This window comes from Argiope bruennichi, chromosome 9, assembly GCF_947563725.1.
Source record: "Argiope bruennichi chromosome 9, qqArgBrue1.1, whole genome shotgun sequence".
Classification (NCBI taxonomy): Eukaryota; Metazoa; Arthropoda; class Arachnida; order Araneae; family Araneidae; genus Argiope; species Argiope bruennichi.
In genome coordinates, this window is record NC_079159.1 from 122,050,176 (window position 1) to 122,194,354 (window position 144,179).

The following is a 144,179-nucleotide window of genomic DNA, read 5'->3' on the forward strand; positions in this document are numbered from 1 at the left end:
GATGTCTTGATAAAAGGATGATTAAAATTGTTATTCATAGAATATTCATATATAACACATTAACCCCTTGACATACGAATTTACTAACTTCCTAATTAGATGGTAGCTCTTATTTCGGATAATTATTGTTATTTTAATCCCTAGAATAATATAAGGGCAATTGAGGTAATGATGCGTTTTCATGTGATTTTTGCATTTTAAATTGCTTAATACTTTCCCTTAATAGCAGATTTAAAAAAAAAAAAATTGTAATTCCATAGCGAATCAGACTCGTCATTGTATATGAAGGGGTTAAGAAAAACCAATGCATGCAACTGAGGGGATAAAACTCACTTTTTGGGAGGAATATTAGCTTGCAATAACTTTGAATTAAGAAAGGACTTAGTCATAAGAACGCATTTCTAAAAATAAAGATAGGGGAATTCATATTCAAGATCTAATTGTTTCTTAGTAAAATTCATTGGTTTTTTAAGCCTTATATTGAAATATAAATATATGGGTGATCTAATCTTTAAGCAGTCCATTTTTTCATCATAAGAATATTTTTCACATCTTACATAAAATAGTAAGTGTGTACATATATTTACAAAATATTGTCTCCAGTATTCTTAAGAAACGACATCATTGTATCTTTTCCGCATTCTATATTGATCGTGTCAAAACTATAATAAATTTTTTGTTGTATTAAATGTAATTTGTATTTTTGTTGCGCACTTATTCTCCTCGGATTCGAAACACATTTGAATTCCTGCTCGTTGCTGCAATCCTGAAAATCAATTTTTGATGAAAACATCGAATATTTTTTTTTATTTTAGATTTCCGAAAAAGTTTCTTTTATAAAACTTTTTCTTTGAACATTTATTTTATATAGCTTCTGATATAAAATAAGAGCATGCATTTGTTCATTTAGCATGACACGTCATTTTGGCCCAATCTGTGTTTCTATCTATATTCTGCAATCTAGAAAGGAATATAACATATTTTTTCTAATTTTAGGTATCAGAGAAATCAAATATTAACAATCTTATAATGAAATAGACTCAAATATTGAGAATTTTTTTTATGGTCATTAAAAGAAACTGAGAACATATTTTTTTACAAATTCCTTTGTAAAATTTTAACAACGAAAGAAAGGACCAGTATCTGAATAAAAAAGAAGCTAAATAATACTTGATTTTCTTTAATTAAATGTAAAATTAATTATTATGAGTTATTTTGAAGCCAAATGAGAGATATTGTGCTTGCCCTCCTGTCGGTTTTGTCTTGCCTCCCCGTCGGCAAATGTATGCCACCGCCTCTGTCAACATTACAGGTTTGTAACATTATATATGCTGTCATTCACTTGTATTTTTTACTCTAAACTATTTTTTAATAATGTAAAAGAATGAAGAGACAGAATCGGGGTTATGAATATCGGTTCTTTGCATCTATCTATATAGAATGGACATAACAATATTCATTCGAAGGTTATACCTAGGGAGTTTCAATGAAAAGTATACATTGAGGAAGTAAAAACACTATTTATTGAAGATTTAAAAAAAGTGCGATTATTTACAGATGACTTTTTAATAGTTTTAACAGATAAGATTTGCAAGAAAAGCTGTTGAAGAAATATTAAAAACCATTTGTATCAAAGCTTAAAGAATTCTTTTAGGCGAGTCACCACATCTTGGTCCTTTGTTTCTCATTTGAAAGCACGGTTTCGATGCGCCCTTAGGGAACAGCCATCAGATATCAAGTCCCTCGCTTCGGTACTCTCCTGCGCATTGAGAGGCACAGACTTCGCAGTCGACAATTTTTAGAGTACTGATTCGTTTTGCCTCCTGTATGAGATGGAACACTCATATATTTCATTTGAGCGAAGGTTATAGGCATAGTAAAATTACTAATTTTTTTTCACCTTCTCCTTTATATATCATTCAATTCCAATGAATGTATTCATTGTCGATAAGAAAATAAATATTTTTTGTATCACTCCTAATTAAGCAAGATAGCTATTTCAAACTTCAAACGATATTTCAAAATTATTTTTTCTGCGGCAGCACTGCGTCGGGTACCAGCTAGTTATAAAATATTTTTAAAAAAGTAATGCACACCAATCTGACGTTTTTATTAAAGAAACACAAAAATTAAAACAAATATTATTAATAAATATTAAATGTAGGACTGGGTGGGACGAAATGTCCATTCGCTCCCATTTGGATCAGTGTCTAGGGTACTGATTTAAAAAAGAAGTAACGTTTAAAGAAAAACAGATAATTTAGTTACAATAAACAAAATTAAAAGGACGTTAACAATTAGGACGGGAAAGATTATTTACATTCAAGTTAGAACTAAAATATTTAGATGCCACCAAGAGCGAAGCCTAACAAGATGTCTGCCCATAGCAAAACTATGCGCCGCCGTAGAGCAAGATTATTAACCCCACATCGATATCAGACACGAAGAACCCTCTCTCTTTCCTTCTTTCGAGCAAATGTCAACAGTTAATGATACGTTTAACGGAGCGCCTAGCCCCCTAGGAGTGGGGCTTAATCTCCAGTAGATGAAAGGACTTCTCAGAAACCTTGCGTTCAGTATTTGCCATGATCTTCGAAAAAGTCCAAGGAAGTCGCCAATGATATGCCAATGATATGGGGATTTTTTAGAAGCTCCTAGGCTCGATGGCCTTTTATCTTCTGTTCGGCTGAAATGATAGTTAAGTAACAAACAAAATATATTGAGCGTAACGTTGAGGGTTTTACATAATTTTATTTTTAAAGATACTTGAAAAGATATGAAAAAAAAAAAAATGAAAACAGATTTATGAGTTTTACAGTGTTATATATTCCATAACGTTTCTAGTTTTCAGTAGATGAGGTGGGAGGTGCTTGATGAAGCTCACGTTTCTATTGGCTGTCAGGATGCGATAGGAGGGGCAACAAGGATTGGGAAAACGCAGCCAGGGCACTTAGAGTAAATTTTAGAGACAAATAGTGAAAATTTTTGTGTAAAACTGGAAAAAAAATCTGAAAATTTTAGGAAGAAATAGGGGATATTTTAGAGAAAAATAGGAGAAATGCTGGGGAAAATGGGAAGAAATGTTGTGAAACATAGAGGACATTTTAGAGAGAAATAGTGAAAATTATAATGTAAAACTGAAAAAATTCTGAAAATCGTAGGAAAAAATAGGGGAAATTTTAGAGAAAAATAGGAGAAATGCTGGAGAAAATAGGGAGAAATGTTCAGAAACAAAGAGGAAAATTCAGAGAGATATAATGGAAATTAAAGTGTAAAACTGCAAAAAATTCTGAAAATAATAGGAAAAAATAGGGGAAATTTTAGAGACATATTGGAGAAATGCTGGGGAAAATGGGGAGAAATGTTCAGAAACATAGAAGAAATTGTAGAAAGAAATATTAAAAATTTTAGTGTAAAACTGGAAAAAGTTCTGAAAATTTTAGGAAAAAATAGGAGAAATTTTAGAGGAGAAATGCTGGGGAAAATATGGAGGAATATTCAGAAACATAGAGGAAAAGTTAGAATTTCCTCTATGTTTCTGAACATTTCTCCCTATTTTCCCCAGCATTTCTCTAATTTTTCTATAAAATTTCCTCTATTTTTCCTAAAGTTTTCAGTATTTTATCCAGTTTTACACTAAAATTTTCACTATTTCTGTCTAACTTTTTCTCTATGTTTCTGAACATTTCTCCCCATTTTCCACAGTATTTCTCCTTTTCTCCTTTTTATTTTTCCTAAAATTTTCAGAATTTTAGAGGAAAACATAATTTAGAAACATAGAGGAACAGTTAAGCAGAGATATTGAAAATTTTAGCGTAAAACAAAAAAATTCTAAAAATATTAGGAAAAAAAAGGGAAAATTTTAGAGAAAGAAAAACATAAATGCCTGGGGAAATGGGGAATACGATCGTTGCTAGTTCGCTGAGCCGGCAACATTTCTCCTCATTTTCTCAAGCATTTCTCCTATTTTTCCTTAAAATTTCCTCTACATTTCCCTTAAATTTCAGAATTTTTTCCAGTTTTACACTAAAATTTTCACTCTTTCTCTCTAAAATTTCCTCTATTTTTCAGAACATTCATCTCCATTTTCCTCAGCATTTCTACTATTTTGCTCTAAAATTTCTCCTAAAATTTTCAGAATTATTTCCAGTTTTACACTAAAATTTTCACTATTTCTCTCGAAAATTTCCTCTATGTTTCTAAACATTTCTCCCTATTTTCCCCAGTATTTCTCCTATTTTTCTCTAAAATTTCTCATATTTTTTCCTACAATTTTCAGAATTTTTTCCAGTTTTACACTAAAATTTTCACTATTTCTCTGCAAAATTTCCTCTATATTTCTGATCATTTCTCCCTATTTTCCCCAGCATTTCTCCAATTTTTCTCTAAAATTTCCCCTATTTTTTCCTAAAATTTTCAGAATTTCTTGTAAACCTGATTTTTGGTGAACCTAATTGCTTCAGTCTTACTCGGATTAATTTCAGTTTTCCATTTAGTGAACCAGTCTTCAAGGGTTTTAAGATATCTGATAAGAGCTATTGAGATGAAATTTGGATTTTTATTTCTGGCTACTCTTGCAGTGTCGTCGGCATACATGCAAAGCATAATATTAAATTGTTTTGGAATATCGTTAATGTAGATTGAAAACCAGATAGGACCAATTTTGGAGCCTGGGGCAACGCCTGCTTTAATATGTTTGATGTCTGAAAGATTATTGTTAAAGCGCACACAAAAGAATCTGTTGTTTAAATAGGAGGTAATAATTTTGATAATGTAATGAGGGATATTATAAATAATAAGCTTGTAAACAAGGCTTTCTGAATATCTAGGAAAACAGTGGCAGACTTTTGATTATTAGCAAAACCCTCTTCGACATATTCAACTACCTTGACAAGTTGATGTGTCGTCGAGAGGTTATTCCTAAACCCAAATTGTTCCGGACAAAGGATGTTGTTGTCATCGAGAAATTTATTGAGCCTGTTTAAAATGATGTACTCAGCAGTTTTACGAATGGAAGGAAGTATAACTGGCCGGTTCTATATGGGATCTTTGCCCTGTTTGGGAATGGGAGCGACAACAGCGGTTTTCCATTTTGTAGCGAAGTGACCAATGGCCATGATTTTAAAAATGATAGTTGAAGCATAGAAATTAAATTTGTGAGGAGATTACGAATAACTTTGTTATTAATTCCATCTAAGCCAGGGGCTTTGTTGATATTAAGATTTTTAATGCAGTAATTAATTTCAGTCATAGATGGGGGAATAACATCATGAAAGTATTCTGAAAGTCTTTGACTGTGTTATTTACAAGCGTCTCTGTATCATCATGTTTAATTGAAACTGAGTCTGAAAGCTGTTTCCCAAGCAGTTTGCTTTATCAATGTCTGTATTAACAATACTAGCCGGGCCTTTAAGGGCGAAATTTTTTGCGTTTTCTTTTTAAAAGATGAAACAAAATTCCAGAAAATGCCGTCATAGGTATTAGCGTTAACAAGTTTATTATTAAATTCGTTTTGCTCAGTTTTTTCGTTAAGTATTTAGAGTTTATTCATGATTCTCTTGAAGACTGGGTTTCTAGTGTTTTGAAAGACCTTTCTGGCATAATTTCTTTCTTTACGGAGAAACCGAATTTTTGGGTCTATATAATTTTGATTAAATTTCAGTGGTTTTGAGGCAGCGACTTTAGCATCAATAATTACTTTTTCAAAATAGTCAACAAGTTCGCCAAGTTGCTGAGGTGTTTGTGGGTCCAAATTATGATCGAAATTAGCAGTAGACAGTATTTGTTTAAAATTGGTCCAATTAGTGGCAACTTTTCTATTGCTGTGTGGCAGTGAGTATTTAAGAAAAAAGCTGAGAAGAACTGGGTTATGATCTGAGCTGAGTTCGGGGATAGAAACCATTTCGTATGGGAAAAAAAAGTCTTTAACATTTGCAAGATCTATTGGTGGCAGAATAGACACCACATCTAGTGGGGGAGCAAGGAGCTAAAATATCTAAACCTGCATGCAGTGCAAAAGAATATAATGAGTAGTTGCCACGTGCATTATTATTTTGACAACCCCAACTGATATGATGGGCGTTAAAATAGCCGCAAATAACTTGGTTAGAACTGATGTGTAACAAGTTTTCAATATCAAAAGTAAAGAGAGCATTATCAAAACTAGGGGGATGTAAGTAGAAGTAAGAGTAATTGGATCGTTTTTAATATCCAGGGCAACCACCGTGGCTTCAACATAGTACAACGTAGGAGGAGTAATCTCATGATGCGGGATACCATTTTTAATCAGAATTGCAGTACCACCACCAGTATTGTCAGTCCTGTAACTATAGTACGAGAGGTAATTTGCCAGAAAAATCTTTCTTTGCGGTCTAAGGTGAGTTTCTTGAATAATTTGGATGAATAGAGTGATTGCTTAGTTGTTTGTTTTACCTGCTGTTTGCACATCTTCGTCGATTCTGTCTGGTCTAGTAAGGGCGCTGCAGGATCAATGATCATGATTTTCCTTGTTAGCCCTGATAAGGGCATGTACGGTCATTGATCCTTTGCTTTTTGTTGTTATTCATCAAGCAGGAGTGTCCTGGGTCTTCTTTTCTTTCTAAGGTTTGTTGGGTCATATTTTGGGATGTTTACAATTGCTTGGTTATTGTGATTATCTATTGTGTAGAAAAAGTTTGCTGCTAATTTTTTGAAGTAATCGGTTATTGTTTGTATTTTGAGTTCTTTGAGTATTTGTTTGTTTCTTATATACCTGGTGCTCTGGCTATTTCTCTGGTTATCCTATTTTGCGTTGTTTCAAGTTTGTTTATATGGGATTTGGCTGCCGCCCCCCATACTGGTGACGCGTAACTCATTAATGGCCTGATAATGGTCTTATATAGCAGTAATTCGTGAGAAGCACTGAATTTCAGACATCGTGGCTTGATCTTACAGCAATCTGCGCTGTGGTGGAAATAATTGCATTTGAAACATTGCCTTGTAATATTGCTAGCACGATATGGCTCAATGGTAATGCGAAGATAATTTATGCTTTTGATTTTATATATACTATTGATTTCATCGTTACGTTCCAGTTCGCCTAAAAAGAAAGGCAGCACCCTCTTTGTTCTCGTTTGTGTTAGCTGAACAACTTTGGTGACTGGAAAACCGAGTTCGTTTCTAATATATGCAAAAATTTCTTGATTCATGATCAATCGGGAGACGTTTAACAACTACCTTAACTGGGCGTTTGCTTTTTAGTTTAATAATATAGTATTCATAGCCCTGAGTGGTTGAATTTTTTGATGTTGTTCGATAGTGGTAGGGAAAATTTTGATAAAACCATTGTTAAATTTATTTTCTGTAGGGCCACAAACTTTTTCAATATCAGCTAACATAACTTGATATTTGTCAGCATATCTAAGCATGATGGGTGGGATTTTAGAGGGTGGGGTGGGGCTATCTAAGCATGATTAGTGGGCGGGGCTTCGGTTTCGGGCTCTTTAGTGTTTTCGCTCGGTGAAAAGCGATTTTTAGTGACAATTTCTTGGTTAGAAGTTTGAATAGGATTGTTCCGAGCCATTTTACGTTTGGGAGGAGATTGGAATTGTTCATTAACTTGCGCTTTTTGGAAAGTTGGGGAATTCAGAGCTTTGTTACATTTTGCATCCTGACAGTTATAGAGAGAAAGATTACCTTGAACTTCCTCCAGTCTTGAAATGGCATCAGCTCTCTTTTCTTTAGATCTTAGAAAATAAGATCTTTGCTGGAACAATAGCATCGTTTATGTACGCTTAATTTGTATATTTATTTATTTATTGATATCTAAAGAATCAAGTTATTACAATCGAACAATCAACCATACTTTCGTTTTGTCATTAAAGCCCTATTATATTTTAAATTTTCGCTAAAGAGGTTTGCAAAGAAGCTTTTCTTCGTTTCACCTACCAATTCAGTGCTTGCTTACATACTTGGAGCTAAATTTTATGTTTTTAAAAAAAAATCACAACGGAAATTCACGTACTAACAGGCAGAAACGAAGTTTAAAACAGAATCAGTTAATCACGCACTGGCAGCCGAAGCAAGTTATGGGAAATAAAAGCAACCGAAGACGACCAGAAGCTAGCGAAACCAAACAAAGTGGAGGGAAAGGAGAAAGGACTAAAGAAAAGAAATGAGAGAAACAAAACTTTTGAACTTTAACGACATGGAAGCCTCTAATGTGCACATTTCCTAGTAAAAATACGAAAAACTCTTGATTCCGCACTTTAAAGGAGCAAATCAATCTACCAATTAGCTAGGTAATTAAAGGAGGAATGAATAAGTTATACCATGTCACTAAATAATAATTAACTTAGAGATATAAAAAACAAAGGTACCAACAATATACAGGAGCCTTTTTTTAATTAGGTGTAAATAGAATTAACTATCAGGTCTCGGAGATATAGGACCATAGAGTCCAGGTGCTCCATCAAAACTTTCCTCGTCTTCTAGGTAATTTGCACATTAACGGCTTTTGAGCCTTCAAGGTAACAGATATAACCTCTTAGGCACCAGTCGCTAACCATTGATTGGGTATCATCAGATTTGATCTATCCAGAGTTTTTGAGTTATAGTGTTCACAGATAGAGACAGAGCAGTAGACAATCAGATGTAAATCTGAGAACTCTCCAAATGTGATTTTTAGACTCGGAGAGAGTTCCAAAATGTGAAGGTACTTCGAAATCTCGATTTCGATTTCTTGACAGTTACAATATTTTATAATAAATTTTACTAAAAACAATCAAGGAAAAATTTTATACTCGAATTAACACTAGAATGAATATTTTCAGCTTTCTATAATTCCAGGACTAAATGGCATAGTCTATATTCTAGCAGATTTTCTGATAAAGAAAGTAAAATTAAATAAATTATAATGCTAAGCTATAAATTAAATTTTATAGGGAAGTAAAGATTACATACTGAATAGCATTAAAATTATATTTTAATATGTTAATAAAAAAAGAGAAAAAAAAGGGGAAGAAAAATTTACATAAAAAGACCAATATTGAAAAATAACAAAATACTAAAATATCACTTATTTTCTTTTTATTTGGAATAACTTGCTTATAATTATTTCATAACGTCATTTTTAATAATTATGAGAAAGTGTAATCATATTATTTTTGAAATAGTTCTTAAGGCTTTTGGATTTCTCTCCATTTGCATGACAAGTTGGCATAGATTACGAAATTTCAGTTGGGAGGAAATTTCGCAGCATTTTCCGCAGCAGAAAAGCAATTAATAAATTTTCATTTAAATACTGAATTGCCATTTGTAACTTACTGCATTTAGGATCTTTCACATCTCCTCAGAAGTCACAGAAAGTCTTCGTAAATTCTTTGGAAGTAGGATGTTCATTAATAAGAAGTGAATGTAATGGTGCATGAGTGTGGAGGGATTTCTTCTAATTTAATTTTCCCTTGTAAACAACACATGCCTTTTGATTCATTTTTCCATTTTAATGCTGAACAACATGGGCAGACATTGTTCCTATTGAAAATGAAGTATCATTTCTGTAATCCACATATTGATCGTAATTCAGGGCGGAGTACTCCTTTTCGGATCAAATATCAAGAACGTTTGTTCTTTCACTTCTCCTCTGTCTTAAATTTAAATGTCTTTCTCTGTCAGCAGATCACGATCACTTCGCTCCTCATGAGATTTATTCTGTCTCTGTAATTTATTTGAAGTGCGATTTAAAGAGAGACGGTTACTTCGCTCAACTGAAGACCTCCTTCCCTAAATGTGGACATCCGTTCTTTGATATTCGCTACCCAAACGTTTCTTTTCTCTACAATTTTACTATCGCGCAAGAAATGAAGCGTTTTGGCATTTAATGTTCTTCTGCCAAGTCTGGATTTCCGTGTTTTTTTTTTTTTTGTTGTTGACATAATGAGTTTTAAATTGTTGAAAATCAGACATAACAAAAAAAAAAAAAAAAAAAAAAAAAAAAAAGTATTGCATATGCATACCACTGCTCTTGCTATTTGCGCATGCGCAATTTGAGGTTTCCACACATGCACGGATAAGTGCAAAGTACAGACACTGCTGTTTTAAGCATGCGCAAATCGTAGTAGGAAAATAATTAAAATCACAATTATGAAACTTTTTTTTATTTTTATATCACTTCAATATACTAAAACTTCCCAATAAGTGCTCTACAAAATGGTACAAACATCGAGTTTTTCTCCTTTTAATATACAGACGCTTTCAGGGGATTTCATTTTACTTTATGTATAGATTTAAGATGGTGTAAATATAATAATCAACATCAATCGAATGTTTTTGCCATATATAGACGCCTGGATCCTATAGTCATTTGGCTACACGTTTTTATTTTCAGTAGTAAGCTTCACATGTTTGTTCCGAAGGTAACAATGACTATTTGGAAATCCTTTTTTTAAAAGTTTTTTGATAAACTTCAGTTAAAAAAAACGATATAGGATAACAATGGTACTAGAATTAAGATTTAAACTGGAAACTTGGAAAAATACCAAGATGCCTATTATTTATTAGTTCTACATTAAAAATACTGTTTGTTTTTTTTCCTTGTAAAGAATATATTGGCAAAAAGATATTATAATTTTTATTGCAGAATTGTTATAATGTGATTTATATCACTAGAATATTGTGTAACTCATAAAGTAGCCATTTGGCGCATTTTAATTTTTAAAACTTTTACAAATAATAATAATAATTTTTTAATAATTTTTCTAAATTATATGCAACTATTTAAAACTCATGCACACACTATATATTTTTATGAAAAATAAAAAAATCATGCATTATAGAGCTAAATTTTGTGAGGCAGTTCTACTGCAACTTTTGATGACAGCACCAAGAACAAGCTACGAAATATCTTTTAGCTAATTGAATATATTTTTATATTGCAGAGCTTCAATATGACAAAAATAGATTGTAATTTAGTTCTTTTTAGCACAGATTGATTTCAACGAAATAATAAATATTTTTAGGTCGATAAAAACGAGGAAGATGAATTTATAACATTTCTGAAACTTAAAGAATTCAATATTTTTCAAAAGTAACGAATCATTTTTTATACGTACATAAATAATTTTTACAAAAATTGTAATAAAATGTCGTTATAGACAAATTAATGTATTAATTTTGATTCATTTTTGAATCAGAATTTTTGTGTAACTGTTTACTTTTACATTACATGAAATGTATTTTAATTTTGTAAAAGGGTGCTAGATATATCATTAAACGTTATTATTTAAAAATTTTAATAGAAAAATGCAACGTTATGCATGAAATAATTCTGTATATTATTATAAATTTAATCACCAAGACTTCTGAATGATTTTATGCGTTAATAAAAGATTTATTTCAATATTCAAAAAATTCCATATAATGCCTAAGGCCAAATCAGTAATAATTATTTAAATTTTTCATTATTGTTTGTTCATATTTTCCGATTGGTTAAGATATTTATATAATTTCCATACATTTTCTATTTTTTTCAAATGTGATATAGATAGAAATAATTTTTAATTTGTATTTCTTTAATGTACTAAAAGTTCTACACTAATAACTATTTGATCATTTGGGCTTGATTGAAGTTATTAAAATTAGAATGGAGAAAATTCTCTGTGTAAGTTTAGCATAAGACTTTCGAATTGATTTTATAAAATTTGTTTTACAAACATCCTTTGAAATATTCTTATGATTCATGCTAGATTCAAGGGTTATCCTTATATAAGAATTCACTGTGAAGTTATTTGTAATGTTTAAATTATATTAATTACAAAATATTTTATTTATTATTATTTAGATCTAATTGCACTTTCAATCTTTGCACTCTGGTATAAAGGACCAGACAAAAAAAATATATAAGGATTACGTTTTATAAAACGTAAATAGAGAGGGGGGGGGGAGGCGCATTTTTTGTATTTTCTCTGGGTGCCTTTGGATGAACCGAAAGGCGCGAAGGAAAAGAATACATCTATCAGGCATTCTTCTTAATGCTGAAATTTGATCCCAAAAAGCGACCAAATTCACATTTTTTCGCCGTTCTTCAGGCATTACTTTATCTCTGAACGGTTTTCCGTAGATCGTGCTTAAAATTTGCACATTGCCCAGTTTACGGGCTACTCCTCCACTCCCAGAATAAGTTTTAGAAAATTTTATCATAAAATATTATTATTCCTAATTTGAGCAAGAATAAAAAAATTCGATTCCAAAAAATCCGCAGAAAAATGTCATGTACGATGAAATATTTTGTTTAGCAAATGAGATGGGTGACTTTGTCATGGATTTTCCCTAAAAGAATGCGGAGCGAAGTAGTGTTTTTGAAATTTTTCTTGAAAATGGACGATGGATGAGAGCAAAGATTTGATGACGTCACTATCTTTCATAGGAAATAAAAGCTCACAAAATTGATACCATGGTTCTAGTTGATGGTCTGGATTTTGATTGAGCAAGAGGGAACTGAAGACAGCTAGTATAATGTATTAGCGAAATGCATGAAATTAAAGTCTATTTTTAAGAAAGTCTACACAACAACAATTTAAAAAATACCTTTCCATTCTTATAATTTTATGCAGTGATTTTCGTAAATCAGTGCTTAAAACTAATTGTAAAAATTAAACATACGCTTATTTGGATACATTTCAGGTACCGTTACGAAATTTTGGAAAAAATCACATTCTTCAGTATATCCCCTTGCTAGCTCATAAAATGTCAATGCAGTATTCTGGTTCTTACTAATATGTCGTGTATAATCATTAAAGTTTACAAGCAGCATTTTTTATTCGTCTTTCTTCAATATCAGCAACAGCTATGGCAAAGACTCTGTCTTTAATATTGTTCCCCCCCCCAAAAAAAAAAATTCAAGCGGTATAATATTAAGAAAACATGCCCATCCCTTCCAATTCACCACCTAGGAAATTTTTGGTTTATGAAAGCACAAATTAAAGAACCACAATGAAGGGATGCTCCAACTTACAGTTAAATAATCCAAAGCTGAAATTTTTCTCAATGAAATGTAACGAACAATTCCAATATGTGTAAGTTAACGTTGGTAATGACATTTATTTTTTCCGCAAAGAAAAAAAAAGATTGAATAATCAAATATTGGTTTAAAAATGTCTTTTATTTCCCATGTAGAAGCCTGTGGATTCGCTAAGCTCCAGATTCAAGAATTATGTGTATTTATCTTTTCATTGTCATGGAAAGTTGATTCACTACAAAAAATAAATTCATCAATTCTGTTCAGAATCTCAACTGAGAATTCTGCAGGTTTCAGGGAATTACAGTCAAGCCTCGCTTAACGAGTGACGTTTCGCAGAAAGAGTAGAGAAAAGGCACCATGATGTCACATGCTGGATTTATCTGTATGTTCAGAGTACTTGTTTGAAAAGAACACTTAGATTTGCATGGAAGAAGTTTTGGTCAGATAGCATTGGCGAACGCGATTCCGAGGAGTTTAAGCAAATGGCTGTGGGGATTTAATCGATGAGATTTTGTTTCTGGGCAAGATTATTGAATTAAGATTTGAATTAGTAATAATTATATGTCTATTTTGTGTGTTCTTAGTTACATTTTTAGGTTTAGTAAGAACGTCCGAAATCCACTTGGACGTACTACAGGTCCTCTCAGCAACAGTGAGTTGAAAAAAGCTGAGAATTTCTTGGTTAAAGCGATACAGCATCAAGAATTTGCTGCAGATAATCAAAACCTGCAACTCAAAGGATTAGTTTGTCCAAACAGTAAGTTAAAAAGCCTCAACTCGATTTTGGTTGATGATGGTATTTTGAGGGACGGAGGCCGACTAGAAAATTTAAATTTTGTATCAAAACACTCGGCAATCTTGCCAAAAGGTTATAAATTTAGTATGATTATTTTAGAGTATTATCACAAGAAGCATTTGCATGTTGGTGCTTCGAACTTATTATGTATTGTCCTAAGTGGTCGTACAATTTGTTGTAAGGTAATTCATCAGTGTATTCCATGTTTCAAATCAAAACCCATAGTGTCTAGTCAATTAATGGGCAGTCTACCAAAAGACAGAGTTTTAGCTGATTTCCCTTTTAATTGTACCGGTGTAGACCTTTGTGGTCCATTCTTGATTAAATATAATAATCAACGAAAGAGTACATTACATAAAGTGTATGTATGTGTATTTGTGTGTTTCGTAACAAAAGCCACTCATTTTGAGATTTTGTCAGACTCGACATCTGAGTGTTTTATAGCTTTGTTAAAAAGATTCATTGCGTGGAGAGGCAAGTGTGCAAATTATACTCTGACATTGCAACAAATTTTAAGGGTGCCAGTAAGATAATTAAAAAGTTTCTTGAGTTAGTGAAAAATCCTGATGAAATTCTGGTTAATTATTTGTCTGCAGAAGGAATAGATTGGAAATTCAGCCCTCCCAGGGCACCTCATTTTAGTGGCCTTTGGGAGGCTGCTGTCAAATTTTATTCATTAGTGTTTCAAGGGCAGCGAATTTAACTTTTGAGGAATTTCTGACATTAACAATCCAAATAGAGTCAATCTTGAATTTGCACCCATTATCAGCCAATGCAGATGATTTTGGAGTTTTGACGCCTGCTCATTTCTTGATGAATAGCCCAATGAATTCGATTATCGAACCTGATTTAACTAGTTTTAAGGACCAACTTAAAAAATTGCAAAGAGTTACTAAATTAGTGCAACAAATTTGGAAAATATGGCACTGAAATTACCTGAATGAATTACAACAAAGAAATAAATGGATATTTGAGAAAGAAAATGTTCATGTGGAAGATCTTGTGTTGCTAGTAGAAGACAATTTGCCTATTCATAAATGGGCTCTGGGTAGAATTAAAGAAATCTATTATGGAGAAGACAAAAAAGTCTGAGTGGTCCAAGTAAAAATCCAATTTGGCAGGTTTAAAACTGCTGTGACCAAAATATGTGTATTGCCCATGCAAAAATGACTTTAATGTAAACATATTTGAGCATAATATGTGAATTTATAGAATTATAATTGATTGTTGTTGTAATAAACATATTGAATATCTTAACAGGGGGAGAATGTTCGGGCGCTTTTTTCCAGCTCGCCTTGTCACGTGACTCAATGTGTTGATGTGTTTTCTGTTCTGTGTTGTAATAAACATGTGTGTCTAACATGGCATGGTTATTTTAAGGAGTAATATTGTAGAGATAATTAACAAAATGGATGTGGGGTGAGGAGTAAACAACATGGTCCGTCGATATGTTGTGTGAGGAGTTAACAACATACAAAACAATATATTAAGTTTTTTTGTTTTTTTAAAGCCAAACTTAGATATAATATGGCTTTGTATATTTAAACTTTTTTTTTTTTCAAAAATTTTTGTGTATTTTAAAACAGTTTGTAAGATTTGGAAAGCAGAGGAAAATATGGATTTGAATAAACAATAATTTAAATTACAATAAAATAATATTTTGTATTCAAGTTCTATTTATTCTAGATTAAGACAATAATATTTTGTATTCAAGATCTATTTATTCTAGATCAAGAAAATAATATTTTATATTCATGATTTAATTTACCTAAGATAAATCATGTTTCTGTTTCTTAAGCTGATTTGACTGTTTTGTTGTCAAGCATTTTGATAATCTTCTTTTTGAAATAAAATACTACAGTTACAACAGAAAGTTTATTAAAGTGTGAACAAAATTAGATATATAATATGCACGCACTTTAATTTTGGTTGTGAGCACTCAAAAACAGAAAGATCATATGAAGATACTGGTAGAGTGCATATGTAAATCATATTTTCATTTCTAGCATAGAATTACAAATTAAGAAACCAACTCATGTAACTCAGGTGTAATGAATGAAATTTTGTGGTAAAAATCAATGTAAACCATCTTTATGGATGAATTATCGATAAGGATGAGTCTTATAACATCAATATTAACATTATTTACACTTTTAAATCATAATTTTTTAAGCTTCAAAAATTGTTAATTTCTTTTTGGTTTCAATACTTATGGAGGACAGAAATTTACTTTGAAGCTTTTTTTTCCCCTTTCATGATTGTTATCATGTTTTCATATTGTCTAAATGTTAAAAGTTGGTAAAAAAGATGTTGAAAAGTCAGATATTTTTTTAAAAATTATAATATGCATACATTTTCAAATGAAATTCAAATATTAAATTCTGTAATTTGAAAGAAATAAAAAATTTTCAGTAATGCAATTTTTATTTTTATGAAACTTGTAACACGAGGAAAACTTCCAAGATGATGCGATTCCATAGTAAGATTATGATTTAAACACCTAAATAATAGAAGACAAAATTATTTTACTTTTTTATTCAAGAAATATAATGTAAAATTAGTTAAAAACACATCATAACAAAAGTAATTTAGAATTAAAAAACTCCATTCTGATAAATTATTTTATAAAATATATAAAATATGAATATCACATATGGAAACAAGTTTAAGGAATATTTATATTTAAAATAAAGAAGTTCCAAAATATAAATACCTTCTAACAGCAAAATGACTAAAAAGGAATAAATAAATGTGATGACTTTGCTATGGCATTTATTGCTACCTAAACCATTGATTTAAGCCAAAGATATTGCGTGCCTATAAATAAAAAAAATATTAATTAATAGTAAAAGGAATATTAAAGAAGGAAAAGCTTTTTAATTAATACATTATTAGTTAAAAAAGCAAACATAAATTTATATGTTTATGCATATCATAGGACTACTATTCAGGTTGTATGGACATCACATAAATTTTATGTATTGAACCATCAAAATCTTTTTTTCATAGAAATCCTGAGTGCAATAACAGCATGAGAGGTACACTAAGAAAGTAAATAAATAGCAGTGTTAAAGCTGGCGATATTAATCCAAAAAATGAAATAATAAAAAAATTATTCATACATTACACAAGAAAAATTCAAAATTCTTTTCACGTACAATAATGGAAGTTTTGCAATGTCATTGAAATACTCCAGCCTATTTAAAATAGTCGAGAATGTCACAAGAAAGATCTCTACGGTTTTGATACTGACGTTGATATTTTAAGCAAAGCATCATAATAAGAAAAATTCCAGAAGTCTATTTGGAATACATTCTATATTGATCATTATCCACGTGAAGCATAATCTTATCCATTATTATTTCTCTATTAATGAAATCTCCCTTTATAATTTTCTCATGCTAGATCATACCATTCTTCAATAAATCTGCGAATAATGTTTTCTAACAGCCATTTGTTTTAATATACTATTTCTTATATAGAAATTGTTCAATGTGCGCTGATAGAAAAAAACAAAACATTGAATTTAAACACAACTTTCTTTAGATGCATATACATAAAAAAAAGCTCGACTTTCTTCCCATCTCTCCCAAATGGAAGGGGGGGAGGGAGACCCGATAATGGAATTTTTTAAATTTAAAGAATTTCAAAATTATATTTGATAGTTAATGTACTTCATTTAAAGAATAATATGAAGCTTCTGTAATCATCCATGCTTGTTTGATAAGACCAAATCAAGCTTCATAAGAAACGACATACATTAGTTTTTATAGACTGAATTCAGATCCAGGCTTATTCTTAATATACTTTTCTAGGATATTCCAGCTTCTGATGTTTTAGTTTAAATTTAAAAATCCCTAAATATGAGAACACATCTCTAATATATAATTTTTACATGCCCCCCCCCCAATAGAAACATTGGCTATTTCCAACAACGCCCATGCTGCTAAATGTTCAATTGGAATAGAGTGATGATCACTTTCCAGAATAATAATTAAAGTAATTAAAATTTATTTTTATAACTAAACATAGCTATGAATTCAATTGAAAATTTATGAAGAAAAAAATTTTTGCACAAAAAGAAATGAAGAATTAATATAACTGTATCCTATGGTATTCTGAGAAAATCATTTAAATACAACTATTATGCATTCATCATATTGCTGTCTCGTTTTTCTCACACATAAGTTTGTGCACATTTAGTTTGAATTCTTGTTATAAGTCACCACCCTTCAGCTGCAAACACAACCATTTCTTTGAGTATCTAGTTGATTTAATTTTTTTAATGCTGATAAAGAATTTTTAATGATTTATGAATTTTAATTATTAAAAAATTTTAATTCATAAAAGAACAATTATAACTTTTCAATGAAATTCCAGCGAATTAGTTATCCTTCTTATATGTTACTGTAAGCAATAATTATTAAAAGACAAAAGCATTTAATGCATTTTCATACTTCATACCATTCTTTATTGTGTTGGTAATGCTATATCAATATGCACATTCAGAGTATTCATCCACATAAGAATTACATTGATAAATAAAATTTAGCTGTTCTACTTGTATTTTTTGTGCATATATTTTGACTATTTTAATAAGAAAAAATGAAATAATGAGAAAGAAAAAAAAAACATCCACCACAGAATTATCATTCCAATGGTATGCAATGCTAAACTGTCATATTCATAATCAAATTTATCAGATTATTGATTAAAGATAATAATTTTTTTGCCAAAATTTTGGAGATTAACCATTTTATCATATAAACGTGAATGGAATTTTATTTTTTAAATGCATATTCAATTTTACATGCCAAATTGGGAGCAATGGCTTGTAAATGGTTAAATATATAAATAATATGATTAAAAATGCAAATAATTTTAATAAAAAAAGAGCTGTGAAATATTCATACTGTAATTAATGCACCAGAAGCCAACCCAGGTAAACATTTTGTAGAATTTGCTACCTACAAATAAGAAATTGAAAAGTTTTGAAAATGACTTGTAAACAACACAAACAGTCTATGTAGAATATAAACAAAAAACAAAATAGCACCAAATCAGATAAATTTAAGAGCTTAGTACTACTTTACATAAATTCAGAAAAATTTGGAAAAAAACAAAACAAAAAACCAAAACATTTTCTTTACTTTAATAAATCTGAAATAGTCACTTAAGACTCCTGAAGTACTTATCAAGACATTCAAGAGGCTATAATATTAAAAATCAATGTTTTGTTTAAGAAATAAAAATCTCTATTACAAAGAACTGAAAAAGTAAACTTACATTATCAATGAATCCAGAAGCATCAACAATATTTTCAACTCTTCGTTGGAGAAATTCAAAAGTATCAGAGTATTCTGGTGATTTATCCTGTAGTAAACTCAGTTCACACAATCGGTATGCTAAGGCCAAGGAGCCTCTTTTAGTATACCATGTCAGCTGGGGGAGAAGAAAAAAAAAATAATTTTTTAAAAGAATTTAAACAGACTTTATCAACAAATATGATATATTTTAATAATACTAAAATAATATAATTATAGTTTGATTTAATTAAATTGATGTCCACTTTTATAGCTATACAAAGACTATTTTGGAATGGATCTCATAATTTGACATCTCATAAGATGATCTTTGAAGCATTTCATTTTACAAGTCAAACTGAGGACATTTCACTGGTGGTCATTCAAGGATAAAACTGAATTTAATATCATGCTCTTAAATTTTGTTATAGATTTGAGAAATGAGCAATTCCTAATTGCAAAAATTCCTTTCTCTGTGAAAAAAAAAACTAGATATAATTACACAATTAATATAATAAAATTTAAGGATAGATATAATTGATCAATATCAGTTATATCTATGATATACAAAGTTTACTGCACAAGATTGAACTGCATCCAAGCTGTTGCAAAATATTCAATATATACTAAATTATTTCAGAAAAATGTTGCATTAATTTGTTTTTTGCAATGTTAAAAAAAAAAGTTCTACATATAAATATGGAGATTTTTTTTAAAAAAATCTTAAAACAGCAAGCAATTGATTATAAATAAATATGTCTTTTTTTTCTCAGTTTTTAAAAATAAATTAAAACTCAAGTCATAAAATCAATCCACAACAAAATATTTTTTCACATTTGACTATTTAATTCAAACAATGTTTTAAAATATCTGAAAGATTATTATGGTATTAACATGGAATTATGGTAGGAATATGGTATAATTTTGAACATTATTTAGATTACACAGATAATGGAGGCAACCAGCTGAAGTTCACAGATCATAAATGGTGGTGTCGAAGCCAGAATTTCCAACCCACTTATTCACAAAGCATAAACACAGATTTCCTAAATTGTGCCAGATTGAAGCAATAATTATAAATAAAGCTATATAAAATGATGCAAATATAAATCAATTTCAAATTGTTCCCTTCTTTGTCAATGAAAATTATAATAAATATGACCACTTTTAAATATTTTAAGTAATTTTTTTTATATTGTAATAAAAAAAGAGATGTGATAACTAAAAAAAAAAAAAAAAATGCTAAATAACAAATTTCAATATAGTGATTCTACATATAAATGACTGCTAAAGCTTTTTGTTTCCCCATTTATTTTAAAAATTGAAACAATTCAATAAGTAATCGTTCAAAATAATGCTGAATTTACAATTATTCAATTGCATTTACATGCAACCACCCATATCCCTCAATCCAATTTTAAAAATCCTTTTTCTTGGAAAAAATAATCATCAAAAACCGCAGTGATATTTAAGAATGTTCCAAGTTTCAGATGTAATTTCAAATATTAATAGACAACTCATGGTTGCATTCATAGAGTGAAAGGAAAAGGCAAATCGATGGATATGCAACACGCAACCACTAAAAGGCTTTGAGAAATGACCATTTTCACCTACAAAAAGTTTTTAATACTATAGAAAAGTGTTAGGTTAAGCAACAGATTGTAACTGGTTTAATTTCGGGTAGCATATTATAGAGAGTTAAGAAAGTTTTTAATAGTGAATCTAAGTTTCATAAAATAATATTTGGATCCTGATTACGTAACTTTGGTCAATTACCAATGAAAATTTTCTACACAAACCTTTTTTTCCAAATTAACTGCTGTGCAAATGCACTCTTTATGCTATTTGATCATATAGGAAACAAGAATAATTGTAGAATAAAAAGTTCACAAATGTACAAAAGAATTATTAAAAATTTATATAAAATACAACTTATCACAGAATTTTTTTTAGAAATGGTATTAATGTCTTAGATATTTGAATTTTATAAAGAAAAATAAATCTTATTAATGCTAAATTAAATCAACTTTTCTTTCCAACTAATTTTTTTAAGTGAAGAAGAGTGGGTTTAAGTTATAAGACATGCAAGAACTTATAGAATTATGACAAAATTGGTGCTTTGTACTTTCAGCAATCCTAAGAATTATCCTGTGTAAAGATTATGTAAACTATTTTTTTTAATAAAATATTTTAAAGATTGCTAACTTAACGATATTAGGACAAAATGGGGAAACAAAAACAGCACATGGTTTGAAATGAAAGGACCTAATTAGTAATGGTATTCTTCATTTCAGTAAATATTTCACACAGCATAAATAAGTAATAGCATTTACTCTTCTTTTTCTTTTTGCTGTACACAATTCACATAATAGAAGCACATTTTTTCAATGTAAAAATGTGACACAATAATAATAAATAAGACATAAATGTCACAAGTTTTCATTTTTATTTTATATTTTAGAAATGAAATATCACAATCTAGCAATTAAAAAATATTTAAGTGTTGAGATTTGGCTGATTTTGAAAAATGTAAAAGCTGATTTCAGAATCAAAGTGAAAAAATCATTATGTTATGAGTGGCTGGCTAAAGGAATAAAATGAATTAGAAAGAAAAATTAATATGGCTCTCCAGTTAATATTAAAGTAATATGCTGATACAGTTAATATAAATATAATAACTTTCATGGTAATATACTGTAAACTTTAATTGCCTGCAACATCTTACATCCAATGATCGATCTCCTGATAGGTACCAAATTCTATCAACAAGGTCTAATAAGTTTTTAGAATCAGTGGGAAATTGGAAGGGAGAAACCATCAGTGCCATAGCCTAGAAAATGGAAATAATTATGAGCATTGATTAATTAAAAGTAAAGTATATTAAAGATAAGGATAGGTATATTAAAAGTAAAGTATACACATAAAAAAAAATCATAGAATAGATACCTCAGGCCATTTAGAAACATATGGAATGATCATCTTTAATCTATATGCTAAAGCATCTTCTATGTAATGATGGATGTCTAACCTAAATAATATTTAAATACAAATTAATATCATTATCCAAAAAAGCTGCAAATTCATCATAAAAGTTTAATTTCCTTTCGAGATAGATATCATAGGCATTTAACAATAAAAAAAAATGTTTCTGAAATATGGTGAAATCCCAAATAATGCAGAATCCTCAATACTGGAAAAAATAATAATTGATTAGTAATTTACAAAATAAATGAGACATCACCGAAAAAAATTGAGCCATAAAACATACTATTCATGCATATAAAGGATATTTTGTTTAAATTGAAGTAGTTTATATCCAAATGAAGATACCAATATTTTATACTATATTACTTTAAATCAATACAAAAAAAGGGGAGGGGTACTTAGCATACTTCTCTTTATTTGAAGAATATTTTTCCTTCAGATAGTCTTCCAGTTTTTCATTGCATAAAAAGTTAAAATAATGTACTAAATCTGCACCACCATCTTCTATTAAGGTGTGAGAAGAACTTGACAATCCAAGAGATTGTGCACCTAAGTAACAAATAGAAAAAGTAAGCATAAAGCATATTAGAGATATGTTTTTCATATCTTATAAAGGTAGTTTTTCCATTAGCTTAACAAAAATTGTCACCCAGCACAATTTTGAAGCATACTTTCATTATTCTATATATGGCCGCCAAATGTGTGCAAAAGTGACAACTAGAGTAAGAAGTAGCAAGTTCAGAGGCATAAGACTGTGTTACTGGGAACATGTTCTAACTGTTAGTGAGTTAATAGAAAAATGTCTTAGATTTTTCTATACCAATATATTATAACAATCAATTAAAATAAAAATGCAGTATATTTCTGAATATAAACCATAAGTAAGTATAAGTAGAGAAATGCGTTTTTTCTTCAACAATTTATCCAAAAAACCCACATAAAAGTTGAAATAAAAATTAAAAAAATGTCTTATGACTTTCAGATTTGTTAAATAAATATATAAAATTGTCAAATAGATAAAATAGGTGGACATTTTTCTAATTAGGTTATTATAAAGTAAAATCCAGATATCAACGATGATAGTTTTAATTCTAATAATTTTATTCTAAGCTAGCATGTTCTTTTTTATTCATTTGTTATCTTGTATCTGTGCAAGTCTCATTTTCTTTGCCAAAAAAAAAAAAAAAAAAAAAAAAAAAAAAGGGAGAAGATAAATTCTCTTACAGAAAAGTTCATATTACTAGGTAATAGGAAAAATTCTAAAAACAGTAAGGTTGTTCAGCATTTCTCCATAAATCTTCCATCTGATGCACCAAACTAGCAATAATACACAATTTCAAATATAAAGCAATTATTTTCACTCAAAATAAATAATTTCATTTAAAATTAATTTTTCTTACACTTAAGGAACTTAAAATGAAAGCAAACATCTACAGCTGCCATTTTAAATAAGGATGGAAAAAAAAAAGCTTTTGTGTCATTTATAAATCTTCTCCTGTTATATTTTGTAAAAAACTTTAAAAGCAATGAAAAATAAAATTCACAAAATAAAATTTCACATATTTTGTACATTTACAGAACCCACACGGTGTTGTTATGACATGATGAATGTCAGCAAAAACAAAACCAAGAGAAAGGAACAAAGAAATTAGAAATTTTCTTATAAATAATGTGATCAGAATTTAAATTATATGAAAACAATTTTCTCTCGATTCTTGTTTTTCTAATTTGGCTACTTGCTAAATCAAAAACTTCTACTTGCAGATCAGTGAAGAGAAATCTTTGAACCCATTCTGAATAAAATTAAATAACACAGGAAAAGGGCCTCTTGAAAATTCTGGTTTTAAATTAAAGAAATATAAGAACAGTGATAAAAAAAATAATAGAAATAGAATATCAGATGCAAGAACTTTAATTTAAATTCGGAAATTTTTTCAAGTAACTATTTTTGAAACATTTTATAAAATTCAGCAAATTAAAGTCAGAAGGGGGGGGGAGAACCACCTTTAGAATGTTTCTATTTTATATACTAAAATTCAGACTTCGAGTCTACAAACTACATGTCTACCAAATTTTAAGGCTGTAAGTATGATAGATTTCTCTAGACATTTCAGACATTCACATATAAAAACACATCCTTTTATAAGTTTACATGAGACCTTTCGAAATGACAAACTATTCTTTAAATTTGCAATGTGAAAATTGAAGAACTGACAACAACTAATGTGAATCTCTTAATAGTAAATAGTGAAGTAGCACAAAATTTGTAAGAATAATTTCTTTACTAATATAAAATTAATAAAAAGTTTTTTTTATATTTAAAATTTCCTAAATTTTCAAGCTTTTTTTTAAAAATCATGACTAATGACATTAGGATATATATACAGGCAAATTATGGAAGGAACTATATATCACAATTATCATTAGAAATAATTTTTGTTAAGTTTTCAAAAAATATCTTCTTTCCGATATTAACAGTGTGTCAAGAAAGGTTTATGCAAGATATATTTGCCTTATTATTTTCTTTATTAGCTAGCTGAGAGGGAGATAAAAAATATAACTGAAAGTGTATTTTCTGAACTTTATTTCCTGAAGACAGAAATAATTTTTTTTCATTTTTAATTTATTTAATAGCATTTTATTATTTAGTACCTAAAAATACAAAAAAAGAATACAATAGTTGAAAAAGAAGTTAATAAAATTAAAGAAAGATCTACAATTTTTAGATTCGCTTCATGAAACAACAAAATGAAAAAAAAAAAGTCTCCTTTTTTATAAATACACAATAAAATTTAGTAATCCTATAACAATTCGATCAAGGAAGTAAAAGCTGAGTTCACTTTAAAATATGAATATATCTTAAACCAAATCAAACTCAATTTCCAAATGAAGAATTATTATATATATGTGACCTCAAAGACAGGGGAAAATGATAGTTAAGTCAGAATGAAGAAATAGTTAAAACAGAAAATTTTTATTTAAGAACTTTTAACATATAGGAAGTGTTCATTTTAATCACACTCTAATAGTTAATTTCTATACTATCAGAGATAGACATACTGCATACAATTGAAAATTTGGTTTAAATGACAAAGAATTGTATTTTATGTTGTTTGAGTCAATAAAATTAAAAAAGAGTCTAAATTTTTATAGTCTCTAGTTCTTTTACTCATTGTTAATAAAATATTTTCAACACACCAATATTTTAACAACAAGAACAAAAAGCTCTTTTTAATGATTGAATTATTAAGATTCCATTACTTCAAGCAAATGAATTATATTTTAGTAAATGCTCCTTCATATAATGATACACTTGCTGATTAATGCTTTATCAATGCAACTACTGATGATAAAATTTTTTAAAATCTAAATTAGTGAAATTGAAAGCTCCATAATTGGGTCAATTTTTGTCACAGAAGAGAGTGAAGAAACTTTTTCTTATTTAATATTCCAGAAAGTCAAGATTGTTTTTCTAAATATGAGAGAATAATACCGGGAATTGCCTATCATATTCATCAGGATTTCTAATTTCTTCAGCTGTAGATTTATTGACTCTATAAAATATAACTTTTCACATCATTTAAGGGATGTTTCAAAGCAAAAATGTTTGTTTTATTGCAATGGTTTAAAAATCAAATATTGAGTCAAAACTAGAATGGATGCCCAATAAAAAATAATTTTGAGGAGAAACTGTTTTAAACTTATAAAGATTGAAATGAATTCCTAAAATAAGTCTTTGATGAAAGTTAAAAACCGTGTTTTAAATGTTTAAACCTCAGTGTAAGCTTCTAGAACATACATTTGCATATTATGAAAGATATTAAATTATTAAAAATTTTTATTGTTGTTGTTGCTTGTAGCATTACATCACAACACAATATAATGCAGTAGGATAAGTGATTTGTTATGGGAACTGATTTCACTAGAATCCATTTTCTATTATATTTAGAAGTCTCTGTAAAAAAGATTTCCCTTTTTAAATATGTAATGTAAAACCTTTACTGTGAATCAAATTAAAAAATAATTCTTTTGATTCTGAATACTTCTGAAGGCATACTTTACAAAAAAATGGTAATTATGGCAGACATTAACATCCTAGCACTAGCTCTATCCAAACGACACCAAAATAATGAGAAAATATACAGGAAAACAGAAAACAGGATGAGGAAATAAACAACATGTTTTGGTATGAAGACACAAAAAAGAAATTGATGCAGGATCTTGGGCATTCATTAAAATGATTTATTTATTGGTGTCAACATATGAGAAATTACTAAAATCACAAATAACAGTAGATAACTTTTAATATACAAATTTAAATGTACATATTCAAACAGACTTAAGGTCTGATATCAAAATTGTAGAAGTGTCATTGCCACTGATTAAAATAAATTTTGCATTTATAATCCAAACCCTTGTGAAAGGCCACTTGTAAATAATCCTTGACCAATTCAAATATCAACATAACAAATTAAAATAATTAGTTTTATATACTATTTTTAATTAAAAAAACAATTGCATAAAAGAAATAACTGTTTAGAAATGAATTCTAATAAATATATATATAATAAAATCATTTAGTAAATACAGTTCAAGATTAAGTTATATCCGAATCAAGTTTTTTTATATTGTGTCACTTCTAGCTTGTTTCAATTTCCATGTAGCGTTCTTGTAAACATACATATTTAGTATGTAAATAAATGAATTATTTTTTAAAGATGGAACTACTGAATACATTCCACACTATTTAATTTATATATAATTAAGTGTGAATACTAAAATATAAGATGGCTTTATTAATAATATATAAATGAAATAATATATTTGCAGATTTATTTAGTCCCAACAAATACTTAAAGCTATCTAAATATAATTACATGATAATACATGCAACTTAAAATCCAAATGCAACAGTTAAATATCTACAGTTTAAAATACCAAGGGCTATTGACTGTTTGCTCCATCCATGTTCTGGTACAAAATCCAAACCGGCTTTTAAAATTTGCAATCTAAAATCAGTCAAATCTTTTAAACTCTCATCATCCGATTCACTTGAGTCACTCTCAGGAGTATCCTCAGTTTGATGTTCGGATGTTTGAAGGACTTTGGTAAGAGATGAAATTTGCCGTACAGATGAAAATGAATATCGATTTCCTAGAAAGTGAAAGAAATTACTCAAAAATATCTATTGATTAAAATGAATGATAATTTATAGACAAATTCACATAAGAAATTAAATTTAGCAGCATTTTGTATATACTTTTAAAAATAAAAATGAATTGATTTTTTTTCGGAAAAAAAATTTTGTAAAAAACAATATATATAAAAAAAACTTAATAGATGAATTATGATATAAAACAAATAACGGTTGAATGTAAACTGCAAAATAAGGAAATGTTTCTAAGTATTTTGATTTTAAACCTATAACTATAATTATGTAACAAGTGCTTCTGAAAGTCTAAAATAGCCAAAAATTACTACTTATAATTTACATGATTACTGATATCATTTATATACTTACCGCATTTAGAATACAAAATCTGATTTCTGAGCACTTTAGGTAAAAAAGAAACTGACAGTTTCCATGTAAACAAACCTAACCTCGACATAATTTTACTCTAGCAATACACATCACATGTGAAAACTTTGAGAATCGTTAACCGGAGGACGCTTGAACCCCCCATTTGAAGTTGAAAGGGGGAGAAGTAGGGGGAAGCAGCAGTGGAGGACGGATTTCATTCCGGTAATGATGGAAATTCGGGAATCGATGTATGGTTGCTTACGGAAAAGGTTTTTTCGCCAACATTTGAAAATTTATTTGCCCGCCAAGAATGAAGCGCATTTTTGGAATGTATAGGGTGGAGTGTGGACGAATGTCGGTTGGATCTATGATGAAGGCAGACCTTATTTATGCACGATCTTTTTTAATAAAAGAATAATACCGTGTTATAATATATTTATTTTTGCTCATAATTAAGTTTTATGAATCTAATTTTTGACTAGAAATTAATGTTGACTGTGGCTGGGAACTTGGGAAAGCTGAATTTTCTACAGGCGCCTTCTATTTATAATTAATTAAATGGCAAGAAACTAATATGTTAACTCAGAATTAAATTCTATCTTCTATTGGTTTGTTAAATGAAATTTAAAGTTTTCACAAAGTAATGGAATGAACTTACAAGTTTCATTTAAATTCTTAATGGAAGCTAAAAATGATTGTTTATTCGGAATACAAATTCGATGTAGTTTTAATTTTATTTCTTGCAATTTGGCTGTATTCATTGGAAAGTATTTTAGTTTTTTTTTTATACTATTAATTTTAATGCCCATATTTTGTTTGTTTGTTGTTGTACAAAACTAAATGTTTTTTTTTTAAAAAATTAGCTAAACATTTTTTTAAATGATGCTTTTAAAAAATTATATATATATATATATATTTTTACCTAATTAAGTAATAAATTAGTGTTATAGAACATTTAAAACATTTTTTATAACTGCAGGCATGCTTTGATTTTGTTATTTGCTAGTATTTATAGTAGCAATAAAGCATTTATATTTTGTGGTCTAAAAATTGCAATAATAAAAATCTGTAATCTCTTTCTTGCAGTTTTGTCCATTCTTTTTTTTTTTTTTAATGTTGATAATGTGCATGATGAACTCTTTAAAATTTGTTTTCAAATTGAATAATTCGTACTTGTAAAAATATGCATTGTAAAGATATATATAATTTTAGCTAAGTTTTTGATAAAATATGGCTTATTCTCTGTTAAGAAAGTATGATAACCAAAAATCCTTAAAGGAATCATCAAAATATTCAATATTTTCTATTTAATAAAAACTAATTTTTGTTTTGTTAAAATAAGATTTATATTGAATTAAAAATTATATGCATAAGCTGATTAATATTACATGATTTTAAAAAGTACTTTTTCAATACATATATTTCTTATTCTAATTTATTAATTTTTTTTCATAAATGCTTAATACATTTATTTATGCATACAGCAATTTAATTCTTCTTTTAATGCTAAAAATCAGAATTTTGATTGAAAGTAGCCAAACTAAATTTGAAAAGGTAATAGAATCAATTATTTCTAATTATACAATTGGTGTAATAATATTTTTAAAAGAAAATTTGTATTAAAAATTCTAATATCATAGATAAATTTGTTCTAAATGTTGAATTTTCTACTTTTATAATAATGCACAGAAGTTAAAACTTTTAAAGAAAATTTGGAATGTAATTTTTAATTCCAAAATATAAAAATTATTTTTTAATTTAATATAAAAATATTAGTGTATTCTAAATTAGTCAATAGAATTTTCAATTAAATTGTAAAATATCATTTGTTAATTTTTGTATAATATTTGTCATATTTTATTCAACACTTACATTTTCTCAAGAAATTTTTCTTTTTCGTAGTTTTTTGAAGCTTCATTTCTTCTCATTTTGATTTTCAATAATAATTCATGAAATAAAAATAATTTGCTTCACAAGCATTCATTATTGTAATATACAAATGTATATTAGTTAACCAAACCATTAACAAAATAAACATTTACTCCACCTTAAAAAATGCTATACTAATATTGTTTTAACTGATTCAAATGAGTGGATAAATACCAAGTCATGAATAGTTCTGAGATATTGTGTAAAAAAAATTATAAAGGATGATGAAAATCCTTAAAACCTATAAAACTTATATAGTTTATATACCTACTTTATCTTTTAGAATTAAGGTTTTGACTAAATTATTAAAAAAGACAATTTCTATGAGGATATAGAAAAAAAATGTTTTAGGAAAATAAAATGGGAAAATAATTTTTTTTGTTTTAAAGTAATGAATAATTACAATGGAATAATGAATTTTAACACTGTTTATGTTAAATTGAAAAAAAATTATTTACAATTTAGAATCAATAATAAAAATAATTATAATCTCTGCATCAAATTATCTGCAAATTCATTTGTTCAATAGGAATTTAATAACTTCGAGAATATGACTTTAGTCACTTGGAGACTTTAAATCAACTTCCATTGTCCCCATTGCAAAAACGTAAAGAAAGGCTAATTTCCAAAAATAATTTAGTATTGATTCAATTCACCTTCAGTAAAAATTTTAAACTACTGATACAAGTAGGTTAAAACTGTCTGAGTGGTTTAACTTACATATATCAATTGGATCAATAAAAGAAAATAGATGGCAATCAACTGAAGACAGATTTTATTCATTACAGAAAAAAGGATGGACAGAGAATGAATAATATCAGAAGGATCACAAAATATGTTCTGATCATTGTTTTGATGAAGGAGTTTGTATGAAACCAGTATTTTAAAAATCAAAGTAGTTTTGTACATTTTAAATGCAACTGAAAGAACTTCCTGGGCCATTGTTTCACAAAAGAAGAAAAAAGAAATCTTTTAGCATATGAAAGAGCAGTTGAACTTGGATATGTATCATATAATTGGGAACTTCTAAAGAGAACTTGACAGGAAAAAAAAAAAAAAAAAACTTAATGAACAAAGAGAAAGCACAATCATTTACATTTGGAATATATGATATAATATATTCTCAAGATATTGTATCAAAGCTGATAATCTATGCAACTCCTCTCAAAATTCAAATTCTACCTCTAAATCATGATTCTTATTAATGCTTAAACCACAGCCTGAAAATTGGAAGGAAAAAAACTGTAAACAGTATCTTTCACTTTTGTTTCCAATATCATTTTAAATAAAAAAAAAAAATCTTTCTTTTTTATTTAGTTAAAATTATTTTTTAAAAAATCGTCTACCTCATTATTATTCATTGTAACTAAAAAGAATTTAAATTAAGTATGTTAAATGTATGATGTATTACTCTTGGTTTTTTTATTAATTTTTAAAAAATTTTATGAAATAAAAAAAATTATATGCTTCCCTCCATTTCTCTCTTTTATCTTTATACTTTTTCTGCCTCTTTATAACATTAGCATATAAGATCATACAGTTTTTTTTTATATGAATACAATTAATTGAAAAATAGATATCCATTCTGGATATTTATCCTTAAAATTAGATACCTGAATGCCATCACTAATCAACTCACACTTAAATTTCTTTACAGCATTTTTTTAAAAGAAAATTTTACTTTTGAAGAAAAATAATTATTTTGCGAATAAAAGAAACCTTTGTTAATGTTTCAGAAGAAAATTTCATAATTTCCAAATGTATTTTTTGAAGTTTTAAATACTAAATCTGAATGATAAAATGGTATTTTAACAAAATTTTGAATATGGCTGTGTTAATTTACCTAAGCATTTTTATTGAACAAATAAAATATCTTGAAGGGTACGAGAAATTGTGTTGTTTCAAGATGTCATACTGAATTGTTTACCTCGTTTGTAGATTTTTCTGCTACTACTGCAAACATAATATTCCATTTTTTTTTCAAAGATTATTGTTATCAAATAATATTATTGCTGTCATACTTTTTTTTTTTTTTTGTAATCACTATATTGCATACAAACAAACGCGTAATGTTGAGTGATAGAAAAAACAAGTTTAAATTAATGACAAAAGAATAAATTCATCTTTACTTGATTAGTTAAATTTTGACAGTCTTGGGAATGAAATGAATTTTATTACAGTAATAAAAATTATTGTAGAAATACATTCTAAAATATTTTTTTAGTTTATTTATATTAAAAAGACAATTGTATGATAATGAAATTGATATCAATAAAAGGATTTTGATATTAAGTTTGGAAAATGGTGTTAGTATCATTTTTGTACAATAATATATTTGGGAACTATAAGAGGAAAACATCAACATTTTGTTTAGTTAAAATTATAACTGGAAATTTTGATGCATTGCATCAAAGCACACGCTTTCATCTTTTAAAGCATGTTTGATAGATTTTCAGTTTCTGGAGTCGGCAGTCTGTCTTATAACTCATGTTAAAGTATAGATAAATATATGAACAACTATATATTTCTTCAGTAAGATTCAAATTACAATTGCATATCTGTATATTGACCTAATGTTATTCTTTGATTTGATATCCACCGGAATGCAGCATCTTGTAAAATTTTTATTCATCTACTATTCTATTTAAAAGTGAAGGGTTTTTTTTTATCAATTAATTTTAATAAACATTATTTTGATATTTTTCCTTTAGCATTTTAATCATCAAAATAAAATTGCTTAAATGTAGTTTCTCAAAGAAAGCTTATTTGCAGAAAAGTATTTCTTAGATAGCGCAGTAACCGATGCTTTTATGAGCATAAAGAAAGAAAAATAGATACTTATGACAGTTCTGTAATTGATTTTTCCACTTCCATCTACTTATCTATCTCTGCTGCTTTTGAAAAGCTACCCCAATTTGCTTACGGCAACAAAACCACCGGGTGGTGGTAAGCAGATGCGCTCTTGTCTAGTATCATATGTGCTAAAGTTGTAGGATTAACGGAATTTAATTACCTTTTAGAGAAAACTTGGTAAACAGTTAGAAAAGCTGTAGGGAATGCATATTTCTCATTCTTATAATGCGAGTGATTGATGGATAATGATTCTTTTTTATGGGATAATCAACATTTTTCCCACGCGAAACTTGATAATTACACTTTAACCCATGCCTGGAGATGGGAAAATTCAGTGAACTCACGATCTAATTTCCTTCAAACAAATGTCTTCATTTTATAAAGGAAAATGAATAAATTTTTATTGAATTAAAAAAAAGACAAATTAAGGAATATTTAAACAGACAGTTATTTGTTTACACAAATGATATAACAAAGTATTTGACATTCGCATTGATCTGTGAATATCCATTTTGAACGGATGATTTTTAAGTAAAGTTGATTAAACTGAATCTATTTTTCCCTTGCAGCATATAAATATTACAAACACTTGATAAAGAATATTGGAATTATTATTACGATTTATTTCTTATTTAATACTTTTTTATCGATGTATTTTAGTCAGTTTTTGAGTTCGCTGTTTTGAGCTGCATTTTAATATAGTTAATGTTTTGATAGCAATAATGGACAAAACCATTTTTTATACAACCATGTCGAATGAGTTTTATTTAAATATATAGTATGTATAAATATATATATATATATATATATATATATATATATATATATATAGAGAGAGAGAGAGAGAGAGAGAGAGAGATTAATTAAAATTATAGTTGTAAATTTTGATAAATTGCCTAAAAGTACCCATTTTTATCCTCTAAATCACGTTTGCTAAATGTTAAGCTTTGGGGCGGCAGTCTGTCTTGTAACTCATGTTAACATATAAACACATTAATAATTATATTATTCTTCAGTAAGACTGAAATTACGAACGGGTATCAGTATCTTACTCTAACGTTATTCTGTTGATTTAATATTCATTAAAAAGGACCGAGAAGAGCTATTTGGAAGGCAGCATATAGCAAAATTTTTATTATTTTTATTAATCTGCTTAATGATGAAGATTTTTAACCAAAAAATTTCAATAACATGAGTTTTATATTTTCCCCTTTCTTGTTTGGTATTGTATTCATCAAAGAAAGAAATCGCTTAAAAGTAGCTTCTCAAATAAAGGCAATCGTTTGCAAAAATAAATGCAAGTTAAAATATCAATTTTTATTTATTCTTTTTTTTTTCTTTTTTTTTTTATTGGGCTCAATTTTTCATTCGGTTGATATGTCTAATTTTTCTGAAAAGGATGTTGCATTATTTACAAAAATTTTAACATGATTAAATTTATAGATTGGATGTTGTCTCTGCATTAAGTTAGAACATTTATAAGGCAAAAACATATTCGAGATTTCTGAAGGCTAGACCGTTCGACCGAAAGTTGGTTCGTAATTTGAATAATAAATGTTCACTTAAGTTTTTAAAATTGCAAATAGGTTTTTTTTCTTTAAAAATTTATTGACGTTTTAACCCTTTGTCTCAATAACTTTGGAGCGTATTGTTGCATAGAAGTCATTCTTATGCCATTTTAAAATTCAAAATATTAATTATTCAGTGATATCAATTTTATTTCTGTGTAATTTCTTTTCATATTTTAATTAAATATTTGAAAATATTTTAAAGAATATTTTATAATAATACTTTCTAGTACCTTTGTTACAGGGTTGGTCTTAGAAAACGCGAGGCCCAATCTGAAACTATTTTCTATAATACTTATTTCTAGACAATTTTTACCAGTTATATAAAATAACTTATGTAAAAAAAAAAAAAAAAAAAAAAAAAAAAAACATTTTTTAAAAGATATTCTAATTAGTGAATTAAAAGTAGATTTTAAAAAATTTTAATTGATTTCTTTAAAATTTTTAAATCATTGTTACTATTCCCCTTTGGCAACTAGCTGGTTTGCCTAGCATTAACATTTGCTTTTCAATTAAGTATTTTATGTAACTTTCTCTCTTAATAGATTCTCAAGCAAAATGTTTTTAAGCTTCAAATTTTTATAAACATATCACCGATACTATTATAGAAACCTTTCCTTATTCTGATCGTTCTTCGATGCCTTTCTCTAATTTTCTATGAGCTCCCGTAAAATGTAAACTTGAAATTGAAGCCGGAATTGATAAAACTTCAATAAATACATTTTTTTAAAACCAAACACGTCTTTAAAAAATATATGAGTTCAGAATTAATATCTAATATGTATTACAGAATATTTACATATTTTATGAATTAAATAGAAACATAATTCAATAATATTTTCTTTGGCCTCTTCATAAAATTTTATTTTTAATTTTGCTTTCTAAAAGATTTAAATGACGTAATATTTTATTTTATTTCAATTAAAAAAGTGCTTCTGTAAACGATTATGAAGTCTAAATTTTATACGATCCTTCAGACCTACGAATCCTATTCAGTAAAATAATCTTGACCATCTAACGTTTCCATCTTTGCGGCAAATCTGACCGAGTTATAAAGCCTTTAATATCCTTATTTTAAGACAATCAAAAATGTAATTATTTTAGATTGATCAATCTTGGGGAAACTCGGGGCACTGATTTTGTATCTTCGAGACAGTCAATGGAGTTCCGCGTTTTTATAAAATAGTGACATTCAAATTGTCATAATTCACTCAGTTTTGGTCACAAAAGGGCGAACTTTTTTTTATATAATATAACAAAATATATATAGAAAAATTATTAAAAGCATGCCTCATATTTAAGTCAACTCAACATGGGAAAATAAACCAAACCTTCATATCTTGGTCATATCAGTGGGAAAAGGCTAAGATGAGGTATTAGGAGCAACAATGTAAATAGTTTCAGTTTCTCTTCAGTAATAAAATACAATGTTGTAAAATAAACTTAAAAACTTTAAAAAAAAATTATTTGGCAAAAAAATTTTCATCATTAAAAAGATAATGTTTTGAATTTTAAGATGCTGTACAAATTGTTTTTCTGCTATAATATTTTCAGAAATTATTGCAAAAACACCAAAATGTCACAAATTTTAATTAACTGAAAATTCAAAAAATCCCACCGAAATTTCAAATTTCCGCACTGAATATATGTGCAAAATTTGGTTGTTATAGATTAAACTATTTTCCCTGTACAGTACCAATACAAACACACACAATTTTATCCTTATAATTAGTGCAGATTATATGCATTATGTAATTTAAAAATAAATTGTTTTTTTCCTCATATTCAGTACCGGATGACACTACTCATGTGAAATTAAAAATTAAGTAAATTGACAAGTTAATTTCTAGCAAAATTATGTATAGTCATAGAGAATACAAACGTGTAGTGCAATTTTGAACTCTGTCACTTGAGAGGGTGAATAAAAATTCCATAACAAAACTTCATCTTTACAAACATGAAATGCATTATCTACTACTAATAAAGCGTATTATTAGTAGAGCGATCTCTACTAATAATAAAGATGAATATGTGTTTGCGCGTCTGTATATCTGGGTGTTGACGCTCTATTAATCAAACCGTAAGACATATAGCTACCAAACTTAGTACGCACTTAACTATGTTGGACGGATAAAATGTGCACTTCGGAGCAATTTTTTTTAAATTTCCTTTAGAATTTTAATTAATTTAAAATTAAGCAAGTTCTTGATGTTTTTTCCCCTCAATAACTTTCGAAAATATTACAATATAAATGTTATTTTTATATATTCAGAAATTTTTTTTTCAATGATTGTAATTTTTTGCAGTATAAATATTTTTTTCATATTTAATCAATTTTCTAAAAATATTTTAGGCACATTTTCCAGCAAAAATCTTAAGAATTCTGAGCAAATATTAAGCGTATCAAGAATAATTATACAAAAGCATAAGAATTCTTGATGAACACCAAAATTATTATTAAATTTGCAAAAAAATGTTCAGTTTTCGTTTTACTGTGCGAATTATTATTCTGTCCTTTAAAAAAATTATGACTGGCAAAGCTGATCTCAGGAAAGTAAGCAATATAATTATCTAATTCTGCAGAAAAAAAAAAATCTGAAAAATTTATATTTAAAATATTTTTAATATGAAGAAAAATGCCAATTTTTGTTTTGCTGTAGGTTAGAAATTAGATTGTATTGTTAAAAGACTAAAAATATCAAAGTGCATCCACGATGGTTAGTGGCGTTGGCAAAAAATAAGGAAAATGCATAGTAAAATGAATAGAATCATAGAAGTCTTCTAATATAATACTTATTATAGACTATCTATCAAAATTTGAAGCTTATAAATAATTTGCTTAAGAAGCTATTAAGACCCAGTTATGTAAAGTATTTAATTGAAAATTTTAGCGGCCATTAACGTTGGCTATCCAGTTATTCGGTGACTAGTATTAAATAAAACGTTGCTATAGATATAACTCAGCAATAGAATGGAAATCACAAATAGAAATTAACGCTAAATAGAAAATGATTAAAACGTGTTTTTCACACGGATTAATAAACCAAACATACTCGTAAATTTATATATACTTTAAAACATATGCTTTAATTTTTAATTCATAAATGCACATAAGCTAGCCAACAAATGGACAGAAATTTGTATACTATTTGTAATAAGTAAATAGGTCACTATACTATTTATTTCAGTGACTTAACAAAGATTTATGAAAATTCTTTATTTGGTACAAAAAGAAAATTGAAATGCAAGAACATTGTCAGAAATAAATAATTTTTAGGACTTACATAAAAAATAATTGAAAATTCAAAGATCATTATTGTCGTTTATTATTAGGGAGCAATTTTTCTTGTTTTTATTTCCTTTTGCGAACTTTTTATATAAATCCGAAATCCAGCTGATTTCAGATCCAATCGATATAACTGCCCAACAATTTAAGCGTCCTTGCTGAATTAATGATCGTAAGTTTGTTTTATAATTAATGATTTAATGATCGTAAGTATGTTTTATAATTAATGATTTAATAATCGTAATTAATTTCAAGTTGGAAAACTTTATTTCTACAAATGCTAAAGAAACTGAAACTGTCAAGAGAATCCGTAGATGAATATATAAATTTGAAATGCGTCTTATCTGTTATCACAAGCCAGAAATTCAAAATTTTCATGGTTTTATTTTTATTTTTAATTTTATTTTATTTCCAAAGGCATTCTTCAATTTCCTCACAAAGCATTCAACTATCATATTTTCATTCAAAAAAGAAATCGGAATGGGATTTTTTCCCCCTTCTGCAAATTATTTCACGAAAAAAACTATATTATTCCAAATGTTCCCATTAATGACATATGGATAAATGCATCTTGTTAAAATGGTGATTAATAAATAAAAATGTTGATAGAATATCCATATCTACCATAATGGAAAAAAAAATTTAAATTAAAAAAAAAATATTTTTGTGAGCTCGCAAAAGTTAAAATAAAATTCTTAAAAATAACCCTTCAGGATTACAGGAGAATTCGAATTAAGAACAAATATCTTGTTTTTGAATAAATTCAGTGCAGAATAATAATTTCATAAATTCACATTTCCTCATTAAAAGGCTTTTATTTAAAAAATCCTTTATTCAAATTCTATAGAAAACACCACTTTTATAATGAACCAGAATCTAATGCATAAAATTCTAATTATTTTTTTAAAGAAGAAATGCCTTGAAATTTTTATTTTCTGCTCATGAAAAGTTTTGCCACAGATCCATTAGTAAATAGCATGTTAAGTGGACTAGAAGTTAATAATTTCCGTTGCTGAAGAGTTTTAACTTTCCGAATTCTTCTAAATTGTAAATTGTAAATTCTAAAAAAAGATAGAAACAATGATAGACAAAAAACTGGTAACAATGATGGAAACAGAAGAAAAAAAAGAAGAAAAAAAAAAAGCTGATACAAATATAGTAGTAACATTAAAAACGGCTTTGAGCTCTTTTTTTCAACAGTGAAATATATATTGTTGCAAAATACGTTTAAAATATATTTCAAAAAATTTATTAAATATTGTAAGAAAAATTGTATGATAAACAAATTTGGTATCATTAAAAGGATATATATATATATATATATATATATATATATATATATATATATATATATATATATATATATATATATATATATATATATATATATATATATATTAATTTTATAATGCTATAAAAACTATTTTTCTACTGTAAACTTTTAAAAAGTTATCCCGAATAAAGACCAATATTTCGCTTAATTTTTAATTAATTAAAAAATTTTTAATCACTCTGTAAAGCACATTTTTACCCACCAAACTAAATATTTGCCAAATTTGATTGATACATGTCAAAAAGGCTGGTTTGTAAAGTCAGCACATGTACAAACAGACAGAAGCTTTTTCCTTATGTTTAAATATCAAAATTTAGTTAAAATACCAATACATTTTCTCACTAAACATTCTTGCCAGCAGGCTTATGCGTTTTTAGCAAAGACTAATCACTCCCTAGCCCCTTTTTTCAATGAGCTAAGAATGATTTATTGGACGTTTAACTCGTACGGAAATGTCTGGTCCCAATACCCTTCTCGTGCCCCCCTCCCCTTTTTCCCCCCTACTAAATAGACAAAGTAGCTGTAAATTTTATGTTACGAACATACAATACCCTTCGTAAAAAGACTACTAGGATTCTTTTATGTTTGTTAAGGTCCATGGCAAGGCGGAAGAAAAATTAACCCTGTATGCAGGAAATATGAAAGAGACCTTATGAACGTCGCCCAATTGGAAGCAATCGACTAAAGACCGATCCTGCTTAATTCTTGGTCTTATACTCAAGAATGTGTTTGATATTGTCGATATTAAACACCATTTTTATTTACTTTATTGCTGTTGTAATTAAGGAAAAAGAACAATATAAAGATAGATTAAAATGAAACCTAAAATATTATTATACTACGATATTTCGAATTAAAAGTTCGAATCACCTTAATATTTATTTTTTGTATAATTTCTGTGATAAATTTGAAAAGAGAATATAAGTAGTCTATAGAAAATATAAGGATCTTTTTGATCTGCCGTCAAAGACATTTTTTTCCTTAATCTGTTCTCTCCTAGCAGATAACAAATGGTCAAGATCAATTACATGATGTTATTGATACCGGATAAGATTAATGTATTAATCATTGGAAGGAGTAATAGCATTTAATTGAACAAAATTAAAACACAGTGCCTGAAAATTTGCCATTGTAGGATGTCCCCTTTCCGAAAACTAAGAGAACTGCTCCACTTCGGGCTCCTTCATGGTTTTTTTCTATCATTTTTCCTGATAGGTTTTCCAATATCCTTCCATTGATAGCGTTTGAAAAAGTCATAACAATAGTTTTTGATGCAAATTTAATTGAATTTTTTATTTCTTAAGATTTGAAGAATTTACTTGATAAAATCAAATATCATAAATCCCATTATGGGTTTGAAGGGGTTTATACATTCCAGCTTATTTTCATCAAATAATCTACAAACAAGTTCATTACATTTTCAGAGAATAAATGTAGATTATTCAAAGAATAGTAGTTGATTAGAAAAGATATATAGAAATTTATAGAACAATTAAAGGTCCATGCTACACATTCAACATTAATATAACTATATAAGCGCATACCCGGCAGCTGAACATAAAGGCTAAATAGAGAATCAGTCAATAAATATTAATTCTGGATTTTAAGAGGAGTCGGTGCATAACTAAGCAGGTATTCCATGTATGACATGGCTAGAGCCGAAGAAGAAACGAGCTCTAATGTTAGCTAACTATTTAATAAATAAACACCGCGTTCCCCAATGATATAAGTAGACGGTTTTGTTTCACATTGAAAACACATTTACATTATAAGGATGATTATTGTTAGATGTATACTTTGGAAACGAAATCGAAATAATTAGGGATGTACCAGCTGCTTTCGGTGACCAGCTGGTCTGTCCATCATTCATTTAGTATTACTTTAATTATGTCAATTAAAGTATTTGCAATAAATTTAATTTTTGTTAAATTAATGCATGAATTGCAAAAAAAATAACAAGTTACATATAATTGTAAATTATTATAAAAATACTGTTTATGAGAATTTTTTTTGAGAATTATTTTTTTAATACTTAATTTCAGTTTAATTCTTCTTTAATTCTTAGTTTTTTATGTGAATTACTGTTTAAGCAAACTATAATATATAAATAATTAACATAACCTTCGAAAAGAATTATCTTGCAGTTGATAGAGGACTTATTTAATGATTGGGCTAAGAAGTAAATATATTAAAACTAATAGAAAGTTAATTTTTAAAATTGCTTTTTATTAAATGATAGGAAAACCCCATAAAAAGCTGGTCAAATAAAAAAACCAACTGTATTTTATTAGGAAAAAAAAAAAGAGAAAAAGATGATAATCCAGTTATACCTAATTTTTAATTTTATGTTAACCTAAAATAAATGAAATAAAATAAATAAAAAATAAATAATAGAAATAAAAATAATAAAGTAGATTTGAATCTTCATCCAAAATATTATAGAAAGCCAAGATTGTAGATTTTAATTGTTTAGTTTTATATTATCTTTAAAAAATTAAAATGACAATAATATGCGCATAAAATTGTATTGAATATCACTGCAATGTGCTCATATAGAAGTATAGTTTACTAAACCAATGAAAAATATTTTTGAAAAATATGTTTAAAAGTATTTTGAAAAATACTAAGATCAAAAAAGAAAAATATTGAATGGAATTAAAAAAAAAAAAAAAAAAAAAAAAAAAAAAAAAAAAAAAAGATAACTGAAAAATTAATTTTTTTAAAATTTAAAATGTTTTTGGTCAGTGATATATTTTGAAGTTATAAAGAAAATGCTGGAATTTTGTTAATTTTTTATTAAAATTTTAATTTAATTTTTGAAACAAGATTTCTTAATATTGCTATCTAAGAAATAGCTAATTGCCAGCCAAATTTTGAAGCTCTAAGTCCAACAACCTGCCTCGAAAGATGCAATTTATTGATAGCATGCCAGCCTATAAATTTTATTATATTAAAAGTATGAATAATTTTATCTCATATTTTTTAACAAAGAAAAATCGTTCAGCTTTGATTGAAAAATGAAAATGATTTGTCTTTCATTTACAATATTGCTGAAAATCAAAATTTAAAAATTTGTTAAAATAAAGAATATTATAAGATTTTATAATTAAATATATATATATGTCTAAATATACTTTTATTTTAAAGATGAATTAAAATCTTTTTTTAATTTGGAAACATTTTCGAAAGTTATTGCAGAAAAACTTCAAACTTTTTCGCTGTTTTTAAATAATAAAAATTAAAAAATTGCTCTACCAAACATCCTACATATTTATTCTTCTCTGCATACACACGCGCACGTTCTCCTTTATTAGAAAAAAAATTTGCATTTAGTAAAAAATTTATATATATATTATATGGAGAGTCCTTGCAGCCAAATGTTATTTCGAATCGCAATAACATAAAAGAAGTTATTTATTCAAATTTCGCATGAAAATATTTCTATTATTATCGACTGTTGGAGACGTTTTCTTTCAAATGAAAAATAATTATACAATAATAAAATAAATAAAAAATAATAAATAAATACATTTATATTTTCAATAAGTTATTTAATAAATAATAATTTTTAACAAATGACCTAAAAAATTCTTAATAAATAAATACATTTTAATAATAATAAAGAATTTATTTACATCAAAATCAATTTAAAATAAAAAATTATCAGATGAATTTCTGAAAGAGTGTAAAAGAAACGAGTAAAGTTTCAGAAAGAGTAAAAGAAACGAATCAGTTTGACGATTCCAAGTGTTGGCGGAATAAAATAAAAAACAAATCGCGTAATAGGAAATGAAAAAGATTGGCATAATTCGCCACAAATGTGCTTATTTGCCAAATCTTATAACCCCTATTATAGCTAATCCTGCAATTAGAATAGTTCTTGTTAGCGCCTATAGATGGCTGTAGACTGCTAGTGCCGTCTACAGGCACTAATTGGAACCTAGCTTGATCCTCCAATACGTCCTCCGGTTAACTCTACCCGAAAACTTTCGGCTTTTATTTAGCTAAAAATTTGTTGCCACTTCAATATGAAATTATGATAATAAAATGTTTTTACAGCTTTACAAGAGCGATATTTATTGATGGGAGCATTAAGAAATGATTATACTGTTTATATATCTATAGTTTTGAAAAAATAAATTCAAAGTTTCGGATCTTGATATTTTTTTAAATCGAAATTTGGCAGTGACATGTTTGTTATGTTGACTATGACCGCTATGGTGGTGGAGTAGAAATGGATTGCGAGGGGCACTCCCTCTTAAATATTGTGGTTTTGATATTAAATTTGTAAAATGTGCATGTTTTATTTATCATTTATACCGTTAAAACTTTTGTAAAAATGTCTGCCTTAATTTAACTAGTTTTATTCGTAAACACATTACATCAACAATGTCTGCGAAAGGAGTAATTTCACGAGAACTTCATGGTAGTCCATTTAATTTTCTAATATAAATTAATATTGTTAAACCATTTATTTAAATTTAAAATAAGTACACACTCCTGTTTGCTGCATTTTAATGAGTTTCATTCTGGGTAGAAATTAATTTTCTCGGTAATTTATTGATCGCCCCGAATTGAATCATATTTTTCCAGTTTGAAGTTTCTATAACAAACTGAAACCTAATAATGCATTTTATATTTCCGATTGAAATGCTTTGATCAAGAAAAATGTATGTAATGAATGAAACTAGAATTTTACATATTTCAGTGTTTTGTACAAAATTTCAAACCAATGAACCATACAAAATTGTACTTCAAATTCTTAGTTCAGTTGTAGCTAAAGAATCTGAATTAATTTTCAGTTTAATGGATCTTTTTTTCAATAAAAGATTCAATTAAATTGTGTAAAGAAACTTCAGTCTTAAGAAGACCCTAATCTTAAACATATTTTTTAATTTTTTCTTGAGGAAGTCTAAAAGGAATAAGCTCGTGATTATTTTCATGAAATTAAGATTTCATTTTTTTAAAATTAAAAGCAAGTAGCACTGTACGATTATTAAAACACATAAAATTAAAAGTTAATGTTGAAAACACTTACTAAAACTAATAGTTTATTGAAAGAAAATTTTATGTATAAGTTGTGATAAGAATCCAAATTTTTAGAATAATTCATAAAATTTGAATTTAACTAACATTTGCAAAATGTTTCTGATGTTTATGAAAAATTAGCTTTGTAATTTTAATAATTTGCTATAATTGAAATATGTTGGGATTGAGAAATCACTTTTATAAAATAAATTGTGAAAACAGGAGAATCAGGTACTAGATTTCTTGCCAAGGCAAAAGAAAAAAAAAAAAGTTGCTTAAATATGCCAAAACTTGCCAAACTAATATAATAAGAAATTTAAAAGAGAAAAGATTAACATATTTGGCAACTTATCTTAAAAATGTTATAACTTGGTGACATTGCCCAACCTTTGCCTGAATCTCCTGTATGACCAAGTAACTTTTGCTTCTATATATAAATTCAATAATATATAGATATGTATAATTTTAAATAAATGACAAGTAAAATTTAAGAAAAATATTTTTAAATAAATAAAAAAAATTTAAACTTTTTTTTCTTTTTCTTTTTTTTTCTGTAAAGCATACATCTGTTTTTATTATGAAATCTTATTATACTTATACTTTATAAGTAGTATAATTTTGTTTCAGATATGTTCTAAATTGAAACCAAGTATTGCCATCAAATCTAGTATAGATATTGTTATCTTTTTTCCAAAGTTGTCGCATTGGTATTTGATATTTAGATTTGACCCGTATTTAATGTTATCAATCTTTTTGAGAGGTAACAGCAAATGTTTTCTGTCTGTTATCTTGAGCCTGGAGATGTTTTTCGATAAAAAGCAGGCACTTTTAACTGTTTAATATATATTAGTAGAATGGAGAAAGAAATCCTAACTCAAGAAAATATTAAGTTGGGAGGTATTTATTTTCTTTTGTCAGAAATATCAGATGTTATGTATAAAGTAAAATTATAGAAGTATAAATACTTCAATAATTTCACTTTAAATGGCATGTATTTTATTATATGTTAAAAGAAAAATTGTATTCAAATAATTTTTTTTTAAACTTTACATTTAGGATATAAAATTGTTATTCTTTTTTATTGATTCTTATTTTATATCCGTATGATTGTCTGTATATGATATTATATATATATATATATATATATATATATATATATATATATATATATATATATATATATATATATATATATATTAATAAAGTTCATTTTCAAGAACAGCTATTTTATTAGAGATTTCATTACATAAAAATATCCAATTTATGAAGTTTCCATATATTTAAAAAAAAGTAATTTTTCTTGTAATGTAATTTATCTAAATTTTGTTTTTATTTGCAAAATAAACTGTTTTGTGATATTTTTTTCCATGACAAGTTATATAAAAAATTGTCCCCTAAGTATTGTATTCACTATAGAGCATTATAGTGAATACAGCATATATATAAATATTATATCAAAATGCTAAGTAAATGAAATTGAAAGTGAAAACTGATCTTCAAACTGATTAATATTTCTTATCAGTTTGATCTTGTTTTGACAGTGGAATAAACATAATAATTAATTTAATGATTTTTTTTATTATTATTCATTAGAATTTATGTAAAGAACAATATATATGTTTTTAAAGTTGTAAAATATTAGTATTATTTTGCATTTTTAAAGCTTGCAGATGAAAAGAAACTAGTCACTTAAAGCATGATCACTTTATTTATTGAAAGAAATTTTTTTTTTTTAAATAGATTCTTTTAGTCTTTTTTCTGAAACATATTTTGAAGTAAATCAAATTAATTTCTATATATTGTATATTTGTATAATAAATATTATTATCTCTAAATATATTATTAGTTATCAAATAACTCTTTGTCATTCAAATTTTGGTTATATTTGAGTGAAAATAATATATTAAGGTTTTATTCTTAGTCACTTACAACTGTGAAAACAATGTGAAAATTATTATTGTTTACTTTTTTAATAGGTTTTTATGTATTAGTTAAAATTTTTTTATTCATGTTTTAGAGAGTATTCGACACATTTTAGGACGGAATGTGAAGATTTCTTTAAAATGTGCTGTGCGCATGGAAACAAAGCCTGAAAAAACAGAGAATCGAGTTCTGGTAAGTTTTGCTCCACTTTTCAAGCATTTCTATGGTACAGAATGTATAATTAAACTTTTTCTATGAATAAAGCTACAATTCTAATATTATAAGCATAAAATTAAATGTATTATCAATATACATAAATTTTTTTATTTGGAATCTATTTGTCTATTATTGTTATATATTCATTTCATTTGTTTGCTGGGAAACTAATTATATCTTTTTTCAGTATAAGTTTTATTATTAGCTAATTTTGCACAAAATTCTAACTAACATGTAAATAATTCTTGACTTATAAAATAATGGATATATTTCATAGCTTAAAAATATGAATAATCCTTTGATAGTTCAAATTAAAAACTTTGAACAGAAGAAAATAAGTGGTATGAACTAACAAGAGAATTTTTGAAATTTTTTAAAAATTTAATTTAATTAATTTATTTATTAATGTTATTCTAACCTTGAATATGCTATTTATATCTATGATACACAATTCTATACTGTATAAAGTAGAAAATAAATATTTGTGTCTCTCAATCTCAAAAATTTCTCCTTATTATTGAATGATAACAATCTAAAATTTGCTAGACATGTTGATACTGCTTGGTCAACTGATTTTTTAATTTTCAAAATTAATACTTGAGATAGAAGAAATTAAAATTCTTTTAGCTATTTTTTGATTTGATTGAATAATGCTTTTCTCAAAATTGTATGTGGGAATGTCAAGGGTGAAGGGCCTTTCAATATTGATCAGTATTGTTATTAGGATATCTAAAACATTGTGTATATCCAGGTTGTGAAGAAAAAATATGTGTAACAATAAGGTAAATAAAATTTGTTATAATAAGTAAAGAATAAATTGGAATCTATCCTTGGTGAAGCTGGGTTAATAAAATAGCAAGATGGATAGGTAAAACTGTGCCATGAAGGTTATATGCATTCAGTATTTATTTATATTCTCAGTTACAAGGATGTAACTCTACCAAATGTATTGCAAAATAATTGCATTAATTTTATCAAATACTGCCATCATTTTCACTTTCGATTCTTTTATGTCATTCTTGTCAGACAAATTCAAAATATTTAAAACCATAGAAATCGCATGGGAGTGAGTCTTTTTTATGATATTCATTGTTTTTTACATTGAATTAATGATGATACAACCTTTTTCTGATTCACAATTAATCACATGTAAGATGAGAGCATTCCCTAAGATGTGGAATATATCCAAACTATTTTTGGATGTATTCCATAATATGTTATATTTGAATACTACTTTTGATTAAAAAAAATCACTTGATATTAAAATATTATGTATATTTCAAGTTGTATAGATCTATTACAGAATGGTGACAGAACAAGGAATTCGGGAAATTTGATCAATCTAGAAATTTCAGGAAAATTCATAAAAATATTTTTTAAAAAATCAGGGAAAGTTGTCCACTAGAGCATTCTGTGCTAAGCATACATGCTATCAGAAATTTCAGGCTACCATTTCTAAGCATCTGAAATGTAATGTCACCAAAATGATCAAAACGACAGCAAATTTGGACATTCTTTCTAGGAAATGGTGACTTTTTGGAATTTCATTACTGTAAGAAGAATAATAAGCTGATGAAAATTGCTAACAGCTACCCTAATGAAATTTTTGGAAGTACAGTTTTCACGAATAAAAGAATAAAGAATGAATGAATGAATTTTGGTTGGACCTGTTTTCAAATCAAAATTTTGAAATTATACTATATCCTTGTCGATAATGATACTTTTGGAAGAACTTACGATGGTTGGAAGAAGAATTGTTTATGGTAGCATTCAAGGAAATAGAATAAATAATTTTAAATTGTAACACAATTTATTTCAAGTGTGAGGAATTCACGAGCCAAATATGAACAATACAAAGAGAAGAAATGAAAATAAGAAAAAGAATTAAGTGAAAATTTGATAAGAAAAAGAAAAAGCAGAGCATTAGCTCAAAGAATTAAAATTAAAATAAATAAATAATTATTTAGGCAGCTTAAAAAGAAAATTTAGGAGTTGAAGAAAAAATCGCAAGCCTCAAAATTTTGTAAAAAGAAGCTTTTAAACTTTTTTAATTCATTTAAAGCAAGACTGGTTAATTTAAATCAAGAATTTTTTATTTGTATTTTAATAATTAGTTTCAATTTTGAAATTAATTTTTAATTATTATTTACAATTGTTTACATTTTAATTGTAATAAGCAAGAATTTGCCTTTTGTTATTTGAGTTATTATTTTTAAATTAGTATTTTACATTTAGCATTGTTTTCAATAATAAATGAGATTAAAAATGTTTTATTTATTTATAAAAACAAGTTTTTAAGTAAATAATTTCTTATTATTTGTTAAAAAAAAACAAATTTGAAATAATATTTTGGATGGCTTCAGTCTCCCCTCTAAAATATATATTATTAGTTGCTACAATTTCATGCTATTTTTATATTAATACTGCAACATGTAATTCTGGTACTTGTGCAAATAATAGTAATTAATTATTGAACAGTCTTAAAATTTTCAACAAAAACCACATTAACTTTTATTGTTAAAACAATTTATTTTGCCAAAAGAAATTTTAATGCTTCTTAGGGTTCTTATGCAATTTTAATAGCAATTTGCAACAGGAATTTTAGCAGCAATATACAATCTTAGTAAATTATCAAAATTTTCAATATTTTTTTCATATAAAAATGTTATGTACTATTTTAATGCTTTTTTGGAATGTTCATTCCATTTTTTAAAAAATGAAATTTTATGAAAAAAGAATATATATTATATTAAATTACTCATTAAAATATTTTTAATAGTGTATATTAAACATACAATGATTCTGATCAGGAAGAAGGCTTGGAATAATATAATTAGTAGCCGTATGTTGGGGAAATGTGGCAAGTTTAATCTGGGAAATTTTATTTATAATTTCTGTATCCACCTTGTATTATTACTGTTTGGTAACTTTATTAATTTTATTAATGCTTTTTCAGGCATTTTCCGCATGTAGATTATTTATTCTTACTGCCAAGGTTCCAACTAAAGTAAGTTTGCTCATATTTATTTAACTTGGATTTTTTTGTATACATGTTTATGATGAATATTTATCAGATATAATAGGTGGAATTGATTATTATGAAATGTATTTTTAAGTATTTTTCACTTTTTTAGCTACATTATATCTACTTATACAGATGCATATATTTGATTAAAATTGGCTCTTTTAAGATTCGTTTTTTTTTTTTTTTCAATTAACATACTTTTGATGACTAACTGATTTTGCAGGCATATTGATTGTGTTTAATTTCAGTTAAATATGTTATGTATAATTTGTTATTCACGATTCCTTCAATAAAATATTTTTAATAGTTGAACTATGACAGACACTAGTTGTATTATTTTAATAGCCTTACATCTGTTGTATTTATTGTGTATATGAACCTTCCTAATGAAATCAGGTCCATGACATCCTAGTTAATCTATTTCATATTATCTTTTGCACTAATGTAACACCACTTCAATTTCTCCTATAATTTGCAGAAGAAATAAGTATAATCTCAACCTTAAAAAAGCTAACCCTGTCTAGCCATAGTGCATAGTGAAGCCTGGTGGCGTAATTATGTTCTCAGTGCACAGGTCCAAGGTTCTATCCTCAGGCTGGGTAGGGTCGACTCAGCCTTTCATTCCCTTCAATGGGTCGATAAACTGAGGACCAAGCATGCTTGGGGTTTCCGCGTTAGGCTGACCACTTAACCGAGACATATGCCTAGCAGCACAGGGCCCTCGGTCAAGAAAACACATATGGGCATTGTAAGCCTTAGCCCATATGGACTGTTGTGCCACTGAGTTTAGTAGTCTAGCTATAGTATCTGGGTATATTGATTAATTTTCATTATCTTGTTAGCATTCTTTCAAAAACTATGATTGAGATTTAATGGTCATCAGTGGCCAATACAATCCCCTCCTCCCAGAAAGTATGTTTTGTCATTGGCCTCACCATTGTTTAATACACCAAGAAAGGAAGAATCAACGGCTATACCAGAAGCTTCTCATCCTCATTTTTGGGATGATTCCTAGCTTGGATGATAGCAAACATAACCTGTTTTAGCTTTCATTATTAGATGGAAATCATATGATTAAATATTTAAATAAAATTACGAAAACAGCTTGAATTTTATTTCGTTATTGAAATTCAATATGATAACTAGTGAATTTAAATGGAAATATAATGTTAAAGAGTATATTAAAAAAACTTAACATTTATTAAGAATTTGCTCAACAGTTAAACTGTACTGCTGAAAAGATAATTTTTGTATATAGTAAAATTCAAATTAAGATAATTTTAAAAATAAGTCAAGAGAAATTTTTTGAAGAATTTTTGCAATTTTCTTTTTATTGGTATTTTTTTTTTTTATTTCATGAAATGGGACGTTTTGAAATCTAATGAGACATGAAATTTAATACGCTCACAAGGATTGCTTAATCCTCAAAGCTGTTAGGCATAAAAGCTTTGCAACCACAATCACCAATATTGTTGAAGATAGAGATTGTTGTTGCTTTTAGTCATTGAATGATTTGAAAATTGAACTAGAGAATATACATTGTATTTTTAAAAGGATGCATGACACATCTAAACCAAAATCATTACAATTTTAATCTTACATTTCTCAAGTTACTAAAGCATTTTATTAAATAAATTGGTTAATAAAAATTGCAATCATTCTACTAGTGTCAAGATGTGCATTCAAAAGAACTTCAGTCATTGCAGAGTATTAAAAATAAACTTTTCCACCTTTCCATGAGTCAGAATAGACTTACAAGCCTCATAATCTTAGGAGTTCATAATGACAGATCAGAAAAATTGAATGTGCTGTCTTTGGTAGGAAAGTTTAACAAATCACTTCCAAAATGCCAAATTTAACTGCACCATTTCATTAGAACCTACTGTCACTATGAGCTAGTTAATTTTATTTCCCTGTAAAACTTAATAAGTTTACTTTTTGTGCTTATATATGTTTTATAATATATTTTTTTTATAATTTAAAAGATATATTTTTTAAGCATGAAATGTGCCATTGGTCACTTGAGAATGGATCAAAATTGCACTATTCCTTTGCAAATAATTAAATTAAATGTTTTTCTCAGTTTTAAATATATTGCATATACTCTAACATTCTTATATTTTAAGCTCTTGAAAGAAAAATGCTCAAATGAAGTTTTAAAAAAAGTTTCTGAAGTGTATATATATGACACATGGTATTGTAATTGAATTCAAAAATTTCTCATTTGATCATCAGATTCTATTTCTACCTTAATTTTAGCTTGGTAAAATTTCAGCAAAAAAGTAAACAGAATTATATGATTTGAGCTAATTTCATCAATGGCAGTTAAAATTATTTCCTTTGAAATGTATATAACTATAATAAACTACAGAAAAAAGTCATTTCTGTACAGATTTTCATAATAGTTTTTATACTCAATTTATACCGCAGATATTCAACTAGAGGATTAAAAAAAAGCATATAAAAATTTGAAAAATTTATCATTATGCCTCATTTTTTGTGTAGCAGGTTGCCCTGTCCAACAAATAGTATTTCTGAGATGCACCTTCTCATACTTCAAAATATATCTGTTCTGAATTTAATTGCTTTAAGTCTAAGATCTATTCTGTGGAGTACCAAAGTGTAAACAGACTTCTATCTTTATTAATATTAGTGAATTTTATAATTTTGAGTGAATGAGCAAAGAAGTCATAAGAGCAAGCATTTATTTAATATGTTCTTACTGTAAATTATATCAAATTGTTTATTGTGCTTTTTATATTTTTTTTTAGATTGAACACACATTTCATTACTTAGATATCCAAGCTATAGAAAGCAAGAAGAACAACCAGGTAAAATATATACTGACATTTTAAGAATGAGTAAGAAAAAATTTTAAGAATTTCTTATTTGTGTAATTGCATAATAATTGAACATCTGAATATGCTAAGGGATATTTTTGGAAAATGAATATTACCTTGTAGAATATATTATAGTCTGCTGTAGTAAGTATAAAATATTAATTATTCTTTCAAATCTTAAAACAATATTTTCCATTGGTAAAAGTTATGCACACAATCTTATTTCAAAAGTGGGGGAAATTAGAAGTTTATACAACATTTGTTTCAAAAATTTTCTTACCTTCATATATTTTCTATAAAATTTACTTTATTCTTTGGTCATCAATTTATAGCAACTCTTCATAGTTGATGTAAAGAGCATTAGAGTGGTGGAATTCAATTCATTCATACATAAGATAATTATGAACTTTTCAAAGAAGTTGTTTTACAACAAATGTGATACAAAAAGATCTATTTTAAATTCAAAGGAAAGTCATTATTGGAGTGAATCCAACAAAGGAAAAGATTAAAAATTTAGGACAGCCTCCTTATATTAAATACAAATTTGAACTTTTGCAAATCCTTAATTTAAAGAGAAAAATATTAGCATTATTCATTGTAGAGATGCGGAGATTTGCTTTTATTATTTGAAACTCATTATTTTGTGATAATTTTTTATTTCTCCACTATTATAAAGAAAGATCTAATGCTATGTTTTTGTATTTGATGAATCATTATAATGTGAATGTAGATATGAAACATGCACATAAAGCATTTTATTAAGAATAAGAAATAAGTCTTTGATAATAAGTCTAAGTCTTCAATGTTATATGTGAAAGATTTTTAAAATTCTCCCTAACCAGAAGTGCTATATATATACTGAATTTTGGCATGCTAAAATAATTCTATTTTGATTGGTATTTACTTAGAAGAGTGATAGAAAGATATATATTGAAAGAATTAATTATAAAAAAGAGTATTCTATAAAGTTTAAAGCTGAATTTCTTAAATTTACAAAACTTTCCTTTAATATGTTCTTTCACTCATTCTAGTGCTGTTTTATTAGAACCTGGGAAAAAAAAAAACCCCTCAAAATATATTAGACATTTTTTTTTTTTTTTGATCAGAATCATATGCATGCAGCTAGATTTAAATTTATAGCTTAAACAATTGCTACTTGATATACCTACTTGTATTACATGAAGTTTTTTAAAGTATATGCTGATAGTAATGCCGTCTTCATCATTTGACCACAGTTTAAAATTATGAAGTCTCCCATGTTCAAAATGGGACCTAAATTTAAATTGAATTCTTTGTATAATAGAAGAAGAATGTATGTAAGTATAGAAAATAGAATGATGATAGTTAAATAAAATATAAAAATTTGTTTCAAAATATTACCTTGTTTTTTTTAAAAAAAGACTGCTAACATTTTAATGAATTAATATTTACTAAATTCTAATTTGGGTTTATTTTTTTTTTATGAAAGAAATTTGTTCATTATTATAAGTCTATGCTAAAAGATTTGACTCTTCTCTGATTGAAATATAAGAAAAAAGAATTTTATTAGTGACTTTTGTAATAACAATAATAAATATCACACATTTCTGCAAAAAGATGGATTTTATCATTTTTGGAATTAAATGCTATCATTCTTGGGTTTGATACAAATCTGCATTACAATTTTTATTAATATCTTAAGTAAGGAAGTGCATATGCAGAAGATATGAGTAGTATGCAAGCAAAACAGTTTTCAGTGAGCAATTTTTATGCAAGACTGTAAACTGTAAAAGTTTTGAATTCATTGGTTATTGCACAATCCTGCACGAACAATTGACAGAGAGAAGAATGGAGCTTAGCTGCATATTGAGGTTTTTATTCTAAACTTGTATTATATTTGTAGTAATTTTTATGAATTTTATTATATTCTTTGATTGTTGTTTTTAATTCTGACATTGGTACAATTTGTTATTTTTATTTTTTTATATGCATTTGTTAAAACCATTTAATAAATTTGCAAAATAACTAGTTAATTACAAATTGGCATTTAATTGCAAACTTTTTCATGAAGTTTTTAAAATTTCATAATTAATATTATTGTTTTAATATTTTAAAGCTTTGCCTGACAGTTGAGAACAAGGTTTTCACATTTTATTCCATTGATCCTGATTCTGAAGATGTTAACCATATGATTAGCCAGTTGGGAACAGCAGTGAAAAGCATTTTTCCACAAGTGCCTTTAGAGTAAGAATGTATATGATTAAACATATGTAATTTTTACATAGTTAGTGCTCTTTAAAATAATTCATGTTTATCTTTATAAATCTATTTTATTACAGAATATGAATAAATAAAGAAAATATGTAATATACCTTAATTATAAGATATCACATTATTTTTTTATTGAAATATTTCTAAGTATGGCCATAATCTAATTAGGTAAATTTATTTGCTTGAACCTTATGCAGTTCCCCACCCCTTTATAGATTTGAAAAAAATTTGGTACATGTGTTCCTTAGTACCGTGACGGAGACACACATGCACAAAATGCCAAATTTTTTTTTAACATTGTTAAAGAAATTATGTGCCCTCTAAAGAGAGAGGAATAATATTATTTTATTTTTATAATCATGATTCATAATAATTCCTTTTTATTGAATTATTAAACCTGTTTCAGTGTTTAATCACATCTATCACTTATGGATTTTTCTTAATTTTAAAGATAAGTGATTTTCGTTAAATATTTTCTATTTTGCAATATAAGCACCTTTTAACTTTAAACATAATTTTTGAAGAAAATTGTGGAGTTCCTTTTTTATTTTGTCTTAAATTTTGTTTCATATCTTAGCACTTTCAGATTTTTAATGCACACCTTTGTCATATTATATAAATTTTTAATGACTGTTTTTTTTTCCACTTATAGTAATGCTTAATCTATACATTTAAAATAATACAAAAAAAAGTACCAATTCTATAGCTCAAACCATTGATCAAATTTCTCCAATTTTTATTTCCTGTCAAAGTTCTTGGACTCTGAGATGTTATCATACGTTATCTACCCTTCATTTCTCTGATTTGGAAGTACATCCAAAGGAGTCTTAATGACTGTATGCAGATGCACATATTAAGTGATATTCCTTTTGAAAATGATTGATTCACTTAAATAGTGGAAGTCCCCCTGCCCTCCCCCACAAAAACATCAAATTTGATTTTTATTTTATTTTATTTTTATATCAATTTATCAGTACTTTGTTTTTGTAAGCATTCATGCAAAGTATTTTCATAGACATATCAAATAAATATAAGGACCATCATTTGCACTGTGAATATACAATTTAGCTCTCAAGTTTGAGAAGATTAGTAAAATAGATAAAATTACTTTAGAGAGGTACATGGAAGTTCTATTGTAAATCTTTTACCACTGTTATTATGAAGAGCAAATTGTTTGATATTATGCAGAATTTTTCAAATGTTTGAATTTATTTAGAATGAAATTACATGTATTGAATATATAAGTTATAATGTGAAGAAGCAAGAGTTTTACAACTATCCTTACATGTAATTATAAAAGAGATAGTTTCAGATTCCTCTTATTTCAGGTGATATGGATGTTAAGAATTTGGTTAACCACGTGATCTTCCTGGGTGGAACTAGCTGCCAATCATGTAGCACGTGGTCTCCCTGTTGTTGTTTAGTATATTTTTTTTCCAGTAGAAGCGAACTGGACTCCTATACTAGGGGGAGTGTTATCCCGGCTCTCTCTCTCCAGAGAAATTTTATGTGTAGTTCTCTAGGCCTTCTGCACTTTGGCGTAATCTTGTGCCTTTTGTTATTGATGTTACCAATAAACCCCATAAAAGACAATATGTGTCTTCAAGTCATTTCACCCAGACCACAATCTTCACTATCAAATGAATTATTGTGCAGTCAAGAAACGCAACGATAATTTATTTTATCAATGCCAATTGACTTCAATTTCTAGTGTTTTGCTTTCACAATAATGCTTTGAAATAAAAACCCTGAAGAAACATCTCTTAAAATTTCTAGTTTCAATACAAAAGCTGTACTCTTCTCCTATGGCTACTTGTATGTTGTATGTTCTAGAATGGAACCTTCAAGCAGTTTTTACATATATGCACTGAACAGTGAAGTTAAAGATGTCATTTATTTGAAAACTTTAGAATGATAATTAATTAGGATTGAGAGCCTTAAGCAATTGAATATATAAACTTGAAACCTATATAGTGGGAAAGTTCATGTATTTTGCGTTTTCTATCGTATATATAGAACTGTTTAATTATGGTATAAAATATAGAAATTCTCAAATTATCATTATAAGCATATCTAATTTAAGAATGGATATATTTAATTACATAAATTTAAATTTGTATCGAATACAAAATTTGTTAATTGCAATTACAGAAATTAAATTTGTGTGATGATTACTATGAATGTATAAGAAATATAATTTAATTGTTATTTACTTGGAAAACTATTGTATTTTTTATTATGAAAATTTTCTGTTGTATTTTCTAATCATTATTCCATCTTCCAGACATGTAATCAGGAAGTTGGAAGTGATCCCTCCCACCCGATTACAGGCTATGCTTGAGTACAATCATGCCCTTGAAACCAAAGATACTGGACCTTGTGGTGGGTACTCCACTCAATATGCATGTATGTGTGATTACCACAGTTTGCCCTACAGAGAAGAGGTTGCATGGGTCAGTATTTGGTCATTTTTCGTTTTCTTTTATTGGTCTTAATGTTTTAATTCTGTAGCTATATGATTTATTACTTTTCTTTTGCTTTCTGCATTTTTAATTTTAAGAAAATATAGAATTTTGAATGTGAAAGATTGTATTTAGAAATAGATGGACATAGTATTCATAGCAATGCCAAGACTACTTGGCTATATATTATGCTTTTAGATCAGTTTAACTGAAATCTGTTTTGGATCAATTTTCTCTAACTTCGATGTCATTATTATAAATAATGCTATATTACAAAGATAGGAGATTTTTCAATTTAAATCTGTGAATTATAATTTTTAATAGTAACATATATAGATATTTTACTATATTGGAAAGTTTTAATTTTTAGTTTAGTTTCCTTATGGAAACTATACTAAAATTTCAGATCTTTACATTATTTGGAAGGAGTTGCTGTTATAAACTATATCCAAATTTTTTTAAAATTGTATTTTTTTTTGTTTGACTTACATTTTCATATGTGAAAAATATATTTTTGGTAATTTAAATGAGTGCATATAAATAATACCATGCAATTAAAAACAACTTGCAAAAAAATATATTGACTTATACTTTATATGGTCATCAGATATTAGCAGTAATTTTTAAAAGCACTCTAATATGGTTTAACTAAGTTTTTTCAGTTAAAATGATAATTTAAAAATCAATTCCTTTTATTTAATTTACATGCTTCCTATATTTAACTGCTATTGCATATAAAGCAAAAAAACATAATGTATTGACAATGGTAATTTATGTAACAAATTTGTATTTTATGCAATAAATTTAAGTTGGGTAACTTGTGATATTCAGAAAAACATTTTGAGCTACTTTAGAAAATCTGAATTCCATCTAAGAAAAAAATTTCAAAGATGAGATGTGTTCTGATTCAGATTTTATTGTTTGCTATTGTCTTTTAAATAGGAAAATTTGTCTGCAGTTAGCTTAACAAAACAGTATGTTGTAGTGTAAGACTGTACCACTTTCTATATGTGTCTGTTATTGCAATACTCAGATTTGGAACCTTTGGCTACTTTTGCTATTGTCTGCAAGCAATTACAATTTTGAGAATTGATTAAATAAATAAATAATAATAATCTCATAATTACATTCTTATTTTTCAGGATGTGGACACCATTTATTTATCCCATGACAGTAAGGAGTTGTCCCTTCTAGATTTTGATCATTTAGATGGCAGGTAAGTACCATATATATGAAATCTTTGGAAAGTTTCTTTTGTACATCTCACCCGTCCTTTTTTTTACTTAGTTTCTAAAACAGACATGAAGTTTTATAATTATTAAAAAATTCAAACTAGATATTTTGGTTAAAACTACATAAATATTTTTATTTCAAAGAAATAATATTTATATGCTAAAATATGATAATTCATTTGAGTCCTGGATGAAATAAGGCACACGATCTTGCATTACAGTTATTGGTTTTAGTATTTACATCAAATTCATGAACATAGTTGTGGAGGTACTTTGCCTCAGACCACTTATTTGTTTTCTATTCATATATTAGATATATTAAAGTAGGATATTATATAATATAATAGAATGAATCTATTGTATACCTTTATATTAATGGAAGAAATAAATATCAAATTTTAACCAAAATGTATAAAAAAAGAGGAATTTACAGAAGGGAACGATAAAATATACATGACTTTAAATTTTGAGTAATTTTCATCCACCACAAATGTTAATTGTAAAATGTATTCTAAGGAACTGGCTTCTTTAAATTGATTAATTTGATAATATATGGAATCAGGGCTGACTTTCAGCCTTTTGCACGAATTATTTGCAATAGGGCCTGGTGCTTAAGAGCATAAAGATTGTATTCAAATTTATCCAAATTAAAATGAAATATTGTTTTAATTTCAGAATGTTAGACTCTGAATTCATGCTTTTAAATTTGCTTACGGAGATTGTCATCTTTTTTCCTCCTTTGTTTTTATCTGAGAATTAAACAACCTTAGCAAATTTTTCCTACTGTAATCAAAGTCATAGCATTAGCATTCATGTACTAATCCGATATATCAAAGGCATAGCTCCATTTTATAGTTTAGATGTCTGTTTCCTGAGCATAAACAGCAAATTTAACTAAATCAACATTGTTATTTATTAAACCTTTTTTTTTATTGAGACATAGCTATTTCTAAACAATTTTTTTTTTTATTGAGTTAGCTTTTGAAACTCATGAAATACAGACACACATATTTTGTTTCTAATTAAGAATATAGTTACTATTGTTTACCAATGTATTCTAAAACCCTTCTGCTGAAATGAGAATAGAATTATTGCACATTTTTCCACTACAACTTTGAAATATATTATTGTCTAAAAATTATTTTTAAATCATTTTAAAATTTAGAAAGTTAATTTTTCTGTAAAATAAATTCTCTATATAACTATTTCTGTAATTTTAATCAATTTTTGACAGTTAATTTAATTGCAATTTATATCAATGTTTTCTTTCTATTATGCCTATCTTGAATATAAATTAACTATTCAGGATTCTAAAATGCTTTATGGATTGAATATAAGAATTCAAAGACATTATATTACAGGATGTAAAATTCCTATATTATAAATATAGGAATACATCTAATGTTACAATTATAGGTTGTAAAATAACTTGTATTTTGCTTTTTCTTATAAAAATAAAATACCTTTCAAACTTTACTTCAGCTATGAACCAAATGCATCAAATTTGTATGTCTTATTTACATTAATCATTACTAATACGGCCCAATCTAGAAGTGCAAGTTCTATATTAATGATCTGTTTTGGGCCCGATTTCATTTAATGATACCAAGTTATTTATTACTTCATCAGCCTTCTAGTCATTATTATGCAGACAGATTTCCTATATTATATACTCAATAAATTGTAATCTTCATTCTGAGATCATAATTATTTCGCAGATAATTTTTCAAAAACATAATGAACTACATATTTAAAAATGAATAAAAGATGCCTTTTTGGTTAATTTTACTTTCTCATATATAAAGTACCTATTTAAAAAGTATTAGAATTACCAAAAAAACATCAGTTTAGATTTTGATGAGTATTATCTTTTTTTAGATTGTGCTAACTTCAGAAAATTCCTTCTTGAAATTATATCTTTGTTTTGGGTTTTTTTTAAAGTGGTGATAAGATGTATTAATAATAATGTGGGTGCCCAATATAAATGTGGGAATTCTTTACTTGAATATGATTACTGTTATTTTTTTTTCTTGTATAACTGACGCCTTCTGTGAAAAATATTCAAGAATGTTGAAAACAACATTCTTAATTTCCTTTTAATGAAATGGTGCTTTTAATTAATAAATTTTTTATACAAAAGTGATGTTTTCTGTATGTTAGGTAATCATTGTTATTCAGAGAATTGTGTTAATAGATATATGGTACATTGTATCATTTTTTTAACTGCTTCTTTTGACCAAATGTTTATTTAGTGTGATATCTGACACTATAAATTGTGACTAAGTAGATAATTCTTATTTCAGGGACTTGATGCCCATTATTTCTGCTCTGATGTTCAATACATGGTTCACCAAATTCCGAGCCAGTGGTGTTAAATTAGTGAGTTTGCATAATTTCCTTAATTGAATTTAAAATTAATCCTATTTCTTTGCTTCTTTTTGTTTTTTCCCTATTGTTTTTTTAAAATATTTTTTGTATTTGTAGAGTGTATAATACTAGATGTAGCTAAAGATAATGAGCATTCTCATCTTTAATTTTTGTTTTAACCTTTATTGTTGATATCTAGATATCGGAAGCTTTAGATGTGATCTTGCTTGTCTTGCGTCGATCAGTTGCTCTTGAAGAATTGTATCTTGATAATACAGGATTAAAATGGTAAGTTTTAATATGGTATTGCTGAAATGTAAATATTTAAATGATTTTTACATTTATATTTTTGATTTGATATTTTTACTATTAAAATTCTGTTCATGTTTTCATAGTACTTTAATTTTAGATTCTTATGTACTTTTAATGATTATAATTTATATGAAATTTATGTTTTTGTGAATATTACATTCTTATATCTTTCTTATAATTATAAATTTATTTCCCTTATTTTTTTCCTTCTATTTAAGTTTTTAATATTTCATATGAATAGTTTTCTGTTATAATATACAGAATCATGTGGAGATAAAGTTGAAAATGCTAAAGTGTAAACATTAGATAAACAATTTTTGGAAGCTCAACATCCTCAGTGTTATTTCAATGTGAGATTTCAAACAAGGCTCTCACAATCCTTGAAAATTCTTTGAATTTTATTTTGCTGTAATTGGGTTAGTATATGATTTTCTGTTTGGTGCTTGAGAAATCTGTGAAAAATTGCCATAATGCTTATACATTATTTTTAAGGAGAGAAGAGGACTGATTTTTCCTTGAGAATTGATATGTGAATGTTATGCTGATTTGAGGACATTGCCAATTATCAAATTCTTTTCCCCGTGTAGTTAGCAGGAGCAAGTAGGATTGTGATTACAATCAAGGAATTTTCAACATATATGGTACAAGAGATAATATTATTACCCTATTCATTCCATCTTCATAATACTTTGATTCAGAATGGAAATTCCTGTTGGAGAATCTTTGTAGTGTATACTTATTTATATAACTCTTCTGAAGAGATTTTAAGCCTTTTCCAAGAGCTGAAATTGTTGCTGGGAATGTGTGGGAAATATGTGGATTTATTATTTGTATAACTCTTGCAAGGAGATTTCAAACTTGTTTTAAGAAATGTTCACAAGTTACAAAATTGCTAATAAGTTCTCCTGAGAGTAAAATATAAAATAATTTAATGTAATATTGTTACATGCTTTAAAGATGTTCTATTTGAATACCTAGATAATAATATGTGCATAGTTTAATGCTTGATTAAGCACTCAACAAATCTTTGCAAATGAAGTGAATGTATTTCCATATTCAGTTTTTTGAAAGAAACAAGGTGGTTGAAATCAGAGGAAATGTGATTTCAGTCTAGGTCATTGTTTAAGATATTTCAGGAAATTTTGATGATTGTTGTGAAAAATTAAATATGAGAAAAGCTTTATTTATCTTAATAGATGTGGTAGTTTTTTGATTCATTGAATGATAAAATGCAAACAGAATGTTCATTATTTTTTATATGATGTCAACAATTTATTTAGACATGGCTAAATAATGCCAGCATGAGTTATTGAACCTCTTTTTATTTAGTACTAGCCGTCTTTGGCCTGTTCGCCAATCTCAGTGCTCGTTAAAATTTTAATAATTAAATATTTTATGCAATTCCTATTTTAATAGCTTCTTCATCAAAATATTTTAAAGCTACAAATTTTGATAGTCATATAATACATTCATATTATAAATGCCATCAGCCATAAAGTAATATGTATCTCTCTAGCTTTCTGTTAGCTCCTGTAGAATTTATGCTTTAAATTAAAGTGGAAAAATGGTTAAATTGCAATTAGTATAAGAACATTTTTTACTGAAACGAAGCATTTTTTTTAATATGAGGACTGAAAACAGAATCGCTGAGTATTTAAACCTTATGGGCACTAAAGAATATCTTTCTTAATTTATGTAATATCTCAAGAAGTTTTCTACAAAATTTTCTGAGCTTCATCATGAAAAGATCAATTAATTAACAATTTTTAGTTTTAAATGCATGAAACTCTAAGAAAATAAACAGAATTGTTTGAAATAATCAGTCGGAAACATGTTAAGCCCTCAAAACCAAGTCAGTATCCGTTGAAAATAGAGTTGTCAATACTCAGAACACAATGCGCATGCTTGAATTTTCAACGCCAATTATGGTAATGCAAATGCGCGAATTTTCTACGCCAGTTGGGGTAACGCTACGCAGATTAGAAATTTTTAAATTTCCTTTATTCTGCTTCATTTTAATTCAAAGGTACTTCAGAATGAATCTGAAAGATCTATTAATTAACAATGTTTAATTTTAAATACATCAAATACTAAGAAAATAAACAGAATTGTGTGAAATAATTGGCTGAAAATATGTTAAGCCTATCCTCATTAGGGAAGAAAAACTGAAGCCTTACTCATTTTGCGCTGGGGAAATGAAAAGATTTTTTGGCTGGAAAGTTAATTTTTAATTAATAATTAAAATTATAATTAAAAATTTGGAAAAAGGGACCCTAGGTTCACATTGCTGACCTCCAAGGTATGCATGTGCCAAATTTGGTAGCTGTAGGTTGAACGATCTGGCATGTAGAGCATCAACACACACACACACATTGCACTTTATATAAGCATAGATGTACTTATTCTTTGTTCAAAAGATTTACCAGTGTTTATGATAGATTATCTAAAACTTTCGGGATAGCAAACTTTTTGTAAAACCAGGTGTCTGGAATATGCAGCAATTGCCGAAGAACTAATCAAAATATATTGTGACTTGTAAAAAATGTTGAAATGGACAAATTTTTTACATTAAAATCTTAATCATATAGATTTATTGCAAAATGTAGCAAAGATCTGACTTTACACATCAAACTGAAGATTTTGTCATTGGCCAAATTTATGTGACCATTTTTAACATATTGCTAGAGAGACTCACTTGCCATTTGTGGTACAAGATATAAAAAAGATGGCTATTGGTTATTTGAAAACTTTGTGTCATAACAAATGTTCTTGTAAGCTTAATATATATAAATGTCATTTTTGAGTTTGATTTCCGATACAAAGATTCATATATCAATATCAGCAAAGCTAAAAAGGGGATTCATTACGAAGATGTTGAAATGTCTTACTAATCAGAGGGGGGAACCATAAAAATACCTAATAGTTTTGAACATGAAGATCAGGGCTCTTTATATGCATTTTGTCAAAGAATTTTGGATAAGTTCTTTCTTACCTGCATATTTGTTAGGGGATTTATTTGTTTGTATAGGAGCAAATTTATCAGATAAGTGTATTTTTGCTTTTGCAAGATTGAAAGTTAATCTTGGTTTTTGTAAATAAGAAGTGCCCATTTTTTACAAACCAAGCTTCACCAAATATCTCACTTTCCAAATAAGCATTGGCGCCAACTTTGGTTACCAAAATCATTGCAACGATATATTAAAAATAAAATTTTATGTTAATCTCTTCCAATAACAATTTTAATTTTGGATTCAGAATTAAAAAGCAGATTTATCCAAATAATGGGTTCTTCAAGATGTTATTTTTAATAAAATTAAGCTCTTATTTTTTTTTTAAATCAGTATTTGGCAAAAAGTATTATTACATTTTTGCCTTTTTCTGAATAATTTAATAATTCATTTGTAATGTGTTTTATTAATTGCATTTTTAAAGAACAGAAAAGTTACTTTTAACAAAGAAGTGTTTATTTAATAATATGTGTTAAAAATTCTTTTTTTATATACTTTTCTCACTTAATAAAAAATTATACAACTGTGATAGCATTATAAAAAGTGTAATGTGTAAAGTTAAATATATTTTAGCTGCAATGGCATCTTATTACTTGGAAATTTCTGGAAGTAACTGAAATATTTATTACATACTGTTGATTGATACATATATAGAATTGTAGAATTTGTAAATGCAAGTATAATTATTTTCTTTAATCTAATTTCTTTGCTAACTTTTTTGCATCTGTTACGTTATTGACAGTGATAATTTATTCACAGGGAATTTGCTTATAAATTATCCTTAGCATTAATTGCCAATCCTCACACTCCTCTGCATACATTAGACCTTTCCAATAATCTTATAGAAGATAAAGGTATGTGCTGATATTTTACTTATTCCTATGCAGTATCTTTGTCTAGTATTAATTTTCTTAAATTATTAAATTTTAAATGATCAAATAATATTTTACATGCCATTTTATTTAGTAAAAGTGTTTGTGTCTGATGCTATTATTTCATCTTGTTAATCCTGTATTTTATTTATTGCAGTAGAAGGTAAAAATGGTACATGTAAACATTCTCCAATTTTTATTAGATGCATTTAAACAAAAATATTTTATTAATAAATAATTATTTTGAATATTTTAATTTATTATTTAGTATATTTCTAGATGTATAGACATGTTTCAATCCACCTTAACTCTTTTATCATTTTTATGTATTGAAAATTTTCAGTTATAAACCAAATTTTATGTGAGAAAAAAAAATGGTCTGTATATCCTTAAATTTTTTTTCCTGATTACAAGTATTTAATCAATTTTTGCAGAAAGAATTTTTTAAACTTTAATTGAAAATAGACGAATGAATATTTTATGAATACTGAACTGAAATTCTTATCATAAATGCTAAAGAAAATATGACTTTTTTTTGAATGAATTTTTATCTATGAATATTATAAGATATGAATTTTTATCTATTTTAAATTATTTATATTCTTCCTTTAAGACAAAATTGTATATGTAAGTTTTGGATAATGTAAAATATTTCTGACTGCATAATCATAAAATATATAAAATTTTGCTAAAAATTCATTTCTTAATAATAGTTATGGAAGTTCACATTTTTGATAGGAAAACTTGTGCATGTTTCAAAAATCATTTTGAATTTCTGTTAGAATGTGTGAAAGAGGAGGAACAAGTTTAAGAAGGAAGGGAAAAAGTAGTGAAACAATTTTTGATTATCGAGAGTTAGTTAATATATTCACAATTTCTTTCACTATTGATTTGATGTTTTGGATTAATTTTTTCATGATTTTATAAATTTATGTGGGTATGTGTCTTATAAATAATTTAATATAATTATAATTATATTCATATTTTGTTAAAATGTATTGCATATTTATCTTAAATTGCAAAATATTGGATGCTTAGGTATTTACCGCTATTCGGGGAGCGAAGTCATTAAAGCAGAATGTAATGTTTTATTTATTAAAATGATCATTAATTGTTGATTTAAAATTGATATGCCTATTTTGGTATTTTGTAAATAAAGCTTCATTCCAATAACAGTCATTCTATTTAACAATAGTTTTTTAATGTAAAAAATTATTTAATTTTTGTTTTGAAATCCTGAAATAATTATTTTAATTGTGTTTGAATTGGAGTGCACTTTAACTGTAATAATAATGTAAATTTTTTAAAAGGAGATTGTTTTTTTATATTAAATATTCTTACTCTTTTTAGGTATAAATAGTTTGTGTGGAATAATTGCCAAAATTACACAAGGTAATTTTTTTTATTTGCAATTGTTCTTGTGATTTTGCTTGTTCACATTCTTATTGTTTATTTTATTTAAAAACAACAATAAAAAAAACTTGTCTTATAAAAAGTAATATCAGAAATGTGAAGCGTCTTTTTCTAAATGTGGGAGATGTATCACAATTTAAATGTTTAATTGGTTTATTAACATGCTATTGAGTAATGTGAATAATTTAACTAACACAAAAAGAGCTTGTTAACAGATCTTAAATTACTTGACAAAACTATTTTTATTACATTCAAATTTTTATTTATCATAAATTTCAAACAAGAGTGAAATATAGTTTTATAGCATAAATTCCAAATTATTTGTTATGACAGTATTCATTCCTTATGTGTTAGGTATGTAGTTGATCTGACTATGTGCTTAAAAACAAAAAACAACAGTCTCAATCTAGTCTCATAAAATTATTAGAATTTTAGACAATCAAAAATTATAAGAAATAGAGTTATTAAAAAGATTTTATCTCACTTAAATAGTTATGTAAAGTATTTTGTTTTCATAAAAGTTAAATATCAAATTATTAATATATAGTACTTTCATTAAGTTGTCCTTAATTTTATAGAAAAGGAGTATTTAAAAAAATTGTATAATTTTCTAAATTTTGAATATTTTTCTACCGTTTTGACATTGTTCATATTTTTTTCTAACATTATTTCCAAATGCATCATGTGTTGTTATTTTAAAATTCCAATAAATATAACTTTGTTGCATCTCGAAATATGGTTAATTAAAGAAATTTGCTATGATAGTTTTAAATGTGAACTAGTGCTGTTTCTCAATGACATTTGGTTTTAGATAGATTTCTTACCATTGTTTTATGCAGTTATAATCTACTTATTTTTTTAAAAATTTATTATAAGATAACTCTTTTATATTTTAAAACTGTTATTAAAAATTACTTTACTTGTCTAAAATTAAAAATGGAGACATTTGTTTTAAATTGTCTTGCATATTATTCCATAGAATGTGATATAAGTAAGAGAGGAATTTTTCTTCCAAATATTCTTTGTAAAGATGAGATAGAAGTAAAAGGAAAATCTGAAAAGTTCTTATTGAGTATTCATCAGTGTATAATGGAAGTTATTATTTCTTAAGGTTAAAACCATTGTATGAGAATGCCATAATATCAATACCATAATAAGATGTAGTGGCATAGCTCAAACTGTTTGGGTTTAAGAAGTAGAGATAAGGATTTGGAAGTTCTTTTTTCAATAATTGGAATTAAAAAAAAAAAAAACCTTCAGTATGCTGAATTTGCATAGATATAGTTAAATAATAGAATTAAAAAAATCTGTACACATATTGAATTTTCTCAATTCCTCACTTTTGATAATACAAAACCATATTTTCTGTGATAGCAATGTGTTTTGTATATTTTACATTGTTGGAGAAAATCATGCATTGAGTTTTGCTCTGAAAAATATAAACAATGTTTATTAAAAATATAAATGTGTTTTATTTTTAGGTGCTGGTCAGCTTGGTGGAACTGTAGGTCGTTTGCAGAAAGGTCTTATTCATTTGAATTTAAGTCGTACTGGACTCACTGCAAAAGGCATCAACACTCTAGCTCATGCTCTTTCTCTCAATCGAGCTATGCCTTCCACTCTTACATTCCTCAACCTTAGTGATAATGTCTTCAAAGAAGACGTCAATGTAAGAAAATCCTTTTATAAGAGGCTCCAGTTTGTTAAAGTATTTAAATTTTTGTCAGCAAAAAGCATACTGTATTATTATTAAGCGTAATATTAAATATTTTTCTTTCAGTAATTTTTCTCTTATTCTTGTCGGAGGTTGTCAGTCAGTTGTAAACCTTATCAGGATTTCTTTAATGTACTTCAATGTGTCTTTGTAATTATGATTTTGTCAATGATATCTATAGTGTTTGTTGTATTAGATTGTTTTGTATTGTAATTGCTGTATTATAATAGAATGCTTTGTTTATAGAATCTGTATAATTTTTTGGCTCAACCTAATGCTCTGACACATCTAGATTTATCCGGAACTGAATGTGCTTTAGATACTGTAAGTATTTTATTTTTATTTTATTTATTCAGTTTTGAACATGGTGTAGTTTTTAATCTATATTTGATGTTTTTGTTCCTTGTTAATATATACAGGGTTGTGTAATATCATGAAAATGCTTAATTTCAAAACCACATTTAAGTACTTTAAAATTGATTAATTTTGAAAAAAAGTGCTTAATTTTCTTAAAGAAAGCCTTTGTTTTCCCACACGTTGAATACGATAATTTAAAAGCATAGTCATAAAGGTTTATTTAACGGATATATCTAGAAAGAAAAGCAACAAAACAAGCTTTGCCATTTATTGAAATACTTGATAGTTATCTGGAAGAGGCAGTATGAAATATGCACTGTGCCATATTTGTTACAATTTGAAAAATGTTTGAACTTCAATTTTTAGTTTTTGCTTGTTGTAGAATTTATTTAAGTTATACTTCATAAGTATATGTTTAACTTTTTATGTCTTATTAAACAAGAATATGCAGATTGGTACTATCAATGGAAAATAAGAATACAGCAGGAGTGCTAAAGAGGTATAGTAAACATGAGAAAAGTTGCTCTAAAAACTGTTACAGTGGAATCTCTTTGTAGTATGTTATATATTCAATCATCATTCTCATTAATATATTGTTTTGGAGCATTCTCTTGAGTAGTTTATTAAAGGGATTTTGCTGCACTATGCTGAATTGTAATTAATTCTACAATTGTAATTAATTAATGCCAATCATCAATCATAAACTATTTTCTAATGGTTTATGTTTATTCTATTTTTACAACAGTTTTTGTTATTTAAACAGGTCAGGCATGTAGAAACATTTGAGGAAACTCTCGGATATTATATTGTTTTCCTCTTTCACTTAATCAAATGGTTTTTTTTGCTATTATTAAACTAGTTTCATATTTTTCCATTAAGTTCTCATGAACAGAAAATTACAAATGAAAGAAAATTGGAATGTTATCTTGTATGAATTTTTTTCTTTAATACAGTTTCATATTTCTGATGTAATTTAATTAATTTTGAAAAATTACATATGGAAATATATTTCATGATATTTTCTTTTATCCTTGCACCTTATTTTGTTGTTTCTGTAACCATCTAATTCGTAACCATTTGAAAAATTTATTGTATTCTGTAGTTGCTTTATAAGTCTGTAACTTTAATGATATATGTATGTAAATGTACTTAATTTTTATAGGTTTTTGGTGCTTTACTTCGAGGATGCACACAAAAATTAGCTGTTTTAAACCTGTCCAGGAATCAGTTCTCTGCCAAAAAGTCAAAGGAAGTGAATGTACCACCTTCATTTAAAGCTTTTTTTTCAAGTACAGTGGCACTTAAACAATTAAACATGTCTGGAAACAAGCTGCCAGTAGAAGCATTAAAGTAAGTTCTCTTGAAGAATGAATACAAATGCTCATTAAAAGAATGCATATCATTATAAATTTTTATTAGAAAATATTATAAATCTAAGTAATCATTTATTATTTTAAAGTATTTTTTATAATTTATTTATTTGCTTTCAGTTTATTAATTTGAACTTGAATTTTTTTTACATTTCCATTTAAATTTTCAGTCAGAATTCAATGATATTGATGATGATTTGGATGAGAGTAATGACAAGAAGGTACAACTTAAGAAAATCAATTACTTCTTTAATTATATTTTAGAGCCATGCTTCTTGGACTAGCTTGTAATGAAATTGCCACTGACATGTCTCTTGACCTCAGTAATAATGAACTTAAATCCCATGGTGCTTTGGTTTTGGAATCTTGTTTGCCTGGGATACGATGCCTTTGCAGTCTAGATATCAGTGAGAATGGTAAACTTCAAAATTCATTTTTTTACTTTTTTCTTTCTTTGATGTTTTTCATTTATTTTATTTTTTTTAATAAAAAGATCCATTATTAACATTTTATTCCACTTATGAATAAATAGTGCTTGCACCTGTTGATAATAGAAAAATATCTGTTTATCTTCTGTTTGTTTCTAATTTTCTAACTAAGAGCATGGTCATTGATTTTGATTTGCAGGTTTTGATGTGGATTTGGCAAACATTGTGAATGCTGTATCGAAAAACAAATCTATTAAGCACCTTTCATTGGGAAGAAATTTTGTAAACATTAAACCTAAGTAAGAATTTAAATTTCTTATTTGGTATATTTGTAATTTTCATCTGATATTTTTAGGACAAATATATATATAATTATTATTATTTAGATACATGCAGCGTGTGATGGATTCCATTGTTCAGCTCATCCAGGAAGAAGATACAGTGTTAGAGTCCCTATCTTTAGCTGATTCTAAGTTACGTGGTGATGCTTGTGTTGTGATAAATGCTCTTGGTAGTAACCAATGCCTAACTGCCATTGATATTACGTATGTATTTATATTATATTCTGGTATGTTAAGCAAGTAAGCAAATTATAATGTGCTTACTTGGCCATTAATCAATTGCAGCTTATTATGCAAAACAAAAAAAATCATCATTTGTTATAAAAATACTAAATTTTCGGAAAGTATAATAAAAATGTCTTATAGTATATTTATTTTCTATTGCTAATTGCACTGCAATAAATATTTGATATAAACTCATATTTTGTATTTTTCTTGCTAATGAATTTCATTATTTCGTTAGAATTTTTTATTAAAAACCTTTCCTCCTGTTTATTTTTAATTCTTATAAAAATAGAACGCTTTATTATTATTACTAGCTGTCTTTGGTGACTAGTCGATTCGCCAGTATTCAAGTTCCCTAAAATTTTTCTATTGAGATACCAAATTACATAAAATATTTAACATATTTTATGTAATTTGGTATCTCAATAGCTTCTCCAGCAAATTGTTTTTAAGATTCAAATTTTGATAGTCATATAATTCACTCATACTATTATGGAGGCCTTAAAGCCTTTTTGTTTATTGTATTATGTATCTCTCACAAATTTTCTCTCAGCTCCCTTAAAATTTCAACTTTAAATTAAAATGGTAATGATTAAATTGCAATTAATATAAAACATTTTTAACTGAAACCAAGCATTTTTTTTAATAGAAATAGATACATAGAAACAGAAAGATACAGCATTGAAGTCTTAAGAAACTATCAATCCATAAATAAACCATGTGCAAAAACACCTATATAATTTTTCTGAATCTATATAATAATAAAATATAAAATATACATTGTATTTAGAGAGCGCTAATGCTGCTACAACTAAAACACAAATGAACTTAACCAAATTAGAAATAAATATTAAGTTAATAGTCAAATAATCAAAAAGAAAGATTAACTGAATCCGGCCCGAAGACTTTTTCAAGGGTCACCCTCAGGCAAGGATTCAAACCAGGGATTTTTTCTGTGAGGGGTCTGACTTTCGTCCAACAAAATTGACCCCTCGTGACCCGAAAATCCCAGAAAATTGAGGTTTTAGAGATAAATTAGTATCACAAGATTAAAACAAGTAAAAACACTAGCAAAAAACAAACCAAATAAGACCACAGCAAATCAAATCACAAAATACATGAAAAAGAACCAAAAAAATAATATAAACACAAGGCAAAATACTTACAAAATGAAAGTACAAATCTGAAGAAAACTACTTGAGGTTAAAACGTGCTATTGTAGATGTATTTCGTTGAACTAAACTAAGATTTAATTTTTCTACGTTTACAGCTATATCCGCCTCCCACGTTTCGTCATAATGTATCGTCATCAAACTTGAAGCGCCATCTATTGAATTAAAACTCAAAGCTAACAAACCGGAGGAAGTCAGAAATTAAACAGACACTCTCTTATCGAAACTTCTATATTGCAAAAGTTTTTGGGAAATTCGTTAATAGTTAAATTTTTAATGAGATTGTTTGTTGCTAAGATATAAGAGCTTTTATTATTGCAAATTTTTTTAATTCTGTTAAATTGTGAAAATATCAAATTTTTGAAAATTTTAGAGTTTAAATTAGAATGGTAGTTACTAAGTTTAATTATTTTAAAGTTAAATTCATCCCTTTTATCATAAATACCTATCAAAGTTTTTCCATTGTCAATTTCTATATTTAAATCTAAATAATTAGCTTTAAGTTGATTTTCGTTTGTTTGAGTTAAAACTAATTCTTTTGGGTAACAATTAATAATGTCATTAGGATTATCCACATTTAACAAAATTAAGTCATCAATATATCTCCAGCCTATTATTAAGTTAAGTTTAATTATTTCTTTTTCATAATAATGTAGGAAAATATTGGCTAACGCACTTGAAAAAGCTGTTCCCATTGGAATTCCTTTTTCTTGTTTATAAAAATTTTGTTCCGTTAAAAACATAGTTTTCTTTAATATTAAATTTACATAACTCTAACCAATTAGTTTTTGTAATAGTTTTGAAGTCTTATGTTCATTACAGAATAATTTTCATAATTTATGTAATATCTTGAATTATTCAATAAAAATTTCTCTGATTCATCATAAATTCATTTAAAAAAATTTTACTTTCAAAATGATTTAAATGACATGAATAACAATATTTTATTTTGTTTCGGTTAATAAATATATTTCAAAATTTTTTTACAATCCTTTGGTACCAAGAAATTATATTCTGCAAAATATTCTTGACACTTCAACTTTTTATTAAATAAATGAACATTTCTATCTTCTGCTGTGAAATCTGATCGAATTATGAAGATTTGAATAGAATAGTTTAGAACGAACACTATTTTCATAATCTTGGGCATTGATGGTGTATCTTCTTTGATTCGGTTGATGAAGTGGTTTAAATTCACCCATTTTTATAGAATTATATTCAAATTTTAAACCAATCAATATTAGTGATTGATTTAGTTGATAGGAGTGCAACTTATTTTATTTAAAATATTAGCAGCTGAAGAATATTTTCTTAAATATGATTCACAGGGTAAAGAATCTATGTAAAAATTTAAAATTTGCAATTCATCAGAGCATTTATTTACATAATACTCTGATGAATATAATTACTTATCTTAATGTCAAGTTATATAAAATATATTTATTTACTTCATTTAGATCATTTTGCTAACAGATGTATGTCTATTACTAAGGGAATACAAATTAAATATTGAAAAATATATATATATATATACTATGTGCAGGCATTAGTTATCTTTGCTAAGCCATTGATTTGTCACTAGACAATGTTATTATAGATCATAAAAAGTAAATAAATAAATATTGTCAAATAAATAATTCTGTTAAGAAGTGTAATATATCCTTCATTTTTTTTGCATAAATTTTTAAATCCTATTTTCATTCACTTTTTTTTAAATCCATAGTTTAAAAGTGAATGTTTTAATTTCATTTTTTAAAAGTTATCATAAGGATAAAAATGTGCTTTTTTATTGTGAGAGGAAGTTCAGAGAAAGAAATGATGCATTTTGTTTATTTTCAGTATTGAGTAGGCTTGTCAAAAAAGTTTTATAAAATTTTCTCTACATCGTTTTTACAATTGGCAATTTAAATGTTTGATTTTTCATATATTATAGCTATCTTAGGTAGACATTTTTAAAAGAGGCCATGCATAATAAGCTGTAATATTTGATACTATCTCTTAGCTATTCCTATTCACAGCTTCTCAGTATTAACTTAAGGGATTGCAAATTATTGCACTTGAATAGCAGTTCTATGGACTTGCATAATTGTGATTCATAACATTAATTACATAAGCAATTAAATCACTTTCTTTTCCAGAGGTAATTACATGGGTGGTGCTGGAGCCAAAACTCTTGCAAAAGCTCTTCAGATTAATTCAAAATTGAAATCCATCCTTTGGGATAAAAATGCTACTCCACCTCAAGGGTTTCATGATGTGGCTTATGCTTTGGAAAAGTATAGTTTATGTTTATCTTAAAATTTTTATTTTATTGTAAGTCTTTAAAACCCATTTTACCATGCCTTCTAATAATAAAAATTAATATGTATTTGCCTGCTTGTACTTTACAGGGCAGGTTGTTGTACCACCAACCATGTGATGGATTGATTTGTAATTTAATGACAAAAAACATTCTTCGATTATGTTATGTGGGACATATAGTAGAACATTCCAAGATTTCACTGTGCTAAATTTAACTAATGATTCATCTTTCTAAAAAGTATAACTACACAAGATATTAATTCTTAGAGGTTCAGTAAACATACTTTCGAGTCCATAATAAAATAACTTTTCTATAAAATTAAAGATAGTTTATTTTTAAAAATGTATCATTTATGAATTTTGCATCTGAAACTTTTAATCAAAAATGTCAATTTCACAAATTTTAAAAAAGATTATAAATACAGCAATTTTTGCATTTACCAGTACTATTTGTTGTATAAACCCAATAAGAAGATTTATATTGTCTAAGATAATTTTTTATCTAAACGATGAGTAGCTTTAATAAAGACTTGGGAAACTTATCAAATAATGGTAACTAAAGATTTCCTGTGCAAAATTTATTAAAATAGCAAACAAAAATTTAAGCTATAGAGTAAAATCTAATGGATTTTAAAAATGTAAAAAGTTATTGTATTGAATATCACTAATCAATTAAAGTTGTTGATGTAAGCATTGAGGATTAAGAAATGGACAACTCCAGCAGAATATAGTAAACAGTTAGTGGATAATCATAATAACATCAGTAATTGAATCAATATCCCTTTTTCAATTTCTTAAATAAAGTTAGTGTTTTATAACAGGCTCAAGTGCCTATAGTTTATTCTATGCTTCATGAGTCAATTGAATTCATTAATGTGCATGTATGTGTGTTGCTGGATAATGTTTATATGTAGGTATGATAATTTTTTAAGGTCAAATAAGGGGTATACATATTGAAAAAGACAGATGCCAATTTTGCTGTCTTGTCAGCTTTCTCGTCTCCATTTATTCTGAAATGAGATGGTATATAGAAATATAAAATGGTAAAACCTTGACAGATAAATCTAAATCAACTTTTAAATTATTTGAAACCAATAGATGGCTATGATGGTTCAATAATTTCAGTTATTATAAAATATTCTGTAAATCATGTAAATATAACATTTAAAAGGTTAGCTTAAAATTTTAGCCAGTGCAAACTGAAATGTAACGATTTTTGTGGTAAAAATACAGAACTTAAATGATGGATTCTAAAACCTAGAATTTATTTCTGAAATAACCATTGCAAATGAGATATAGTTTAAACTTTTGATCCATCTGTGAAGATGATTGTAAAAATTTTGATAATGTGCTTCAACAGGCTTATGCTGGAAATGTGCACTTATGAGATAATTATGTTTGATTATTTTATTAACATCTATACAATATTTTGACATTTTTTGCTGTAAGTTCCAAAAATATATTTTCTCAAAAGTGATATATATAAATTTTAGAATTTAGAGAATAATCTTTTCAGTAATGCAGAAGATTTAGTTATATTTCAGTTTGTTTGTTTCCTAATTTTCAGAAATTTTTAAATATGATTTAAATAATATTTTTCAGTGTTGTAATGAAAGTCAGACTGATTGTATTGTTTCATTAAAACTTTGTAATTTTTCTTCTCTTAAAAATATTATTTTGATCAATTATTTTTTTTTTCCTTAGGAATTTTACACTAAGATATATGCCATGTCCTATATTTGATGCAACAGCTGCTATGAAAATTGCTCCTGAAAAGACAGAATCTGCTTTGAAAAGGGTAACATTATTTGTTTCAAAAAATGGTTAATATGATAGCATTAAGAATAATTTGATTGATTTATTTTTCTCACTTTATAGATTGAAGAGTGTTTACATCGTAATGTATCGCCTAAAAAATATGCTAATGGTCGAGCTTTTAGGCTTCAACAAGGATTCTTACTTAGTTCAGCTCAACAAGTAAAAATTGATTATTTTTTTACTTATTTAGATATGAAAATCTAATCTGTAGTCTCTATTTTTTCTAAAGATAAACATTTTCATTTCATAATATTAATTTTCTTTATGAATTATTAGCAGTCAGTTAGAATAGATGTTTTTAATTTTATTGTAATGTTTTTAATGTCATAATATTCTGTAAACATTTGTATTCTGAATGTTCTCTATAATATTTTAATGATTTTTTTTCTATTATATTTGTGATATTAAAGACAGGGGTTTTCAACATTTAATTTTAAACACTTAAAAATATTATAATTAATTATTGAACTATAATTAAATCTAAAATTCTTCTCATTCTTTTTTAAATACTTTTAAAATATAGGATTTTCTAAAAAGAATCCTCATTTTATAGTCCCAAACATTATTTTAATTATTCTATTGATTCTATTCAAATGTCAGTTACAATTCTTTCCTTTTGGACAAAGGGAAGACAAATGTGAAAATATCAATGTAAAGCTTATTTTGGTAATTGATATGAGGCATGAATTTTGCTAATAGTATGCTGTCTGATATAATGAATATATTTTTAAAAATTAAATAAAACAGAAAATCTTTAATGAAGTCCTGAAGCTGTTCTGTTTCTGAAATACCTTTTGTTAATTACTATTCCAACATTTTTTAATTGCATTTCTATCAATAATCATCTAAAATTCTTAAATATTAATGTGTTTCACTTCAGAACATCTGTGTCTTAAATTAACTGATAATTTACTATGTATCATATTTTAGATAATGTTTTGGAGAAATATCTTGTAATATTACTTTATACATCTTTTCGAATGTATTTCATTAATTTTCTCTTAGACATGATTAAATGAAAGACAAAAACCCTAAACACTGAGACTTCAAAATGTATTGAAATGCTTCAGAAATAAATTCATATATATTGCTATTGTTTGGATTCCAAACTTCTGATTAATTTTCTTACTAAAAAACTTTGGTACCTTATTATTATTTAAAGCATTAACTTAAGAACTCTTCCTATTTGTCTTTAAATTTTATTTGACATTTTTTCATACAATTGAATAAAACTGTGGCTGCGAAGAATAGAAGAGAATACTTGCGATTTGCTACTTAAATAATTTTGAAATGTTTGTTGTTGGAAATTACTTTTCTAAGTAGATTTCTGATTCATTAGACCAACGACATAAATTCAGAATTTTTCTATTAAATAAATTTTTTGAAAATAAATTCACTTATTTCAGAGATGACTGATGGAAATTAATTTTTGCATTTTGCAAATCTCATATCAGTATAGTAAATTTCTAATGGAAGATAATTTTTGTATTCAATAGTTTGAAATGTTTTATAAATCTATTTACATTATTGTTAGTGCACTTATAATTTTTGTGTGCTTAATATTCAAGCAATCATATCATCATTAATGATAACAGAATTTCTGTTCCTTCAATTGCAGACTGTAGATCGATTAATGGTCCACCTTCAAGATTCAGTTAACAACTTTAAACGGGTTACAGGTGAGGGAATTATGAGTGAAGATGCTGAAAAAGCTGAGGGATATCTGAGTGATGCTAACAATGCCAAACAGGTATGGATAATTTGCTCTTTGTAAATTGATCAGAGCCATTGTTTAGTAAAAAAGTGTGTTGATTGTCTTTGATTTTTACCAAAGAGGATAATAATTGAATATTTTACCATTTTAATGATATGTATATAAAAATTTGGCAAAATTTTCCTTTTTTTTTTTTTTTTCTTTACATAATCTTTGTTGCCAAATCATAATCTTTGTTGTCATAATCTATCAAATCTTTTTGATAGACCTTCACCAATGCAACAATAAGAAATTTACATTTGGTATATTGAGTGAATTGTCAGGCAAGTAAGACTTTCTATGTGGATGAAAAATTCATATTCATTCCACAGAGTTTTTAAAAAGGAAAGTATTGCTCAGTGATGGTTATATTAGATTAATATAAAAAAATATATGATAGGAAATAATTTTTAAGATTGAAAATATTTACTGGTTTGATTATTATGTTTTCAAAATGGAAGGCAGGACTATAAAGAGTAAAAAAATTCAAGCTTGAAAACCAAGAACCAATAATTGAGAGTAAATATATGTCTCTAATTTTGACAGCATTATGCCTTATATTTTTAAGTGGAATGAAGTCAAAACCTGTACAGGCCAGAATGGAAAGACCATATTTGGAGCATTCCCAATTTATCCTTAATTTTTATAGAAGCATTTAGTTCTTAATTTATAATAGAAACATTTTGAAAACATTCAAGTAAGAATTCACCCAGACTTGGGAACAAGTTTTCTGTTATTTTAGATAACTTCATTTTGTCATAATGAATAGTACTTTTTTCTCACATCTGGACCCTAGTTTCTGAAGATGTAACAAATCAGAAGCAGTCAATACCGTTAAAGATAAAGATCCAATAGACTTTTGGGTACATTTCAACAAATTTTATTGAACTGCAATTTCTTCATTCATTTGAAAAATTACCAATTTTCACTACAAACAAAGTGATAGAGTATCAAAGTAAAATTCAATGGATTAATTTATGTTAGCAGAAGAATCACAGAAAGCGAAATCTTTGAATAGTTGATCAATTGTTAGTCATTCTCTTAATAATAGCATATTGTTTTAAACTGGAAGATTGGTGAAATGAGAAAATATTGCCTGTTACTATTTCACCTTGCATTCTATTAATCTATCCATTTTTACATATGCATAAAATTAATGTATATTTCTACAAAATTACACAACTTTAGTTCTGTCAGTATTGGTATATTGATAAAAGCTACTGGCACGAAACGCTTCAAGTAGCATTCTGTTGATGCTTTCTTAAGTATAGAAAATATTGTTTATTTTCTATTCTTATAAAATAGTATATAAATTATTTATAGGTGATGTAATGTTTTTGAAACCCATCTTTAAATAGATAAATTATCTTTTTTTTCATACACAGCTGTTGACAAGGCTTCATGAAGTTGTTCTTTTGCAAGAAGAATCTGGAAATACAATTGAATCACGGTTACAGGATTTTGTTAAAGAATTATGGGATACTGTTGAAGGTCATCTAATTGTAAGTTAAATGATAGCATTGTCTATTTCATTGAAGTACTTTAATTTTTGTTTTATATTTTATGAATATTGTTACAAATCATTTCAAAGTATAGAATATTTTAATAAGGGTATTTAATATTATTATATATTAAAAGTTGTTTATCTGATTTTAAAAATCATTTTCCATTTGGATTAATAAGTCATGTTAGTTATGAAATATTTTCTCATTATTAATATTGAACGGTTTTTCAAGAACATTTATTTGTAAATAATACAGTGAAAATAATTTAAATAGAACTAATTTATAAATGCTTCCCAAAAATCAAACTTCTAAATCCAATTGAAGTCATTGTTTTATTTCAAGTGATAAAAAAAATCTTACCATGTGCATATTATTAAAGTATTTCTTTCTTCAGAAATATTATTAGAGTGAACTAAGGGGCTAAGTCCTCTGCTCACTACCACTCTCCAACTCCCTATAATTGCTATGCAATTATCCTCTTGATTGCTTCCCAAATAAAATTAACTGTTCTGCGGTAGAGTAATGTAATTGATTCTTATTTAGTAATTCTAACATTGACATCACATTTAAAAGTATTGCAGTTTATACCTTTGAAAAATATTTCTTGTGATGGGCAAAAAGCAGCCATCGCAAACGAATTGTATGATCGGATATTTTGGCGAAAAGTAATAGCATTGGAATGACTGTTGAGCAAATGAACTTTCATTGATTCTAAATAAGTAACATCAGTGAGTTGAACTTTACCATGGTGACAATAGTTGTATTTAGGTTTGCAATGCTCTGCAGGAAATGAAAGAGCAGTATAATATGTACATTCTTCACAAAGTGTACCAATTAATAAAAAAGATACATCATTTGATAAAGTCTCTCCTTGATACTTATTTTCATTCAGACATCTCGACTGTTCAATTCTTTTTCTGCAAGCATTTTGCCATGTGTTTTGTGCATTGTTATGTTTAGTTGATTTATTACTTATCAGCATATATGTGTTCTCGCTTCTGATTGGCTGTTTCGTGCAACTGATTATGTCTTCTATGATTGGTTATGTTTTATCGTTTCTTTAGGTTTTTATATTATACAAAAATCTATTTTCTAATTATTTAAAATATTTATGAATATATATATAGATAGATAGATAGATATATCATTTAAAAAATTTTAGCAAAAAAAAAAAAAAGTGATTTTGTTAAATTCTATTATTTTTATGAAAGCTAATAATACTTTATTTATTCTTAATTTTTCTTATTATATTTCAGAGTACAGCTTCTTGTATGCTGAAATGTGTTGAAGATCAATGCCCAAACATAATTACTGATGATGTAAGTTGCTGTAGCATATCAAACAAAATATGACAATTTGAAAGAATCTTTTAAAAGCTGTTTATTAATTCTCTATATCTATTACAACAACTATTGTCAATGCTGTTACTGCATAACATACAATTTGACTTATTGCCCCTATTTCAGAAACTAAATGATTTTAATTTCTTAATACTTACAGTTTCTTTCTTTAAAGTTTCTGTAAATTTAGTGAGATGTGATTATTCATCAGACAGATAAAGTTTACAATTAAAGAACAATAGTTTTATCACTTTTTTTTTCATTACCTCTAAAGGTCTACTGGCCTATTTGTAGATCATTTGAGCTTTCTGCTAACTGTTTAAAGAAGGATCCTATGATGCAAAGCCTTTTATGTTTTTTGTTGTTGTTGCTAAGAACATTTATCATTTAATGTAGCTAATTTTGGTCCTGTTGTAATTACAACTGGACCCAAGCTTTGTTACTTTCCAATAAGATAGTATTCCTTCATATTGGTATATAGAAGTCGGAGGATTCCTTATGGAAAACTGTGCTGACCATTCTATTGAGTGTTCAAGCTTTGGCACTTCAGTCGTAAATGGCTCCTTTACTTGACTGTTTGTAATTATTTTTTAATTGGGGAAGGAATGTTTATTTAGGATAATGTATTGAATTCTTATTTAATACTCCTTCCTGTAACATACTTCAAATTTAAATCATGGTTGCAATAATTGTGATAAAATTAAACATAGGAGGAATTTCAGTATTAAATGAGCATGCATTATGCTGTCAGCGGAAGTCATATTGAACATTTACAAATGTTTTGTGCCAAATAATCAGATCTTTTGCTACTTGACTTGGTTCTTAGAAAATATGGAATTCCTGAATCAAATAGAGGCTTTGAACATATATTTCTGTGTTGTAGAAAATTAAATGCAAAATTTACATAATTTAACCCTTAACAATTGTTGAACTTTCTCCTCCCCCTTTTTATTTGCTTTTATATAATATTTCTTCTATTTTAAATCATTCCCTTTTATTTTTTCGTATACTTAGTATAGAGAAAGTATGATAATTGTCAAAAAATTTGAATACGACATTTTGACGTATTCGAATTTTCTCCCAAGTTTTCTTAAGTAATCTCCCAAGTTTTAGACCTCCCTGAGTTCCAAAAAATACATTTTTAGAAAATGTCCATCTGTCTGTTTGTGACAAAGATAGAACTCAGAAATGCTTTGGGCTGGATGATTGAAATTTGGTATACGGTGTTCACTACAAATTTGCAGATTTCTATCAAATTTTGAGTGCAATCTGTTCATAGGAAATCCATTTGTCTGACTGTTTGAATATAAATAAACACAATAATTGCAAAATGAAGAGAGCTAGATACATAAAATTGGATACGCAGATTTAACATCAATATTGTAGACACATGTCAAATTTTGAACCAAATCCAAATATTGGTTGATTATTTGTCGGTCTGTACTTTCAGAAATATGTAAATGCGATAATTAAAAAATGCAATGACTTAAGTATATCAAATTTTGGTATGGAATTTTGTGATTACAAGTGCAGTTTTTTTTTTATCAAGTTTTTATTTGTCAGTTGAGAAAAACATGTCTGAAATGCAAATTCGATTTTTGGATACTATTAATGCTTGCTGGGGCTTAATTGCCAAATAACTCGCCAAGGATTACATTAGATTCAATAAAAATGCTAAATTCATGCCAAAAGGTAATATTTTATAACTATTGTACATTAAAGCCAGGTAAGGCTTCTGTGGCATCACAAGAGTATGCAAGAAAATTTTGGCAGACGACTCTTACTGATTTACACTAGTTTTTTCTTGAATTTAAAATCATACTTAAAATAACTGCATTTTGTAATCTAATTATTTTTAGAAATATAGGCTTCAGAAATTTTGATTGTGTAAAAGGGCTTAAGGAATAGTTTTATATTCATCTTACTAATTAGAGGAAAGTTTTCATTTGAAATTTTTAAATTCAGAATTGATTACTATTTTTTATAGGTTCGAAGGGAATTAGAAAAGTTATGTCAAGAAAGAGGCATTGTACCAATTGAATTTGTGCGTCATGCACTTCTAGAACAAACTGGAACAACTATCTTGAATAAAGTCAGGTAATGCACTTAAAAACTGAATTTAAATTATTTTTAAATCTTAAAATTTTTATTTTTTAATCCTGCTGGTTTTTTTTAGCGAAGTTAATTTATCAGTTGCTGCACATGTGTCTGACCGGATATTAGATGAACTCATCGAGTGCTTGTCACGAAGTCATAGAGAATTGGTATGTTGAAAAAATTTTATGTTGTTAAAAATATGTTGCTTTGAAAATGCAAATAGAATATTTAATGATATAGTTAAATGATTGAATATGAACCCTCTACTTTATAAAGTAATGCTAAAGTCTTATATTTTATTGTATGAAGATTGGAAATGAACTTCAAAATTAGTTGCAAGGTGCAGAAGAAAAGTATTACAGAAATTGTTAGCTGTTTGGACTATATTACAAAATATGTTATTCTGAATAATGTTAGTCTGGTATCAGAATCTCAGCTTTGGGACTGAAACACTGTGGATTGAAAATTTAATTACCCTAAAAATCTGCTGTGTACTTGTGTGTTATGAATATCAGAGAATTAATCCTCTATTGCTGTAAAAGAAATGGAGTGCTATCTTCAGAATTCATTCATATCAGCTGGCCATAGTTCAGAATTATACGATCTGTTCTAAATTAGAAGTTAAACATCAAAGTGGAACTTTGATTTATATTTTATTGGCTGATGAAAAACATATAAGTTGTACTTGTGACATCACATGCATCTTTGGCATTGAAGTTTTGATACCACAAAAGAACCATTCTTAAAAAAATATGTCACATATCTCTAATATATTATTGGTTAGATTTAAAACGAAAAAATTCACATGGCACCCGAATTTTTTTTTGTTACTGATTACAAATAAATGTTATGAATTGTCTAGAAAAATGTGTGGGTAATGGTATAGTAAATCTGAAAAAGCCATTTTTTTTTTTTTTTAAATCAAGAAATGTATGTTAACTTAACAAAGAAAATTATAACTCTTAAAGTTCATATAAGCCTGTGGAACTTTTAAAATCGCTTTTATTTTCATGAACTTTTCTTTCAAAATAAAAATACCTAAACTTTTCTCCCTTCTGAATATAATTTGTACAGTATATTTAATATAAGTTTTAGTTTTTTTTTAGTTATGATTGTAATACAAACAAAAGTGCTTCTTAACTTTCATTACTTCATTTTGTGTATAGAATTGAACATGTCCGGCATATAATTATATAGTTTAAAATTAATATTAGTAAATTATCTACAAAATGAAATGAATACTTCTAATTACCTTTTATGTAAATTATAATTGTATCAATTTTTCAGTTATTAAATTCACACTATCAGTTAAGCAAGATTAAAAAAAAAAAAAATGTTTTATAAGAAAGCAAGCATGTATCATTCTATTTCATTAAACAAAATGATTATTAGAAAATTTGCAAAACATTTTGAAATTACCTTATATGATCTGACATCACATATTGTTTAATTGCAGTTCTCTTGCAAAGTATGAATGAAATTTTACAGCTGAAATAAATTCCTGGTTTGAAAACTGAATATATCCTATATTAAAAAATAAGTTTATTTCTTTATTTTTCATATGGATGTAATTGGAATTGCATTTCACTTTTCTTTTTTATTGTAGCATGAACAAATGAACCAACAGCGTTGTACTACACCTGATGTCTTACGAGGCGGTTTGGGAGTTGAGGGAGGTCTTAGGATCAGTCATAGTGGAGATTCTCAGCTTGACAGTTATAGTGAAAATTCTGACTCTCCACTTGTAAGTTGCATCAATGAATTAGATTACTTATTATTATTAATCCAAATAACTGTTTTATTCATTTTTTTTAACTTGTTGCTTTTTTTTTCTATGCTGACAGCAATTGGCTTGGCTTAATTTAGTGAGTATTAATAGTGCATGTTTTCCCACCACACCCTTATGTATTTCAAAATATACATTTATATATAAATATATAATACCTCTTATTTGTTTGGAAAACTGTGTAACCTATGCATGTATCTTATGTTCGATGAAAGTTCTCAAATGATGGGAAATACAGTTGATATTTTTTAGTGATATTTAATATTTGTGTATGCAAATAAATTAGTTACTTGCTGGTGACTAACATTTGTTACCGAAAAGCTTTTTTATGAATGAGGAAAAAATTTGTCCTTAGTATTTTGCACCATAAATCTCATGATTAAAAACTATTTTTTTAACCTTAAACAGATTTTGAATATCTTTGTATGTTTAGCATACTAAATCTTATTATGTTTTCTATGTGTAAGATTTGATCAAAAATACTTGGATACTTTCAATTTTTTTTTCACAAATTTTTCCAGAAAGGTTGGATGAATTTCTCTTTTATTTTGAGCATATGAAAAATATGCATGAAATCATATTCTATTGTAAAAATGTAACTCAAAGGACCAACTAGAGACTGATGACTACAGAAATAATTTGAATTCACTTATTTCAGAGAAAGCAGATTGTGATTTGCAACTTTCATCAGTATCACTTTTTTATGAAATAAAGTACAAATCTTTTCATAATTTTTTTAAAAAATCTGCCATTGTTTTAAGAAATTTCCTTGTGGCCAAATCTTCACCAAGACTTGAATTCATGTATAATCCTAATATTGTTGAAACTCAAGGTCTAGAGAAATTTCCAGGGAAAATAAAGTGCATGCATTTCAAAATGTGTCTGGATACTTTTGATCAGAAAATATATCTTTGATTTATTAAGTGAAAGATATTTAATGCATCACTATGTAAGTAATTATTTAAAGTATTTTGAAGCATGTTTCATAAGTTTATGAATCACTAACAACTTCTCTAATGTTATTTATGATCATAATAATAATATGCACAGTGTTAGAATCTTCTATTAGAGTATATATCGTTTTGAAATGTTTCTTGTTTGATATAATTGAAATATAATTTAATATTTTTTGCTAATATCATTGAAAGGTTTTCATTCCCTTTAAAAAACTGTTATTTTAATTGGATATAATCAATGTTTTTTATAAACTTTATTTGAAAGTTTCTATAAAAAAAAGTTTCATGTTATCCAGTACTAATAATACTTTTCTCCTATTTCTGTTAATAGTGAAGTAAAAATTATTAATAAACAGTTTTGCTATTTCTATTAATAGTTTATTTGGCCAATTAAAAAAATTGATTTGTAAAATGCATGGGTGTCCTACTAATTATCACATTGACATAGCTAATGAAATATCCTTTAAATGTTCACCTAGTTTGTGATTAAAATATAACTTCATTTGTATTCAGGCTACTCCCAAACTTACTAATAAAAGAAAAAGTGTGCATGCCAGGAAGCTAAGACCTCAGTCCGTTGTAGGTAAGTATAGAAATGCTTCTTATACATTTTCAATGAAATTGGCATGTTATGCATTTATTTTCAATTTGTTGTTTGAGATGGACTGCTAGTTCTCCAGGAGTAGTATGGTTATGTCCATGATATGAGAAATTGTCTGAAATGAAAGCATGTTATTTTAATTGTCTTACTTAAATTCTATTTATTGTGTGCATGAGCCTTTCTAATGGAGTGTGGTCTTGTAATGTCATATTGCTTTAAAAATCGTAAATGTCCGTCATCTAAATTTTTGTAATCCTGTAACTTCACCTTTTTATTTGTCTTGTAAATTATATAGATATTGAAGAGAATCTTTCTTCTCTAGTTTTCAACAATGTAAGAAATCGCTCAATTAAACATTTGATGAAACTGAAACTGGCTTGAATTTTAAGACAACAATGCAGTGCATTTCAAAAATTAGACAAAGTTAAAAAAAAAAAAAAAAAAAAAAAAAAAAGGTATTAGAATGTCAAAATGCAGGGGAATTTGTAAAAATATTAAATTTTTATCATTAAAAAATAATTTTTGTTAAATTGTGAAATAGCGTGACATTCATTTTTGTGCTGTAATATTTGTGGAAGTAATCGTGAAAAAATATAAAAAATGTTTAATTTTTAATTAATTAAAATTCTAACTAAAATTTCAAAATAATCACTCTGAGGTGGCCATTCTTACCCACTAGGTATTGCAACGATTGTAATGTTGGTCCCCAGCACAGTTCGTTAGTTTCATGGTAAAGAAAAAAAATCATACAGATAAATTCTAAACAAATGCTGGATCAATGACACACTCTAATGCCTTTGAAATAGACTTTAGGTAAAAAATAGAAGATTCCAGAATCTTCCATGGAATTTTGGCAATAGGTCTATTGGAACACAAGTTACGGAATTTTTCTAGAACTTTCTTTGTCTTTTCATGAAAACTATAAAAAAACTGGAAGACATAGCTGAAGTCAGTTGAGTATTGAAGCAACATTGAATCGTGTGCTAACCACTAGTCTATATTGAATTAATCAACAAGTCATATAATCAGGATTAGCTGAGAAGGTATTTTTCTGAGTTCTTTGTGTGGTTACAGTTGTTTACTACTGATTTGCAGTTTGTGTGCTACTGTTTACTGTTCTTACATATACTTTGCCTGTGTGTTCATTTTCATGTGAATAAGTGTACATTTCTACATATGAAACATTTGTTATTGAGTCTGATAGATTGTTTCATCTACACCCACTGCATTATGTCCATTGTTTTTTGGATTTCAGATAAAAAAAAATTCATGATATATATGTGCCAAATTTAGTAACTGTAAGTCAAAGAAACAATTCGTAGAAGGCCAATACACATTAACATTGATTTTTATAATTAGTAGAGATATGCAGTTCATATCCATATGCAATTTTCATAACAAAATATATTTGCCAGATTTGGTAGCTATATGTCAAACAAGCAGGCCGTAGAATCCCAATACACACACATTCATTATTACTATTAATAGACATACACGGTTCATATTCAAAATCTTATATCTGACAATGAATTTCAAATATGTTTCTTGTTTTTTAATAGATTAAATTTTCTTCATTTTGATATTTTTCAAACAAAATTTGAAATTTTTGTTATTTTCCAGATAGTGTTGAAGGAATAGCTGCTGATGACATACCTGATCTTTTGCCGAAAGATGAAGGTATTTATTTCTAAAACATGTTTCATTTTCATATAAATAAATGACAATCTGTTGTGATGATTGCAATTCATTTTAAGAATCTGAAAAAAAAATATTATAGAGTAAATAACAATTTCATGTGATTTAAAAGATTTATATAATGCATATAGGTGTATGCATACCTATAAATTTTAAAGATAAAATGATTTTTGAGTGAAACAAGAGGTTGTGTGGAATAGAGAGATTCCCCATTTAAATATTAAGAGTTTCAAAAAGAGATTATGGCAACTAACAAGCAAAGTTAGCAATTTATTTTGCATCTGGAAAATAATTAAAATCAATTAATGTAGGTATTTTGATCATTATTTTGAAAAGATATTAAAAATGGAATACTGGATGCAGAAATTTTGGTTTGAAATTTGAAACATTTTCGGGAAAAGCGGCTAATTTTTAATAGATTCTTAAAATTTCACCAGAGATAAATTTAAAAATTTAAAATTTTTTTTTTAGAAATGACTTTAGAATTTCTTTAGTTTGCTCTTTTTGATGTTACTAATATTTTTTTTAAACTATCAATAGAAGCCTTACTGTGGGGAAATTTGTGTAAAAAAATTTCTGAAATGACACAAAATATTGAATAAATTTTTTTTTAAACTTTTAATTTTAAAATTTGTGCATTGAGTCACCATTACGATTAGCTGTGTGCCAAATTTCATAGCTGTAGGTGTGATAGATTTGTTTTTGGCATCACCGACACCCAAGCACTTACTATAAGTCTAGATTAAAATTTTTGCAACATTATTTCATAAAATACTTATCAATTTGGCAAATATAGTATTTTACCAATTTTTTATACTGATCAATTTGTCTTCTAAACTCTTATAGAACTTTCCAAATTCCTTTTTGTGACAAGTTGGTAATTATAGGTTTTGAATATTCCTTGTGGTCCCTAGATGTTTCGTAATTTGATCAAATAAAAATATTCATTTGATTGACTCTACACTTTGTTGTAGACACTGCCTTTTCACTTGATTATTCAAGTATTGCTTTAGTGCCTAAAGTGTGCCTATTAATAGGTACTGGAAATTTAAAAAATAGATCTGAAGAAAGTTCATGAATTTTGATTCAAAATTAAATTAAATTAAATAAATTAAAAATTAAAAATAAATTTCATTAAGCTTATCATTAATTCAATAAATATACCTATGTTGTTGACTGCTAAGATCTCGGAAAGGACTTCTTAAACTAAAAGTTTTGGAAATATTTTCAATTAGTACAAATAAATGATAATGTGCTGCATAGATTCTAAGTAATCAGTGTTCAAAGAGTGAAATATTATCCATAAAATTATAATCTGAATGATGTATTTGATATAAAACTATATTTGAGAAAAATGAATCTGTATTCACAAGTATCTTTAAGCCTATAAGATATTTTATAAATGCCATAATAGTAGATTATTTTGATTTTGATTTTGATTTCTCTCTCTCCCCTAGAGAGCTTACCTAGTCTTTCCCCAATGTCTGAAAAGCTAGAACATTTGGGTAAAGCTCGGCCCAAGCGAGCAAAGACAAGAGCTCCCACGCGGCCAACCATTCAAGGCAAGGAGCTGAAAGAGGAGCCTCAAGACATAGGAGAAGGATTAGACAATTTCTTTCGACAACAAAGAAATTCCCTTTCGACTCCCACACTGTCTCCCGATTCAGAAGACACTCGGTGAATTACTTGTGTTATTGGTTTCCACATTTTAAAAGTTTTCTGCAGCATTTTAATCAAGTAGAAAGTGAAATAACTTTAAATAAATAATGATAGATATACGGGATAGGCCATTTGGCAATGCTTTAAGTAACAAGCAGTATTTGCAAAAGGCATTTTTGAAAATTGTTTTTTACTTTTAACTATTTTTGCACAGATGCTATGTTTGTTACATTTCTGCATCAAATGTGCTTCTTAATCATCATCATTCATATTCAAACAATATAAATAAGTTTTATATATTTAAAAATAAAATATGTCTGTAAGAATATTGTAGAAGACTTGCAAAAATTGGCTTCTTTTTCTGCAAGATTAATAAATTTTCTTGAATAATTTATTTGAAACAAGAAAAATAGAGCAAAAATACAACTTATGAATGAAACTTCAGAATTTTTTTAATCAACAGTTTAGAATTGGAGAGGAAAGAAAGTAGAAATAATTCCAAAGGTGACAATTATTTATTTAATGCATTTTCTGAAAAACTCTTTGACCCTAATAGAAAGATAAAACAATAAACAAGATTTTTTTTTTTTTTTTTACAATTTACATGATATTTCGGCATGAGCTTTCATAGAATGGAATGTTTTTCAGAATCTAATGACAGATAAAGTTTCAGCTAAAAATAAGCATATCAACACCTCATCGATACATAGAAACTGCCATTTGTAAACTGTTGCATTAGGTTTAATATTCACAACTGGTTTTATATCTGATAGAACTAGATCATTGAAATTTCAATATGGGAAAATTTGTAAACATTATAGGGAAAAAAATGAATATATTTTGGAAATAATTACTGTTATGCTGCTGCTATGCAGCTCTAAATCATGAATTACCTCTGTATGTTTGTCTAAATCGATTTAAGGTAAAACTTGAAATTTAAATCTTTTATTATTATCTTATCTTTACAGAGAAAGAGCAGGTAGCAGCAGTACTTCTACTAGTATGCTGAGTGGTGATTTGACTTCAGATTGCATTGCCAAAGCAGAACGCTCGCCAGAAAACGAAAAGAAAGAACGAGGGTGAGTCTCTGATAAGCTTTAATCTGCTTCTTAATGGCAGATTTTTAAAACCTGCCGTTGCTGTTTACTGCCAGTGACAATTCTCCATCAGGATGAGTTGTAAAATGTTCAGATACTTTGATTTCTTTTTTAAAGCAATGTTTTCTACTTTTTGTGGTACTTACTATTACTAAATAAATACTTATCAAGAAAAATTGTAGAAACTTATCTATATTAAAGAAAAAGATCCTTTGAAACTTTGTATGTGCTTCCCTAGATTGGCAGTTCTCTTTGTGAGTGTTGAATAACATCTGTTGAAAAACTCGGATCTAGATGAAATTTCTAATCCTGTTATTTTATTAGAAGAAACAAGTTATCAAAAAATTAACAAAACAAAATGCTGAACCTTTTGGTATTTTTTTTATTAAAAAAAAACTTATTACTTTACTTAAAAACTTAAGGTTTCATAGCATATAAAGAGAAATTTGGGTGTTTTTATTTATTATTTATAGAATATTGGAAGAATTTTGAAATTGGATTGCAGAAATCCGCTGAATGGTAAAAGTGATAAAAATGTAGCCTACAGTTTTACATACATACATACACACACACACAAACAAAAAATCAAGTTTGTAAATACTGGAGTTTCACTTTTAATTTTAATTAAATGAGTACAATTTTATACTAGAAAAAAGATTTTATAGAATTTTTTTAAACTTTTTTCTTTATTATAAAATGTTGAAATCATAATTCTAGTAATTACATTGCACCCTTAGAACACTTTTCAACTAAAAAGTTGTTTTTTTGTTGAAAAGAAAAAGTTGTTTTTCTTTAAAAAAATAAATAAATAAAAATAAAGTTGTTGTAAGCCTCAAATTATATTTGATAGTAAGCTTGAAATCATATTCGTCTATATTGGCAATGTTATAAACCTGTTAATAATGATTTCTGAAGGAAAATTCAATTTTGATATTCTTTGATTTTTTTCTTGTTGCTTCAAGCTTATTTACTGTCATTGTAATTTAAAAAATCCTTTTTGGATTGCAAGAATGTTCTTTGAGAGGTTCAGTGTTAGATTTATTGTCAAACGGTTTGTGGCTTTTGTGAAATAGTTTAAATTCATTTACAAATTAAACATAATTTCTTTTTCTTTGTGAGTTTGAAAAAAGTATCCAGGTCAAATCTTTTAATAAAAGGAATGGGATTATGTTTAATACTTGTAATACAATTATTTTTAGTGTCCCCAAAAATGTATGAGCATTTTGAATAATATTACATAAATAATTAATAAATTATATAAATAACTGAAGTTAACACAAATATAGGATTTTGCCAAATATTAAAATTTCAAATTGCTGGCTATTATTGTCTGGATGCTAATGAAACTAATCATTCAAATTACAGATGTTTTTAAGTATGCTGCATGCATTTGAACTCATTCTTTTTCAGTTGATGCTTTCACCTTATTGATTGTAGATAGTTTCGAGCTGTAAACATTATTTCATGTATTTTCATAAAAAGAAATACATTGGTAAGAAATTCAATGATTTTATCTAAGGAATAAAATGCCCCTTCTTAGCCATTTTAGCCGTCTTTTTATTTGATTTCCATTAAGCATTGCTGCAGATGTACTGTTCTTCATATTAAAACATTTTTTGAGTGCATGACAAAATACATACCTCTTGTATGTTCCATTAAATGTTCATAATGATCTATTTAAGGAATTTGATAATATTTTCCTCTACATAGTATTATATAAATTTACGTGGTATGTCATTGTTAGACAGTATCGGTTCTCAAGTGTTATAGATACAATGCTTATTTATGAAAATTGTATTTTAATGTAGAAAATGAAAGCTTATCTTTAATTTCAATAAGAAATTTTTGAAAACTGGCTAGATTTCATGTTTTTATTTATTAACTAATTACCTTTAACAACTAGGTAATTTGCTGGAGATATTAGTTATGTTTAATTTGAAGTAAATCTCTTAGATAAAACTTCATGTCCATGTTTCCATCAAATTGTCAGATATTAATGCAGTGTTTTTATTTTAATAGTCTGGTTCATCTATCTTCTAATTTGGTAAACTCTAAATTTAGCCATATTGTAACGAATTTTTATTCATCTTGTAAACTATATAGCTGCTAAACAGAATCTTACTGTAGCTTTTAACAATGGAAGAAAATTGCATGATCAAATACTTGATGAAACAATGAAAATGATTTAAGTTTCATTCACAGCAATGAAAATATATTTTTGAGAGATATTTAAGAATATATTTTAAAATTATTTAAATCTAGACTAAAGAATTTTAGAGCAGTTGAATTGGCATCATTGAATATATATATACATTTAAAACAGTATAAAAATTATTTTTGTGCTGGAATCATAACGAAATATCAAAATATCACTTATTTTTAATTCAATTTCTAACTAAAATTTAAAAATAAAAAATTCTTAAAGAGGGACGTTCTCACAGTTCAAAGTATATCTGGACCAAATTTGGTTACTTTAAATCAAGCAGTTCTGGTCTGTAGAATGCCAGCTCACTCGCACTTTCAACCTTATCATCCATTGAGATTTGAATTGTTGAACTTTGATATGAAATTCTAATCATCCTATGTAATATTTATTCAAAGTGTGTGCATACATTTTGGAACATTTATGTTTGTTGTTTCTTATTGGGTGGAAAGTCCCATTTTTTATTCCTATTTAAATTTTCTCTAAAAGTTTTCTGAAGGGAAAATGCTAATCAACCAAATACCTCAAATGCTTTATTTTATTTAAAAAAAAAAAAAAAAAAAACTGCCAGTGAAAAAAAAAAATTCTGTATGATTATTTTTTGATAGTTCATTTTTGTTTTTAGTGCAATAAGGAGGTTTTACTTATTTGTTATAGTTTTTTATGCATAATATATTATGAATTCAGTTTCATTCAATTTTATGACTATTGTGAATTTTTATGCTTTTACTCTGTAAATAGTTTGTATATTTTTTGTTACATTTGTGCAATATAAATTTATCTTTTTAAAAATCTTTCTTGAGAAGTTATGACTATTGCAATAAAAGTTTCTATATAAATAAGTTTGTGCTATAAAGCATGTTGATTGATTTCATGTTGTCATAAAGAGGTTTCATTTTCAGTGAAGAAATTTTCTTAAAGTTGCCAAAACATATGTTTATTTATTTTGTATCTTAATCTATTCTCACAAAATAATTATTCTCATGGAACTTTTTCTATTATAAAAGAGAAGCAGTTTTTTTTAAAAATTATTTTATGGAAAGTTTTTATATGGTTGAGTTATTCTCACAAGTTAATTGACGCACATAGTTTTGATATTTATTTTATTGATTTTTGTTTCCTTTATACACATGAAATTTTGTGAATGTTTTAATTTTTTTATTTTTGTTTCTAATTTTTTTATATATTGTTTCAAAGAATGATACTGAAAATATTTATTTTCTAGTGAATGTTTAAAAAATATTTATGTAAATTGTTATATAGTATATTTGATGCTTTCTGTGTTTAATGAGTTTTAATATTGTTATGATGGCATTTCTGTTAAGAATTATAATTCTTATAAAAGTCTTTTTGGCATAAAATAAATTATTCATTGAAAAAAAAAAAAAACCAGCCCATTTTTTGAAGACAAAGGCAATTTATAAATTATAAGCATTTTTAATGCTGTAATAGATATGAACCTCAAATTTAGTAATAAAAGAAGTATCCAGCCTGAAATAGAATATTTGGTATAAATTGGCTGTTTTTCTAAAAATGAAATCATGTTGTGCAAATATCATTGCACAACTTTTCTGTGTATTTTGATAAAGTTTATGATAAAATGTTAATATTTTATCTTTTGTCAAAATGATGCATAAATAATGCTAATTCCCAAGTATGGAACAAGAATAGAGTTGCATATATCCTTTTGTTTGATTTCTAGAATATATATATATTTTTTTATTTAAAGAAATTCTAGTATGAACTGATATGAAAATTATTGACTAATTCTTTTAAGCAGTTCACAAAATATAGAAGTATTTCATATATGCTTTAAATACAAAAATTTTTTTAAAAAATATTTTAAAAATTTATATATTTCTTTTATAGAAATATATGAATCATCAAACATTATATTTATCCATATATGGTTGTAACATGTATTTTATTTTTTGACAAGTTGTAGTTATAGTTTTTTTATATTCCTTTAGTAAAATAGAATTCTCTGTTGTATCACCTAATTTAATTCTTTTTTTTTTATTATTAAAATTATTTAAATTGGTTCAAATTTTTTTATGGGAACTTTATAAAGTTGAATCACTGTCTATCTGTGGAAGATTAAAATAATTGATAAAGGAGAAATATTGATTGTAAGATAACTATTAGTTTATAGTAAAATTGTGCATTTCCACTCAAATAGTAAACAAGTATTAGTTACAAATCTTTGAATAAGTGCTAATTTTAATACTTTTTGTATACGTTTAATTAACCTAATTAAGTATTTAAGAAATTCAAATTTTTAAATATAAGTGTTGTAACAATACAAATTATTGAATTAATTCTTGACTTCCATTGATGTTTAAAACTTAGATCAAATTTTGATAGAAACTATATTTTTTATGCACTTGAACAAAACATGCTGTGAGAATTATCCTTCTGATGGTATTGTTAAACCTGACGAAATATGTTCTGAAAGTTCACACAAGCATTTGTACTCATTAGTGTTTTTTTTATTTATCATGTTCATATTATAAAATCATTTTAGTACTTTTTTTGTATAGTAAATTTTATATTTGTTTTTTAATGCCTATTACATTTATTAGTTTGTGAAATTTCTATTTGTCTAGTTTTTAAACTTATTAAATGTTCATATGATAACAAGTTAGCATATAAACTGAAATATTAATCGTTTTGCTATCATAGAAATGACTATTGTGATACATAGATAATTGTGTTAGTTCTTATAAAAAATGTGCATTTTTTTAAGTGTATAATTGTATGCCTTAATCTTTCTCTCATATTAAATGAGTTAAATTTGAAAATGAACTTCTGAAAGGTATAATTGAAATTAATGATCATTTTATTTTCTCAAGTCGCCTAAAATCCAAAATTTTGATTAAAAAAATTTATTTGATCATATTATTTTAACAAATATGCAAATCAATTTAATTTTCAGTTTTTTTATATTGTGTTCAATTTTTACTTTCACTGTGTAATAATTTTTAAAGTTTATGAAAATTGTATGAAATTTTTAAAGTAACTAATTGTTATGGTCGATTCTAAATGTATGCTATGAGCAGTTTGTATATTTATACAATTTTTTTAATGCATTATTATCATAACTCTGTACATGAGTACCTCTTTTCATAATGAATATTCTATATGCTATAGATCATTTAAAGTGTTGGTCATTTATGAAATATTTTTTTTCACTAGTGACAAGTTTTCAGCAAATGTTTTTAAATGTGAGTACCTTGTTTAAATATATTGAATATTGTAATTATCTTGTTGAATTTTTTAAAAGCTTATATCTAATTCTTGTCAGGTTTTTTTCCCATGTCACCAACATTATCATTTATTGCATTAAAATAATTTTTAATTTTACAAACTATTAAGCATGTTTTTCAAATATCTTTAAAAACCAGTTTGAAAAACAAAGACTACAAATGCTTAATGCACTTTTTTTTTTTTTTTAATATCTAATACATAAAGTTGATTGGGAATGTTAAGAGTAAATGTGCAGTTAAAATTGCTACCTTGGAATCTAAATTGTGCAGATTGTACTGCAGACTGCTGTTTTTATGTAATCGGACAAGTTTTGGGCAGGAATGTTTCTTTCCTAATTAAAAAAAATTGCAAGCTATTGTATAAATGCTTTTTTGAGTTTTTCATGCACATGAAAATGCGCTTCAGCATTTATAAAAACTATTTATCCCTTCCCCAAACATTGATGCATTTTATATCAGTTGCATCATTTTCCTGCTCCTCTTTTGTTGCAGATTGTTTTATACTGTTTTTATTCACATGCATTTGGATTTGTGCTGCTGTTTCAATAATTATTTTGAAAACTTGAAAGTATCGGGTCATTCTGCAGTTTTAAATCTATATTAAACTGTGAAAAAACAATTATAAAATTATATGCTATACTGTCATAAGAATTAAAATAAATGTGAAATTCAAATTAAGTGTTAAACTTTTTAAAACTTTGAATTAATTTTAATTTAGTTGAATATCTAATTTGCTGATGTTTATTTAAATTCAAATTCTGTCCCCATGCATTTAATTTTTAATAAATATGCATTAAAATTTAAAGCATTATTTAAGAAAAGCTTTTAAGTTTGAACTCTCAATTTTATATATTTTATTCCTTCAAATATGATTCTGTAGTACATCATGTGCTATGTTTTTCTTTTCTAGTCCTTTAAAAATAGTCATATTTATTGTTAAGCATCCTTTGCTCCTTTAATGCATCTTAATTGTGATTAGTGTAAATATATAAAAAGTTGTAATAAACATGTTTTTAAAAAAGGAATCTGTCTCTCTTTTCCTTTGGTTTGTTTTTCCACTATTAGAAAATCGAGAGCCTATCAAATTTTGCATCTTCAAAATTTTAATACAACTTTATGATTAATTTTTCAAAGACTGTTCTCTAATTTTAAAAATATAAGTGAATATTTTATATATTAGCAGTATAGACTGCTTGTGTCTGATTTTTGGCAGACTATAATCTTGAGTTAGTTCCTTAAATCTATGTATTAAATATTATATTAATCTGGAATCCAAATGTATTAATATAGTTCATAAAGCTCGTATAACTCATTTTAAAGAGATAATACTAAATTTCTAAGGACTTCCTCATTAAATTACATTGTACCAAAAATAAATTGTTCATTCTGTCATCATTCAACCAAATGACTCAATTTTGTTATAATAATTCTTAACTTATTCTTAATTTATAAGGTTAGATTTTTGAATGTAAACTAATTGACTTAAAATTTATATGTTGCAAAATATGAATGGCTCTTTAATATACATTTTTATTGCAAGTTATTGCTATTTTGAAAAGCTTCATGTGACTTCAACTTTGCTATTTTTAACAGGATGCTTATTTTAAAAGAAAAAAAAAAAAAATCTGCTTTTCTAACTAAATATGTGGTGTTTTATTTGTTATGTTTCATTTTTATTTTAAGTTTGATGTTTGTTATTACTGCATGGATTTTGTTATTTGTGAATGGTATTTTTTTATTTGTGTGATTAGGTTATTTTGATTTTTATATGCTTTCTTTTTTTAAAGCACTTTTTTCCAGCTTTGGCCAAAATAGCTTTTTAACACATGCATTGATGCTGAATATATTTTTTAAGCATCTATTGATTAAAATGCTTTCTTACAGTATCAGCCCTTTTCATCCACATTTATAACTATTTAACAACAAATTGATTGTATTTAAAGAATGAATAATGTATATATTGTAGGTTGTCCTATTATGCTTGCACTATCAGTTTTATGGAACGTTTGATGTGTTTTTAAAAAATAAAAACGAGCTGTTAAAAAACTGCTTCTCTTAAATATTAACCTTTTAACCGTGCTCTACTAAATAAGGTACCTAAATTTCTTATTGGTATTGTATGTGTTTATTATTTTTACTATTTGTGTGTGTTAAATTTATTTCTGTTTTTATTTTTTCTGTTATGAAGCTATTGAAAATTACAATTCATTATATATTATTTTATGAAGCTCACTATTGGTTATGCATTTGAAGCTTTAAATGGTCAAAATCAACTGGTTAAACAAAGAAATTGGTGAAAAAGTTGTAAAATTTAAGGATCAAAGATATTTGATTACAGAAGAAAGTTAGCTTTTTTAATAGAAATGCTTAAATTTCCATTGATAGAAAGTATGCATTTATTCGTAACAGAGTAAGTAAATCTTTGAGTAACCATAATTTTCTCAGCAATGTTTGATTAAGGTATAGGGCGGATGAAACTAAAATGACATGCATTTAATATATTATTCCTATCCCATATTAAGTGTCTTAGATTTTTTTAGAACCCAAAACTTAACTTTTTGCTTGGACCTTCTTCATAGAGAAATGCTGAGTATTCATATGTACCAAAATGAAAGTCAGTACATATTTCTATGGTACTTAATGTATGAGAAAAAGCTAACAAGTGTAGTCAACAATTTGGGTACTTAATGTGTGAGAAAAAGCTAACAAATGTAGTCAACAATTTGCAGCAAATTTTTGATAATGATACTGCTCGTAAAAATATATCATCATGGATGGATTAAATTATACAACCAAAATGGGATAAATTTTGAAATTTTAATTTAAACTGATGGGAAGATACACGTTAATAATCCTGCAAATGTCTGCCATTTTAAAGATTAGTTGATAACTAAATAAGTATCCCAAAATTGAATTATCCACCAAATTTTTAAAAACTTAATTTGTACATTAAATTCTTAAATTAATAGTAATTATTTATCTTCCTTTGGTTTCCAGATTAGTATTACAGAATAAAATTTATCCCCATAATTATTTTTAAATTAACTTTATGTAATTAGATTTAGTTTATTTTTAAATGAAATTATAATTCAGAATAAGATGTATAGAAGCCAAAATATCTTGATTATTTGAGTATAAGGTCATTAATATTCATTGCCATTACCTGAAGCACTATTGCTATCTTTAAATGCCCAATATATATATATATATCCATCATCTTATAAGATAATCCTGTTGTTTAACGTGATTTTCAATTTTTCAACACTAAAAGCTTAAGATTTTTCTAATATATGACTCCTCTCTATTAAACAAATAAAAAAAAATCAAATTATTATAGATTTTTTTTTTATTAAACGATACTTCTGAAGAATCTATTATTTCACAATTGTAGATTACCATCAAATATTTTTTTAAACCATTCAGTGAGAAAATTCCCAAACTATAATCTGAATTTCCATTAATTTTTTTCTTCTCATTTTATGCATTTGCAAAATGATACAACTTGTAAAATACAAGACATAAATGGAAATAATAATATGAATGATATTATATATATATATATATATATATATATATATATATATATATATATATATATATATAATATGCGTGCTATTCCTAAGTGGATAAAAATATTTTAATGATGATAAAAGAAGGAATTAAAATTATTTATATGGCATATTTGTAAAAATGACTTCTGTAGGTTTTCTCTTTCTCTCTGTCCCTCTCTCATTTGTATTTAAATAAAATTTTGGAAGAATAAATTTATGATGTATGTAGGTTTTAAAAAAGTTTTAACGAATGATAACTGAATTTATATTAAAAGTGTTGGATGCTTAAATTTAAGTATCTTGATCAATAAGAACATTTTAAACCTATGTTCATATAAATGTTTGTTAAATTCATTTCTTATTCAGTGCAATTTTCGACTCTGGATCTCATTTTTGTCTTTTTATAACTTTAAAAACTGGAATATTCATCACACCACCATTTTAAATTTAATATGTTATTAATAAAAAAAGAAAAATTATAATTATTCAAACCACTAATTTGTAATTTGCAAAATTACTTTTTTGATATCTGTTTTTAATAGGAGGATTTGCCTACATATTTGAATCCTATATATAATAATGTTTGTGTCCTAATCGTTAATTATAATTTCCTAGTTAAAAGCTACATTTCAGATTAATGGTGGAATTTTTACTTGTATGTTTGGGGGGAGGAGGAAATAATAGTCAAAATTCTTATTAACTTCAAATGAATATTTTATTAATGATTATTATAAAAAATTATTTTAAAACAAACCTGGCACTATTTACTAAAATGTTTTGAATGAAAAACTTGGTCCAGATTTTTTACTATAAAGATTGTTAATTATTATTAATTTGTAATTTTTTTATTATTAAGATTGAAATTTAATAGTTTAATTTTTTTTTCATAACATCTTAACATATGTCATAAAACTTTCAATAAAATAAATTATTCCATACAGCAAAACTATAGACTACTTTAATATCCCGAAGCATGTGATGAAAAATAATTTTGTACTTTAAATTATTTCATATAAAAGATATTAGGGACTAAAAAACATAAATTAATAAATTAGCATTTATTAATATTATAACTAAAATATTCCATAAAATTCAAAATGTTATCTTTCCATATTAACTAACAAAATAATCTTGAATACTCTTTCATATCACTTCAATAACCAAAAAATTTCAATTCTTAGATAAAATTCATTATTTATAAAATTCAATAACTGTAATGATGTAACTAATGAATTAAACTTATTACTTTGAAGTAATTTTTATTAGTTGAAATGACTGAATTTTGTAGTATTTTTTATATAAATATGCCTAATTTTTCCCAACTTCTAGTCATATATTTTTATAACCTAACAATATATAAATATATTTGTGTGTATAGTTTCTGTTCTTGTGAGTATTAGAAAATTCTAATTTAAATTAAATTTTGAAACCTTTTAGACCTAATTTCTTACATTAAAGACATAATTAGTAATAAAAAGTAGAATTATATTGGTCTTTGAAAATTTTTGTTTCAGCTATCACTAATATTAATGCATAAAATGTTTCTACAGAAATTTACAATCTTAAGTAGTATGAAAAAAGGTTATCCTTTTATTGTTCCTTGAATATGAAAAAAATTAAAGAAAGAAAATAATTTATTAAGATCAGCAATAATAAACATTTATGTCAAAAAAAGAGTTCAGCTCTTCTTTTCATTTTATTCTTTAGCAATCTAAATAGAAAATATTAAGTTAGAGACAATAGATTAATTGAAATTATGATGTTAAATACTCTTATGCTAATAAAATTTTAATGCAATGTAATCAGATTGATGCATTTATAAGCACATTGAATCATTGATTTTATAAAAATAGCACAGCCTTTATAAATTTTTCTGAAGATTTTGCTTTATTAATAGTAAGCTTTCCTCACCCTTTCTTTCTGTCTGTGCTGAACATTCAGGTAGTACTCATACATCTATATAAAGGTGTATATATTAATTATTTTTTTCTGGCATAGTATTTTCAAAACATTTTTATTAATATTAAATTTCAAGTTTATATGAGTTTTATTTTTATGCTTGAAATATGAAAACTTAAAATAATGATATAAATATAAATTTTTTGATGAGCTTTTTAATTTTTTTTCTTTATAAAAAATTTAATTATTGAAATCTAGTTATTGATCATTGTACCAATTGCTTGTGCTCAATAAATATACTTTTTTTCTTATTTCTTTTTATTTGATTATGAATTGCATCTTTTTTTTTTGCATTGTTATGAAGATTCCTTTAAAAACACATTTTTAATATCGGTTTACTCTATAATTTGTAGTTTTTTTATTAGCAAGAGAAGCTTAAATGATAAACATATAGAGAATTTCACTCTTGTTATTATATGTGTTAAACTTTTTAAAGTTTCAGTTAAACTGGATGTGTCATTTAGATATGTTAATTGATTTTTTTCTTCTTTTTTTTAAAATGCAGATTCATGAAAGGTATCAGCAATTTATTTAGTCGTATTTCTCCTGATGTTAGCCACATCCACAAATCTCGTTCCTATGATTTGACAGATAAAGTTGCTGCTGTTGAACCCTCACCCACTCACAGCTCTGGAAAAGAATCCACTAAAAGCACTATTGGAATCTGCGACATCAGTCTTCATTCATCATCTCCACAATTGGGAGGACGGAACAAAAAGGACAAAGGTAATACCAGATTTTCTATTCATTATTATAAAAAATAGGTGGATCTTTTAAATGGAGATTATAACATTAAAATTATTTTATGAAATCACCAACTTTCCCATTATTTTTGTGTTGATTCCGCATTTATCATAATAACTCCATCATAATTTTTTTATCAGTAAGATAATAACCAAATTGCACATAATAAATTTTGTTTTTATTTTAAAGTGACTACTTGTTTTCATTGACTTTACAGTACCTTCTTTTTCGGCAATGTGGTTCTAGGTGTTATTTTAGATTTTCTTTTTCCTTGTGTTTGTATTTTTAATTTTTCATGAATCAATATTAATTTTATTTAATTTTAAGGTTATCAATCTTTTTTTATTTATAAAAAATTACCACAAAAGTTTTTGTCAGCTTTCAGCTCCAATATTCGACTTCATTAAAGCATATAATATATGAAATAAAGTTTATTTCATTGCAAATATGATTATTAACCATATTTTTGATATTAAATCTAATTTAACATATTTTCATAAATTGTTTGATATTTTTATTATTTTAGCCGTTTCAGACATAAGTAATAACAACAAGTTTACAACGCATCATAAGTTATTGGTGTTATAAGATACCCAATTAACTAATCTTCAATATGAACCAATTGTATTTTAAGCTAATCAATATATTTCAACAGAACATAGTTTTTATGTCATTGTTCTTTGTTATGAAACTTTATATTTGAATTGAAAATTGTTTAATTTCATAAAAAAAAAATTATCACCTTAAAATACATAGAAATATGCAATATGTCATCCACATTTGATTTGCAACCCTTATCAAATTGAAGTTGTTAAGTAGTTATTTTTAGTAAATATATATATAAAATAGAATTTTAATCTGTTTTTAAAACATGCTTGATAATTGATATTGATGACCTATTTCTTTCTGTATCAGGAAAAGAAGATTGCGATATGAGTGAAACAGCACTTAAACCAAAGGGTGCTGAGAGGTTTGGACCAGGATCTCTCCATTGTTCCAATCCTTTCTTACTGGCTGAAATGAAATCTCGCCAGGAGAAAAGAGTTCCTACTACTCACATTCCTCCCCAGGTATAAATTCCACTTTTTTTACTGTCAATACTGGGCTTTGGTGTTGATTTATGTTATAAAGTGTAATCATGATCATATGATAAAAATATGCTACACCTTATTAAATTTAAAACATGTTTTGCAGTTACTGCTAATAACTGTAACCTTCTGAAACTCTCCTCTCTTTGAAATCTAGTATTTCAAAATCCAAAATGGTCGAGAGTACAGATGAAAGAAAGATCCCCCACTTCCCTCTACTTGTATTTAAGTATTAATTTTCGTCATGGGGAGAGTTGTATCACCACTCTAAAAGATTTTCTAAAGGTTTTAATTCATACCATTGTATATAATTATAACTACTTTTTACCAAAAGTTGAATTTGATACAGAAATATAACTTTGAATTTTGATGAATGCTTGGATACCATACTAAATTCATAGTTGTATCATAAAAATTAATAATTTAAGACTTAATTTTTTAAACAGTTTATTAATCTAGATAACACAATGTAAACATTTAATATGTACTACTCATAGAAAATTAAAAGAATTCTTGGCTTATTTAAACATAAGTAGATTTATTTCCAAAATAATTAATTAGATTTATTTATTAGTATCCAAAAAAGTGTAGTTCAAAATAACTGAAATACAAACAATACAAAATAATTTTCAGAATAAATTACTCAATGTTTCAGAACTTGGAATGACAGAACAGCACAAGAGGCAGCACTGAACAAATAATATTTTCTTGGACAAGATATTCTTTTGCTAGCTGATATTTATTATTAACAAATTTTATAGGCACTGTTTATTTCAGAATCCTGAGACGAACACTTTCCAACACTTTCACTTCACTGATGCACAGAAAGATGAGTGATTGCTACCCTTCTTATATAGCGAATAATTGAGTTCTTTCTATTACTAAATGTAAACATTCCTCCTTTCATCTTTCCTCTCACTCCTTTTTTGACAAAACTTCGTGGTATATGTACAAAAACGTGGAGGGTTTCAATCCCGAGAATGAACAGTATATTGTTAAAAGTAACCAAATCAAAACTTCTTCCCTTTTAACCCTTTAAAGAGCCATTTTTTTAGTCATGCTATATTAAAATATTTGTAAGATTGAAATTGTCTTAAGAAAAGTTATTCCTTTAATTTATTAGATAAATTTAATTTGATTAATTAATTAATTTGGTTAATTAATAATTAAGCAGCAAATCAAAACACAGCATTTTGTGCGAGATAAGGAACTGAAGTATTTAAGTTTCTATCTTATTGAAAAATGCATCTGAACTTATCCATATCTATAAAATATGATAAATTTTGTGGGAAGCATACTTCTCATGGCCCTTGGAAAAGGTTAAATATATTTTGAAGAACAGAATTGTTGTTAAACTCAAAATGTAAATGCTAGGGGAAGGGGAGGGAATGTCTAATTTTAATGAATATAGCAGTCAAACCTTGAATTTCTTAGTTACTGAAAACTTTTGATGGCATTTTTTAAAATTATGATTTAAGCAATATATTAATGATATAATATGTGTCAATCTTCAAGTGATTTGCTAGACTTTTTAAAGTATGAATTTTTGTCATTGAATTCAAAATTAAGATTATTCTAAGTATTGGTGGGGAAACTATTGAGGCTCAGAAAATATTTTATATTGATAAATTGCAATCCCCCCCCCCAAAAAAAACAAGAATAAATAAATTTTTTAATGAATTTTTCAAAAATATTTTGGAAATAATTTAAAATATTTAATTTGCCATCTTCATCATTTAAATCTAAATGAGATTCTTCAGTATTATAAATAATATCATATTAATTTCTTTTTAAGTAAAATTTTTTTCCGTCCAAGCATTTCAGCAAGAACATTTCATAGTTAGCAAGCAGAAAACCTATCATAAATTGAGTATATGCCTTCACACATTTACTGAAGACATCAGTTGACAGTGGGTATAAAAACAACAACTATTGTTTAAATGATGATTGTTCTGCACCATTTTATAATCCTCTTTAAAAAGGGAAGGAAATAAACATATGTAATTTCAGCTGTATTTGAGGATTAAGAGCAAAAATTTTGCTATTTGGAATTTTTTTTACATGTTTCGTTTAATTCTAATTCTTTCAATAAAAATTAAAAACCTTTTGGAACTTTTTTAAAAATTCATTACAATTCTTTGTAATTTTCTATTTATATTAGCAATATTTATGCTTACTAGGGCTATTGAATTGGTCTAAGATAAATTATATATTTTTTATTTATATCTTTAGCTAATGATACTTAATTTATTTATTGGATTTTATTATTTCTTATAAATTAAGAACTCAATGCAACAGTATACTGGAAAAGTCTTTATGCATTTAAAAGAGCATGAATCATTAATACAAATGTTTGCAAATTTAATTATTGGAAATAAAGGAGAAGAAATAGAGGATTTATAGATATTCATGTTTTAAAACATTAAAAGCAAGATGGCCAAAATCAACTTTTCTATTAGTTTAACGTTCATAGGTATTTAAGAATATATTGTCAAAAATAATTTTGTTGTACATACTTTGTGCTGCTTTATTTCCCTGTAAGTATTGAGATTATTCATGAGGAACTTGACAATTTTTTGATAAAATATTTATTATTTCTTTTAATGAAAACCACAATAATTTCTCTTTAATAGGCAAAATATAGAGGCAAATATTAATTCAGTAGTGATTTTTGGCAGCAAACCAAAATGTAACAAAAACTAGTATAATACAGATTCCCCCCCCCCCTACTAGGGAATGATGCTGTGAGAGGAGATGGAAAAATAACCCAGGATTAAAAATGAGATATTTTTTCTTTCTCCATAAATGAAAAGGGAAAAACTAGGACTAATAGTAGATTTTTCCAAACTACTAATATATTATAAAATTAGGACCTTCACAACTAGGCAATGTCGACTGAGGAAGAACAAAAAAAGTTTTGAGTATCAGTTTCTAATAGGAATTGCTTCTTTGCATGCTGTTCAATGAAAAAATATTGAATCTCCAGTTCACTCAAAAGCCAGAAAATCAAAATAAATGACAAATATCAAAATCTATCTTTATGTTAAAAATATACAGACTGTTATTTTTGGTTTCTAATAGCATCTGTGTACTTCATTTTAGTTGCTTGATGACAGAAAAATGATATTAAAAAAAAAATAAAAACCTGCAATACATTTTAAATTTCTGAAGTAGGACTAAAATTAGCCAAACTTTTATAAAAATTTCGGTTTCTACTTTCTTACAAATATATGCATTATTTCATTAAGCAATATGCTTTGAACTTGATATGAACTGGTTCATAGTAATAAAGAAAAAATATTTTGATCATAAAAAAAAATTTCAAGAAAAATAGTCCCTAAAATATACTAAAAAATAAAAGAGGGAAGTGCACATTGATATGATTCTTGAGTTTGTTAGGCGATTTATTTTTTATATTACATACTTATAATACACATATTCACTGGCGAGTAGAACTTCGGTAAAATAGCCAAGTAGCAGAGATATAATAATATTGATATTAATGGGAGAAAAAAAAACATTGGTTATAATACAGCAACAAACACAGGATGGAAAAATGCTCTCCATAACCTAGAGGTTAACATTCACTGTCCTTAACAGTGATTCATTTGCATGCTTCATACCAACAAGCTAATCAGACATTTATATGAAGACCGTGAGATGATGGAACCAATATCATTCTCTAATTAGAGTAATCTCATTCTCTCATTAGAGTAATTTACCTAAATGAAGTCAATGTAAATGAGACTGATTTTAGTAAAGATCTGTAATACTATTGTGATGAATTCAGAAAAATCTAGACAGGAAAATGTTTTCCAGATCTTTTTCAAAGATCTTAGATCTTTCAGTTATATGTAATAGCTGATACTTATATTGTAAAACATGTCTAATGGTCAAATGAGCTTTGAATGTTGAATGCTTGTTCGCATATATTCCCATCTGATTTGACATTCAGAGATATCAATCTGTGAAATGAGTTTCTAAACACAGAAAGTTATTTCACTAATTATATATAAATAATTATGTATTTTGAAGATCAAGATTATGTTTATAGAATAATGTAATCAAAAATTAAATTAATCAAATTAACTCAAAGGAATCATCAGTCCTGTAATTGAATAAAGCACATTTTTCAGTCTTATAGAGAACAAATTGTTGATTATGATAATGAATGAGACAAAGCGAATATGAGAATTAGATTACTGAAGAGCACAGATCTGACTTCAAAATCTGAAGTTAATAAAAACTTTTAAGGCAGCCACACTACATTCAGCTGATAAATATGATAAAATATAAGTTGTCATCTCAAAAGATATAAAGCTGAACTTTCAGTAATTTGCTGCCTGATTTTGAGCAAATTCCATTTAAAGAAAGTCTGCTTGGGACAAAAAAAAAAAAAAAAAAAAAACTATATGTAAAATTTAGAATGCAGATTTAGTGTCTTAAGTATAGTTCTATATCACATTTTGACTAAATTCAACAAGAAATTTACTGTTTGCCGATCTGCACTTTTGAATACATATACATGCAGTTACTCAAAAAGGCATTTGCTGAGACCAGTAAAATTTGGTCAGCATCAAAACTATTTTATTTTGTATCAGATCAATCAACCATTTATATCTTATGCATATGAAGATAATAGCTCAATTATATAACAATTTAAATAAATAAAATTTGCTATGTGATCTTCTGGCTGAAATTGCTACTCATACCAAATGTTGGTTTCATTTGGTTGGAAAATAATCATGGTGTCAAAATGCATATTTTTTTATATTACAGCTGAAGCACAAAATGTTCATGTGTAGGACTCTAGGGAAAAAAACAAAACAAAACTAAGCACTTATGGCTTTCATAGTCTTGTCCAAAGTCTATAATTTTATGCAGAAGGCATAACATCATTAAAAGAGAATGAACAAGAAATTTTCAGAGAGACCCCTCCACTATCACCAATACTTTTAAGGAAGTAATTCAAAGTTTAAAACTGATTCTCATATGTACTATTATCTTCTTTTTTTTTTAGTTTGTTTAATTGATTTATCAGATGTGACAAATTCGCTATAGTTTAGATAATTCACATTTTTTAAGTAAAATTTTATATTAATTCATTTGTAGCTTGAGAATTAAAGTCAACACTTTATGACAAATTTTCTGTGCCTTAAAATTTTATAACCAATACTTGTTTTGTTTCTTAGGCAGCTGAGGAGAAAGCTCCATCAGAAGGGGTTTCTATTCTGGCAAATGTGAAATTAAAACCTACTGGATTGAGCCAGACTCTGATATCACCCTCAGATGCTTCACAGACTGAAGATTCTCAACAGTCCAGCTCATCTACTATCACATCTCCAGGTAGAGTATTTTATTATATTGTAATATTATTTCCATGATCTTCCATTGATCTGTAATATTGTTTTCATGTACAGTTAGTCTCATAGCATAGAAGAGAGTTTTGCATTTTGCTTGTAGGAGTGCTGGGTCGTTGACCTTCTCCAGCCTTGGTGACAAAAATGGAGGTTATGGTATATAGGGGATCTTGGTAATACCTTTCTTAAAAACCAAAATTCATATCTTTCCATAGAATTCAATACTTCAAATTCAAGAGACAGAGCTGAAGTCAGCATTTCTGTGAATTCCCTCTCCGAAATATGAATCGTGAAGCACACTCTCAAGTTGTTTTACACTGAGTGTCATTGTGCTTTGCTTTTAGCATGATAAACTCTTAATTAGCATTTACTACCTGCTGATTTATTGTATGAAAGAAAAGCGATTTTATTACACATCAGTTTTTAAATGCTAGTTTCTGCTAATCCTGCAATATCTGTATCAGTTATGCATGTATCTTCTAAAGGTTTTGTTAAAGATATTGTTTATTTGTTCTGATTTTTGGCCTTTTGACTGATTGTCTTTTTCACTTCATAAACCTGCTTTATATAAGGACTGAAAATGCAGATCCATGGAATTAAAAAAACTTTCTCAACAAATATGGATTTTTATTACATAAACGATTTATTAAGGGTAAGGGGTTCTTGGTTTTATTCATATACCAGTATGTCAGTTTCTTTTTAAATGCATATGAATCGTATCCAGTGCTACGTGACTGGCCCTAATAGCAATAATATTAATTTTCTTGTTTGAAAACTAAGGCTTCTTTAAACATTATGTTGCAAATTCTATTTTAAAATTATATAGCCAGAGGCCAATGGAAAAAGAATAGTCATCAGGTGAAAAAAAAACAACAACAAAAAACAAGATATTAATTATTTAGAATTCAATTGAATTATAATTATAATCACATATAAAAGTACCCTGTTACAGTATTTTAAATAGACAGGACGAATTTATGAAAATTGTATCGATATTCACAAAATGATCATAGTTCCAATTTGGAATTTACGAAAGCACTAATCAAATATTATCTTCAAATCTGAATCTTTAATATTTTAACATCAAAAATATTTACTTGGTTTGTTTTATATAAGCAAGAACATTTTCAGTAAATCCTTTTTTCTTAAATCAGACTTGGTGCACTTTTCAAGATTTTTTTTTTTTTACACATTATATAGTTTTAATATTATTCATGATATGTTTATTTTTTCTTGATACATATCTGTGTTTGAGCCTTGTAATACAAACTATTAGATTTGTGGTTAGCAAATTTACTTCTGTCATAATTTGGAATGTTGAAATGCATTCCTCAGAGTTTTTTTTTTCTTGTAATTAATAAAAATTAAGCTAAATGTTGAAGTTTTATCTTTATAACAGCAGAAAGTATTACAGTACAAAAATGAATTTTACTCCCATCCTAAAATTCAATAGGTGATCTTTTCATTTATACCAGTTTAATTACTGTATATTTTTGTCTGTTTTTAATTCATTTTTAAACATATTTTACAGTTATATATGTTATTACTGTTGTAAAGAACCTCAAATTATATTCATTGTTGCAACAAATATATCATCTTTGATTTTTCTTCCATTATTGATGATTAAGATATGATTACTTTTTCCATGATTTGTATTTCTCTTTAAAGTATGTAGTAAATTTTAAAATGTGCCCATTTTAAAGTTTCAGTAAGTTTTCATTAGTTTCAGTAAGAATATTTTTGTATTAATTGAAATGTAAGCACTTCTATTTCAATTAAAGTTAAAAAACTTTTAAGAGAAATGATATATAACAAACTGGGAGGGGCATAAAATGGTATAAAGCTTCTAAAATAATATGAGTAATGCATCTGTTAACATTTAATGTTTAAAAATATTTTGCTAAGAGGCCATTAAAAGCAAGTTACTGAAAATATTAGCTGGCCTAATGAATTAGCTAGTAATAAATAATCTTGTTACACTTGCCTTCCATTAATGATAGTAATAAGTTGAAATATAAAATTAGAATACTGAATATTTAAAATTTTGCTAGTAGGAAAATACAAAATATGCTTCTGGTTTCCAGATTTTTAAAAATTACTTTACTTTGCCATTTTGTCGAATTTAGGTTCACCACAACTAGATCCAGGAGGCCGACTCACACCTGGTCTTAAAGTGAAGCCTCCCCCTATAGCACCAAAGCCTCGTCCTAAGTCTGTTGGAGGAACAGCTGAAATGAGATTATCAGGTAATATCTAAAGGATCCTTCTTTTTATATATATAGCTGAAGTTTTTTTTTAACTTTTCATGCTGATTTCATAAATGTAAAATTTTTTCACTGGCTATATTCTATCAAAATAAGCATTAAAACTGAATTTAAAAATAAGAAAGCCAGTCATTAATCTAAGATAATTATTTTTATTAGAACTTTTTTTTAGTTATTAAAGAAATTAATGTATTAATTTAAATTAAGACTTTTTTCCTTAACTATTTTTTTTATCGCATATGTTCAGTCTATGCATGGGAAGTTTCATGACTTCTGTATTTTTCTGTAAACCACAATGATTTGAAACATCAAAGATGCTGCATTTTTTCATTTCATTCATTAAAATAAAATTAATTTGAAAAATTATTTTATTTCTTAACCATCCCAGGTGATTTTTCAAATGCAAATGACGGAGATTCTCCTAAAGCTGTGAGTCCAATTTCAGAAACAGCTCTTCCAAGTGCATCTGAATCAGATAATAATAAAGGTAGTGTTGTATTTTTCTGATTTTATATTTTTTCTCTTATATTTTTTATTATTATTTTATACTATATGCTGTATTTTTTAGATGTCCAGAAAAATATATACTTTTTTTAATGAACTGTCATTGAATAGAAGTAGTTTTTGCTTCCAACCACTAATAAGAAATCATTTTAAAAATATAAATATTATTGCAGTATAGGCATCTCATTTTTAAAACAAATGATGAAATTGGCACTTAACAGGCATAAAAAAAACTTTATAGAAATATTTCTTCAAAATTTCACATTCAAAGAATAGTGAATGAAAATAATAAACTTTAGAAATCTTTTGTTTCTTGTAGTGCTGGATTAATAAAACATGAAACTTACTTTTGCATTATTAGGGTGGGGGGAAAAAAAATAAGTCACCCATTTGAAAAAGTTTCTTAAAATTTTTTTATCCGTATATATTTAATGTATTATATAACCTACATCATCATTAGAATGGATCAAGTCTTTAAATCTAAATTTTATTCAAAAAGTAACTATCCTTCCTCCACTAAAGTATGATTCATCAAGTTATTAAAAGAAACATATTTGTTTTCATTACTTTAAATAGAAACCTTCTTTGGTCAAGAAAATTAGTGCACATTTCTTTAAAATGAATTTTAAAATTGAAAATATTCTTAACTTATGCTTTTATCACACATTTCATCAAAGCATCAACTTATGCTTTTATCACATCATTATGTATTTATCACATCACCAATCTCAGTTGAAAGTTGTGACATAGAGTTTCAAATTTTCTATTTCAAACTTTTGGTTGCTTTCTGAAAGTGATAAGAAAAGAAGGGGGGAAAAAATCACATAATAAAATGCATATGGATTTTAATTTTTGAATTCAAATTTTCCTTTGGAATGTTTTTGAATTGTATAGTCTCTGGAGTAAAGGAGTATTGGAAGACTGGAAATGAAAAAGGTAATAAGTGCCAAATTGTAAATTTTATAGGCATGCAAAATTTCTATGTCAGACCAATTCTGGCAGATAGTGATTCTAGGTGAGTAAAATTTATGTCATTCCTTTCCACTGGCCAGTTTTACTATTTCCTCCAGGGGATATATTATGATATTTTTGTCATTTGTGACATATATTATTACAATTTTCACCTTCTTACGAATGTGTTGGACAGTTTTCTTTCTTTCTTTCAATACATTGAAGACCTTGATCTTTACTACTTTTTGACAACATAATTTGATTGTAGATATTATGAGACATAAATATGGTTACAGAGAAGAAAATTGCTGTTGGCATTATTTAGAAACTTAACATATAATTCTTCTGTTAGAATGGCTCATTACCGACCTAAGCGTATGCGACTTCCATAAATTTTCTATCTATGATTTTGTACTAAAATGTAGAGCTTTGTAAAGATAAGTTTTCTTCCACCCCACCTTTACTTTCTTGATTTTTATTTGTACATAACATACTAATCAGCATTTTTTTCACAGTGTGTAATATAAATGCTTATTATATCTACAATATCACTAAATATATGTGGGTAAGTTTTAGGAATTACTTGGTATTCATTTCTTCTTTCAGATTTCAAATTTATGCAGTAGATTTAAAGACACTGTATTTAATTGTGCATATCTTATATTTGCTTTCCCCACTTTTATTAGAAGTTCTAACAATATGTTATGGTTTTTTTCCCTCCTAAATAAAATGTGATACTTTATGTGATATTTTCTGCATATTATCAATTTCTTCCATCTAAACTGATATTAATTTCGTTACTCTTTCATTTTTAAAGCTGCTGGAACTTGACATTAATTTTTAATTTTTATTTTACTTTACTGAGTAAGTAAATTTTATTCTTTTTATGCCTGCATTCCAAAATAGAATTGGCCTTCAATAAATTATAAGGCAATAGGTATGGAATAGTAAGGAATTATTATAATTCTAAAATATAATATGATTATTGAAATATTTATGCAAGACACTAATTGAATAGTGATGTTTTCTGTATTTTTTTGAGAATCATTTTTGAGCTGTCACTTTCCTCATGTCAATATCTGACTGGAAGTACTGCTCTTTGAAAGCAATCATCACTTCAACAAGATGAAAAATATGGATTGAGATTGAAGATACATCTCTCTTGAATTGATCCGTTACAGATGAGCGTTGTTATGGAGGAGAAAGAGTATATGTGAAAAGATTTTGAATTGGTTCCAATTTGATTACTCATTGCAATGAAATCAATTTTTTTTCATAATTTTTCCTCTATATTATTAGCTCATTATACTGCATACTCTTTCAAGCTTACTTGTAATGTAGCAACTAACTTGAATAGTGTTCCTTGATTGACTGTTTCTGCTTGCATCAATCAACTATATCTGCCATCTTTCCTATTCTTTTGTGAATTCTTCCCTTGAGATTATAAAGTTATTTTAACACATGACATGAAATGTTTAATTCATTTCCATTCTTACTCCAGCCTTTGGCTTCTCATTTATTGAATGGCCTCTTATAGCATGAACTCAAATTTAAAGGGAAAATATAATATTTTAGATTATGATTTTCTATATCAGATGTTGGTTTAAAGTCTTATAAAAATTAGTTGCATAATTTAGAAAAATAAATTGCTGATCTTAAAATGCCTAATCTTTTCTGTTATTATTGTCAAGATAGATTGTTTTTAAAATTTGGAATCTACTTTGCTAATTTAACTTCATCTTTTTTCTTTTTCTTTTTTTTCTTTTTTTTTTTTTTCAGTAAGTATCATACACAATGTTGAAGAATTCATTTTTGTTCTTTCCTAGGTCCGCAGCGGGTCAAATCCATGTTTACTTTAGCTGACCAATCAGAAGCAGAAGTGAAAGATTCTCTTTTAAATGGTAGTCAAGAGCAATTCCATTTTGTAAGTGCATCATCCATGAATCCAAGTCAGCATTCTAAAACCAGTGCCAATTACTCCACTACCAATGATGATACAGACATAGACAAAATTGTGTTAAATTCCATAGATGATGTCATTCATGTCTGACTACTACTCATCTGTGATGCCTTTGACCTGCGGAACTTTCTAATTCAAGTAGTACATGTATCATCAAACAGCTAATGTGATTTATTTTCTAGCTTTTTGTAAATATAGATAGTTGATGCAGGACATGCTCTAGATATATACATTCCTCTTCCAAGTTATATTCGCTTTGAGATTTCTGATGACAATTTGATAATTATCATTCATATTTCATTGAAGTTTCATGAAAAAAATTTCTATTCAACATTTCTTTAGTGCAACTATTTGATACACCTAATTATGATTCAACTATTTTAAAAGTAGTATTTATCTGATTTGATATAGCTCATAAAAATAATGGAGTAATTTTATAACTTCAAAAAAAAAAAAAAAGGCTTGATTATTAAAAGGAAGGGGGCAGTTTTGAAGGAAATAATAATAAATGTATATTTCAATAAGCAAATTATGCTTTTCTTCTTATAGAAAGCAAAGTATAATTTCAATCCTATTTTGTATGAATTTAAAATATGCTTTACAAAAAGGGATTATTTAATTGATAGTTTGTTTATTAATCTTATTTTTCAATCATTCAATTTGAATAAACGAATTATAATAAGCTTTTCTTATCCTTAAAAAGTTTTATTCTTTGTCTTATCTATTTAAGAATATATGTTAATTCTAATTTTCAGTAATTATTAAAAAGAAATTTTATTAATTCTAAATCTGAGAAATTCAATATAGTATCAATTTTTAAACATATGGATAAGATACTTCAGAAATTTGTTGGCTATATTTTTTAGCATAATATGGGTGACATTCTATTTAATAAACAAGTTCTACTATTTCAATGTTAAATACTATGTTAATAAAATGTGTAAATACTGTGCTTATACTAGTATGAAATTAGGAGGTATAGAATTTTATATTGTAAAAAAAAAGAAAAAAAGAATGCTACTTGTACATTGCTTCTTTTAATTGTTACATACTTTGTCTTTCCATCTATTCATTATTTGTTATCTTCTAAGTGCTATAGTCAAATCCTGTTGATAGTGAGAGAATTGTTATTAGATAATAATTTATTCCTAAGAAGAAATAGAAATGAATTCAAAACAGCACATATCAAATGAGAGTGCTACTGTCATTTGATGGTAAATTTTAAATCTAGAAAAATCAAACAGTTTTAATATCAAAGGAATTGTTATTAATATTTAAATATTTATATTACAGTGAAAAGTTTTTGTGTACAAAAATTCTTTTACAAGCAAAAGGAATTTTCCTGCTCATCTGCTTAAAACATTCATTTATGTTTTTACTATTTTGTTTAATTGCTGAAGTATTGTAATTTAAATATTATATCAGTTCTTTCTTTTAGAAATATATTTAAATTAATAATTTATTCTTTATTTTTTTTATTTTTTCAATTTTTGTATTTAGTTGTAATGTTTTTTTTTAAGAAACAATTTTGGAGTATTTTTATCTAATTGAATATATATATAATGAATTCAGTTTAGCAGCTGTTTAAATAGAAAATATAATTTATAATGAGAAAATTGTTATTTTTTTAAACTAAAACCAAAATTCATCGTATATTTAACTTAGATCTTGATGATTTGCTGTGTAATTAATTACAAGTAAAACTAATGTGTTTGATATATTTACTGTTTTCAAGTTTCAATGAAGGTTTAGCTATTCAGTAAACAAAAGGGTGTTCAATTTTTGAAGGGGAAAAAGATACAGATTTGCATATTGTTCCAAAATTTCATAATCTATTTGTACTTGTCTTATATTCAAATAATTTTGAAGAATGGTGCTTATTTAAATTTATGATTGATTCAGATGTATAAATTTTAAATAAATATACTGTGAAAGTTTCTAATAAGTATTTCTTGTACTTTGTTCGGATGCTTTGACATGCTTTATGTTTTATGGAATCTTGTAACTGTGGGATTTCATCTATTTTGATTAATTAGTATGTTTTTATGACAGTTATTATTATTTTTTTTATTTTTTTATTGTGTAATATTATGAACAAGATTTCATTAGTTTAATATTGAAGGCATTCACTCTATCACATTCCTTTTTTAGAAAATCACATATGCTACATTTATTTATTCTGAATTTTATCTTTTCATGATTTCATTATTTATTATTACTTATATGATCTAAAAAATTTCTTGACTACTACTAAAATTTGAATTAATGTGTATTGAAGTTGCTGGAATTCTATATCCATTTTATTCTTTTTAAAGCTTGCCAAATTCATCTGTTTAACCTTGTTATTATTCCGAATTTTCTTAATTACTCGTTAAGGTGGATTTCTTTGATTAATATTTGGATTTGAAAATTGCATAAATAAACATTTGCAAATTCTTTTTTAAACGTTGATAAGTCTTCATGTTGATTCATTTACTAATAATAACCAGTGAATATCATTACAAAATTCACGCCAAAATTACAAAAATTTTTTTAGAAAAAGGCTTTATTAAGTATCGGAAGTTTTGTATAACATGTATTTCAGAATAGTCTTGCTTTCTAAAAAATAGTACTTTGAGAACTAGAATACATTACAAAACTAAATTATGTAATCAAATGAATTAACATAATCATAAATGTAAATATAGCTTATGAAGTTAATTATTGTTTTTAATATCAGTATTTTAATTGAAGGTATATTAATAGATGTTCATTGCTGTGAAATGGTTTCTCTGTGGCCTTCTGTTAATTTGAACAAACTGCACTCGTTAAAGTTTTGAATATATGGTGCTGTTCTGTAAATTTTGTACTTTTTTATAATTATTAATGTGTTTTTCTTTTGTTTTGTGAGAAGTGAATTCAAATCATCAAATCAAAGTTGTATATATATATATATATGTAGTTTTAATTTTTGAGAGCATCTAGCAGTAGGCAGGATTGCTTTTTTCTGTTGAATTTGACACGTAATTGTTTAGCATCTATTTTTTTCTCATACTTGCAATTGTGATTCTTTTTATAGTAGTCAGAGTGCAATACTCCTTCTGTTTTCTTTTTTTTTATGTCATGAAAAAAGTTAGAAAATTGTGTACAGTTGTGATCTTTACAAATGAAAAACATTTTTAAAAATGCAAAAATTAAAAATCTGTTTTCTAATTTGTTTGTGTTTTCTTTTATTTAAAATTTGCCACTTTTTATTTGACATTTTTTTTTTTTTTTTGCTATTTTGCTACTCATTAGGGCATATAACGAATCAATCATAAAATAAGTTCAGATGAAACACTTAAGTTCTATAAACTGTATTGCTATCCTTTCCACCTTTTAATAAAATATTCATAAAATAATATGAAACAAGAAGCATAGATTTCATGCATTTTAGAGAAGAAACTGATTTTATAGCGACTCTATACGAATCAAATATTTAACCTTCCGAGAAAACCAATCTTGATTTTCTTCACCTACCTTAAATTTTCTTCTTGGTACTTATAGCCATATAAATATATGCATGATAATCAATATTAAAATATCCTTACTCTGAGCTCTCTATACAACGAACTACTCTGAGTAAAGGCTTCAAAATTGTTGAACATACTATTCAAGACATGGGAAGACGGATTACGTGTGGGGGGGATTTAGTTCCAGAAATACTAATAGATGGCTCTGTATAACAGAAAATATGCTGCAAAGACTCAAAATATACATTTGTAACACATTTTATTCGAAATTATCAAATATTCAATCACAAGGACCTTATCGATTCCAGGGAAACTGCTCAATTTGGTTCCTTTCTTCGATTTAAAATCTGCATTCTGTGGACAGTTTGTTCAACTGTGGATCGTAGTCATCTGGGGAGGGGGGGGGGGTGAGGCGGATGCTATGCACCGGAGCCCTGTGATTGACATGATCAAGCCAACATGATCAATTGCCCCTAACATGATCAAGAACTAAAATAATGTTCTGAACGGTAATAGTGGGATGGAAAGAAGTGAGGAAGAAATTTAACTAGAACAATAGATGGGTTTTGAAATATACGAAGTTTACAGATATATTAAGTGCAAGTATGCAACATATAAACATAAAGTACGGTCATTTAACTCGCCTACTAGGTTAAATTGCATTCATAAATTTGATAGTTCATACTATAAAATATTTAATATTGTTAGATATAATCATATCCATGCCAAGGAAGTATTCCTATAGGTGTCGAGACTTGACTTCAAAAAGAAAAAGAAGAAAAGCTAAATTTCAAAAAGTCATGAGTATGTCTCTTTTCTTATCCATAGAGTAATTCTGGCAATGAAATTGCTTCGACTTCAGAAGTTACAATTCAAGTTGATGAAGAATGTTTCTCACAAACTACACAATTTTGCAATGGAAGAGTAAAAACTGTGAAAACCTTGAGGAACCATATGTTTATACAAATATAACGACGATGAAAATGACATTAACAAACGTGATCAAGTGCATATAAGTGATTCAGGTTTATGACCAAACATTATAACTGTTAAGTTTAAAAAGTTTTCTGTTAAAAACAGACCTGTGTGGCACAAAGGAGTTTTTGCTAAGAATGCTGAAGTTATATTATTTTCAACTATTTGTTACTTTAAAAAAAAAAAAAGTCCCAACTCGTAAAATGCAGCTTCGCAGCTGGTTGATTTCATCAAAAAAGCAAGACTCGATGTTTTGTATTTGCTGTATATTATTTTCCTGAGGAATGAAATTCCTCTGTTTATAGGTTCCATGATTTATAGGTGTCTATAATAACTGGAGATAGCTATCAATTGTAATTCAAGATCATGAGCGTCCTATTTGTCACTTAATTCATTTATTGCTTAAAAAGAATTTTTAAAACTACTAAATTTACGCTCGACTATTAATAAAACAAATTAGGTTAATATAAATAACGAAACCGAACGACTTAAATTGTTATCTCAAAGAATTGTAAATGTGATTCTATTTTTAGCATGTAATAATCTGCCTCTTCGAGGAAACCATGAAATAATAGAAACGTGTAATAATGGGAATTTTTTATTCGAATTATTAAGTAAATACGACTCTGTGCATATGGATCATATACAAAAACAACAAAAAATTCCAAAAATATAATTCTGCATGATTTAGCACATACATTACAAGAAAAAATTATTTCTACTTTAGGAAATGAAGATCTTAACAAAATTAAAGACTGTACAAAAGTAGTCACATATTACAGTATCCTGATGGATTCTACAGTTGATTTTTCCCTTAAAGAACAAACTTCCGGCTTTTTAGGTATGTAAATTTTGAAGAGAAAAGATTAAGTATAAATGAGACCTTTATAGGGTTTATTGAAGTTATTGATGTTACTGGAGAAGGACTAACGAAAGCTCTACTTGGAATATTAGGTGAGCTTTATTTAGATATTATGGATTGTAGTGGTCAGGCATACGACAACGATAGCGACATGAAAATGAAATATAAAGGTGTACAATCTAGAATAATTGCTCTAAACCTTCATGTAATTTATGTGCCTTGCCTATGACGCTTTTTTAATTTATTAATTTGTGATGCTGCTTCCAGCAGTAAATATTGTAATTTTTTTGGGAGGGGGGGGGGATATTGTAACGTTTATATTGCTTATTTTCTGCTTCACAAAAAGATGGGAAATTCTACAAAGGATTTAAATATTATTCTTAAACCATTATGTGACACTCGTTGGAAAGTCAAAATAGATTCGGTTAAAGCTGTGTATATATTGATGCAAATGACAATAATACAGCGGTATCCGAATCTAAAACTCTAATGGATTCAATATAAGAAATGACATTTATTTTATGTTTAATAGTATGGATTGCAATATTTTCCAAAATAACACTTTCAGTAAACTATTTCAAGTAAAGAAAATTGTCCTCGACTGGGCTTTTAATTTAGCCAATAAAATTAAAACTAAAATCCAAGATTTAAGAACAAATTTAACTCATTTTTAGACGAAGCAAAAACGATAGCATGCAATTTGAATCTTTCAGAATATTTTTCTGAAAAACGAATTTGAAAATGTGAAAAATTATATTTCGAAACAGCAGAAAATGTCATTATAGAAAACACGGTCGAGGAATTTAGATGTTATTTTTTTAACTCTGTAAATGATACTTAATGCACAAATAAAAGATAGATTTTTAAGTATTTAAGTTAATCACTGATATAAACACTCTAAAAAAACATGAATTAAAAAAATGTCCCAAAAACTTTGTAACGTTTTATGATAACAATGTAGATGAAAACCTAATCCAAATAATTGTTTTGCTACGGGATTTGAATTTGAATGAAAGTGATTTAAATAACACTCAAAACGTATTGCAATATAGACTAATTAATAATTATAATGATTTATTTCTAAATATATTAACTGTGTTAAAACTTTTTTTTACATTGCCAATTACTATAATAAACCCTGAACGCTTTTTCAACAAATTAAAATTAATACAGAATTGTTTTCAATCAAGCATATGTGCATAACGCTTAAATGCACTTGCCACACTAACTGCCGAAAAAGAAATTTCAAAAAAATAGATTCCTGAAATAATAGAGATTTTCTGAAACAATTTTCCGAAATAATCGCAAAAACAAAATCACGAATTAAATAAACATGCAATAGTAATATGTGTTCGTATTTGTAGTTTTTTTTTTTTTTTTTTTTTTTTTTTACAAAAAATTGAGGGCCCCAAATAGTTTCTTGCACCTGGTCCCCTTCGTAGAGAAAGCCGCCTCTGTTTCAGAACTGCATGTAGAGAAGGAATAAATAGTTTCTGAACAATAATTTCTGTTACCACCCTGGAATTCTAATAGTAGCCAATACTTGAATTCTTTTCAACATTTTGATAAACAAAATACTGCAGATACCATTTATCACTAAATCTTTGCTGACGACCATCGTCAAAAATATCGCCAATTTAAATCTATTTTTACTGATGGCTCTAGAAGTTTCGATCATACTTCTTTCGCTTGTATTATTTCAAATTCTACAATAGCTAATAGAATTCATTCATTTTGTTCCATATTTTTTACAGCAGAAGTAACTGCTATTTTAAAAGTTTTATAGTTTATTTGAGATTGTTCTGCAGAAAGCTATAAAATAATCAATGATTCACTGAGCACTCTGGAATCCCTATCATCTTTACAAGCTCGCAGCCATCTTTTGCTTTTTAACATTTTAAACTTGTATGACAAACTTATCTAGAAAGGCTTTCAAAATATTTTATGTTGGGTCCCCGTACATGTGGGAATTCCGAGAAATGAGAAGGCTGATATGGTAGCTAAATTGGCAACTACTTTCTTCACTACACAGATTCCTCTTTCTGATTATAAAGATATGTAAGAATATTTTGTCATAGCCAACTATGTCACATTCCAAATGGCAAACTGAATAGGACACACAGATTCGTAATAAGCTTTATACTTCGTTCGTATTCGTATAAGCTTTCATTATATATATATTATAACAGTCAATAAGAAAATTCAATTTTCAGTAGTTAGTAAAGATTTCACTTCTTAAATAAATCTTTAAGAAATTTATTCACTTCCACCTAAGTTTAGCATTATAGCAGTTGTTATTTTTGAAGCAGGAGTTTGTTTACTTACATTAATTAAATTTTGATAAGATTTTTTAGAAAATGCAATGTAATATTCATGTAAACATTTTAAAACCTTCTAAGCATATTCAAAATTATCAGAAATTTTATCAAATGTGAATAAAGTGAATTAGAAATGCTCTCACCATTTTGTTTGATAGTTTTTGTTGGCAAATCGCTTACCAAATTATTTTTTTCGAAGAATTTTTCTAAAAAATTACTGAAACATTTGCGGTTACTGCCATTCCATTTACGATTTAATAAATGAACACACACTGAATGAATTCTTCAAAATGATCGAAGCATATCACCGACTTTGAAGGCTTGAAAAAATCTATACCAAAGGTACGAACCCTAGGCAGAATTGTTGAAAGGAAAATAAGAAAACGTTTTATCATGACAGTCACTCTTGTGCTTCGCATTAAAACATCCATCAGCACACCAGTATTTCCTCTTTTAACACATAATAAGAGGAAAGAAAATGACTCAAAAATTATAACTTCAAATGTAAAGAAACAAATCCGCTTCATACTCGGCGGAGAACGTTAATGGCAGACTACTCGACGAAAGCGGTGCGGATGAAACTTAAATGCCATGCGCGGATAGCTCATGACATGTGACTTTTACGTCACATGAATTGACCCCAGTAAGTATACAATAGATCTCTGGCCCATTTTACACAGCAGAAAACTGGACCCAATTTTTACTAGGTTGAGAATTGGGCACACTCGATTCCCCCACCGACATTTGTTGATGGAGGACCCAACACCATTTTTCTCAATTTGTGACAGTCCTATGTCTCTTTTACACATTCTTGTAGAAAGTCCACGGTCTTCGTTACAGAGTCTTACATATTTTCCGAAATCTCACCTTGATGTGGGAGAGATGCTTTCCAAAACTTCACATGTTAACCTTTTTAGTTTTCAAAAAATATTGTTTTTCTGATCATTTCTAAACATTAACCGCGCTTTTTAGTACAGTACCATTTCTTACATCATTATTACGCTTTTTCATGGCTCACATTTTTACGCTTTTAGACATTTGGATTTTGTAGAGATTCCATGTTTTGAATTTATTATAAATCAATACAAATATTTTAATTTAATGAATGGGGCACAGCTTAGGCAAAGATGACTTTTGTGCTATAAAAAAAACCAACTCAAAGCTACCAATAGGCAAGAAAAAGGCTAATTCTCATAGATGTTCTACTAGTTGAAAAACCATCTAGTACTGATTGCTTAACGCTGATTGTACCTTACCAGACAACAGATAATCCCCGACCCAAACCATTCCCATTTGTACTACTAATCATTCAGTTCCATACCCTTCAGGAAAGATCGTGGTTGAAAATTATCTTATAATGACCATAAGACCTTTAATCTATTTTGTAATAACCGACTATAAATATATGGCGACGAATTATGTAATGAATTTGTAAATTTCTGTCATTATAATTTTTCAAATTCAAGTCATTATAAGATTCCTCCATCAGATTTAAAATTGTCAACGCTACTGATTTTCTGTATGTGTGAGTTCTGCAACAATTCTTTGTCAAATGCATATTTTAAATTCTTTTTTATTTTTTGTGATAAAAAAATATATATAATCCTTACGTATATCTAAAAAACATTGCAGTTGTTGCTACCATAAATACACGTTCTGCCTGTTCTGAATTTGATGCTTGCTTTTGATGAAATTTTGTGGCAATACAACGCAAATCAAAAATTAGGTTTGTAGTTTTGTCAAACTAAATAATAAGCTCATTGTTTATTTGCTTTCACACTTAAGTAGCCTCTTAGCCGATGCAATTCCAGAGAACTGCATCGTTGCCCAGGGAACACCACGTGGAGGTGGGCTACTTTCGTTCTCCGCCCACCCAACCTCCATCGCTGCATCCGAAGACAGTTCTGATTGTAAAAGTGCATCGGGCAGCCGACGAAAGTTTTGATGTTAAACTGCGTCCTTCTGCGACCGGTATCTCACTGGAATATCCAAGGCTAAGCAGAACTGGTAGATCTCGAAAGATTCTACCACTGGCACTCCAACAGGAGCCATCCGTGCAGGCAAACCCAGAGCAGAACACAGCTTGTAGACCGTATAGGATTCTACAACAGGGATATTTGACTTCTGGATTGCAGATGGAGCCAGTTTCGCTGGTAGATCTAAATCCTGTCAAATCCTAAATACCGTGTAGGAGCGTACCACTGGGACGGATTCCGCTCTAGTCGCAGGTGGATCAGATGGTGTATAAACATCCTGATCCAAATCGGGATCGAAAAACAGATCTCTGATTGAGGGTAAGTGAGGGAACATGTAATATTTCAACTGTTCCAAGATCGTCCATAGGACGATCCATCCAACGATGGCCGTAGCCTCATTGAAATGTTCAAAAAACGCACTAAGCATAGCTCAGCAAAAAAAAAAGTCACAGAACGATCAGTTGCAGAAAGAGAAATGATTCTTAATAGAGCAGCAGAAGGTGGATTCATTGTTTCATCTATTATATTGTTTGTATTTTGTGCATTTATTTAACATTAAACAATAATATTTCTGCTAGCAACAATAATAAAAGTGACTGTTGAAACCTTCTGTTTCCGATAACAACTGAAATATAACCAATGATTATTACTAAGTTAACAATGGAATAAATTTAATAATCAAGCATAGAATACTAGAGGGGGGTCAAAGAGGAGAGTTAATATTTAATTAAATAATGTCCATTTTAATTTATGTATATATATTTCGAATATCAACTAGATTTTTCATGAGGGATTTAAAACGAATACTATCGATCGAGATTGAAATAGAATAAAATTTGCAAAAAAATGTATTGAGTAAAATTTGAGACCAATATTTCCTTTTGATTTAATAAGTTAAGAAATAATTTTCTGCTCTATGCTATTTTTCAGGCAAATTATCATTTCGAATTAAAAGTATAATGATTAGTTAAGCAAAAGAAATGGAAGGTAAAAGAAAAGTGAAAGTAAAAAGAAGAAACGTACAAAAATATACTGAAAAATAAAATACACGCAAAATTAATGTACAAAAAGCTGCAAATTTTTAAAGTCTCGTACATGAGCGTTTAGTGTTTCGTTGTATAATGGAGAAAAACGAGTATGCATTTTGGACGCCCACTAGTCAACCAAATGAAACTCAAAACTCCACACCAAAGTATTTTAAAAATAAGATCAATTATCGGATTTAATTTATATAAGTGGCTGTTACCACGTTTAGATGCTTGTGAACGTGCAGACCGACAGACGGCCAACCCTTTAGCGGATTTAGCTCCAAATTTGAAACATATCTATACTTTAGATGCTAAATCTGTGCATCAAATATTACTCATTTAGCGTTCTTCGTTTTGTTGTAATCGTGTTAAATTATATTCGGACCACCGGATTGACAGATTTCCTCTGAATGCATTTTGTTCAAAATTTGATAGAAATTTAAAAATCTAAAGTAGAGACCATATACAAAATTTCACCCATCAAGCTGAAAAAGCTTTTGAATAATTGTGTTCACTCATAGGCATAATTTTTTAGAAAAATATGTTTATCGGATCTTGTAAGACCTAAAACGCAGTAAAATATAAAATTCGATTTTTTAAAAAATTATTATAAGAGCAAATTATAAAATTATATTTAAATTATTATTTATAAACATATTTTTTTAACTATTATAAGTCAGGGCTACGTACTCTGTCAACCCATTCTTATTTGATTCTGTTGACTTTTTAGTAAGTTGGTACGATTTTGTCATGTTTGGCAAGCAACTGTACATTAATCTCAAGTCTTTCCGAATCTTTAACTACTGTGACACTATAAACAGTACGAGGCCGGGATAGCCTGATTGATTGGGCGTTGGATTCGCATCCGCTCGGTTGCGAATTCGAACCCTGCCGGCCGAAGAGTGTCCGTGTGACTGTTGTAACTATGTAATCCATGTGCGTGGTATAAACTATAACGCATGCAACTCCGTGTACATCGCATGAATTTTTCATAGCCCAAAGGACCCGAAATATTTTTTTCCCGTGCTAGAATTTCGTTTTATTAGCAAGAAATGACAAACAAATATAGTTAATCTCTAAAAGAAGTTTTGATTTTCAAGATTTAGCAAATAATAAATACCAGAGAAGCATTGTTTTCTAAATATTGAAACATTTCCATTTAGAGTTTCAAAATACTGTTTAAAAAGAAGACGCCTTTTTCGATTCATTCAATGAAAACTATTTTGAACTTCAAATAAATCAAGAAGTACAGAGTTACAAAGGTTGATGAAAAATAAATGATTGCCCAAATGGCAAGTCTTTGCTTGCAAAATTTATTCTCTCATGTGTGATTTCCATAAAAATTGTGTTTATTTATTTCAGAAAGTAATATGATCTCATTAGCTAACGTAGGCAGGGCCGGCCATCTGGGTGGTGCGGCGGATACAATGCATCGAGGCCCGTGATTGAGGAGGGGCTATATGATCAAGAACCAAAATAATGTTCTGAACAGAAAAAGTGGGATGAAAAGAATAGAGGAAGAAATTTAACGGAACAATCGATGGGTTTGTATATATGCGAATTTTACAGAAATATTGCAGTTTAGTGCAAGTGTGCAACATATTATAAACATAAAATACCGTCATTTACCTCAACTACTAGATTAAATTGCATATATTACCTTGATAATTCATACGCTAAAATGTTTAATATTTTAGATCTAATCATGTTCATGCCATGGAAATGTCCCTCTGGGTGTCAAGACTCTAGAATAATTGCTCTAAGCCCTCATGCAATTTATGTGCATTGTCTATGACACTCTTAATTTATTGTGACACCGCTTCCAGCAGTATGTATTGTAATTTTGTTTGGATATTTCAACGTTTTATATTGTTTATTTTCTGTATCTACTAAAAGGTTGAGAAATTCTACAAAGGCGTTTAAACATTATTCTTAAATCATTATGCGGCACTCGTTGGGAAGCCAAAATAGATACGGTTAAAGTAGTGTATATACAGTTTAAACAAACTTGTTACCCTAGAAGAATTTATTGATGCAAATAATGGCAGTATATGAAGCTAAAAGTCTATTGGATTCAATAGAAGAAATGATATTTTATGTTTAACAGTATACAACAATATTGTCAGAAATTAACTCTATCAATAAACTATTTCAAATGAAAACAATTGTTCTCGACTGGGCTTTTAATTTGATCAATAAAATTAAAACTGAAATCCCAAATTTAGGAACAAAAATTTGAAATATATATATATTTGATTTTGAATAAAAGGGATGTAAATAACGCTGAACACATATTGCAACACATATATATATATATTCATTAATAATTAAAAATGTATTAACTGTGTTAAAACGTTTTCTTATATTGTCAGTTACTGTAATAAACGCTGAGCGCTATTTCAGCAAATTAAAATTAATAAAGAATTGTCTTCGGTCAAGCATGTGTACATAACGCTTAAATGCGTTCATTATACTAAGCATCGAAATAAAATTGCAAAAATTTTTAATTTTCCTGAAGTAATTAATAGCGAAAACAAAATCACGCATTAAATAAACATGCAATCATAATATTTGTTTTTGTTTTGCAAAAATGTTAGGGCCCCAAATGGCGTTTTGCACCCGGGTCCCTTCATAGAGGCTCTGATCGTAGTTGGTCGATTGAGATGCTTCTCACATGCAGAGTGATCCGGCAAAGTGTTTAGACGTCCTCGATAGGCACAGCCAAAAAGTACAGGAATTAAGATGTGTAGAAGGAGATGGTTAGTTTGCCGAAAACGCACGATTCATTACTCTATCATTAGTAAAATGTTGCCGAAGAAACTAATGCACACAGAGTCTAATATGTGGAAGTGCTTCATCTTGCGCAAAGGTAATTCAAGGAAGACTGGCGCTGTTGCATTTGGGCTACAACAAAATTTTCGAGCATGTCTTTTTACCTCCTGGTGCTTTGAATAAATTATCAAGTCGACGAAACTCTCGAAATGCAGCTTCAGCAGTTCCTTTGTTCTCATAAAACAACTTCAGAAGCAAAGCGGGAAGCCATCATTGATAAGAATAACAATTTCCCAGCTTTATTTTTTTTATGCCTAGAACAGTAGCAGATTTTAATAATAATAACTCAACGTAGCTGTATTTATATCAAAAATCGAGTGAGCAGCTGATATTTGTTAAATATGTAAGCAAACGACCCCAACTGCAGTAATCAAAAGAAATAATAGAGATCAGGTGTCAATCAGGTGTTAATTTATTGAATGCGTAGGCAGATGGTTCAAAGCGTAAGAAGCGTATGCAAAATTCTTATTAAATCGAACATGATCAAGAAATAAATCTCCCGAAGATAGTATTAGAATTCAATCAGTTGTACACCATCAATTGCCATCACCAATTTTTTATAAAATGATAAGGTATGCATGGTCCCCACTTTATGATGAAAGAGAGATATTTTTAAATGTAAATGAAGTTTGTTTTCCCATATATCTCTTAAAGAAATCTTGCTTTTGTGGACAATCATCGTTCATCAGTTGTGCAAGATGTCGATATATTTTGTTTCCAATGTTTTTACTATAGTTATCATTCTGGTTCTTGTATATAATCGAAAATAAATGTATATATGATAATTTTTTAGAAATATTGAATAATTTTTTTAAAGATGTGAGTATTTATCTACACTTATAATAAAGCTCAATGTGTGTGTGTGTGTGTGTGTTGGCGCTCTACAGGCCAGGTCATATGACATACAGCCACCAAATTTGGTACATGTATACCTTAGAGGTCGGGAATGTGCACCTGGGGTCCCTTTTTTTGAAATTTTAATTATTAATTAAAAATTAACTTTCCCGCCAAAAAAATCTCCCATTTTCCCCACTGCCAACTTTCCCGCCAAAATAATCTTCCATTTTCCCCACTGCCAACTTTCCCGCCAAAATAATCTTCCATTTTCCCCACTGCCAACTTTCCCGCCAAAATAATCTTCCATTTTCCCCACCGCCAAATGAGTAAGGCTTCAGTTTTTTTTCCCAACAGCAATGAGGCTAGGGCTAACATTTTTCGGCCGATTAATTCAAACGATTCTGTTTATTTTCTTAATGTTTTATGCATTTAAAATTAATCATTGTTAATGAATCGATCTTTCAGATTCATTCTGAAGTACTTTTGAATTAAAATAACACAGAATACAGGAAATTAAAAATGTATAATCTGCATAGCGTTACCCCAACTGGCGTAGAAAAATTCAGGCATTTGCGTTACCGTAATTGGCGAAGAAAATTCACGCATGCGTATTGTGTTCTGATTGTTGTCATGACAACCACTATCAGCAGATGATTTAAATTATTTTTAGGTTAGTTGCATGCTTTTATAAGTAAATTGTATTTATGTTAGTTATATATTTTTTGTATATGCTTATAGTTTTAATTACATCGTTTTTTAAGTAGTTTTTTTTAAACCTGTTTTCATTGATTTAAATTATTTGTAGGTTATAGTTGCATGCTTTTGTAATTAAATTGTATTTATGTTAGTTATATATTTTTTTTGTATATGATTATAGTTTTAAGTACATCGTTTTTTAAGTAATTTTTTTAAACCTGTTTTAGACCGATTATTTTAAATAATACCAATGTTTAAAAATTCATCTTTTAAATAATACCAATGTTTTTACCTTAAAATTAAATTTCTATTTTTAATGAATTTTTAAATAAATATTTTAATTATATTTTTCAACAATTTTTTGGTACAAAATAAAAATTAAATTTAAGCTGCACGAGCACGTTTCTCATTAATGGGAAAAAATTAGCTTTTTTCAAAGTGTTGTCATCACATTGATTAAAGTTCCAACTAAATATAAATTAAATCTTTTTGGAAATGAAATCTGCAAAAATATAATTTTCGGCACGTGTCTGTAGGAAATGAAACAAATATGAAATATTATTATTATTTTTAAAATAAATTCAAAAAAAATTATTTTATGATCTTTTACATCTATATTATTAATCCAATAAATCAGTTTTATTTTAAGGCAAGTTTTGTTTAATATGTACAGGATATCCATTCAAATCAAGGCCACACAGCTAATTTGTAAACCTTTAGTAAGACACAGATCCGCTAAAATGGTCTAAATGGAAAATGATTATATTTTATGTAACTTGATTCAATAAATGCTCTAATAAATAACGAATTTTTGATTTTACATAAAGCTTCTGCTGTAGAAATCACGAATAACAAAATGTTCTTGAAACACTAATATTTTAAATAAAAAGAGTTAATTTCCAATCAACTAAATCAATCACTTAAACTGACTGATTTATGAAAATTTGAATATCACTATTCAATAAAAAAAGGATAATTTTAGATTTTCCATCGATCGTTTCAAAGAAAATACGCCGATCAGCGCGCAGGTTTCTCAAGATTAATTGGCCTAAGATTATGAAAATGTTGAGTTTTTCTAAATTTTTAACATTCAAAACTTCATAAATAAGTCTTACTTGATCGTGGAAAATAGAAACATTCATTCATTTATTTAAAATTTGGTGTATCCAGAATATTTCTCAGAATATGATACCTTACTGCATTAATTTTAGATTTCATAATTTTTGAAATATATTTATAGGCCGGAACAAAATATTATTATTGATTTCATTTCAATCCTCTTGAAAGCAAAACTAAAAACTGAATTTTATGCTGAATCTGAGAAATTTTTGTTGAATTATTGTTTGAGATATTACATAAATTATGAAAAATATTTTGTAGTTCACATAAGATTTAAATACCGAGCGATTCTGTTTGCAATACTCATATTCAATAATAATAATAATAATAAAATAACAATAAAAATGATAAATAAAATAAAAAGCTTGGTTTCATTAAAAAATATCTTTATACTAATTGCAATTTCAGCATTTTCACTTTTAATTAAAGCTGAAGTTTTATCGGAAATGACAACACATTTAGAAAATATATATAGTAAATTGAACGAAACGATCTAAACAACAGTATAAGTTTGGTATGACTATCAAAATTTGAAGATTAAAAAAATTTTTTTTTTTTTGAGAATCTATTAAGAGACCAGTTAAAATATTTAATTGAAAATTGTAGCGAGCGGTAATACTGGCGAACCGGCTGGTCGCCAAAAGCGGCTAGTATTTAATAATTATCATCATTTATATTATATTTATTACTATTTTTTAAATATTAAACTACAGTTTAAGTATGAAAATAATAAACATTTATCCTTGCATAAAAATAAGTAGCATATTAATCAAAACTATATGTGAATCGTTAATTAAATTTAAATAGATTTATTTTTTTTAAAAATGCATCTGTATTTATAATTTTTTTCTTTTAAAATTTAAATTTTATTATTATGTATTTCGATAACAAATATTTATTTTTGTATAAAAAAATTTAAAACATATTAATTAAAAGTATTTGTAAATTTTTAATTGAATAAAAAATTCCAAGCCAGGTACGAACACTGACCTCCCACATATTTTCCAAAGCAGTTTTCCTATTTTTCGCTAAAATCTCTCCTATTTTCCTTTTATAATTTTTCCATTTTTACAATAAAATTTTCACTATTTCTCTACAAAACTTCCTGTATGTTTCTGAACATTTCTCCCTATTTTCCTAAGCATTTCTCCTTTTTTCTCTAAACTCTCTCCTATTTTTTCCTTAAATTTTCATAATTTTTCCAGTTTTAAAATTTTCACTATTTCTCTACAAAACTTCCTCTATGTTTCTGAACGCTTCTCCCTATTTTCCCAAGCATTTCTCCTATTTTCCTCTAAAATCTCTCCTATTTTTTCCTTAAATTTTCATAGATTTTCAGAGATTTTTTTCTCTAAAATCTCTACTATTTTTTGCTTAAACGTTCATAATTTTTCCAGTTTTACACTAAAATTTTCACTATTTCTCTCCAAAACATCCTCAATGTTTTGGAACATTTCTCCCTATTTTCTCAAGCATTTTTACTATTTTTCTCTAAAATATCCAATATTTTTTCCTTAACTTTTCACAATTTTTCCTGTTTTACACTAAAAGTTTCACTATTTCTCTACAAAATTTCCTCTATGTTTCTGAACATTTCTTCCTATTTTCACAAGCATTTCTCCTATTTTTCTCTAAAATGTCTCCTATTTTTCTCTAAAATGTCTCCTATTTTTCTCTAAAATGTCTCCTATTTTTATCCTTAAATTTTTATACTTTTTCTAGTTTTACACAAAAATTTTCTCTATTTCTCTACAAAATTTCCTGTATATTTCTGAATATTTCTCAATAATTTCCAAAGCAGTTCTATTATTTTTCTATAAAATCTCTCCTATTTTACTTAAATTTTTATAATTTTTCCTTTTTTGCACTAAGATTTTTACTATTTCTCTCCAAATCTTTCTCTATGTTTCTGAACATTTCTCTATTTTTACAAGCATTTCTCCTATTTTTCTCTAAAATCTCTCCTATTTTTTCCTTAAATTTTCATAATTTTTCCAGTTTTACACTAAAATTTTCAGTATTTCTCTGCAAAACTTCCTGTATGTTTTGGAACATTTCTCAATAACTTCCAAACCAGTTCTCATATTTTTCTCTAAAATATCTCCTATTTTCCTTAAATTTTTATAATTTTTCCTGTTTTACACTAAAAGTTTCACAATTTCTCTACAAAACTTCCTATATGTTTCTGAACATTTCTCCCTATTTTCCCAAGCATTTCTCCTTTTTTTCTGTAAAATTTCCCCTATTTCTTATTTTAATTTTTATAATTTTTCCAGTTTTACACTGAAATTTTCACTTTTTCTCTCCTATACATCCTCTGTTTTGGAACATTTCTCCCTATTTTCCCAAGCAATTCTCTTATTTTTCTCTAAAATATCTCCTATTTTTTTCCTTAAATTTTCATAATTTTTCATTCACAATTTCTCTACAAACATTTCTCAATAATTTCCAAAGCAGTTCTCATATTTTTCTCTAAAATATCTCCTATTTTCCTTAAATTTTTATAATTTTTCCTGTTTTACAGTAAAAGTTTCACAATTTCGCTACAAAACTTCCTCTATGTTTCTGAACGCTTCTCCCTATTATCCAAAGCATTTCTCCATTTTTTCTATAAAATCTCTCCTATTTTTTCCTTAAATTTTCATAATTTTTCACTAAAATTTTCAGTATATCTCTCTGAAACTTCCTGTATGTTTCTGAACATTTCTCCCTATTTTCCGAAGCATTTATCCTATTTTTCTCTAAAATTTCCCCTATTTTTTCCTTAAATTTTTATAATTTTTCCAGTTTTACACTGAAATTTTCACTATTTCTCTAAAAAATTTCCTGTATATTTCTGAAAATTTCTCAATAATTTCCAAAGCAGTTCTATTATTTTTCTATAAAATCTCTCCTATTTTACTTAAATTTTTATAATTTTTCCTTTTTTGCACTAAGATTTTCACTATTTCTCTACGAAACTTCCTCTATGTTTCTGAACGCTTTTCCCTATTTTCCCAAGCATTTCTCCTATTTTCCTCTAAAATATCCCCTTTTTTTTTCCTTAAATTTTTATAATTTTTCCAGTTTTACATTAAAATTTTCACTATTTCTCTCCAAAACTTCCTCAATGTTTTGGAACATTTCTCCCTATTTTCTCAAGCATTTCTACTATTTTTCTATAAAATATCCAATATTTTTTCCTTAATTTTTCATAATTTTTCCTGTTTTACACTACAATTTTCACTATTTCTCTCAAAAAATTCCTGTATGTTTCTGAACATTTCTCCCTATTTTCCCAAGCATTTCTCCTTTATTTCTCTAAAATCTCTCCTATTTTTTGCTTAAACTTTCATAATTTTTCCAGTTTTACACTAAAATTTTCACAATTTCTCTCCAAAACTTCCTCAATGTTTTGGAACATTTCTCCCTATTTTCCCAAGCATTCATCCTATTTTTCTCTAAAATTTCCCCTATTTCTTCCTCTAATTTTTATAATTTTTTCAGTTTTACACTAAAATTTTCACTATTTCTCTCCAAAATTTCCTGTACGTTTCTGAACATTTTTCAATATTTTCCAAAGCAGTTTTCCTATTTTTCGCTAAAATCTCTCCTATTTTTATCCTTAAATTTTTTTACTTTTTCTAGTTTTACACTAAAATTTTCTCTATTTCTCTAAAAAATTTCCTGTATATTTCTGAATATTTCTCAATAATTTCCAAAGCAGTTCTATTATTTTTCTATAAAATCTCTCCTATTTTACTTAAATTTTTATAATTTTTCCTTTTTTGCACTAAGATTTTTACTATTTCTCTCCAAATCTTTCTCTATGTTTCTGAACATTTCTCTATTTTTACAAGCATTTCTCCTATTTTTCTCTAAAATCTCTCCTATTTTTTCCTTAATTTTTCATAGATTATCAGAGATTTTTTTCTCTAAAATCTCTACAATTTTTTGCTTAAACGTTTATAATTTTTCCAGTTTTACACTAAAATTTTCACTATTTCTCTCCAAAACATCCTCAATGTTTTGGAACATTTCTCCCTATTTTCTCAAGCATTTCTACTATTTCTCTCTAAAATATCCAATATTTTTTTAATAACTTTTCACAATTTTTCCTGTTTTACACTAAAAGTTTCACTATTTCTCTACAAAATTTCCTCTATGTTTCTGAACATTTCTTCCTATTTTCACAAGCATTTCTCCTATTTTTCTCTAAAATGTCTCCTATTTTTATCCTTAAATTTTTATACTTTTTCTAGTTTTACACTAAAATTTTCTCTATTTCTCTACAAAATTTCCTGTATATTTCTGAATATTTCTCAATAATTTCCAAAGCAGTTCTATTATTTTTCTATAAAATCTCTCCTATTTTACTTAAATTTTTATAATTTTTCCTTTTTTGCACTAAGATTTTTACTATTTCTCTCCAAATCTTTCTCTATGTTTCTGAACATTTCTCTATTTTTACAAGCATTTCTCCTATTTTTCTCTAAAATCTCTCCTATTTTTTCCTTAAATTTTAATAATTTTTCCAGTTTTACACTAAAATTTTCATTATTTCTCTGCAAAACTTCCTGTATGTTTCTGAACATTTCTCCCTATTTTCCTAAGCATTTCTCCTTTTTTCTCTAAAATCTCTCCTATTTTTTCCTTAAATTTTCATAATTTTTCTAGTTTTAAAATTTTCCCTATTTCTCTACAAAACTTCCTCTATGTTTCTGAACGCTTCTCCCTATTTTCCCAAGAATTTCTCATATTTTAATCTAAAATCTCTCCTATTTTTTCCTTAAATTTTCATAGATTATCAGAGATTTTTTTCTCTAAAATCTCTACTTTTTTTTGCTTAAACGTTTATAATTTTTCCAGTTTTACACTAAAATTTTCACTATATCTCTCCAAAACATCCTCAATGTTTTGGAACATTTCTCCCTATTTTCTCAAGCATTTCTACTATTTCTCTCTAAAATATCCAATATTTTTTTAATAACTTTTCACAATTTTTCCTGTTTTACACTAAAAGTTTCACTATTTCTCTACAAAATTTCCTCTATGTTTCTGAACATTTCTTCCTATTTTCACAAGCATTTCTCCTATTTTTCTCTAAAATGTCTCCTATTTTTATCCTTAAATTTTTATACTTTTTCTAGTTTTACACTAAAATTTTCTCTATTTCTCTACAAAATTTCCTGTATATTTCTGAATATTTCTCAATAATTTCCAAAGCAGTTCTATTATTTTTCTATAAAATCTCTCCTATTTTACTTAAATTTTTATAATTTTTCCTTTTTTGCACTAAGATTTTTACTATTTCTCTCGAAATCTTTCTCTATGTTTCTGAACATTTCTCTATTTTTACAAGCATTTCTCCTATTTTTCTCTAAAATCTCTCCTATTTTTTCCTTAAATTTTCATAATTTTTATAGTTTTACACTAAAATTTTCAGTATTTCTCTGCAAAACTTAATGTATGTTTCTGAACATTTCTCCCTATTTCCCTAAGCATTTCTCCTTTTTTCTCTAAATTCTCTCCTATTTTTTCCTTAAATTTTCATAATTTTTCTAGTTTTAAAATTTTCACTATTTCTCTACAAAACTTCCTCTATGTTTCTGAACGCTTCTCCCTATTTTCCCAAGAATTTCTCCTATTTTCCTCTAAAATCTCTCCTATTTTTTCCTTAAATTTTCATAGATTTTCAGAGATTTTTTTCTCTAAAATCTCTACTATTTTTTGCTTAAACGTTTATAATTTTTCCAGTTTTACACTAAAATTTTCACTATTTCTCTCCAAAACATCCTCAATGTTTTGGAACATTTCTCCCTATTTTCTCAAGCATTTCTACTATTTTTCTCTAAAATATCCAATATTTTTTCCTTAACTTTTCACAATATTTCCTGTTTTACACTAAAAGTTTCACTATTTCTCTACAAAATTTCCTCTATGTTTCTGAACATTTCTTCCTATTTTCACAAGCATTTCTCCTATTTTTCTCTAAAATGTCTCCTATTTTTATCCTTAAATTTTTATACTTTTTCTAGTTTTACACTAAAATTTTCTCTATTTCTCTACAAAATTTCCTGTATATTTCTGAATATTTCTCAATAATTTCCAAAGCAGTTCTATTATTTTTCTATAAAATCTCTCCTATTTTACTTAAATTTTTATACTTTTTCCTTTTTTGCACTAAGATTTTGCACTATTTCTCTCGAAATCTTTCTCTATGTTTCTGAATATTTCTCTATTTTTACAAGCATTTCTCCTATTTTTCTCTAAAATCTCTCCTATTTTTTCCTAAAATTTCATAATTTTTCCAGTTTTACACTAAAATTTTCAGTATTTCTCTGCAAAACTTCCTGTATGTTTTGGAACATTTCTCAATAACTTCCAAACCAGTTCTCATATTTTTCTCTAAAATATCTCCTATTTTCCTTAAATTTTTATAATTTTTCCTGTTTTACACTAAAAGTTTCACAATTTCTCTACAAAACTTCCTCTATGTTTCTGAACATTTCTCCCTATTTTCCCAAGCATTTCTCCTTTTTTTCTGTAAAATTTCCCCTATTTCTTATTTTAATTTTTATAATTTTTCCAGTTTTACAGTGAAATTTTCACTATTTCTCTCCTATACATCCTCTGTTTTGGAACATTTCTCCCTATTTTCCAAAGCAATTCTCTTATTTTTCTCTAAAATATCTCCTATTTTTTTCCTTAAATTTTCATAATTTTTCCAGTTTTACACTAAAATTTTCACTATTTCTCTCCAAAACTTCCTCAATGTTTTGGAACATTTCTCCCTATTTTCTCAAGCATTTCTACTAATTTTCTCTAAAAAACAATATTTTTTCCTTAAATTTTCATAATTTTTTCAGTTTTACACTAAAAGTTTCACTATTTCTCTCTAAAACTTCCTGTATGTTTCTGAATATTTCTCCCTATTTTCCAAAGCATTTCTCCATTTTTTCTATAAAATCTCTCTTATTTTTTCCTTAAATTTTCATAATTTTTCCAGTTTTACACTAAAATTTTCAGTATATCTCTCTGAAACTTCCTGTATGGTTCTGAACATTTTTCCCTATTTTCCGAAGCATTTATCCTATTTTTTTCTAAAATTTCCCCTATTTCTTCCTTTAATTTTTATAATTTTTCCAGTTTTACACTGAAATTTTCACTATTTCTCTCCTATACATCCTCTATGTTTTGAAACATTTCTCCCTATTTTCCCAAGCAATTCTCCTATTTTTCTCTAAAATATCTCCTATTTTTTCCTGGAATTTTCATAATCTTTCCAGTTTTAAACTGAAATTTTCACTATTTTTCTCTAAAACTTCCTGTATGTGTCTGAATATTTCTCAATAGTTTCCAAAGCAGTTCTATTATTTTTCTTTAAAATCTCTGCTATTTTACTTAAATTTTTATAATTTTTCCTTTTTTGCACTAAGATTTTCACTATTTCTCTACAAAACTTCCTCTATGTTTCTGAACGCTTCTCCCTATTTTCCCAAGCATTTCTCCTATTTTCCTCTAAAATATCTCCTATTTTTTCCTTAAATTTTTATAATTTTTTCCAGTTTTTACACTAAAATTTTCACTATTTCTCTCTAAAACTTCCTTTAATATTTTGGAACATTTCTCCCTATTTTCCCAAGCATCTCTCAAATTTTTCTCTAAAATCTCTCCTTTTTTCCTTAAACTTTTATAATTTTTTCAGTTTTACACTGAAATTTTCACTATATCTCTCCAAAACTTCCTGTATGTTTCTGAACATTTCTCCCTATTTTCCCAAGCATTTATCCTATTTTTTTCTAAAATTTCCCCTATTTCTTCCTTTAATTTTTATAATTTTTCCAGTTTTACACTGAAATTTTTACTATTTCTCTCCTATACATCCTCTATGTTTTGGAACATTTCTCCCTATTTTCCCAAGCAATTCTCCTATTTTTCTCTAAAATATCTCCTATTTTTTCCTTAAATTTTCATAATTTTTTATATTTTACACTAAAATTTTCACTATTTCTCTCCAAAACTTCCTCAATGTTTTGGAACATTTCTCCCTATTTACCCAAGCATCTCTCCAATTTTTCTCTAAAATCTCTCCTTTTTTCCTTAAACTTTTATAATTTTTTCTGTTTTACACTGAAATTTTCACTACTTCTCTCCAAAACTTCCTCTGTGTTTTGGAACCTTTCTCCCTATTTTCTCAAGCATTTCTCCCATTTTTCTCTAAAATATACAGTATTTTTTCCTTAATTTTTCATAATTTTTCCAGTTTTACACTACAATTTTCACTATTTCTCTCAAAAAATTCCTGTATGTTTCTGAACATTTCTCCCTTTTTTCCCAAGCATTTCTCCTTTTCTTCTCTAAAATCTCTCCTTTTTTCCTTAAACTTTTATTTTTTCTGTTTTACACTGAAAGTTTCACTATTTCTCTCCTATACCTCCTCTATGTTTTGGAACATTTCTCCCTATTTTCCTAAGCATTTCTCCTATTTTTTTCTCTCTCCTATTTTTTCTTAAATTTTCATAATTTTTCCAGTCTTACACTGAAATTTTCACTATTTCTCTCTAAAACTTCCTGTATGTGTCTGAATATTTCTCAATAATTTCCAAAGCAGTTCTATTATTTTTCTTTAAAATCTCTGCTATTTTACTTAAATTTTTATAATTTTTCCTTTTTTGCACTAAGATTTTCACTATTTCTCTACGAAACTTCCTCTATGTTTCTGAACGCTTCTCCCTATTTTCCAAGGCATTTCTCCTATTTTCCTCTAATATATCTCCTATTTTTTCCTTAAATTTTTATAATTCCAGTTTTCCACTACAATTTTCACTATTTCTCTACAAAACTTCCTCTATGTTTCTGAACGCGTCTCCCTATTTTCCCAAGCATTTTTCCTATTTTCCTCTAAAATATCTCCAATTTTTTCCTTAAATTTTTATAATTTTTCCAGTTTTACACTAAAATTTTCACTATTTCTCTCCAAAACTTCCTCAATGTTTTGGAACATTTCTCCCTTTCTCAAGCATTTCTACTATTTTTCTATAAAATATCCAATATTTTTTCCTTAAATTTTCATAATTTTTTCCAGTTTTAACACTAAAATTTTCACTATTTCTTTCTAAAACTTCCTGTAATGTTTTGGAACATTTCTCCCTATTTTCCCAAGCATCTCTCCTATTTTCCTCTAAAATCTCTCCTATTTTTTCCTTAAATTTTCATAATTTTTATAGTTTTACACTAAAATTTTCAGTATTTCTCTGCAAAACAATGTATGTTTCTGAACATTTCTCCCTATTTCCCTAAGCATTTCTCCTTTTTTCTCTAAATTCTCTCCTATTTTTTCCTTAAATTTTCATAATTTTTCTAGTTTTAAAATTTTCACTATTTCTCTACAAAACTTCCTCTATGTTTCTGAACGCTTCTCCCTATTTTCCCAAGAATTTCTCCTATTTTCCTCTAAAGTCTCTCCTATTTTTTCCTTAAATTTTCATAGATTTTCAGAGATTTTTTTCTCTAAAATCTCTATTATTTTTTGCTTAAACGTTTATAATTTTTCCAGTTTTACACTAAAATTTTCACTATTTCTCTCCAAAACATCCTCAATGTTTTGGAACATTTCTCCCTATTTTCTCAAGCATTTCTACTATTTTTCTCTAAAATATCCAATATTTTTTCCTTAACTTTTCACAATATTTCCTGTTTTACACTAAAAGTTTCACTATTTCTCTACAAAATTTCCTCTATGTTTCTGAACATTTCTTCCTATTTTCACAAGCATTTCTCCTATTTTTCTCTAAAATGTCTCCTATTTTTATCCTTAAATTTTTATACTTTTTCTAGTTTTACACTAAAATTTTCTCTATTTCTTACAAAATTTCCTGTATATTTCTGAATATTTCTCAATAATTTCCAAAGCAGTTCTATTATTTTTCTATAAAATCTCTCCTATTTTACTTAAATTTTTATAATTTTTCCTTTTTTGCACTAAGATTTTTACTATTTCTCTCGAAATCTTTCTCTATGTTTCTGAACATTTCTTTATTTTTACAAGCATTTCTCCTATTTTTCTCTAAAATCTCTCCTATTTTTTCCTTAAATTTTCATAATTTTTCCAGTTTTACACTAAAATTTTCAGTATTTCTCTGCAAAACTTCCTGTATGTTTTGGAACATTTCTCAATAACTTCCAAACCAGTTCTCATATTTTTCTCTAAAATATCTCCTATTTTCCTTAAATTTTTATAATTTTTCCTGTTTTACACTAAAAGTTTCACAATTTCTCTACAAAACTTCCTCTATGTTTCTGAACATTTCTCCCTATTTTCCCAAGCATTTCTCCTTTTTTTCTGTAAAATTTCCCCTATTTCTTATTTTAATTTTTATAATTTTTCCAGTTTTACACTGAAATTTTCACTATTTCTCTCCTATACATCATCTTGGAACATTTCTCCCTATTTTCCCAAGCAATTCTCTTATTTTTCTCTAAAATATCTCCTATTTTTTTCCTTAAATTTTCATAATTTTTCCAGTTTTACACTAAAATTTTCACTATTTCTCTCCAAAACTTCCTCAATGTTTTGGAACATTTCTCCCTATTTTCTCAAGCATTTCTACTAATTTTCTCTAAAAAATCCAATATTTTTTCCTTAAATTTTCATAATTTTTTCAGTTTTACACTGAAAGTTTCAATATTTCTCTCTAAAACTTCCTGTATGTTTCTGAATATTTCTCCCTATTTTCCAAAGCATTTCTCCTTTTTTTCTATAAAATCTCTCCTATTTTTTCCTTAAATTTTCATAATTTTTCCAGTTTTACACTAAAATTTTCAGTATATCTCTCTGAAACTTCCTGTATGGTTCTGAACATTTCTCCCTATTTTCCGAAGCATTTATCCTATTTTTTTCTAAAATTTCCCCTATTTCTTCCTTTAATTTTTATAATTTTTCCAGTTTTACACTGAAATTTTCACTATTTCTCTCCTATACATCCTCTATGTTTTGGAACATTTCTCCCTATTTTCCCAAGCAATTCTCCTATTTTTTCCTTGAATTTTCATAATTTTTCCAGTTTTAAACTGAAATTTTCACTATTTTTCTCTAAAACTTCCTGTATGTGTCTGAATATTTCTCAATAATTTCCAAAGCAGTTCTATTATTTTTCTTTAAAATCTCTGCTATTTTACTTAAATTTTTATAATTTTTCCTTTTTTGCACTAAGATTTTCACTATTTCTCTACAAAACTTCCTCTATGTTTCTGAACGCTTCTCCCTATTTTCCCAAGCATTTCTCCTATTTTCCTCTAAAATATCTCCTATTTTTTCCTTAAATTTTTATAATTTTTCCAGTTTTACACTAAAATTTTCACTATTTCTCTCCAAAACTTCCTCAATGTTTTGGAACATTTCTCCCTATTTTCTCAAGCATTTCTACTATTTTTCTATAAAATATCCAATATTTTTTCCTTAAATTTTCATAATTTTTTCCAGTTTTTACACTAAAATTTTCACTATTTCTCTCTAAAACTTCCTTTAATATTTTGGAACATTTCTCCCTATTTTCCCAAGCAATTCTCCTATTTTTCTCTAAAATATCTCCTATTTTTTCCTTAAATTTTCATTATTTTTCCAGTTTTACACTAAAATTTTCACTATTTCTCTCCAAAACTTCCTCAATGTTTTGGAACATTTCTCCCTATTTTCTCAAGCATTTCTACTATTTTTCTATAAAATATCCAATATTTTTTCCTTAATTTTTCATAATTTTTCCTGTTTTACACTACAATTTTCACTATTTCTCTCAAAAAATTCCTGTATGTTTCTAAACATTTCTCCCTATTTTCCCAAGCATTTCTCCTTTTTTTCTGTAAAATCTCTCCTATTTTTTGCTTAAACTTTCATAATTTTTCCAGTTTTACACTAAAATTTTCACAATTTCTCTCCAAAACTTCCTCAATGTTTTGGTACATTTCTCCCTATTTTCCCAAGCATTCATCCTATTTTTCTCTAAAATTTCCCCTATTTCTTCCTTTAATTTTTATAATTTTTTCAGTTTTACACTAAAATTTTCACTATTTCTCTCCAAAATTTCCTGTACGTTTCTGAACATTTTTCAATATTTTCCAAAGCAGTTTTCCTATTTTTCGCTAAAATCTCTCCTATTTTTATCCTTAAATTTTTTTACTTTTTCTAGTTTTACACTAAAATTTTCTCTATTTCTCTACAAAATTTCCTGTAAATTTCTGAATATTTCTCAATAATTTCCAAAGCAGTTCTATTATTTTTCTATAAAATCTCTCCTATTTTACTTAAATTTTTATAATTTTTCCTTTTTTGCACTAAGATTTTTACTATTTCTCTCCAAATCTTTCTCTATGTTTCTGAACATTTCTCTATTTTTACAAGCATTTCTCCCATTTTTCTCTAAAATCTCTCCTATTTTTTCCTTAAATTTTCATAGATTTTCAGAGATTTTTTTCTCTAAAATCTCTACTATTTTTTGCTTAAACGTTTATAATTTTTCCAGTTTTACACTAAAATTTTCTTTATTTCTCTCCAAAACATCCTCAATGTTTTGGAACATTTCTCCCTATTTTCTCAAGCATTTCTACTATTTCTCTCTAAAATATCCAATATTTTTTTAATAACTTTTCACAATTTTTCCTGTTTTACACTAAAAGTTTCACTATTTCTCTACAAAATTTCCTCTATGTTTCTGAACATTTCTTCCTATTTTCACAAGCATTTCTCCTATTTTTCTCTAAAATGTCTCCTATTTTTATCCTTAAATTTTTATACTTTTTCTAGTTTTACACTAAAATTTTCTCTATTTCTCTACAAAATTTCCTGTATATTTCTGAATATTTCTCAATAATTTCCAAAGCAGTTCTATTATTTTTCTATAAAATCTCTCCTATTTTACTTAAATTTTTATAATTTTTCCTTTTTTGCACTAAGATTTTTACTATTTCTCTCGAAATCTTTCTCTATGTTTCTGAACATTTCTCTATTTTTACAAGCATTTCTCCTATTTTTCTCTAAAATCTCTCCTATTTTTTCCTTAAATTTTCATAATTTTTATAGTTTTACACTAAAATTTTCAGTATTTCTCTGCAAAACTTAATGTATGTTTCTGAACATTTCTCCCTATTTCCCTAAGCATTTCTCCTTTTTTCTCTAAATTCTCTCCTATTTTTTCCTTAAATTTTCATAATTTTTCTATTTTTAAAATTTTCACTATTTCTCTACAAAACTTCCTCTATGTTTCTGAACGCTTCTCCCTATTTTCCCAAGAATTTCTCCTATTTTCCTCTAAAATCTCTCCTATTTTTTCCTTAAATTTTCATAGATTTTCAGAGATTTTTTTCTCTAAAATCTCTACTATTTTTTGCTTAAACGTTTATAATTTTTCCAGTTTTACACTAAAATTTTCACTATTTCTCTCCAAAACATCCTCAATGTTTTGGAACATTTCTCCCTATTTTCTCAAGCATTTCTACTATTTTTCTCTAAAATATCCAATATTTTTTCCTTAACTTTTCACAATATTTCCTGTTTTACACTAAAAGTTTCACTATTTCTCTACAAAATTTCCTCTATGTTTCTGAACATTTCTTCCTATTTTCACAAGCATTTCTCCTATTTTTCTCTAAAATGTCTCCTATTTTTATCCTTAAATTTTTATACTTTTTCTAGTTTTACACTAAAATTTTCTCTATTTCTCTACAAAATTTCCTGTATATTTCTGAATATTTCTCAATAATTTCCAAAGCAGTTCTATTATTTTTCTATAAAATCTCTCCTATTTTACTTAAATTTTTATACTTTTTCCTTTTTTGCACTAAGATTTTGCACTATTTCTCTCGAAATCTTTCTCTATGTTTCTGAATATTTCTCTATTTTTACAAGCATTTCTCCTATTTTTCTCTAAAATCTCTCCTATTTTTTCCTTAAATTTTCATAATTTTTCCAGTTTTACACTAAAATTTTCAGTATTTCTCTGCAAAACTTCCTGTATGTTTTGGAACGTTTCTCAATAACTTCCAAACCAGTTCTCATATATTTCTCTAAAATATCTCCTATTTTCCTTAAATTTTTATAATTTTTCCTGTTTTACACTAAAAGTTTCACAATTTCTCTACAAAACTTCCTCTATGTTTCTGAACGCTTCTCCCTATTTTCCCAAGAATTTCTCATATTTTAATCTAAAATCTCTCCTATTTTTTCCTTAAATTTTCATAGATTATCAGAGATTTTTTTCTCTAAAATCTCTACTTTTTTTTGCTTAAACGTTTATAATTTTTCCAGTTTTACACTAAAATTTTCACTATTTCTCTCCAAAACATCCTCAATGTTTTGGAACATTTCTCCCTATTTCCTCAAGCATTTCTACTATTTCTCTCTAAAATATCCAATATTTTTTTAATAACTTTTCACAATTTTTCCTGTTTTACACTAAAAGTTTCACTATTTCTCTACAAAATTTCCTCT

At 26.9% G+C, this 144,179-nt stretch overlaps 3 protein-coding genes across 6 annotated transcripts; 2 read left to right on the forward strand and 1 right to left on the reverse strand.

Moving 5' to 3' along the window:
- Window positions 1–13,555: 13,555 nt before the first annotated feature.
- On the forward strand, window positions 13,556–14,323 carry LOC129985078 (uncharacterized). The gene has a single exon (XM_056094996.1). It carries the CDS (start codon window positions 13,556–13,558, stop codon window positions 14,321–14,323), a length of 768 nt encoding a protein of 255 aa, XP_055950971.1.
- Window positions 14,324–16,195: 1,872 nt separating this feature from the next.
- On the reverse strand, window positions 16,196–27,797 carry LOC129984759 (ubiquinone biosynthesis protein COQ9, mitochondrial-like). The gene is made up of 9 exons (XM_056094711.1): window positions 27,600–27,797; window positions 27,017–27,232; window positions 22,486–22,627; window positions 22,040–22,121; window positions 21,819–21,923; window positions 19,077–19,232; window positions 18,704–18,757; window positions 16,504–16,607; window positions 16,196–16,290 (listed from the first exon to the last, which is right to left on the reverse strand). Exons 1-8 carry the CDS (start codon window positions 27,685–27,687, stop codon window positions 16,569–16,571), a joined length of 882 nt encoding a protein of 293 aa, XP_055950686.1. The 5' UTR covers window positions 27,688–27,797; the 3' UTR covers window positions 16,196–16,290; window positions 16,504–16,568.
- A 14,989-nt stretch (window positions 27,798–42,786) lies between these two features.
- Window positions 42,787–116,773, forward strand: LOC129983563 (F-actin-uncapping protein LRRC16A-like). 4 transcript variants are annotated; one of them, XM_056093087.1, is made up of 37 exons: window positions 42,787–42,994; window positions 45,614–45,711; window positions 48,692–48,742; window positions 51,532–51,591; window positions 53,696–53,823; window positions 56,135–56,303; window positions 57,455–57,528; window positions 59,848–59,923; window positions 60,111–60,199; window positions 63,991–64,085; window positions 65,454–65,495; window positions 66,998–67,185; window positions 67,477–67,554; window positions 68,750–68,937; window positions 69,222–69,373; window positions 69,585–69,684; window positions 69,772–69,930; window positions 73,262–73,399; window positions 75,129–75,222; window positions 75,303–75,401; window positions 76,861–76,992; window positions 78,381–78,497; window positions 79,757–79,819; window positions 81,828–81,937; window positions 82,017–82,104; window positions 83,544–83,681; window positions 83,782–83,802; window positions 85,193–85,262; window positions 86,901–86,957; window positions 88,433–88,652; window positions 89,603–89,713; window positions 101,216–101,436; window positions 102,370–102,524; window positions 107,735–107,888; window positions 110,029–110,148; window positions 110,555–110,653; window positions 113,448–116,773. In XM_056093087.1, exons 1-37 carry the CDS (start codon window positions 42,958–42,960, stop codon window positions 113,669–113,671), a joined length of 4,215 nt encoding a protein of 1,404 aa, XP_055949062.1. In that variant the 5' UTR covers window positions 42,787–42,957; the 3' UTR covers window positions 113,672–116,773. The 4 variants fall into 4 exon arrangements, with proteins under 4 accessions (XP_055949062.1, XP_055949064.1, XP_055949061.1 ...); XM_056093086.1 differs by lacking the exon at window positions 42,787–42,994 and adding an exon at window positions 44,365–44,493; XM_056093089.1 differs by lacking the exon at window positions 83,782–83,802.
- The last annotated feature ends 27,406 nt before the right edge of the window (window positions 116,774–144,179 follow it).

What these genes read in the sequence shown, in the direction of transcription:
- LOC129985078 (XM_056094996.1), top strand. Translation starts at nt 13,556, where the DNA reads ATGTCTATTTTGTGTGTTCTTAGTTACATTTTTAGGTTTAGTAAGAAC.
- LOC129984759 (XM_056094711.1), bottom strand. Translation starts at nt 27,687, where the DNA reads ATGTCGAGGTTAGGTTTGTTTACATGGAAACTGTCAGTTTCTTTTTTA. An exon ending in CAAACAGTCAATAGCCCTTG is followed by an intron (nt 22,628 to 27,016) that starts GTATTTTAAACT and finishes TTTGTTACTTAG; the next exon opens with GTGCACAATCTCTTGGATTG. An exon ending in TATTCTTCAAATAAAGAGAA is followed by an intron (nt 22,122 to 22,485) that starts GTATGCTAAGTA and finishes AATATTATTTAG; the next exon opens with GTTAGACATCCATCATTACA.
- LOC129983563 (XM_056093086.1), top strand. Translation starts at nt 44,451, where the DNA reads ATGGAGAAAGAAATCCTAACTCAAGAAAATATTAAGTTGGGAG. An exon ending in AAACAGAGAATCGAGTTCTG is followed by an intron (nt 45,712 to 48,691) that starts GTAAGTTTTGCT and finishes ATGCTTTTTCAG; the next exon opens with GCATTTTCCGCATGTAGATT. An exon ending in AAAATTCTGACTCTCCACTT is followed by an intron (nt 83,682 to 83,781) that starts GTAAGTTGCATC and finishes CTATGCTGACAG; the next exon opens with CAATTGGCTTGGCTTAATTT.